The 131419-nt window shown below is 36.6% G+C and overlaps 8 protein-coding genes, 1 long non-coding RNA gene and 6 pseudogenes across 15 annotated transcripts; 5 read left to right on the plus strand and 10 right to left on the minus strand.

Annotated features, from left to right (window-relative positions):
• The first annotated feature begins 5392 nt into the window (after window positions 1-5392).
• LOC142639300 (uncharacterized) lies at window positions 5393-11036 on the plus strand. 3 transcript variants are annotated; one of them, XM_075813504.1, is made up of 3 exons: window positions 5393-5520; window positions 5646-8139; window positions 10619-11036. In XM_075813504.1, the coding sequence occupies exon 2, from the start codon at window positions 5686-5688 to the stop codon at window positions 7957-7959; it is 2274 nt and encodes a 757-aa protein (XP_075669619.1). In that variant the 5' UTR covers window positions 5393-5520; window positions 5646-5685; the 3' UTR covers window positions 7960-8139; window positions 10619-11036. The 3 variants fall into 3 exon arrangements, with proteins under 3 accessions (XP_075669619.1, XP_075669618.1, XP_075669620.1); XM_075813505.1 differs by having other exon boundaries at window positions 5396-5520; window positions 5649-8139; XM_075813503.1 differs by having other exon boundaries at window positions 5393-8139.
• A 2931-nt stretch (window positions 11037-13967) lies between these two features.
• LOC142641030 (nuclear transcription factor Y subunit B-3-like) lies at window positions 13968-15234 on the minus strand. Its single transcript, XM_075815383.1, has 2 exons — window positions 15131-15234; window positions 13968-15055 (listed from the first exon to the last, which is right to left on the minus strand). The coding sequence occupies exon 2, from the start codon at window positions 15010-15012 to the stop codon at window positions 14395-14397; it is 618 nt and encodes a 205-aa protein (XP_075671498.1). The 5' UTR covers window positions 15013-15055; window positions 15131-15234; the 3' UTR covers window positions 13968-14394.
• A 6218-nt stretch (window positions 15235-21452) lies between these two features.
• LOC142640829 (DEK domain-containing chromatin-associated protein 4) lies at window positions 21453-28124 on the minus strand. Of its 2 annotated transcripts, none has more exons than XM_075815114.1 (12): window positions 27971-28124; window positions 26202-26853; window positions 26080-26113; window positions 25571-25650; window positions 25294-25353; window positions 25049-25159; window positions 24611-24691; window positions 24419-24505; window positions 23361-23835; window positions 22994-23106; window positions 22384-22414; window positions 21453-21891 (listed from the first exon to the last, which is right to left on the minus strand). In XM_075815114.1, the coding sequence occupies exons 2-12, from the start codon at window positions 26766-26768 to the stop codon at window positions 21728-21730; spliced, it is 1803 nt and encodes a 600-aa protein (XP_075671229.1). In that variant the 5' UTR covers window positions 26769-26853; window positions 27971-28124; the 3' UTR covers window positions 21453-21727. The 2 variants fall into 2 exon arrangements, with proteins under 2 accessions (XP_075671229.1, XP_075671230.1); XM_075815115.1 differs by having other exon boundaries at window positions 26202-26828; window positions 27971-28105.
• A 4623-nt stretch (window positions 28125-32747) lies between these two features.
• On the plus strand, window positions 32748-36025 carry LOC142640830 (cysteine synthase 2-like). 2 transcript variants are annotated; one of them, XM_075815116.1, is made up of 6 exons: window positions 32748-33049; window positions 33262-33336; window positions 33819-33962; window positions 34419-34808; window positions 34886-35121; window positions 35388-36025. In XM_075815116.1, exons 1-6 carry the CDS (start codon window positions 32846-32848, stop codon window positions 35608-35610), a joined length of 1272 nt encoding a protein of 423 aa, XP_075671231.1. In that variant the 5' UTR covers window positions 32748-32845; the 3' UTR covers window positions 35611-36025. The 2 variants fall into 2 exon arrangements, with proteins under 2 accessions (XP_075671231.1, XP_075671232.1); XM_075815117.1 differs by having other exon boundaries at window positions 32759-33049; window positions 34949-35121.
• A 498-nt stretch (window positions 36026-36523) lies between these two features.
• LOC142638836 (uncharacterized) lies at window positions 36524-37386 on the minus strand (annotated as a pseudogene).
• On the minus strand, window positions 37189-41412 carry LOC142637917 (serine/threonine-protein kinase ZRK1-like). 3 transcript variants are annotated; one of them, XR_012844934.1, is made up of 3 exons: window positions 40214-41412; window positions 39670-39910; window positions 37189-37327 (listed from the first exon to the last, which is right to left on the minus strand). XR_012844934.1 is itself a non-coding variant. In XM_075811883.1 (2 exons), the coding sequence occupies exons 1-2, from the start codon at window positions 41242-41244 to the stop codon at window positions 39754-39756; spliced, it is 1188 nt and encodes a 395-aa protein (XP_075667998.1). In that variant the 5' UTR covers window positions 41245-41411; the 3' UTR covers window positions 39403-39753. The 3 variants fall into 3 exon arrangements, 1 of the variants encoding a protein (XP_075667998.1); XR_012844935.1 differs by lacking the exon at window positions 37189-37327 and adding an exon at window positions 37362-37495; XM_075811883.1 differs by lacking the exon at window positions 37189-37327 and having other exon boundaries at window positions 39403-39910; window positions 40214-41411.
• A 1569-nt stretch (window positions 41413-42981) lies between these two features.
• LOC142638841 (cysteine synthase 2-like) lies at window positions 42982-86997 on the plus strand (annotated as a pseudogene).
• On the minus strand, window positions 60688-61583 carry LOC142637918 (serine/threonine-protein kinase ZRK1-like). Its single transcript, XM_075811884.1, has one exon. The coding sequence runs from the start codon at window positions 61517-61519 to the stop codon at window positions 60719-60721; it is 801 nt and encodes a 266-aa protein (XP_075667999.1). The 5' UTR covers window positions 61520-61583; the 3' UTR covers window positions 60688-60718.
• Window positions 72344-84323, minus strand: LOC142637916 (isoflavone 3'-hydroxylase-like; annotated as a pseudogene).
• A 1138-nt stretch (window positions 86998-88135) lies between the features above and the next one.
• On the minus strand, window positions 88136-90566 carry LOC142638952 (serine/threonine-protein kinase ZRK1-like; annotated as a pseudogene).
• Window positions 90567-96477: 5911 nt separating this feature from the next.
• On the plus strand, window positions 96478-114263 carry LOC142638485 (uncharacterized). The gene is made up of 4 exons (XR_012845021.1): window positions 96478-96689; window positions 96913-96996; window positions 97287-97359; window positions 114023-114263. It is a non-coding gene; the product is annotated as an uncharacterized LOC142638485 (long non-coding RNA).
• On the minus strand, window positions 97348-100128 carry LOC142638482 (serine/threonine-protein kinase ZRK1-like). The gene has a single exon (XM_075812509.1). The coding sequence runs from the start codon at window positions 100090-100092 to the stop codon at window positions 99022-99024; it is 1071 nt and encodes a 356-aa protein (XP_075668624.1). The 5' UTR covers window positions 100093-100128; the 3' UTR covers window positions 97348-99021.
• On the minus strand, window positions 102094-106955 carry LOC142638255 (serine/threonine-protein kinase ZRK1-like; annotated as a pseudogene).
• Window positions 110246-111684, plus strand: LOC142638484 (serine/threonine-protein kinase ZRK1-like). Its single transcript, XM_075812512.1, has one exon. The coding sequence runs from the start codon at window positions 110524-110526 to the stop codon at window positions 111577-111579; it is 1056 nt and encodes a 351-aa protein (XP_075668627.1). The 5' UTR covers window positions 110246-110523; the 3' UTR covers window positions 111580-111684.
• LOC142638257 (uncharacterized) lies at window positions 112336-113668 on the minus strand (annotated as a pseudogene).
• Window positions 114264-131419: the final 17156 nt, after the last annotated feature.

Here is a 131419-nt window from a genome sequence, read left to right on the forward strand (position 1 = left end):
TCTCACAATATTACCCATTATATTCCACATATTATCCAACTTGGGTTTTCACAAAATTACCCATCACATTGCTACCAACATTGGGCCATAAAAATATACTTCCTCCATTACAAAAAGCCCAAAATCATTTAACTTGTGGGCAAGACCCAAAAAGCCCAAAAAAACCCTTTACTAAGCCCATTGCTACAAGGCACGTCTAAGCCCGTTGCTACACGGCACTTTAAAGCCCATTGCTACACAGCACCTTTCTAAGCCCGTTGCTACACGACACCTTTCTAATCCTGTTGCTACACAGCACCTCTAAGTCCATTGCTACACGACAACATTTTTACAAAATCTCAAATTATTTTACAAAGCCCAAATACTAATTTGGCAAACTATTTTGCAAAGCCCAAATACTAATTTGGCACTATTTTAGTAAAGCCCAAATATTATTTGGCAACTATTTCATGAAGCCCAAATATTATTTGGCAACAATTTCATAAAGCCCAATATTATTTTGACAACTATTTCAACTATTCCATAAAGCCCAATATTATTTTGACAACTATTTCCACTATTTCATAAAAGCCCAATGTCATATTTGGCAACTATTCCATAAAGTCCAATATTATTTTGGAAACTATTTCCACTATTTCATAAAAGTCCAATGTCATATTTGGCAACTATTCCATAAAGCCCAATGTCATATTTGTCAACTATTTCATAAAAGCCCAATGTCATATTTGGCAACTATTCCATAAAGCCCAATATTATTTTGGCAACTATTCCAACTATTTCATAAAAGCCCAATGTCATATTTGGCAACGATTCCATAGAGCCCAATGTCATCTTGACACCATGTCTAAAAGCCCAAATGCTATTTTTTTGCACATATTTACAAAACTGAAATATTATCTTAACAATTATTTCACTTATTCTAAACCCCTTACTCATTGGAAAAATAAATACTCATTCTTAAAAAAATACTCCTTTTACAAAACTTATAAAAGCCCATGTATATCATCCATGGCAAAACTCTTTATTTTGTAGGGATGATCAAGCCCAAACAAGCCCAAATATAAAGCTCAGCTGGGGCAAGCCCAGGCCAAACTCAAGTCCCAGCAACTGGAGCTCACGTGAGCCAACTAGCCAAAACTCATCACAAATTCAGTAGCTGGAGCCCACTCTCATCAGGTTCCAACTTGTCCAATCAAGTCAGCACAGTACACATGTCCATCAGAGGTTGAATCCTTCCTCTACAAGCTGAAATATCATCATTTATTGTGTGACATAAAGCTGAAGTAGACTTGACATAAGACTGAAAAGACTTGACCAGAAGCTGAAAAGACTTGACCAGAAGCTGAAAGCACTCCAGCCAGCCATCTCCTCTTTCTCCTCCAACCTATTCAGTCAAGCATCAAAGGTAGCCATGACTAGGCCATTAAAGCTCCTGAAGCAAGCTGAAATCAACTCATTTTCACGCTAAAAAATATGTATTTTTTGGTTCATGGACCAAGCACATGAACCCTTCATGGGAAAATTTAGGGAAATGTGTTTTGGAGAGCACCGAGGAGTTCCCAACAAAGGCTCCAAGGTTAACACTTGGCTTGGGGTGATGCAACCTGCCTTTGGGAGCTTTGAATCTAGTAAGCAGCACAGCCAAAGTCATTAGCTTAATGTATGCTCTAACCCTATCAGTCAAGACCAATCAGCATTAATGCTAAGTCAGAATTCCAGCTGATATTACCCAAAAATAGTAAGAGTCTTCCAAAAGGTCATGCTTACCATTCTTAGCTAACACTCTAAGAACGAATCCCTAAGGATTTTCTGAAGATTGGGAAAGATTTAGCAAAAGTTATTTGCCAATTGCCCCTTAAATCTCTACTATAAATAGAACCCTCCATTAATGCCTCAGGGGGAACAAGAACATACCAAGAAACTCACTCACAGAGAAAAACTCTCACAAAAACCCTTCTGTTTCAGCTCCTCAAAATCCCAGCAAAGTTCTAAGTCACAAAACTTTCATTCTCAAGCATGAAAACTAAGTTCTCTCATTCCTAGCTCAAAAACACCTCCCATACTTCTACTTAAAAACATACAGCTCCTCCCCAGCAGAAAGTCCAGCAGCCCTACTATACACTCTCACTCATTACTCATACCTCTCACAAATGGCTCTCTCTACCCATTACATATACTACATCCAAGAGCATGTTTTGGCACCATAATGATCTTGCTGCACTAGTTGGGATCTTTCTCTCTCCCTTCATCTCACACTAAGCTTTCCTCATTATTTACTATCATGGAACCCATAATGTTTATCTATTCATTTACTATTCATGGTTATTATGTAACTGTTAGAGCTAATGGATGGTGATTCTGATGTTTTCTCTTAACCTATGAAATACTCAAAGTTTATTTTACTGTACTGCTGAGTTATTTTTGTTGTAGAAATATTTTTACGGCTGGGTCACTCTTTTCAGCAGAAGTACTTTATAGCTGGGTTATTTTCTACAGAAGCACTCTACCGCTGGATTATTTTTCTGCAGAAATATTTTTACGGCTGGGTTACTCTTTTCTGCAGAAGTGCTTTACCGCTAGGCTATTTTCTGCAGAAACACTTCATTGCTAGGCAATTCCATACATTATTCTTTTCAACCGCACTAACGCGTCTGCTATAGGGATTGTTTATGAGCCATTCTTATAAGTCCGAATCTAAGCCCGAGGCATAAAAATACGGTGAATTATTTGGATCTTCGCCGATAGCCTTTGGGCCATATATCGGGCCCATCGTCGAGTTTCGGTTTATGCCCCCGACCCAACACAAATCTCATTTGTCGGAAAGGGAACTTTTTTCGCCCCCGACAGCAATTTACCCTAAAAATTAATATATGGTAACTTAAAAAAAATCAATATGTGATAAGAGATTAGATTTTGAATATGATATAATTGGCTATAGATGTGTTGAAAAAATAACAAAATTTATTAAGTACTACAAAATAATGTCGATGGAGCAATGGAGTCATCATATATGATTGAAATCTTTTACCCTTTGTTGTAACAGTCAGGTTATTAAAAAAGAAAAGAAAAGGAAAACAATAAATAATACACGATATATCAACTATTTGGGACCATTCCCTTTCTCAAAATAATAAATAAATTGGGACCATTCCTTTGTCCATACGAAAGTAAGCAAATCAAGTTTATTGGTTCAGGCTTGGATAAATATATCCAACAACTTATCTTGTCTACTTTTCTATATATATATATATATATATATATATATATATATATATATTATTGCATAAAATACCTTTTAAATACTATGTATGAGGCTATGAGCTGTTTCAAATTAAATTTTATACTAATGGGTTCCAGCTAGCTCAACCGGTAAAGTCTCTGATGGTTGAATAAGAGATCTGGGGATCTCCGCTTACACCAAAAATTGATGGGTGTTTTGGTCTGATGATAAAGAGTTATCATCAAGAATGGACGTTATAAATTGAAACTCTCTCTAAAAAAATTATACTTTTAAAAAATTTATATTCCAATCAATAATGAAATTTGCTTAAATAAAACAGTATTGTGTAATTCGATACATGTGCCTGAAATATTAAAAAAAAAAATCACTCAAAACCATGTAATTGTTTGTTTAAGCCTTTTCCAATTATGGCTTTACCTTGTGGCTAGAATTTAAAAAAAAAATTATAAAAAATGTGGGGCTTAATTATAAACTTCTGAAATTGTAGAATTCGATTGGAAACCAACAATGAATTTTTTTTCATAAAAAAACAATGAAATTTAAAATGTAATTTACCTTTAATTTCCATAAATAATAAAAATTATAATGCATCACACAGTTGTTAACACTAGTTATCATTGTTTAGAAAGCTTATATTAATTAAGATCAAGTTTTAATTAAAGAAGAAGAACTGAAGAAGCTTTAACATTTAAGGTCATTATTTGAAAATATAAGATTTTCTAAAAAAATCAAATTTTGGTGTGTAGTGTGGCTTCAAATTTTAGTCAATGAAAAAAAAATGTTTTTTTGTTTTTGTTTGTAATTACATAAAAAATGTAAGCTACTTTTCAAAAAAGAAAGAAAAAAAAAAACCTTCATCATCACCACCACAATTGTTCACTTTCACTCCTAGAAGGTTGAATATTGATCCAAGCAATGTCGACTAAGTCATTGAGAATATTGATCCAATCCAATCACATAAGGTTGAATATTAATCCTGTGAACCAACCTAATCACATAAGGTTGAATATTGATCTAATTAATGTTAACGAAGACACTAAGAATTATCAATTGATTTTTGGTGAGGTCATGTTGGTTGAAACTTTGGTGCCTCCAGTAGAAGGTTTAAAGTTGATGCTTTAAGTGTTGTTAAAGATGGTGAGCTTATGGATATCTTAACATCTTTGTCTAATGTGGTGGAGATCTTTGAGATATTTATCAAATCATACCGTACTAGGAAGGGTGAAGGTGACGAATAATCATGATTGGCAAGGCAAATCATTGTGCAAACTTATGGGTTAGGTGCATTTGGTTTATAGAATTAGGGATTGACATTTGACTTAAAATGATCAAGTTTAACATGTACACTTTAATTAAATTAGAGTAGAATTCCTATTTTACATATATTTAAAAAAAAAATTGAATTCCCTCTATATGTAAGTATACTTGCAAACCAATCATTCAAATCGATCAATTCGAACACATGGGTTAGTTTACTTGACCACTCCCATATTACATTCAAATGTTCATAAAAAAATATTACATTCAAACCATTAGAGTATTCTAATATTTTTTTAAGTCCAATAAGAATAAGTTGGGTAGATATTGGTTAAATTATAAAATTAATTATTATTAAATAAGAGATCTACATTTGAAGAGATCTAAATTTGAAGTGAAGTGAAATGATTTTTCTTTTTAATATATAAACAATAGCAAGGGTGTAGACAATTTAACAGTTATAATGAAGAAGATAATTTGAAATACGAATGTTATACATATATATATATATATATATATATATATATATATGTGTGTGTGTGTGTGTGTGTTAGGGAGATTTGGTTTCTGTCCAATGCTTCAAGTGTATTGAATCCACTACAATCATGGCACATATTCAAAAATAAACATGTGTCATAATCACAGTAAGTCATGATGGGAATTGATATGATGGTAAGTAATCATTGCCATTTCAAGTCCACAATAACACAATTACAAAGACAAAATGTATGAAAATTTTTGGTAAAATTTGACTGTGGCTACGCTAAAAAAGAATTTATAGGCTAGTGTTAAGTGTAAACGTGTAATACGCGGATGAGGAAAGAGCAAAAACGCACCGCAGCCTTTTGTTTTAGCCCAAACGAGAACTATACGCCATTATTTTAACAGATTACTCATTACACATCATCACACACAAAAAAAAAAAAAAAAAAACCCAGAGAATTCACACCCCTTCACAACTTTCCAGATTAGGGTTTCTCTCTCTAGAAACCACAAACTCAGAATCTCTCTCTCTCTCTCTGGTAAGATCTTTCACTCTCTGAATCTTTTTGTTTTTTTATGTTTCTGATTTCTTTGTTTCCATAAACAAAAAAACATGCTTTAATTTCATTCTCTCACACTCACCACAAAAATTGATTAAAAAAAGAAGAAGAGAGAAACGTTTCGTTTTGAAACCCTAGAAGAAGATGGACGAAGGGGAGGGAACGACGGCGGATCAGATGGACCAGTTCCATCGGAACGAGGCGATATCCGCCGTTGCCGACGTGGCCTTTCTCGGCGAAGAGGAGGAGGACGAAGAGGATTACGAGGATTTGTACAACGACGTCAATGTCGGCGAGGGGTTTTTACAGTCTTTGAAGAAGGGCGAGGAGTTAGGGTTTAAGGAAGAGGAGGTTGAGGAGGAGGAGGAGAGGAAGCTAGAGTCGCCACCGAAGGTAGCGCAGGAACAACCGCGTGGTGCTGTTTCGATTCCTGGTGTGGGTGAAGGTAGTGGGAATGTTAGGGTTTCGGGTTCTGGTGGTGTTGGTGTTGGTGTTGGTGTTGGTCAGAGTAATCAAGGGTTTAGAGGGAATGAGTTGAAAGGGAGTGGTGGGATTAGGGTTGAGTTAGTTCAACACAGTAAGATCAATGAGGTTGTAGAGGAGCAAAGTGGGTTTAGCAATAGCAACAACAACAACAACAACAACAACAGTAATGTGAATATTAATGGTAATAATAGTAATAGTGGTGTTGGGCATGCTGTGCCTGTTGGGGTTCCAGGGAATATTGTTGGTGGGCAACAGCAATTACATGGTAGTGTTGGTGTTGTTGTTGGTGGTGGTGGTGGTGGTGGTGGAGTTAATGAGGGTGTGGTGAGGCCTAGTGGGAATGTGAATGGGTTTGGGAATAGTGGGGGTGGAGGAGGAGGTGGAGGTGGAGGTGGAGGTGGGGGGACGATATTGTTTGTTGGGGATTTGCATTGGTGGACGACGGATGCGGAGTTGGAGGCGGAGTTGTGTAAGTATGGGGCAGTGAAGGAGGTGAGGTTTTTCGATGAGAAAGCTAGTGGGAAGTCGAAAGGGTACTGTCAGGTGGAGTTTTATGACCCTGCTTCGGCGACTGCCTGTAAGGAAGGGATGAATGGGCATTTGTTTAATGGTAGGCCGTGTGTGGTGGCGTTTGCGTCTCCTTTTAGTGTTAAGAGGATGGGTGAGGCTCAGGTGAATAGGAATCAACAGATGGCCCAATCTGGGGTTACACAGGGGAGGAGAGGTGGGCCTAATGATGGTGGGGGTAAGAATGGTGGGGGTGGGGGGGGTGGTGGTGGTGGTGTTGGGAGTAATATTGCGACTGGTGGGAATTATCAAGGTGGGGATAGTAATAATAATAATAACAACAATAATAATAATTATAATAACAACAATAATTATAATAATAATAATAGAGGTTATGGGAGAGGGAATTGGGGCAGAGGGAATGGGCAAGGAGGAATGGGGAATAGAGGGCCAGCTGGGCCAATGAGGAATAGGGGTGGTGGTGGGATGGGAGGGAGAGGTATAATGGGGAATGGTGGTAATGGGTTTGGTCAGGGTATTGGTGCAACCCCACCTTTGTTGCACCCTCAGCCAATGATGGGTCAGGGTTTTGATCCGGCATTTGGCGGGCCTATGGGGAGAATGGGAGGCTATGGAGGCTTTCCTGGTGCTCCAACACCTCCATTCTCAGGGATTTTGTCTTCATTCCCTCCTGTAGGAGGTGTTGGTTTGCCTGGAGTAGCACCACACGTGAATCCAGCATTCTTTGGAAGAGGGATGCCAATGAATGGAATGAGTGGAATGGGCATGATGCCCACATCTGGTGTTGATGGACCTAACATGGGAATGTGGTCAGATCCTAGTATGGGTGGATGGGGTGGTGAGGAACATGGTGGTGGGAGAGCTGGGGAGTCAAGTTATGGGGAGGAAGCTGCGTCTGACCATCAATATGGTGAGGTGAGTCATGATAGAGCAGGTTGGTCGAATGCCATGAAGGAAAAAGATAGAGGTTCAGAAAGGGACTGGTCTGGTTCTTCTGAGAGAAGGTATAGGGATGATAGAGATCCAGGTTATGATAGGGAAATGCCTAGAGAAAAAGATATGGCTCATGATTCTGACTGGTCAGAAAGAAGGCACCGCGATGATAGAGATATTGGTCGAGAACGGGATAGGGAGCGTGATCGGGACCGAGAGCGATCCCGGGATCGTGACCGTGAGAGGTCTCGTGATAGAGACCGTGACCGTGAGAGGTACAGAGACGACAGAGATAGGTATGCTGATCATCATAGGTACAGGGATCAGGAAGTGGAGCATGAGGATGAATGGGAAAGGGGCCGGTCATCAAGGACTCACAGCAAGTCACGGATATCACAAGAGGAGGAGCATCACCGATCAAGGTCAAGGGATGCTGATTATGGGAAGAGACGGAGGCTTACCTCTGAATAACTGAATCAAATGCTTCTTATTTGTTGAACAGCTCTGGATTCATCATGATACTTGGACTCTCCTTCAAGTGCTGTTTGTGGGGTCCTTGATTTGTTGAACAGCTGTTCTCAGTTCATTGCCTGAAATTTCTCAACTGCTTCTTCAACACAGGAGCATGGCTCCATTCCTGCGTGAAGAAATGTAAGTTCCCGAAATTTTTTCCCTTTCATATGTTAATTGTTGGATAATGATCATGAGTCTTCTCTAACTGTTGCATGCTTCTGTTGTTGTGCATTTGACACACTGTTACTCATACTTTTACATTATAAAAATGCTCATACTGTTGCTTGTACTTGCTTGTTGGAATTGTTTCCTGCTAACTTTGCTGTACTGTTGTGTTGCTTTTCAGTCATTAACTGTACAGAAAGTTGTCTGTGGCTTATGAACCTTACAATAGTTCAAAATATAAATGTGCTGATAGTGATGCTTGTCTTTTATATTGAGAAGTTTTTACACCATTTTTGTTCTTCCTGGTATTGTTTTATGCCACTGCAATATAGAGGCTCTTTTTGTTGGATACACTGCTAGCTTGTTGCTTTTACTAAACTCTAGTTTCTCTTATCTAGAGTCTCAGCTATAACTTGGAAACATTTCTCTTTTTGCTAACTTTTGACTTCATCAAGTTGCTATGCTCTAGTTCCTATCTAGTTACCACATCTTTTATGTTTATCTAGTCTTTGGTTGACAATGAAAAGCAAATTCTTTAGTTTTGGGTTTTCTTTGGAAAAGAATTCTCCTCGTATAAGTGGTTTTTTATACAATTTTAAAGATCTTGAGATGTTGCACAAGGTTTCATCAGCACTTATGACCTTTTTCTCCCTGTTTTCGTTTTCCGTTTCTTTCTCAATTTTGACGTGCCTAGTATCTCTCATTATATTTATTATTTTGTGCATCTTGCACTTAGCTTGTGCCTTTTCCTAGGTTTCTTGTTTTTAGCCACTTTGTTTTCTCTTGAGAGTTCCCTTTTTTTATTAAATGATTTTATTTATAAAAAAAGAAAAGAAAGAGTACAGTCTACAAGAATGGAGGCAGAATGTGGTTATGACATCACCATTACTTCACTGATTTATGCACCTTAGTTCCCTTGAAAGAAATATGTCAAGCAGAAGTTCAAAACTCCTACCACATTGATGCGGTTTCCTGAATTTTTAATAAATGAGTATTTTTTTATAGATGATTTGTGAAAATATCTGTAGCTTTTAGAAACCTTAATATCAACAGCATCTAAACTACTGTATTAAACTTGATAGATCACTCTGAAGGACAATAAGTTTCTAATTAATAATATAAAAGGAGGAGATGCTTCGTCCCTCAAAGAAGTAAAGGGAGGGTGGAGGGGAGATTTTGCTTCATCTTTCGTTTGCCTTCTTTCACATAGTTATTCGGACAGTATTATAACTGTTTATGTGGATTTACTCAAGATAACCTGTCACATGAGCTTCAGCGTGTATAACCCCACCACTATTCTTTTGACGTTTTGGAGGGAGATGTAAAAGGTGAAGATGCTGAGCTAGATGGAAACTCATTCAAAACCATTTTCCTAGTCCTTTGTATGATTGGCTGTGTGCATTGGGCAATATTGCATGGGTTCTTTCTTGGATTTTATTGCATTTTCAGTTGTAATATGTTTAGAGGATCTAGTTTATACATCAAATGTATATTTTCTCTTCTTCTCTCATAAATTTCTTACCCTCAAAGAGGGGGAAAAAATTCTTAACAGTCCCATTGTTTGCCCAATCAGGGAGACATGGAAATATGTTTCATTTATCCTGCCATGCTGAAATTATTCATTTTAAGTGAAATTGCAAGTTTGGAATTTTCTCTTGCCCTGTTAAGCATACGAAAGTATATTCCATTGGGCCATACTGCAGTAGACAGTAACCCAGGGTGAACAATTAAGTAAAAGCTATGCTAAATAGAGTTAGTGGGCCACTATGTATGTACCATGCCAGAACTGAGATTTAGCTTATTTTTCAGTAGGCATATTTTGACATAGGCAGATAGGCTGCCAGTGGATGCAGTACTTTTTTATATGCTCCTAGGTCCTACTTGCTTTGGAGTGCTTGCTAATGTTTATGGTGACCATGGAATTAAGATATAGGGTTTATTTGGGATCTACTTATTTTGTTGAAAGTATTGTAAATAAAGGTAAAGATAAATGTTAGCTGAAATAGTATAGTGGGACTCATATATAGTACCAAAAAGTATAATGAGGCCTATGAATAGTAGCAAAAATAAGCTAAATATTAAAATAAGCTGGTTTTTTAAGTTGGACCCAAACACACACCTAGTTTACATTTTATCAATTATTGTGGATCTAGTTGTTCACATTGACCTGATTTGTAGCAGAGGAGATCATATACTTATTTATTTAAAAGAAACTTCCATTGGTCTTCTTATGTTCATTATGCATTAAAAAATTTAGACAGACTAGTTTATTGATGGTGTATATGAACAAGATTTTCTATTTTTGGACATACTTTCTGGTTCTGTTCAGGAGGACTTCCTCGTGCTGTCCTTTATCAATTTTGTGCTGTTGTTGCTTCCTGTTTATTATTTGCTATTATAAGAATTGCGATACTAATAGGAAATATTTTTCATCTAATTCTTTGTTTCATAGCTTGAAGGATATTTGATCACTGGGGAATTAAAGCTGTTCAGCAGAACTCTGGGTTGCCTTGGAGACAAGAGGACTTCAAACTTCTACTTGGGAGAGAGACAATGCATGGTGTTTACTGGTTGGCCTACATTGATGTGGAAGTGGAACTCTTTCTTTAAGTTTTTAGCTTTCTTTTCATTTATGTTTTAGTTAATTAGAACTTGATCAACCAATGTTGTGGATGATAATGTAATGGCTTGAAATTGCTGAAGTCTGAAATGTGGTAGATTGTTGTACAACTTAAATGTATGAATGGTGATGTAATAGGATTTAGTTGTCTAGTTGGTAATGTTCCTTTTTTGATTGTCTAGTTGTATCCTTTGACCCCTCTGTTTTTTGTTTCTAGAATACCATGTTAGCCATGCAAATCTTTTGTGAAGATGTAGAAGTAGAATACTAACCATTTCATTTATGCGATTCTTTCAACCCTGGAATTGTATATACTACATTGTATATATCGATATATTGAAGTTGATCAAATTTTCATAATGTGCATACCTGCTCCCTTATTTTAAGCTGTTCAGATATTTCATTCCCCTTCTTATTTAGACACTTGGGGTGTGTTTGAATGGTGGGAGATATCAGTTTGGATATATGTATCATTCCTCTACAGGTTTCATATGGCTGTGGTTCACATGATGTGAGATGGAATATGTATGTATCTTATGCATAAGATATTTATTGGGAAATGAGGGAGAGTAGATGAGAAAGCGGTTGAAATATATTAAAAATTAGTAAATTTTGGTCATTTTTTTTTAACTCTGCTCTCCCCTCATTTTCCTCCATCCAAATATAGGGATAAATTAAAAAGGTCAATTGCACCATGGGTGGAATAGCTAAAATTTGTTTTTTTGGAACAATAGTAACAACCCCCCATGAATGTGATGGTGTGCAAATTAAAGAGAACACCTGTTGCATCTACTTTATTCTCGCAATCACTATCTCAATTGGGAGATCTGAAAGGTTGCATTTGGAGTGCAGAAATGGAATCAATATAGAGATTGTGTTCTCTGAGTATTTTGCATATGCAACCATCAGAGATAACATGCATCCATGTTGCTTACAATTGCCTTTTGAGACACTACAAAAATACATGACCTATTCTGTGGGTGAAATTGTAGTGGATGTGTCTTGTCACCATGTATAAGGCGCAAATTACAAAACGCTATTCCCTGTAATATTCTAGCTATGGATTCTCCAAACAATAGGTGAATAATTCAAAGCAAGAGTCTTGTGGTCTTCAAGAGCCTAAACTAAGCCTAAAGGTTGAGACTGCAAAAGGCAAAATAATTACTCAAGAGAAAGCATCAAACAAGGAAAAAGGATATTGGTACTGTCGAATTTTGGTTACCTACTCCAAGCTGTTTTGCTGTCATCCACATCTCCTTCAAAAATGCACCAACGGAGAAGACATTAGATGCTAGTACCAAGCAATAAAATTAATGCAGCTTACTGTTGGGGTTGACTGAGTTACAGGGTTGATATGAACCATAGTGAAGGCATCATAAAAGTCCGAGGTTACATGAAATTCAGAGTTGGGCCCAATTTGTGTTATCAGTCTCTTTCATACTAGAATCCAACCATCCTAAAATTTTAGTTCAATCCAGATTGAGCTCTCCAACGACTCTGTAATTTACTGCTCTTTATTAATACGTTCTTTTTTTCTTGGGTGTAGTTGGTAGCTTCTTGAAAGTTTTGATGGTGGTTAAGTGAAGTTTGATCATGACCCAATCCTGACCTGGTCACAGACCTAAAGGAGTTGAATTATCCAACTCTAACAACCATATATTTTACCACTTCCAACGAGTGATTACAAAATAATCGTGAGATATAAATGTATAAGTCCAATTAAGAGGTGCTCTTAAAGCATTTGTTAATGGATCATTTTACGAAAGTTTTAATACTACTTTCATGAAAATTTTAAAAAGCTATAAATAAAAAACAATTACTTTTTTATTTTTCCATAAAAGTTTTTAAAAATATTTTTTAAACCAATATCCTTAATGCATCCGTAAACTTTTCTTTATATATATATATATATATATATATATATTTATATATATATATATACATATATATATATATATATATATATGTATATATATTACTTCTTTTATTTCTTAATCCTACACACCATGCTTGCCCTTTGGGTAATCCAATGCATTAATACAACACATTTACGTTGTACTTGAAAAATTAATTGTCCTTTGTTGTAAAATTTAGCCCACAATTTTTATTTTTTATTTTTTTTAAAAAGAGAGAGAGAGAGATGAGAGGGAACTGCATCTCTAGGTTTTTGGCATAACTTATTTTGTTTGAAATAAGGTTTAAAAATGTCCCAAGGCTTCTTGAAATATTATTCACTAACATTTCAAGACTTTTGTTAATGGATGCCTTAAGCACACGTTAAGAAGACTTCTAAGAGATCTCACTTTCATTGGGAAATAACAAAATTTATTTAAAAAAAAGGCTTTTGCCAATGAATGCACAGAGAAGAATGGTTAAAGTGCATTTGATGTTTTATTAAAAAACATTTTAATACACCTCCCCATGTACAAAGTACTTAGGGGTTTAAGAGGGAAAGGGTTCGAGCTGCAGGGTTAACAGCATGTTGTAATTATTTCTTTAAAAAAAAAAAAAGTCAACATGTACAGGAAAAAAAAAATGCATAACATAACTACAATCAATTTATGCGTGTAAGCCAATAAATTATTAATAAATGTTTTTTTTTCCTTAAAAAAATGTGTATTACAACTCATAATTAAATATTTATTAATTTTTAACTAATACCCTTAAAACATTTTTTAACATTACCCATTAAAAAAATAGACGTTAGATTGAAAGTGACTCAACATCCTATATAATGTTACTTGACAGCATTATAAAATTCTACCTTAACGGATGTACTTAGACAGTCATTAACTGGAACCAAACTTCAATCCATTACAAAATGGAACAAACAAAAATTATATAGTTCATGATTACAAATCTATGGCACTAATTTTACCTTCCCATTCCATTATATCCTTCCCTTCAAAAAAAAAAAAAAAAAAATTATATCCTCATCTTTCACCCAAGTTTCAAAGTAAAATTCCTACCAACCTACTCAAGCATAAATTTACCCACTCACCCACCCACCATAGGAAGAACCAATCTCATTCTATTCAAACAAAAAATAAAACTATCAAACCTCGTTCATTCTCTAACCCCAAATTACAAAACAAAACATCAAAGTAGAAAAGATTAGAAATAACACAACAAATTTAATAAAAACACTATTGACTTTAATTGACACTAAATTTCTACACATGTTTTCCTTATTTTCTCCCTCTTTCTCCCTCACCTACATATAAGATTTTTGGAATTAAATCTTATACATACATGAGAAAAGCATTACATGTACCAATTACATAAAATAACTAACAAAACAAGTGACAATTATCTGAATCAACTTCTATTGTATCCAAGTTCAACAAACCTAGACTCATTCTGTAAAAATTACACACACATACATATGAAATGAACGTTAAATACGAGTAATGGTAGGGATACATAATTTGCCATAATTTTGTGCTCAAGTGAGGAGTTATGATTGGTAAAAGTGTGATAATGGGCCATGTAAGAATATACTTTTACCAATCATAACTCGCTACGTGATAAGTTATGACATATAATTGTAGTAAATTATGTGTTCCTAATATTACTTCGTTAAATATATATGTTACATGTAATCGTAATTATCTTGATCGACCGGTATTGGACCCGAGTCCTGCATAGCTGGGTCCACTTAAACCACCACTGTTACTGCCGCCACCGCCACCGGACATATGATGAAACCCACCAGAGCCATAGACGTGTCCTTGATGAATCATCATCCCCATCCCACTACTAGTACTACTACTACTCACTCCATAAACATCACTTCCATTTCCCAAACCCACACTCACACTCACCGACGACGCGCCGCCGGGGCCGTCCTTCTCACGCGCCGCCACAGTCTTCTCCCCCTCCATCTCTCTAAACCTCTGCAAGTAAACCTTCAATGGCTCCACGTAGTCCTCGAACCCGAGCGTCGTCATCGCCCAGAGCAAGTCGTCGCCGTTGATCGTCTTCCGCTTCTCTCTCTGGCACTTGTCGGAGGCCTCGCCGGTGATGAAGCTGATGAACTCCGACACGCATTCCTGCACCGTCTCCTTCGCGTCCTTGGAGATCTTCGCGTTCGCCGGAAGCGCCTTCTTCATGATCCGGCTCACGTTCGCGATCGGCAAAAACCTGTCCTGCTCACGTGGCGACTGCTCATTGGCCGAGCCGCTCCCTCCTCCTCTTCCTCCAGAATCGTTGTCGGAGTCCGCCATTGATGGACCTTGGAGGTAATTTTCTTCAATTCAAACTTTTTTTCTTTTTTTGAAAAAAAAAAATTTAGAGTCGTGAATTTAGATAGCGAGTTTAGAATTCAGAAACAAAAGCAATAACCGTGAAAAGAGTTTTCGGTTTTGAACGTAACGGAAATTTCGGGTTTCGGAGGTGATCGGAAAATTAAAATGACGAATCGGAGTTTAGAGAGAGAGAGAGAGAGAAATTTTTGGGAGCGAAAAAGAATTGAGTTTGAGTCCGTTGGATCAGAGAGTTAATAATGCGAATCCAGGGTGACACGTGGAGTTTTGTGGACCGTTGTTAGTCGATAAGTGTGTGTTTGCACCGACGGGTTTGGAGCCGTCCGATTTTGTGAGTGGAGGGTGATGTGGACCGTTGATTTCGCATCTTGGCACGTGGGCGGTCTGTCCTGGATTATGTTTTTATTTTATTTTAATGATTTAGTCAATTGTCTTTGATTTATTTATTTATAAATTTCAATAACTATGCAAAGGGTTAAGATGCATATTAATCATCGAATTCGTTTACAATGTTGAGTGATTTTATATGAATATTCATTTTAAAAACAAATTAGTGATTTTATATTTTTAAAACTATGAATATTCTTTTTTTAAACAAATTAGTGATTTTATGTTCAAAGATTCAAACTTAAGTAGTGTCATTTCTTGAAAAAAAAAAAAAAATTAGTGTCTTTAAAATTGTGTCTTTCATGATATTTGTTATTTGAGGTAAAACTTAAATACAATATCTTGAGTGTAGTATAATAAATTTAAATATATGGTTGTATTAACTAATAAAACACAAATACAATTTATTTTTATTCAAGGCAATAAAAAAAAAAAAAAAAGGTCTTCGGTTTGGACTCATCGGCCTCAAACCATGTGATGACAATGGATAATACCTTATATATCACTGGGGCCTTGATAGGGTTATCATCGTGGGTACAACATATTTGTTAAAGCGTCACTGTTTGAACTGCTTAATTCTTATCATATATCATGTAAAATGTTACACGGTATACGTTTGAATTTAATTCGAAAACCTAACATATTAAACTTAAAGAATTTTATTTTAAGTGGTACTCAATAATATGATACTAATTATATTTATTGTCACTTGAATTTATAGTAATAAAATTGGTAATAGCTAGAGTGCACAAACCTTCCACTTAATATATTATAAGAATCCTTTACCAAAAACTATTTTATAAGAATCTTGCACAATCTTAACGCCATTAAATTTGACTGAAGTGTTATTGGTTGTCACGGCCTGCAAGAAATGCTGTGCATTTTGTGCCTAAAACGAATATGCTTCCTTTTCTTTTTGTTGGTTCTGCCCACTCTATTACTATGTACTGTATAAATGAGACTTGCTTATTTTCTTCTTTAGTTTCTTGATTTCTGTAAGTTATTTGATGTAAGAAATAAAGAATATAAGGGTTTATTTATTTATTTATGAATATGTAAGAATATAAGGTTCACACTTCTACTTCTTTATTCTCTCTTTTCAAAAGGAGGTCAACCATATTTATGTGATCCAATAATAATTATGATGAACAACTAAGTTCTCAAGACTTCAAGAAGATTGTAATCACTCAAAAAAATTTAATTTTTAATTTTTTTCCTTAAGGTGCTCAGGCTTGTTCCTCAAGCAAGAACCTTTATTTTCTAGGCCGCTGATCAGTTGCATTTTTTTGAGCCATTCGAAAGTGATTGTAATAGATATTAACACTTCTTTGGGCTATATAAAAGAAGTCATGTAAAAGCTTCTCTTAAGATAAATACGACCAATTTAATGGTCCTGAATTTGATTGGTTTATCACTTTGTGCTTTTGGTTTCCTTAGATGGGTCAACAATAGAATGTTATACCTAAATAAACCTATATAGTTTTCATGGAGAGTTTAGATTTCTTTAAATTATGAACAGTATAAGAATTCATTAGATATTAATATTTCCATTCTCCAAAAAAGAAGAAGAAGGAAAATAACACAGATAAAACTTACATTTATTTATTTTTTAAATATCACACATTTCACAAGACCAATGAGTCCTATTTCTGAATTTTTTAAAAGTTCAACCTCTCTCTCTCTCTCTCTCTCTCTCTCTCAATTTTTTTGATAAAGAAATGATGTTCTAGCCTTTGGTCAAAGATCAAACTAATCACCTCCTATTCATGAGGCACCCTAGAAACCCTTAGACTGGTAGTGTGGTGAATTGAATATGTGATTTGCGAATTTACTTCATATTTTAACCACCGAGTGCTAGTGGAGGGTCACCTACTCTTTTTCTTAGTTGCCTATAATTATATTAATGCACTACATGAACCACATATATTACAAAATCAATTACGAGGAGAATATAAATTAAAAATTAAATTAATGACCAGAACCAAAATTGTCAAAAATTATAATCATAATAAACGAGTTAAAGGTATATATAGAATAATAGTTATAAATATACCGGTAGAATACTGAAAATATAATAATCTATCCCAAGGAAATATAAATTAATGCAATAATGTCTTAAACAATTTTGGCCAATGACTCAAAAATTTTTAAAGAACTTCTCCTAGAATAGTTTCCAAATGCAAAATGAAATTCATAAGATATATATATATATATATATATATATATATCATAATAATTTTTTTTGGGGAAAAAAATGATACAATCACTGTGAGATGAATGGAGAAAAGTAGGTTTTAACTTATTTTTTTAACCTTATTTCTACCATCTTTCAGAGGATTGGCTTCTTCAATGATATTCTTTTAATAACAATTTGTCTGAATAGTAAATCAGGTTGCATAAAAGACTTCTGATGATAATTTTTTTACAATTTCGAAACCATTAAAATGATAACTTAAACAATTAAAGGAATTTTATCAAACACAAAACAGTGATTGAATGCATGAGTTTGAATTATTCTCGTACCATGGGCATAAAAAAATATGTATTAAACTTAAACCTACCTCGTACCACGAATTGAAGAGGCAATTGGTCTTAGTTTTCACGAGTTTGAAAGGTATTTTGGTCCCCCCAAAGTGTTTAAGAGGGGTTAGATATATATTTTTACTTATAAAATAAGAAAAGTTGATGTCTCATCTTAATTTAATAATCTATCTTCGTTGTCTAACTTATTAGTTTAATAGCATTATCAACCAGGAGGTTTGTGTCTGGTGCCATTGCTCATTTGCTTAGTGGCCACACCCACAATAACTAGCACGTATGCTACAAGGATAATGCCAAATCTTCCATTTTTAAAATATGCAGGTATGAATGCATATATCTCACCAAACTCTTCACTTTTTGCATCATTTTTTTTTTTTGTTGAAATAATATAGACAGAAGACACAAGGGATGGGAAAAAAGAGAGTAGGAAGACAAGACTTAAAATACTAGCACCTACAAAATGACTTAACCTTTATAAGTACTAGCGAGACTTATAAACCAAAGACTCACTCACTCACTCACTAACCTTTGCATCATTTGTTTAAGGTTGTCTATTCCCCTATAAATATTTTGGAAAAATAATATAGTAGAGACTTCAAATTAAATTCTATAATTGTATAAGTTACAAATTAAATCCTATATTTTAATAGAGGTTTCAAATTGTATCCCTTTCAATTCAAATTTTGAACCCTACTGTTAGAGAAGGAGGGTTTGAATTGATACATATGTTAAAAATACAGATTTAACTTGTAATGATACTATAGGATTTAATTTTAAATCCCTCTGCTAAGAGGTTTTATTTTGGAACCCTCATTATATTATAAGATAAAAAATGTAATTTTTATATTATTTTTTTAAAGTGAAAATATATAGCATTATTTACATGAATGAAGGTCTCTTATATGAACTTATAATGATTTGATTTTTCAAATAATTCCAATAGAGATGTCTATGGTTCAAATCACCCCTCCCCAACTATCAAATTATATATATACACTATTTTTTACTATTTTTTAAACCCGTAGTTGAACTTCAAGAACTACTCAAGAATTTTGATTGTATGACCTCATTCAATCATTCTATAAAATTTTAAAAAAAAAAAAATAGTAAGAAAGCACTCACCAAGTCTATCATAGGATGATATGGTGTCAGACTTTAGCCTTAAATCATAATCTCGAGTGACTAATTTGTTGATAAGAAACAGAGCCTCTCCATGTTGCAATTAAAGTAGACCCATTGAAAACAGATAATTACCATGAAGTATCAAATTATCCCAAACAATAATTTCAATTAGTACAATGATAACAAAAAACTACACTAACAAAAATACTAATTTGTCATTAAACGCGTGTAAATGATCTGCCATCCACCACTTATGCCTGTAATTAGTCTCCTAGGGGTCTTGATTACTAGAGTTTAGATTAGTGCTCCACTACTTTTAAGTGGAGGATTTTGACAAATTATCATTGTTTTTTAAGATAATAAGTTTAAAGTGCAATTATTAAAAAAGTGATAGAAGGATATTTTATGTTGTCTTGCATATAAAATGTCAGACAGTCTAGTCTCTTATAGTTAAACCCACTAAAATGAGAGTAATTTTTAAATACTCTAGGAACATGGTAAATAATACTCCCTTCTCTCACGTTTATGGTTGTGTCTATTTTCTAAATTTATGATAGAATTCATCATAAATATAAGAGGAGAGATCTTCATTTCACTACACTCAGAGAGTAACTAAGAGCATTCCACAAAATGATTCTACATTCTTCTTTGTAATAGGTAAGGCATTGATCCTCTGTACAAACATGAAAAGGACTTTGCAACTTTTGACAATTAAAATTGGATTTCTTAACCCCATAAATTGGTGTGATTAGTCAACCATATAACAGAACTTTCCCTAACGTATAGGTCCTAGGATGGTCCATGATATAGTGGCTATTGCACTCAAAACAATTTATTTGAAAGCAGGCTGAAAAAAGGTGTCAAAGAAAGTTAATGCTCTATAAAGGTCACATACAATTCTCCTCCCCTTTTTTAAAATTTTTAAATTATCTTTGCTCAAGCCTAGGTTTTTTATTATTATTATTATTATTTTTTTAATTATTAGCTTGTGATATATTTTTTGTCTCCTAACTAACACCTTAAGGCCACTCCAATAGAATTATCAGGTAGACTACACGCAACCAGAATTAGTCAAATACTTTAAGAGTCTTTTTTTGATGGGTTATATTAAGAATCTTGGAAACCCATGTTAGCAAAAGAAAACGAAAAGGGAGAGGGGGGGGGGGGGGGGGGGTGCGTGTGTTGAACATCCTTAGTGCAAATATAATTCTTGTCATGTTTATTTTGCTTAGAAGAGCACATTTGGATCTTCCTACTCAACCGATGCCCAAATTAAGTAGAAGCCTAGTATAAATTGAGAACCAGCCCTAACCCAAAAAAAGTAGTGCAACAATGTCAAGCTAACTTAGAATCCCAAACAATTCTCTCTCTCTCTCTCTCTCTCTCTCTCTCTCTCTCTCTCATGTCAGTCATCCATCTGTCTCGTGTTAAAAATTAATCTTATAACCATGCTATATGAACCATAAATTGTTTCAATTTTAACTAAAAATAACGTGTCCATTTATCTTGTATCTAACATTTTATATAGTGTAATATTATTTAAAATTTAAAATAATATTATAATAGATATATCTTTAATTGTATATAATATTTAATTTGAACCATAATATAGATCAATTTGTTTGAGAGGATGTATAAATTAGTCTTACATGAAGAGGATTTGAATTTTTGGTCAATTATATGATTCTAAATTCGTAAGTATCATAATATACTTCCTTCTTTTTTTGGCTAGTGGTAAAAATTTACCTAGCACACCCCTACCACGACAACTTTATAGCCAATTTGGATGGAGGAGATTTTACTATACTCCCTCTTTAGGACCCTTCATCCAAATTGGCCATCAATCTATTTATGCCTAGTAAACATTGAGCCACCCGATATTATGATCAATTTGGACCATGAAATATCACCAAACTTTTCAAGTAGAGAACATGAATTCTAGAAACCATTGTTCAATGAGTAATATATTAAACCTCAAGGAGTTGATCACATTGGTAACACTCCTCACAGTAGAGATATTTGTCTCTTGGTGCTTAGCCGACTCTTCAAGTCGAGACAGTTCAGTATCCTAATGTGTCAGTGATTTTTGGATTTGAAACTTTACATGCAAAGCATCTTGCTCCCAGTGAGATGGGTCACAACACGCACAACAGATCAAATAAACGCTTAGAATTCCACAAATAGGCTCCCATTGAATCAGCTCATAAGAGAACATCGTTAATGAAAGATTGACACAAGTCTTTACCAAAAAAGAAAAAAAAAAATATTAACATAACTTGACAATAATACCAGGCTTTGCAAAGCATATGAAGAAACTCCCAAACAGCAGAAAAATAATTATGAAACACGAATGAGTATGAACCTCAGTCTCCTGAAAGTCAGTTATATTAGAACAGGAAAGTCCCTAAAATTTGTTAATGTATACAAGCCGGAATCCTACAGCGCAGCTCCAGTACTCTGCTAATCTCTAATAATTACTAGTTTGTTTCGGGCAAATAGAACTAAGAACAATAGATTACAACCAGCTTTATGCAGTGACAAACTAAATAGTACAGGTTGGCAGGAATTAAGGAAAACATTAGCAGCTATGCTAATTTCCATTTGCAGTCATGTTCAATCTTATTGTTCAGGTTTCCACCTCTTGGCCAGCAGACTGGTTTTCATCTTTCTCGGCATCAGCATCTCCATCATCTTCGTCATCTGCCTCATCAGCCAGTTTAGTAAGCTCTTCCTGGATCATGAGCTTTATGGACGACTTTCTTGGGGCGAGATCCATACTAAACTGCCGAGCTGAAAATTTGTCAAAACTCTGTTAGCCACCAATGCATAAAATTCTAGGAAGTAGCAATCTCAGTTTATAACAGCAAGGTTTTAGTTTGAAAAAGTTTCTAATACTTAAAATGATAGAGGATACTCGATCTTGTGATTAAAAAAAAAAAAAAAAACTAATAAAAAAGAATCTTGGAGCGTTTGGAAGGAGGAATATTTCCCAGATCTTATACTGTTGATGATTATTTTTATCGCTCAACTGATGAAAAATTAATGGTTTTTCTGCAACTTACTTCATAATGCAGCAAATGAAAGTTTTTAAGCTTTTGTTTTGTTTTGTTTTTATTTTTATTTTTTCAGAACACCCATATTTGTTAAGTTTCAACACATGAATAATGCATTGCATGGAGGGCTACAATTTAAAAGCCAAGGCCACAGATTAATATGATTTAATACTTGAAGATTCAAAAATCATAAAATAATATAGTAAAAATAAAGATGAAAATAACATACCAAGTTGCTTCAGAATATCAGTGAAAGTGGCCTGCAAAATAAAGCAATATAATTTCAGATCCTTCAGTTCGATAGGCAAGATTTAGGAGATCAAGAAAGCTGGCATTATGGAACAGGAACTCATTACAACCTCTTAAATATTTCAAACTTTGCATTTTCTCCATTATCTCAGCAATCAAAATGCCAGGTTCCTTCTCTTTTCATTCTTACTTTTGCCTCTACTGTATACAACTATAAATGCACACATGTAATGAAGAGAAACAACATCGAGACAAGAACATACGATCCTGGATAGAAGGGAAAATACATATATGCACATGCAGACATTAATGCATCTATGTGTACTTGTACATGTATGCATTCACATTAAATTAATCTTAACCTACAAAACTCATGGGTAGTTCAGGAAGAACGTATGACCCATACAAGCAACCACAATCAGCTTTGAGGCAGGTACTAGAGCAAAGCACCACAACGAAGCACCATTACGATATGGACAGAAATGCTCCATTTTTGCAGGGTCAATTGAATAGGTCAGCATGATCAATTACTCAAGATCTCTCAAAATTTCCCTTACAACCATTATACAGTACTGGTATCAGCAGCTTACCGTATTAAAGTCAACTTCTTTAAGAATTTCGCATATTGCATCTCTCAACTCATCATCACTTGGCCTGAGTTTCTCCTCTCTGGCCCTGTCCTTTCCTTTAGAAACCTTTTTCCCTAAAAAAAACACCAAAGAGATTCTTAGTGTTGCCGATTGGCAAAGAGAATAATATACAAGCTTCTATTCTTGTTCTGTTTAAATTTCACAATTAGAATTTATCTCCTAGCAAAAATTTAAGCATGTTGAATGACAACAATTTCAAATCCTCGAAAAATTATAGGAAAACCACCATTTTCTCTAAACATAAAAACCAGAAAAATATAAACTATAAGAATACAGGGAAGGGGAGGCCAGAGGCCATGATTTATACCAGCTTTCTCCCTGGATGCAGGTTTCGATGGAGTTGATGCCTTTGCTTTTACAATTTTTTCGTTCTTCTTTTTCCTTGAAAACACCTTTGGACTTGTATCACTGTCATCATCAATCTTGGAGCGTTTGGAAGATGCTCTCTTAGGTGTTCTTTTGGGTGGTGTAATGGATTTCTTTGAAACTGTAATTTTCTTGGGTTTAGCTTTTCCAGCAGATTCCTTCTTTCTAGAAGACGATTTAGAACTTCGTTTGGGTTTCTCCACATCTTCTTCAGAATCATCTTCAGAATCATTTTTCTCCTCACTTTCGGAAGGCTCAAGCATCTCATCCTCAGATTTTTCTGGAACACCATTTTCATTTTCCTCCTCTTCATTTTCTTCAGCCTCTTCTTTTTCCTCTTCTTCAGACTCATCTTCCTCCTCAGCTGCACTCTTTTTATCCTCCATTTTCAGTGTATCCTCGGTATTTTTTCGGTTCTGGAGAATATGTCAAACCATTTAAAATGGAATAGGAAAAGTAGAAGAAGAGAGAAACAGCATAAATAGTATAAAAGTGATCTAAATGGAGGAAGAGAGAGATTGTTCTATAGGCTTTCCTGATTCTGCTTCTTTCTGATGCATTGGCTTATCTGCTAGTTTAAGTTTAGGTCTTCCATAAGAGGAATTATACCCCTTTTTAAAAAAAAAAATTTTAAAGGAATTAAACTCCATTTAATCCACTTTCAATCATTGGTTCATTCATTTGTTAAGATTAGATAGACATATCTCTATCTTATAGTACGCCCAGAAATTGGAGTTAGGTTCCACAAATGATTAAGAACATATGCAGTACGTCTAGGCTTCACCTACTCCAGTAATAAGAGTTGCAGTAATTGTATGTATGCAAGATATGCAGACGAAAGGTTAAGGTCCAGCAACAATAATAAAAGTAATACAAATTGCAAGATCAGATCAGAAGCCACAGCATTAGAAACTCTATAAATCTTTTAGGTACCTATTGATCCAAGAAAAATACAAACTTCTTTAACTCAAATCAAATTCCAATGTATGAGAATAGTACCTTTACTGAACGTTTTGAAGCAGAACCTCCAGATCTTGAAGAACTTCCTTTGACCACCCTCTTGCGTTTTTTGCTGCCCTTACTTGACTGATAATCATAGACAATATTTAAAAATAAAAAAAGAATGAAGATCTCATAGCAAGAAAGCTAAAATGGAAAATGAATAAAAAATGAACAGTCTGGCAAACAAACCTTCTCTTTCTCTGCAAGTAGCACAGTAGTCGTAGGGTGAGGGGCCACCAAAAAGTCTATCAGTTTTGCAACAATATCTTCCTGCATGTGCACCTTAAGCTCATTAAAAACAATATCACTTGACATGAGAACCTTCAATAGCACCAAAGCTAGCATCCAAATGCAGGCTGCCAGGTGACACTGACGCATAACAGACTAATGCATAACAGACTATCTGATTAATCTAGTTGCACATTCTTTGCAGGCATACAGAGAATGCCAGTTAATGATCTAGAACTTAACCATATATTAATAAACCATAAAAGAATATCCACCAGCAGATGACGTCCTCAGTTAGTGACAGAATCAACACATGAACTAGGTGTCAAAAAATAATACAAAGTTATTTAGCCACAAGTTCATTCCCGGCTAGCATGCATCAGTAGTAAATCAACAAACCTTCCTTGTAGAAGCCTTGGAAACTGGTATGTCAAGCACATCGCAGATTTCCACTAGTTTCTCCTTATGACACTTGTCAAATTTCTCTTTTATTTTGATCTTTTGCTTTTCCTGTAAGATGAAAAACATTGCAATGATGGAATATTAGTGAGATCAAGTCTGCCATGCTACCACATATCAAACATGATAAACGAAAAATTCAATGCCAAGTCTAGAAAATGGTTACTTGTACACACAAATATTACCTCATTGTCATGCCATACAAAACCAGAAAACCGGGATATATTGTTCTTGACCTGAAATGCCTGTAAAAAGAAAAAGTGGATTTTACATAGAATACAGATTTGCGTACTGAGTCACTGACTAGTAACATCTGGGATGAATCACAACGCCAGAGTCCAATTTATTGGCCTTAAAGTGCAAATTCATTACCTACTATAAAGGACCTACTATAAAGGAGGAAAGAAAAGCAAAATGTATAAACAGAAACATACACACAGAAGTCTTTAGAATATGTATTACCTTTCCTCTCCTTCCAAAGAGAATCGTATGAAGCAGTTTGAAAGTGTCATCAGTCCTTTTTCTTGATAGCTTGAATGCCACTGGAGCAGAAAAAATATTAAGGTTTCATCTATTGCTCCATAGATACCACCACATGTATGTTTGGTCCTTAAATATCTCAAATGCTTACCCAGCAAAGGCAAGATTTTTATCACTATATAAACCAGTATTATACAATTATATGTCCTTCCATAAAACTGCTAATTATAGAATTACCACCCCAAAGGTTCTCAGCAAAATTTATAGAATCTAATAAAATATTATCGTCAAGTTATGTTCTCAAGACCATGACTGCAGGTTCAAATGTGACCTGAAAAAAAACACTTCTTCTTCCTGTTAAACATGTATCGTCATGTTCTCAAGCCCATAACTGGCTTAAAACATGTATTCAGCTTAAAACTGGGAGGAAAAAAAAAAACCTTCATACATAATACAATAGAAGCATAATCATCTCAGGTTAAGAACCATACCATTAGGTATATCTTTCAGTGCAGTACCAGGGCCCTGCAATTTTGAAATTAAGTGTAAAAAAAATTCAGATGAAAGCCAGAATTAAAACTTCATAGAATCAAAAGCAAATTATAATGAAAACCTTTTCAATATGGAATTCCTTGACAACTTCTTTTTCAATTGATGCCACCAGCCTTTCAACTGATTTCCTCTCACGCACAGGGCGGTCAATAGCAGGAGTCCTTGGCTCTAGCTCCTTCTCCTTCTTCTTTTTAACTTCCCTTGTCTTCTCTTTTACTTTTTCTGCATTCTTCCCTCTCACACGCTTCTTTGACCCCTTACCTGCCTTACCGGCTGCCTTCTCTTCATCCTGGCCTTCTTCCTTCTCAGTCACATCCCCCTTTTTCTCCACTTCATCTTTGGTTTCACCCTTTTCTCCAATCACCTCTTTTTCATTTGGACTGGTATCTTCTTCCATTGCTTCTGTTTTTGGTTCCTCTGCCTTCCCATTTCCATTTTCCTCTTTGCTTTCCTTCTCTTCATCCATTTTTCCAGCCTCATCTTTCTCATCATCTTTATCTTCTGCCATGTCTTTTACTCCGTTTTGCAACTCTTTCTTCTCAGTCACAGCTTCACCATTTTTCTCTGGCAAGCTAGTACCATTTTCCGTGGCCTCTGCAGCTTCACTCACTGTATTCTCCTCACCCATAATCAACTTAAGTCAAAGCAAATGCTAAAGCAGCAACTGCCTTTTCCCCCCCTGACAGAACTAGTAAAGCGAAGACAACAAAATACTGCAGTTATAAAAAGGTTCCCAATCAGATAAACTTCACTTCCAGAGAGCATAGGTGTTAATTGAACACTATCATTTAGTAGCACTGCCCTAAATTTGGGTTTTTCAGGAAAACAGTTTTTCAGATTATATTGATACAACACTTTCCATGACTGACTCCCTCAAGTTGTGGCACAATCTTGGAAGAAAGATACTGTCATGTTAGTCACATATCAAACAGTGCACAACATGTATAATTGATAATCACTTAAATAGCTAAGGTCGCAGGAAATTGACTTGCAAGTTTCCAATTTTCCATACATTATAAAGTTTTGCAAGCTTCTCAAATAAAATAAATAAATAAATAAAATTAATGCAAAAAAAGAAAAAGAAATCTTTATTAAGAAAAAAAAAAAAAAAAAAACTCCACAATTAAAGAGATTAAAAAGTTAACCTAAATTGGAGTTTGGAAAAACCATAAAAATTGAAAAGCAATAAATGGAGATGAACTACACTGGAGCAAACATCTGAACTACATCAACAACATTCCAAAGAAAAAAAGAGTATAATTTAAGTGTAATTATAGATAGCTTACCACACTGAAAACCCTAACAAGATCTAAAAAAGCCAGAAACTTGAAAAGACCCATCAAAAAGATTGTAAAAAATACCATAGTATTGACAAGTAACACTGTCAAAATTGACAATTCAAAAGCCAAAACACACTTACACTAACAAAAAAATTTCGAATCTTTGACTTGTATGCAGCGTTAAGAAATGCAAAAACCGAGCAAAACAAGGCCCCCACAAAACCACAATTTAGCTAAGCTCTCATTCCCACTCAGTCCCTAACTACCCCAGAATAATAAAACACCCAAAATTCAAACAACAGAATCTCTCAGCGTTTCCCACATTTTCTCGGGAAACAAACAGAGACCCAATATCGAATTCACAACTAAAACAGTAAAAAAACAGCACAACAAGTCGAAAAGTTCAAAGCTTTGTAACTTACCCAATTTCAAAACCCTAAGATTTGCACCACAAAATCCACACCAGATCAAAACAAAAATTAAAAAATTAAAAAAAAAAAAAACAATTGTACAAATTGATTGCAAAATTAGGGAATTGAAAGAAACTTACAGAGACTTTTGGGGTTTTTTTTTTTTGCTTCAAAAAACAGAGAGTCTCGTCTCTCTCTTTCTCTCTCTGTGTGACTTTGGACTCTCTGTGTGTGCAGAGTCAGTGTGTGTATTTTTTGAGTTTTTGGGAACAACTATTTTGGCTTTGGGGTCTCTCTCTAAAAGTTGGGGGGTATTTTGGGGATTTCACAGAAGTTCGGATTTGAAGCCCGGATTTTAAAGTGCTGTTAAAATGGTGCCACGTTGGACGTGGGTGTCAGGAGTGGGGTGAAAGTTTTGAAATATTGGAATTTTTCGGACGGCTGAGATTTTGATTTTGGTATCCAACGGCTGGTATTGCAAGAAATTCGCAGCAACTTGTGCTGGTGGGATCCACCTGTGTGGGGTCATGGTGGGACCCAGTGAGAGTCTGGTTACTTTTTTATTACTTTTTAAAATGGGTGTTACGTGTTAGGATCATCTGTGGGTGAGAGCACGCAGGAAAAAAAAAATTATGAACAAATGGTATTGATTTTTGCTATAGCTCATTTGGACTTTCATATATATATATATATATATAGATATATCATATATGTATATATTGGGTTGAATTAGCTCATTACTAGACTCGATAGGATGTCGGCCCACAAAAATTTCTAGATATATAGCAGAATCTAATCGAGTTTTGTAAAATTGAACTCAATCAAAACTCTTCCAACAAAACCCTTTAAAGGCTTTTGATATAGGGTATTCTTTTCACATTCTTAGAAATATTGAAATTTTTTTTAATATTTTAATTTTTTTATGCTCTAATATTTTAATGTTTTGTTACAAATCACACAACAAAATCTAGCTCTGACTCCACTTTTGTAGCAATGTAAATTTCCTTCCTCGATTATTGGAGAGTATTCATATTATTATGCCATTAAAAAAATTACATTTTTTTTAATTATATTTGGACGATTTTAGCCTATTCCTCCTTAATCCTAATCATTTTTTAACAAATAGGGATAAATCTTTAAAAACATTGGGGCCGTTTGGTATGGTTATTTAAGCAACACATTTCAGTTTTTAAACAATATTACACGTATTTTTACACACTTTTTTATCCACATGTATTTCTAAAAAATACAAACAACGTTAGTAGAATAACGTTATCAAATGGCCCATTGTCTTTATCTCTTTACCCCACTGCTATGTAGGTACTAGGTAGGGAGGACAGTTTTCTAGATATCTTCATCTAGGGGTGTGCATGGGTCGGGTTAAGGGGATTTTTTGACCCAACCCACCATAGTTGGTTAAAAAAAATTCAACTCAACCCAACCTATCACATAAGTCCAACCCAACCCACATGGGTCGAGTTAAGTCAAGTTGAACCCATGGGTTGAACAATTTTTTTATTACTATTATTATTAAATTGAGCAAAAAAAATATAAATATAAATATATAAAAAAAAACCCAAAAATCATTATCAATGTAAGTCTTTAAAGGCAAACAACACTAATGACTAAACAACAATAGTAATTTACTGGGGTTTGTGTGAACTAATTGACTTTTTATATAGGATAGGAAAAGTGATTATTTTAAAAAAATTATTAATTATATAATATATTTTAAATATATATTAAATATATGGGTGTGTTTGGTCGGGTTTGGCAAGTTTAAAATTTTATGACCCAAACTAAATCCAACCCACCAAGTCTTAAAAACTGACCCAACCCGATAGGCTGGATTGAATTGGATCAATTTTAACGGGTTGGTGTGTTTGCTACGCACTCCTGTTATCAACAACATTACTATTCGGACTGTCAAAAATTCAGATCTTCACATTAGAATTTGGTCGTGGAAAAGGAGTTCACAAGGAACATGGATTTCATCAAATTTGTCTTCATGTACTACGTGGCTCTTTTAACTTTTAAGTACAAATGTTTAATACGAAATTTACATAAGTATATACAAAACAAAATTTTGATACTAGTAACCTCAATAGTTTTTTAAAAGGTAATTCTACATTTTAGTTATCTTTTGTGCCAAAAAAAAATATCTATAGTCTACTTTCTAAAAATTTATTTAATCTATTTTAAAATGAGTTGTTGGATTTTATCACATCATCATTTTTTTTTTAATGCAAAGTTCAGGAATATATATTACTAAGTTAGAAACTATTACTTGAAACTCTCTTTAAAAAAAAAAAAAAAGTTAGAAACTATTACCTACATAAATTTTACCAGATAAATACTCCAGCCAAACACTATTATCTACAATGCTCTCAACATAAGTGGCAACTAAAAAAGAGGAACTTGGTGTAGTTGATTGCCATAAATTCCAAGCCATGATCACAAATGATTGCATTTCATTTTCATCCATATCCATCCTTCTCAGCATGACTTAAACAAGCTGGCTAAAATATTCATCTGTTTATCTCATGGGGTCCAATGTGGAGGTTGAGCATTAGACTCTCAATATGTAAACATTTAACCCCAGTTGTAAAATTGAAAAGAGAGTCTTCCTTAGAATTAATGGCCTGCGTTTCTATATCAAATTTTTTTTGAAATGATACCACATTAATGTTTCCAAACTTTCGGAGGTCCGCCAAAGGTAGATTGAACAGATGGAAATATGGTCTATGGAGGGGAAATCTTATGAATGGGATAAACACCGAGGGGAGAAAGTAAAGACGTACAATATATCAGAATATTGGAAAAGATTTTGATAAAATTGATGTAAAAGTTTGCATGAACAAAAAAGAGACGTAAAGAGAAAAAAAAAAAAAAAAAAAAGGTCAATAAAGGTAACCAATTCAGGAAAATTAATAGTAAATAGCAAAATAGTCAGTATTGGAATGGGATAAGATAATAGTATTTTATGGAAACCTATAAAAAATAGATAGTAAAAATAATAGTTGTGTGATCATAGAGAACATAATTTGAAGATCCTGTTCATAAAAAAATAATAATTTGAAGATCCTAAGAGAGTACGATACTGACAGGGAAGAAATTATGAATATAGTAAACATGAGGAAATTGAGAAAGTCTTCACCATTTAGAAGTTAGAACACATAATTAAGAAAGAAGATTTGATAGAAAAGACGTTAAGAAAAGATTTAAAAAAAAAAAAAAAAAAAACCTCATCAAACACTTGGTTCAAATTTAACTCCCCTAAACTGAAAAAATCAACCAATGTACCATATAAACTATTAGGAATAAGCAAATAGTTTCCTATCGTCCAATTTTCTGTTAATTAATAACCATCAAAAGAGAAAAAAAAAAAATCTTTTATATAAATCCTAAAATTTCAATTACGTTGTTTATGTCTTTATAGTTTCAAAATCATTTTCATTTGTCTTAATATCTTTCAAGGCCAAAGCATAAAAAAATAAATAAATAAAATAAATTAACCTTTGCAGAAGCACTTAAGTACATGCTTAAAGGCTTTTATTATTATTATTATTATTATTTTTTATTATAAAAGTTAATAATTTGTATTGATTATAATTTAATATTATTACATTTTCTAATCACAAAAGTACTTAAGAATGTGATGAGTATTATGCATTTGTGGGTGAAATAATTTACTCATCACTCTCTTAGGTATTTTTGTGATTGAGAAGGGTAGTAATCCTAAATTATAACTGATGCAAATTATTAACCTTTACCATAAAAGAAAAGAAAAAGAGTCATTGAGCATGCGCATATGCAGAGGCTAGTATTAACTAAAATACATTCCATCTCTCTCTCTCTCTCTCTCTCTCTCTCTCTTTCTCTCTCTCTCTCTCTCTCTCTCTCTCTCTCTCTCATGCAGACCTTGGTCAATTTAAGCTTGAACTAGTCATCATTTTTACTTCACACACTATTGATTGTCCTCGCTAGTGATTCATCTCTTGAGCCAGCCTTGCCTCTATCTCTCTCTTGATTTGAAATTTCACACATCAGGTATTGTCAATGTGCTTGTTTTGTAATTGGCACCACTCATAGAGCAGTCACCACCGCTAAGGATGGAGGTGATTCTCAATCTCCCTATGTCTCCAAGGATGAGCCCCTTTGTGTACGCATCGCTATGGACATCGTGATTATGCTCTGCTGACAACCACATTAGTCTTCCTTTATCTTTGAACACCACTTCTCATGGTTGTAGTCTAGTGTCCACAATGGGGATTGTATTGGTCTGATTTTTTGGGTTTTAAAATGTATATGATGGGTTTGCTAGGGAATTTTTTTGTGTTTGTGAGTAGTAGATTTATAAACCATATATTTAGTTCTTGTGTTTGTATAAATGTGTAGATTTGTAAATAATACTAATTGTTGAGAGAGAGAGAGAGAGAGATGCGATGTGATTATTATTATTTTTTAAATGATTAGTTTATTTATAAGAGTAGAGAGGCTATTTACTTATTTTTAATAGTTCAAGAGTGACATTGGTCGAATTTATAGCTTAGAAGGATACTTTATAATTTTTCAAGAAAAATGCCATTAAACTCCTTTTACTTTTATAATTTGGGGTAATAACATTTTCATTTCTTGAGGTTTGGGGAATAACACCTAATTTGTACGACGACTATAGCAAAGAGGTCTATAGATTCGTTCCACCTAGCTTTCGACACCCATTTATTTGTCTAGTAATCTTAAAATGAAAATGTTAACTGATGGCGCATATTAGTTTAGGAACTACTTTTAGAAATATTTTATAAAAATATAATAATGTAGTTATCTCTTTTAAACAAATTTTTTTTTAAAATATTTTTGATAGAGCAGTGTCAAAACTTTTTAATAAGATGATTGACCTAAGCGCATTTTTAACGTGACCTTTCTTAATAAATTTCCAGGCCTTTTAGGACACTTCAATCGGTGCAGTAATCTTAAAGGGTTTTGGTCCGAGGCCGTGGGTTCGAACCGCCGCAATGGCGCCTGTGAGAACCACAGGCGCTATTGTCGCTGCTGCCGCTATATCAATGGCGGTGCTTTCCTACTTGTTCAGCTCCAAAAAACCCAACTTGGCCCTCTTAAAGAAGAAAAAGAAGAAGCCCAGAAATGGGCTTATTGATGCCATTGGAAACACTCCCTTGATTCGCATCAACAGCCTCTCTGATGCCACTGGTTGCGAGGTTAACACAAAGCAATTCACTTTTTCAATTTTCCTTTCATTTTATCATCTGGGTTTTCTTTAGTTTTCGTTTTTAATAAGTATTTTTCTTTTTGGTGTTCAGTTTATTTAATTTTCATTTTGAGAGAAGTTTCGACTTTCATGCCAAAGATTAGTTTCTTCTTTTTTCCTTGGATGATGTTTCTGTTTTGTTCTGTTTGCGGGGTTGTTCAGATTCTTGGGAAGTGTGAGTTTTTGAATCCTGGAGGGAGTGTGAAAGATAGAGTTGCGGTCAAAATCATTGAAGAGGTAAATATCTGTTATCTAAACTTCTTTGTTTGGTGTTGTTGGAATGATTTAGGGGGAAATAGAAAGAAGTTTTAATGTTGGTGTTTTATTTATCTTTGTTTGGGTATTCAAGAAGTTGTAGTAAACTGAGATTAATACATGTATCTGGCTTAGTTGAGAATTTTCTGGAAACTGAATTTTACCAAACCATGAAGCACAACTTATGAAACTCTAAGCAGCTATTTTGAAGAATTGGTAATAGTAAGAATTAGCAATCATAGGAATCTTATATTGTTATTTGTATGCTTGTTTTTTTTAATTTTATATTATGCTACCTTAATTGGTTCAAGTGGTACATTGCTTTGTCAAGGATGGATTAATGCTAAATATGAATAAAACCTCTCTAAAATAAAAAAAAGGCTAGTGATATGAATGCCTTGGTGTATAGTAAAGAAAGTAATGGCAGTTATTTTGTATGCATTCCAATTTGTGACTTTATGCAGGCTTTGGAATCTGGGAAGCTAGCTCAAGGTGGAGTTGTTACTGAGGGGAGTGCAGGAAGCACTGCTATCAGCCTTGCTACAGTAGCTCCTGCCTATGGATGCAAATGCCATGTGGTTATCCCCGACGATGCTGCTATTGAGAAGGTGAAAATGGAATGTATTCTTAATGAGCAGTGTTCTGTGTTTCTGCTACAACCTTCAAGGGTTACATTATTGACTTGTTAAGGAACTTATGCATCATGGACCTCACTATATGCAATTTAGTGGTTAGATAAGGCTTGAAGCAAGATAAAGAAAGATTTGTCTTCTTATTTCTAGGCAGATTATTGTGGCCATTTTTTTCATTTAATTTTTTCATAAGTAGCAATCCAGTGGTTGTAGGTCAGTAGGTGTCTGAATTGTGAATAATTTTTAGATTTCATAAAAAATGTTAGCATGGTGAGGGAAGCTGTAAGATATGAAAGGATGCGTGGCTAACTACTCTAATATGATATAGCTTCTCCCCCCCCAATCCCTCTCCTGCTCTCTTATCTTTCTTTTGCCCCTCTTTTATGTACTACAACATACTTAACTTGTCTACTCTTTGCAAATTTGTCTCAGTCTCAAATAATTGAATCCCTTGGAGCTACTGTTGAAAGGGTAAGACCCGTCTCAATTACACACAGGGACCACTTTGTCAATATTGCACGCAGAAGGGCACTAGAAGCAAATGAGGCAGCATCAAAGCATAGAAAAGCTAACCAAATGAATGGCGAATCCCTGGAGCAAACCATTGATTACACAACCGGTGGAGAGAAACAAAGTTTGGCTCTACCACATAATTGCAAAGGTGGCTTCTTTGCTGATCAGTTTGAAAATCTAGCAAACTTCCGAGCACACTATGAGGGTACTGGGCCTGAGATTTGGGATCAGACTGGAGGTAGTTTAGATGCATTTGTAGCGGCTGCAGGCACAGGAGGTACAGTGGCTGGTGTTTCCAGGTTTCTCCAGGTTAATTTCTTTTTCCTCCATTTGTTTAAACATTCATAATAAACTAGTCAATGAGTCCCTTAGCATGTGTTCAACAGGAAAAAAATCCAAACATTAAGTGCTTCCTGATAGATCCTCCCGGTTCTGGTTTATTCAATAAGGTTACAAGGGGGGTGATGTACACTAGAGAGGAGGCTGAAGGACAAAGACTTAAGAATCCGTTTGACACAATAACAGAAGGAATTGGAATCAACAGGTTAACACAGAATTTCATGATGGCAAAACTTGATGGGGCTTTCAGAGGCACAGATTTGGAAGCTGTTGAAATGTCTAGGTAAGTGCATGCTTTTGTTTTTTTGAAGTAAAATATTTTGCTGAGAGGTTGAGAAATGGAACTAATGGGAAAAAGTTGTGCCAATTCGATGAGTTTGTTGTGTTGCTGATTATACAGTACTGTGGATGCATTTCCCTTTTATGATTTACCATTAATATTTGTCAGATTATGAAACATAAAAAAATATCCATCCTTTCACCCATTTTCCTTGATTATAACACAATTAATTTATGTGTTTTCATGCTATGCTGCTTGAACTTTATCAGGTTTCTTTTGAAGAATGATGGGCTCTTTCTTGGAAGTTCATCGGCCATGAATTGTGTTGGAGCAGTTAGAGTGGCACAATCCATTGGCCCTGGTCACACTATTGTGACTATTCTTTGTGACAGTGGGATGAGGCATTTGAGTAAGTTTTGCAATGCTGAATACCTGTCTCAGCATGGATTGACACCCAAGGCTATTGGATTAGAGTTTCTGGGGATCAGATGAGATTGTGTGACCTAGACTTTTGGCTTTGATGTTTCTTGTCCACTTCCATCCAAAGTTTGAGCAGGCCTATGCAGCTACATTTTTTCAGCAAAGTTTTGTATTAAATTATAGCAATTATATCAGTGTTTATCTCCCTTAGAATGTGCCATCTTAGTTTTTTGTAGATAACATATTGAAGCAGGATTAGGCAGTAGGCACATATCTGTTAGGATAGTGTCACTTTTTTGTTTTATTCTCTTACAGCAACACTAAACCGAGAGGCACATCTCTGTTTGTTCTACAGACAATTTTTGGTTCATTCTTTTTGGGACATCAATATGTATTTTCTTTCAGAGCTGTATACAGGGATGATTGATATCATTTTTTCAAGAGAAATGGGATGAGTTAATGCAGATATACCAGTTATTATGATCAATTGTGGGGCAATAGTGTATATGTTTTTCCTACCCAATTCACATTAACGATTAAAACTACAGTGTCAGGTGGAAATAAATCTGCCAGACTAGGTTCTAGCTTACCAGAAGGATATTTACATTGTATAATGTATGCTACTTATCTTGCTTGGCTTTGCCTTTTAATGTCTAATTTTTGAGCTATTGTAGCCTTTTGAAATCAACTAAGTTCTTGAGTCATAACCTTTGAGCCGTTGTAAATCAGGAAATCAACCAAGTAGTTATAACTGTTGACATGCCTAAAACATTTAGACATGCAGTAATGTGAATCTTCTGCATGATTAACCGGTTCCACTCTCCTCTTATCCATAAATTGTTTATTGTTGTATTGAAAGGACAAAATACTTTGCTTGTCTAAATGAACATACCAGTCCAGATTTCCATTGTTACCAATCAATTAGCGAAAGCTAGTTGCAGTCTTCAACATTGAGAACATTGAGAATATTAATGTTACCACACGTTTTAATTCATTAATAAAATTCCATTTTACTTGCATCGAGATTGAAATTTACAAACCAACTAAAGAGTATAGAAGCTCTGTAATCACTCAATAAGCTAGTTGGAAGTCTTCAACATTGAGAATATTAATGTTACCACACATTATAATTCATTAATAAAATTCCATTTTACTTGCATCGAAATTGAAATTTACAAGCCAACTAAACAGTATTGAAGCACTTTAATCACTCAATTGTATTGCAATTAAGCTTCAGGAGGCCTTCCAGAGGCCACTTTTACTACACAACTTGCCTTTCATCAATGATCAATAGAAGCCTTCCCTTTCAATGATGCAGAATCATGCACCTCAAATTTCTGCGAAATTTTGAAAGGAATTGCTTGGAAATTTATTTATTTTATTCTTGAACATCACTTGATTTCTCAATCTCCAAATGTGATCCATAATTTTTGCTGCCATAAGAACAAACTGCTCCTTGGTGACCTGCTCATGTAACACATGAGCTGGAGGACTGACTATACTCTTAATGAGATCAAAGCTGTTATTAGCATTCAAAGATTCAATAAAGAACCCCCAGCTTGAGCTAAACCAAACTGCTTTTGCTACAGAACAGTTTTTGAACAAGGGCAGGCATGTTTCTTCTTTAGTTTCACACAAAGGACAGCAAGTAGCCATCTTACATGTTAGCTTCATTCGAGCTTCTGTTGGTAAGATATCATTTGCAATCTTCCATAATAACATTTCAAAACGCTCATGAAGCTTTAAATTCTGCAAACTTCCTAAAAGCGCTTCACGATCCTGTGTGAGTCTGTGTGATTGAGAAAAACCATTAGCTGATCTGATAGAAAATTCTCCTTTACCATTCATACTGGTTTATTAGGCACGCTTCTGAGTAGCAATGGCAATTTGATAATAGCATTAAATGGTTCTTCATCAAGTAAGCTTTTTAACATGTCTAAATTCCATCCATGGCCATCTGTTTTAAAATCAAGTAAATTCTGCTTGTTGTCATGGCTAAAAGATTTTAATATGCAATAATGCGAATCTATTTAGCTATATATTAAAGCTATTGGCAAAATTGGGTTGAACTCATTAAGAATAATATATGATTCTTTGTATGAGCAAATTACCATAACATTTGAAATTCATTTTATATCATAATTAAATTGAGTTCAATCTATCATTCTAGCATTTGACATTAGTTAATTTAAGCTAATAACTACGTAGCTAATAGATGTTTGGATGAATGCATGTAATTAGTGATGGAATGAACCTCTCGATCTGCCTGAGTTGTTATGAATAATACTGTGTTTTTTAATGCTATGGTTCTTGAAATTTTATCAGGTTTCTTTTGAAGAATGGCAGGGTCTTTCTTGGAAGTTCATTTGCCATGACTTGTGTAGGAGCCGTCAGACGGTCAGTGACATAATCCATTGGCCCTGGTCACACTATTGTGACTATTATTTGTGATGGTGGGATGAGTCAACTGAGTAAGTTTTACAATGCTAAATATCTGTCTCAGCATGGATTAACACCCAAGGCTACTGGATTAGAGTTTCTGGGACATCAGATGAGTTAGTGTAATCCAGAGCTTTGACTTATATGTTTGTTACTTCCATCCAAAGTTTGAGCTGACCTATGCAACTATATTTCTCCAAGAAAGTTCTGTATCTAATTCTAATTTACTGGTGTTTATCCATCTGAATTCTTGTAGATAAAAATACATTGGAGCAGCAACACTAGAGCAGGATTAAACACAGGATATTGTCAATTTTCTGTTTCATTCTATTTGGGACATCAATATGTATTTTCGTTAAGGGGTTTACAATATATATTACATTCAGAGCTGTGTACAAGGATGATTGAAATCATTTTTCAAGAGAAGTTGAATAAATTAATGCCAATACACCAGTTATTATGGTCTATGGCAATGTCATGAGGAAATAAGTTTGCCAGACAAGTTTGAGTAGTTAGTTCATTTTACTGTGAATAAGACTCTTAGAGCATCATTGTAGAAGGATATTAACAATGAATACTACTTATTTTCCTTAGCTTTGCCTTCTAATCTCTAACCTTTGAGCCATTATAGACAAGAAAAAATATTGAAAATCAACTAAGTCTTCCTTTTAATCTCTTAACTTTTGAGGACTGTGATCTAGGAAGACTTGAAATCAACCTGTTGGTGTGCCTATAACATTTGGATACGCAATAATGTGAGGTTGTTTATTATTAACTGGTCCCACTCTCCTATTATTCATCAAATGCAAATCATCTTTAAAGGACAAGACAAAGGACACAATGCTTTGCATGGCTAAATGAACATACCAACCAAAATTTCCGTTGTTATTAAGCAACTGGTGAAAGCAAATTGAATTCTTTAACATTGAGAATATTGTTATAACCACACACATGTCAAAAATAAAACTCCTTACTGTCCATCCTTGATACTCCATCATCCAGTGGCTTAGTGTCCACAACAACAAAACTCCTTTTGTCTGCATGTGTGTTTATGCTATTGTTTGTGACTATCCATTGTGATAGTGGGATGAGAAATCTGTGTATGTATTACAATGCCAAATATCTGTCTCAGCTTAGATTGATACCCAAGGTAATTGGATTAGAGTTTTTGGGCATCAAATGAGTTAGTGTGACCTAGAGTCTTGACTTTGCTGTTTCTCTCCACTTTGAACCGGAGTAGTAACACTAGAGAAGGACTAAGTACATCTCTGTTTGTAAGGATAATGACATTTTTGTTTCATACTTTTCAGGACAACAATATTTATCTCATTCAAAGGGAAGGAGTTAATTGCAATTATACCAATTAGAAGATCAATTGTGGAGCAATAAGTTATTTAATGAATTTTCGACCCAAATTCACATGAATGATTAAAATTTAAGACTATTTTGCAAAAAGAAAAAGGTTTGCCAAACTAAATTGAAAAATCATACATATTCTGGAAAAAGAAAATTTACAAACCAATTAAACAGTACAGAAGTCTATTTTTTCCCTCAACAAACCACTATACATATCCAGTTACTAAGACTATGAACTACTTAGTTTGCATTCCTTTTATTCAAACAAAAGAACAATTATCAAACTCCTTTGCCAATAACAACCTATCCTCCAGTTCTTATAGCATCAATACATACCTTAAGGGTCTGCCATAACGATAACTTCCCAATCACAGGTTGAAACTGCCATACAAGCTCTGTCATCATTCAGTTGCATCACAATTAAACTTCAAGAGGCCTTTCAGAGGCTTCGTTCACTGCTTGGATTTCATCACTAGAAGCATTCCTTTTCAATGATGCAGAAGCATGCTCTTCAACACTCTCAAGAAGCTTTAAATTCTGCAAATTTCCCCCAAGCTCTTCACCCGTTGGTGTGAACCTGTGTGATTGCGAAATACCATTAGCTGATCTCATAGAGAATTCTCCTTTATTACTTAATATGCATACCAGTTTATTAGGCCTGCTTCTTAGTAGCAATGGGGATTTCATAAAGTCATTAAATGGCTCTCCATCAAATAAGCTTTTTTTAAACTTTTTCTAAATTCCATCCATGGCCATTTGTTTGAAAATCAAGTTTGTTGTCATGCCTAAAACATTTGGATATGCAATAATGTGAATCTGTTTATCAATAACATATGATTGGATGAAATCAAGTGAGTAAATAATTAGTGATGGAACGAACCTCTCAATCCGTCTGAGTTGTTTGGTGACATCCACCATAGTTGGCCTTGTTTGTGGATCTTCCTCTGTACATGTCAAGGCAAGGTCCAGCACAGCTTGTAACTGCCGTAGTAAACTAACACCTGCTTCCCCATCTTCAGCCAAGATTGCAGGATCCACAATCTCGTTTATGCAACTACCTTGAGCACGGTTATGTATGTATGCTACTAAACTAGAATCTTTATCAATTGTAAATCGGGTTATATTAAGAGAATCCTCTCCAGTTAAAAGTTCTAAAAGAAACCCACCAAAATCATATACATCAGCTTTCTCAGTTACTTTGCCTGTTGCTTTAGACTCTGGAGTGTCGAGAAAAAACGCTTCCACGTCAGCTTCACCTTCGGGAATTGATACAGAAAGATAAAAGTCGGACAATTTGGGAACATCATGTTCATCTAATAAGATACTGGACATATCTATATGCATGTGGATGACAGGTCTTGGGAAGGCAGTATGGAGATAAGAAAGAGCATGAGCAATCTGCCTTGCTATCTTTAACCTTCTCTCCCACACCATCGGCTGATGTTTTAGTTCAGTAACACGGGAGACATAAATTCGATCTGCAAGGACACCATTGGCGGCAAATTCAAACACAGAAATGGGACATGGAGTCTCGAGACAACAGCCTATGGGCTTTAATACATTGCTGTGACCACTCATTTGTGCAGAAATCACTAAATCATTGATAATAAAATCGCGCAACATAAATTTAAAACGCTTAATGAGAACAATTCGTCCTTCAAGAGAACCCTTGTACCAATGGGCCACATATACTCCCAGAAGTTCAGAAGAAGAAAAGTAGTTGGTTGCTAGGAGGAGGTGTTGAGGGGAGAAGGTAGGGATGGGAATAGGCTTGGCATTGCAACACACAATCAGCTTCTCAAGTAACAGGCTTCCATTCTCATAAAACGCTCTCTCTCTTTCCTTTCTTTCCTCTCTTTCCTGTATTCTTTTAATAAAGAAATGATATGGCATGAACCAACTCCAGCGCATGATAGCTTGAATGTGGAACGTCCTTACTTGCTCTCTTTTGTTTGTGCTCTGCTAGCGAGGGATGGAGGCTCAGCTGAATGAGAATGACAATGAGGGCAATTTTATTGTAAATTCATTTCATTTCAGGAGGGAGGTTTCATCGAAATTAAAGTGGAGCTTTCCTCCTCATTAGCTTTTTTCCGAATTTCAAAAAGGAAAGTAGAGGTTTTGCTTTTCACATTGGCCGATCAAGGCCCGTACCGTGTGTTGACTTGGGTGGGCCCCACCGCTTTCACATTAGTCGTTGATTTTGTCATCCACATTCCACGCATCTCTCTCCTTTTTTTTTTTTTTTTTTTTTATAAATTTTATGGGACTCTTTTGTCATTTGCTTTATAATAATTCCATTCAATTCCAATAATAATACTAAAAGTTTCCATTCAATTACTCTTAAAAAAAAAAAAAAAAAGAGTTTCCATTCAACAAAAATGAAGATGGGTAATTAAGATTGATCCTGGAGTTCGCCTAATTATTATTATTATTTTTATTTCTAATGAAAATACCTTTTTGGTCCATCTATTTTGGTCATGTTTTTAATTTTATCTTCAAGTTTTTATAATTTTATTTTAGTTCTTATATTTTTAAACTTGCCTATATTTTAATCCCGATGTCATCTCAGTTACAGAAAAGCATAATTTAAAAAAAAAAAAAAATAGTAGAGACTAAAATGACAACAAACTTAAAAATATAGGGACCAAAATGAAATTATAAAAATTTGATGACTAAATTATAAATATGACCAAAATATAGAAACCAAAATCAAGGAAATTGTCTTTGTCGTTGTGTCTAAAATATTGGAATATACAATAGTGTGAATCTATTTTTCTATATATTAAAATTATTGTCCAAAGTAGGTTGAACATGTTAAGAATATTATATGACCATAACATTAAAATGAAATTGAGTTAATTAACTTAATTCTATCATCCTAACATTTGACATTAGTTAATTTAAGCTAATAACTGGCTAACAGATGATTGGATGAACCCAAGTACCATAGTTGGCCTTCTATTATTTTCATATCTCAATATTTATTCATGACTTTATCTCTATAAGTTTTTCCATTTATCATGGTTTTTACTTACTTTCTTTTTTTTAAAGAGGATTTGTTTTTTTTCATTAAACCTTGGGAAAGTAAAATAATCCACCTCAAAGGGGCGGGGGTACCAAGTTCATCCCCTTCTTGCATGGCAGCTGCTACCTACTAGTCTTTGCCTTTCCCCCCCCCCCCCCCCCCCTCTCTCTCTCTCTCTCTTATTGGTAGGCATGCATACTTGGCTTTTGTGTTCTTTAGTATTTTTCTCATTCGTAATCATTTTAATAAAAGGTGTCAGATGGTGGGGTGATAGAATTTATTTTAAACTCTTGTTTACAACTTGGGAAAACTTTGGTCTCAATTTGGATCAGTGTGAAAATTCAAATCTGTTGCTAACAGCGTGTGGTAGTTAGTGGCTGCGCTGTTCGGGTATTCCTACTTGCACCGCAAATTTATTTATTTACTTATTTTTTTGTGAAAGTGTTGTACCACACTCCTTAAAAAATAAAGTAGTTTTGATTGCCTAATTCTAGCTCGTTTTAGTTTTCCTTTAGCAAGTTGTGAAGATTTTTGTTCAGTTATACTTATTCTGCCACAACAATTTCTTTTCACTCCATTAGTTTAAACATTCTTATTAAAGTGATCAATGAATCCCTTGGCACATGTGCTCAACAGGGGAAAAAAAAATTCCAACATTAAGGTGCTTCTTGATAGATCTTCCAGGTTCTGGGTTATTGAATAAGGTTACAAATTAAACGAGGGGGGGGGGGGGGGGGGCGTGATGGACACTAGGAAGGAGGCTGAAAACAAAGATTGAAGAATCCATTTGACTTATCACAATGACAGAAGGAATTGGAATCAATAAGTTAACACAAAAATTCAAAATGGCAGAACTTGGATGGGGTTTTGAGTGACAGATTTTGGAAGCTATAGAATATTATAGGTAAGTGCATGCACTTGCTTTTCTAAAGTGATATATTTTGCTGAGAGTGAGAGGTTGAGAAATGAATCCACTTGGAAAAAAAATTGTGCCAATTCTAAGATTTGTTGTTTTGCTTTGATTCTACTGTACTGTGGATTTTCTCCCTTTTCGTCTACCCTTAATATTTGTCAGATTACGAAACATAAAAAATTCCATTGTTTCACCCATTGTCTTAGCTAGAAAACAATTTATTTTTGTCTGTTTTCATGCTATGCTGCTTGAATTTTTGTCTTAGCTAGAAACATAAAAAAAATAAAAAATAAAAATGAAATTTTTAATAGGAAAACTTCTCAAGGTGAGATTAATTTTTCACCCTAAAAAAAAAAAAGGTAAGATTAAGTTTTTTTAAAACCATGAAACAAAAAATAAATGCAAAAGACTAACAGGACTGTGAAAATCAAATAATTTGTGTTGTGTTCACATATTTAATACTATGAAATAAAAGTATGTCTAACTCTCTCATTGTCTTCCACTCATTGATAGTGAAACATTAAAACATGGTGTGGGTAAGTGTGTATGCACATGTCTTATAGATGATTTTAAACCATGGTAGAATATGGCTTTACATTGTGTACTAAATATTCTCTCTACTTATATACCCAAAACAAAAATTATCCAACCAATATGACGGAGGCGATGTCTCCTCAGATTTGTCTTTCTCTTTCTTTCAAATGTTTTGTCAGTCTTAGGTCTTTTATAGTGAAACAATGCGTTTTATTTAACAATCTACAACATTTTTATGTTTCTCTATCTCTCTCCAAGGCCTTATCTGGTTAGTTATTACTATTAGTCCTTAATTATTATTATTTTTACTTTTTTTAAAATATTAAAATGGTGGGGGTGCTAAAAGACATGAGAAAGAGAGAAATGTGTGATGTAATCTTAGGCAATTAATGAGAGACTAATGAGATAACAGTAAAATAAGTTAATGTAAACTTTTGGGTAATAGTAAAAAAAAATACTTAAGGAAAGAAGTAAAAAAAATGCTAAATGCAAAATTAGAGCGTTACTTGGTAAGACCTCACGCACTCCCACATGAGATCTCTACTTTTTTATATATATATATATATATATATATATATATTTATGATTATTCCTTTATAATTTCTAATTACTAATCAACATGAGTCTCAAAAAACTTTATGATAGGACTTTATCATACATACAAAATAAGTATAGATTTTTTTTTTATCTTTATTTTTTTTAAAAAGGATATTGCTATTGTGTTCATCCTTATAAGAATTTAAGCATAGATTAAATTTTCATTATTTTTGACAATTTTTCTTTGATTCCTTTATAATTTATATATTGTGTTAGTTTAAATGAATTTTTTCTCAAGTTTTCAGAGGGTGGACTTTAGATAAGACGTTCAACTTTTATACGCCAAGCATTGACTATAAGTCTTGTACATGGAACACATAGAGATAAGAAATTAAGAATATGGTTCATTTTGGTCGGCCTTAACTTGATTTGTCTAGACATCAATTTTCTCTCTTGCCAAAAGTCCGACTTATTTTTTGTGGAAGTTTCCTTGATTATTACTTGTATACAAAATTCTAGAAACATTAAATTGGAATAGGTCCCTTACTAACCTAACCAATTGGAATTGGATGAAATTTCTTTTCATTCACACTAAACATTGTGTACACTCCAAATTTTTTCTGCATCTCATAATGATACGCTGTTGATAGGTATTATCCAAGTCCAACATGATTGAGAGTTGTAATTGAGACTAAGGCTCAGAAGCTTTACTATTCAATACTTTGCGAGAAAAATTAAACACTCATTTGATGTAACAGGAGACTATGAAATTTGACATTGTATACACTGTGATTTGTTCTTGATGTTGTGAAATTGCTGTAGGTACTAAAAACTCTAGTTTGATTAGTTGGCAATTCATGTTCTTTAATCGTGAAAAGTCTACAATGGAAAACTTTTGTGTTTCTACAACAAATGTTTTGGAGAGAAAATTGTTAGCCCCCTCATCCCATTGGAACCCTTCTATTTATACAAAGGAAAAATGGTCCAATATTCCTAAGTGTGACTTAGTTACATGGTATTTTTGTGCAAATGTGCCTAAATTTCTTTTAAAAATTTAGTTATAATTTTAAACTCTAATTTGGTGATTTTTATATGATTTCATGTGTTTTTAAATAATCTAAATGCTATTTCAGTTTGTGCAAATTATAGAATATTGAATCAATAATTTAGCAACATAGGCATATGAGAAGGCATGTAGTGATTTAGGAAGAGTAGGCATTTAGTTATAAGGGAAGAGGAGTAGGCATAAACATAAGAAAACCTTAGGATGAAGGAATAAGGAAAACAAAGAGTTTTTGATGATTAACACCCCTCTATCTTATCCATTAGTTTTATTTACTACTAATTAAAATCTGTTGAGTTATTAAATAACTAATGTGACATCTAATAAGTGTAATAAATTAAAAATGATGTATTTTATTTCCAAAAAAAAAACAATTATCTTTTCAAAGAGAGTGCCACTTGGCAAAACTTCGTGCTCTCCCACGTGAGTTCTCTGCTTTTATATATATATTGATTACATAAAGCTTGTTTTATTCTAAACATTCCACACTATCTAAGTATGGCCACATTACTTTTGGTAATAATTCACCTTGTGTTATTTCTGCCTACCACATCCATTCTTAGTGCAATTTTAATAACTGCGGCAGTTACAGTTGTAGAGGTTTTGGTAACTTTCTAAGATCTCAACTTCGACAAGATTTATCATCTCTCATTCCACTCCTTAAAATTGTAAAAATAGTCCTTGTGTGGTACATATACATATACGGATATACCATTGTATTCTGTATACAACAAGTTTTCTCTAATTGTTAATTGATCACTGAATACCTATCCTGGGGGGAGCTACATGTATGAGTTGGGGGGGGGGGGGGGGCTATGAAATTTTAAAAATATTTTAATACTATATATAAATATTTAACATTTTCATTATTACCCTACAAAAATGGGACTTGGCCCCCTCCAAATATTAGAGCTAGTCCAATGATGTTCTTGAAAAAATATTTGAATTAGTCCAATGATGCATGTTTATGAAAGTTTGTACAAACTAATAAATTAGTATTATAAATTAGTCTCCCTAAACAAAAATTTTTGGCTGCTCCCAGGACCAGTTGAAATAAAGTTTTTGTTTTCTATATAGAGTACAATAGGTCTGGATTTTTACTTATTTATTATTTTTTGGCACCTGGATCCTTACTTTCCAGAGGATGTCCAGACTATTCCGAACTCTAAGCATAAAGTAATTAATAAGTGATAGCTTTTGGGGTTTTGGTAATCAAAGTGTTTGAGTTTAATTCTAATGGTTTCTCCAAAACATAATTTGATAAATTTGGTGGTCAGTAATGTGTATTTGGTGATAGATTTAAATGCTTTGTGTAGTCTCAGCTTTTTGGTCCTTTATAATAATGCTCTCGTAATTTGACAATGTCAAATTTAGTTACCATTTTGCAACGAATACTTCCAAAACATTACTGTTTAATGTCAAAAATTTGGTTCACATTCATGGAACTTTAATAAAAAGGCATTCTTAATAATCACAATTTTGGTTAGTAATCGCTTCAACTCTCCACACATAAAAACATGACCTTCTAATAAGAGCATTCATATTGATAATTGTAAAATCATTCAAGAGTTATTTTACCACCTCTCAAGTCATTGAAATTATGCAACATTTTTAAAAGTTACCATGATTTTTCATAGGAGTTGTGGTGTGCTTTTGTGTTAGAATCCATTTCTTCTCCTTTATTTGTGTATGTTTCTAAAAAAAAAAAAAAAAAAAATCATGCAACATTGAAACAGCTAAAGCAATTTCACAATATCAAAAAACAAACCCATTTTAATCAAATGAACGTAGAATCATACAAATCTTGATACAGTAAAGAAAAGATCCAGGCACAGTTCCTTTATTCGTTTTGACTTGACGTGGATGGCACCTTCCACAATACATATATTATATTATGGAGAACATAAAAGATATCTCGTAAGAGTAAAGAAACGTTTTTTTCGAAGAAAGTTGTGCCCAGCACAATAAAGGAAACACTGAATATAAAAGCTATTGAATGATTTAATGTTAGTGTGCACTGTGCAGATTGCAGAAGGTAGGAAATTTCGTTAGAGTAGAGAAACATTTTTTCGAAGAAAGTTGTGCCCAGCACAATAAAGCAAACACCGAGAAGAAAATCAATATTTCTTTATTTTTTTAAAAAGATTTTGTTACTCACACATTCATAAAGTTTTGATATACTCAGATGATAAAATTCATATTATTCTGCTTTGCATTTCGGCATTCCAAAGCTCAGTTCATTGCGCTTCACCCATGCACGATAAAATAGTACACCTGACTATTTGATTGTTCAGCTTTAGCATACAGTGAAATCTATGCACTAAAACTTAGGCAAAAAATAAATGGATGACATTGATAATTCACTTTTGGAGCTACAGAATCAGTTCAAACCAACCAAAATTTTGTAATTCCAATGCGTAGTATTTGCATACAATATCATTAAAACTTTTATCCCATTTTTTCTTTATAACATTTAATAGTAAAACTAACTAAACTCCATTTCCATTTTTTCTTTTTTTGGATGTGATCTTTTTCTTTTTTTATTGGCCGCAATTTTTTTCGTTATCTATTTCATTTTTTTTAAAGCCATGTCTAACTTCCCCTAAGTTGGTTATTTTCTTTTCTTTCTTTCTTTTTTTTTTTAAACTTTTTTTTCGATACTAACCTCTTTGTTTTTTATTTTATTTATTCCTTTTGATATTAGGTTCTCTCTTCTTCTTTTTTTGAATTCACGTTTCCCTCGCTCCTACTCCCTAATAAGAGATCTCACGGTTTTTTTTTCAAATAAATTCTTCTTTATTTATTTATTTTTATAAAAATTCTTCTTTATTTTTTTATAACAATTATTCTATATTTTGAAATTGAAGAGAGGAAAAAAAAAATGCTCATAGTATAAAACTATCACTATAACTTTTCATTAATATCCCTTAAATTTAGACTATACTACTCTCTAGTTGGTTTTCAAATTGCAAATCGTATCACCACATTTGGTTGGATCATTTTTCTAAATGAAAACTCCCATATAAAACACTATCTACAAAATAGGACTACACTTCCAGTACACCCACGTTGATTTTCAAACTCAAATTGCTTATTCTTTAGTTCTCCAATTCTCTCAATTCTATGTTAATCTTCTTTTCACAATTATCATTATTTTTTCTATTTGCTTTACTCAAATTTGCTCCTGCTCAACGGTACGTGTATGTCAATATACTTTGGTCTTTTCTATATATTTTGTTTTTCTAATTCATGAACATCTTCTTATTTTCTAGAAACAAATCAAATATTTGTATAAAATAGCCCTTATATTTTAACCTCACCTTTAATTTCTTTCATAGATTTCTTCAAGGAACGTGCACTGGAGTTCCTATCTTCATGATTTTGGTATCTAAACTTCAAGGAACTTGCATTGGGGTGTTGATCTTCAGGATTTTCGTGTCCTCTGTCCTCCAACTCCAACGAACTGTTTGGACTTTGGACTTGAAATGTAGTCAACGACAAAAATGTAAGTATCTTTCATGACCTCTATTTAGAACACCTCATGCATATTGGGTTTTCTGTATTACGTTTGCTTTTATGAGTTGCCATTTAGTATTTGCTTTCATATTTGGTTTTCTTACTTTGTTATCAATATCCTTTCTATATCATTATCTTATCTTAAAAAAAAAAAAAAAAAAAGCACACTCACGTTTCCTTATATTCCTGTTACACTCTCACGTTTTCTCATATTCTTATTGTTTTGTTGAAATATTACTTCTTAAACTCACGTTTTGAACTTATATTAGAACTCATATTTGAAAACGTGAATATAAAATATGAGTTCTATTTGAACCAAAATTTTCAAATATGAGTTCATATTTCTAAACGTGAATTTTCTATTTGAACTCATATTTTTGAATGTAAATATTTCAATATATATATATATATATATATATATATATATATATATATATATATGAGTTCAATTTGAACTCAAATTTTCTTATATTCACGTTTTTAGATATGAGTTCAAATTTGAAAAAAAAAAAATTTCATCTACAAACATATAACACTCATTACACTCCTAGGGATTTTTTTCATCACACCTTAGGTATTTTACGATTGAAAAATGTAGTAATCCCAAATTATAATTGATTTAAATTATTAACTTTTACCAAAAAAATAGAAGAGCCACTGAGTACGTGCATGAGTGCATGCTCAGAGGCTAGTAACAAGTAAAAAGTTTCCAATCAATTACTCTAAAAAAAAAAAATGTTTCCACTCAACAAAAATGAAGATGAGTAATTAAGAGTGATCCTGGGATTCGCCTAATTATTATTATTATTATTATTATTTTTTTTGATGAAAATACCTTTTTCGTCCATCTATTTTGGCCATGTTTTTAATTTTATCTTCAAGATTTTAAAATTTTAAAATTTTATTTTAGTTCTTATATTTTTAAACTTGCTTATATTTTAATCCCCAATGTCATATCAGTTACAAAAACTAAAATGACAACAAATCTAGGAATATATGGACCAAAATGAAGTTATAAAAACACGATGACCAAATTATAAATATGACCAAGATATAGAAACCAAAATCAAGGAAATTGTCTTTGTTGTCATGTCTAAAACATTTGGATATACAATAGTGTGAATCTATTTATCTATATATTAAAACTATTGTCCAAAGCAGGTTGAACATATTAAGTATATTATATGACCATAACATTAAAAAGAAATTGACTTAATTCTATCATCCTAACATTTGACATTAGTTAATTTAAGCTAATAACTGGCTAACAGGTGATTGGATGAACCCAGTAAGTAAATAATTAGTCTTGGAACCAATCTCTCGATCCGCTTGAGTTCTTTGGTGACATGTACCATAGTTGGCCTTCTATAATTTTCATATCTTATATTTATTCATTTATTTATCTTTATAAGTATATCTATTTATCATGGTTTTTACTTACTAACTTTCTATTTTTTTTTATGAGGATTTTGTTTTCATTAAACCTTGGAAAAGTAAAATAATCCACCTTAAAATTACTCAAACTTACTGATATGTGCTTGGCACAACAAGAGTTTAGGGCATACCATGTTACTTGAAAGCGCTTCCTTAAAAAATTCCAAACTGTCTTTCTGCCGAAGGATAAGACTCAAGGAACTAGGATAAGATGAGAGTTACCATCACTGACTTGCTTCTCTCTCCAGATCTCTAGAACAAGAATGTATTGCCAAAAATTCAAACAACCCATCAATTCACATAGTGATGGGCATTCTGACGGGACTGACGAAGTTAAGCACGGACGAAACTGCCTTCATGGACGAACACGACCAGTATCCGCGTCATCAGAAAGAGTTAATGCCATTCAATGCTGCCAATAAAGCCCCCACCGTTACGAGACCAGCTGGACGAATCGGTAGAAACGCATTAAAGTCCATAACTCCACTAGAGACGTTATCAGGGGAGTCATTAACACCCCAACGGCTATAATCCCCAAGGGTATATAAAACCCTCGCAACACCAATACAAGGTACAGAGACAGCATCACAACCTGAATTAATTTATTCTTGATATTTCGGTTATTGCCTTCTTTCATACTGACTTTGCCATCAGAGGCGTTGTGGCAGGCACCACACCGGTGATCACTTGAATAAGTTCTTATTCCCGCAGGGTCGTCAGAGTACTGCCAGGGACCATCTGGACGAATCCCGGAGAAACCGACGAGATACTGCTTCATCAGTTTGACGCCGTCTGTGGGGATCGACTTTCTCATACAACAAGCACGTGGTTCCTACCAGCTCCAGATGGAATCCAGCCATGACTCAGCGGCCTTGGCACAGCAAGTCCGGAATCTCGCGGCCACCGTCGAAGAACTTACCAGACAGAATCAAGAGATGAGACAGAGGTTACAACAAGAAGAGAACCGGTCAAGAGCTGTCCAAGAGGACGAAGGGGTTAGCCATGGAAGAAGTGACCGACGGAGAACGGTAACCCTAGAGCAACAGCATTCTGACATCCTCCAAGAGATGAGAAAGGAGATGGATGAATTAAGAAATGCCATCAAAGAAAAGACCGATCGAAGCCTGGATAAAATGGTCAGAGCAATGGACTCTCCTTTTACCATGGCAGTCTTAGAACGACCGGTACCAGCGAAATTTTGGTTGCCTCAGCTCGAGCCTTTTGACGGGCTCAAGGATCTCCAAGATCACCTTAACACCTTCAAGACGACCTTAGGCCTTCAACAGCCCCCTGATGAGATCATGTGTCGTTCTTTCCCTACTACGCTGAAGGGAGATGGACGAGAGTGGTTCACGAGATTGCCCACTTTGTCCATTGACAACTTCGAGCAGTTAAGTAACGCTTTCCTGCGCCATTTTGTCGGGGGGCAACACCCCAAGAGACCAGCGGATCACCTACTCACTATTAAGCAAGGAGAGAGGGAGACCTTGCGGTCGTACGTAAAACGCTTCACTCGAGAGACCCAGAGGTGGACGACGCGGACGATAAGGTCCAGTTGACGACATTCAAAGCAGGGCTTAAGTCTAGAGAATTCGTCGTCTCGTTAGCAAAGAATCTGCCCCGGACAATGGCGGAGATGCTGTTGAAAGCTCAAAAGTACATGAATGCTAAGGATGCACTGGCGGCCATCGTAGACGAGGAAAAGCCAAAGAAGGAAGGAACGAAGGAAGACGAATGCAGGGGACAAAAGAGGGAGCGCCCAAGCCGCCGAGGAGGTGACATTGACAGACGAAATCACGAGAAAGCTCAACGACCGGTAAAATTCACACCTCTAATTATGTCTGTTGACAAGATTTTGACGCAGATCCAGGATCAACACCACCTAAAATGGCCGAGACCCTTGCACTCGTCACCAAGCGTGCGTGACAAAAGCAAATACTGCCGATTTCATAAAGATCACAGCCATTACACGGAGGATTGCCGAGACCTGAAAGGACAGATAGAAGAATTGATACGAAAAGGAAAGCTTCAGAAGTACGTAAAAAATGGGGACTCCAGCAGGTTCAGGGAGGGCGACACGAGCCAACGCGAGTCCTCGTCCAAGAATGAGAATCGCCCATCTCAACCACAAGATGTGATCGGGGAGATAAGCACAATAGCAGGAGGACCTTTCATGGGGGGATCATACAAGTCCCTCAAGAAAGCATGCTAGAGGCAAGTAAACAGTGTCCATATGGAACCCTTATTGAAGTAAAGACGGACAAACCAAGATTTATTCTTCAGCGAAGAAGACTCAAGGGGAGTAAGGCAGCCCCATAACGACCCTCTGGTGATAGCACTCACAATTGAAGGGTTCAACACTAAGAGGATCCTCGTCGACAACGGTAGCTCCGCAGACATCATGTACCTATTGGCCTTCCAACAGTTGAAGCTAGGTCCTGGTAGATTGCGCTTGTTCGAGTCCCCCCTCGTCAGCTTTAGCGGTGACAGAGTATATCCCAAGGGCATTGTGACGCTAAAAGTTACAATAGGCGCCTACCCGAAGCAGCAGACCCGTCATCTGGACTTCTTAGTGGTAGATTGCCCCTCTTCGTACAATGTGATCATTGGGAGACCCACGCTCAACCGGTGGAAAGCAGCAACGTCCACCTACTGCCTAAAGATAAAATTCCTAACCGAAGACGGAGTCAGCGAGGTAAAAGGAGACCAAGTTTTGGCCAGAGAATGCTACCAAACCGTGTTGGCTGTAGGAGAAAACCACACATGGACGATCGAGGGAGAAAAAGAAGACAACATGGAAGCCCTGGAAACGGTGGAACTCGTCGAGGGGGAAAACTCAAAGGTGACAAGGATAGGTACGAAAATGAGCCCCGAGATGAGGAATGAACTCGTCCGTTTCCTTAAAGGAAATTTGGACGTATTCGCATGGAGTCACGAAGATATGCCGGGTATACCACGCTAGGTAATCCAGCACGAGTTGAAGACAGACCCCGAGAAAAAACCCGTCCAACAGAAACGACGGGTCTTTGCCCCCGAACGAAACCAAGCAATCACGGAAGAAGTTAACAGGTTATTGCAGGCAGACTTCATCCGAGAAGTTTACTATCCCGAATGGTTGGCCAACGTCGTGCTGGTGAAGAAAGCAAATGGAAAATGGAGAATGTGCGTGGACTTGACGGACCTGAACAAGGCTTGCCCGAAGGATAGTTTTCTCCTGCCGAGGATAGATCAGTTGGTAGACTCTACGGCTGGACATAAGTTACTAACATTCATGGATGCATTTTCAGGTTACAACCAGATAAAGATGGCTAAGGAAGATCATGAAAAAACTGCTTTCATCACAAGCCAATGACTCTACTGCTATAAGGTAATGCCCTTCGGACTGAAAAGCGCAGGAGCAACATACCAAAGACTGGTAAACAAGATGTTCAGCAAGCAAATTGGGAGAAATATGGAGGTATATGTGGACGATATGCTTGTCAAGAGTAAAGAAGAGTCGACTCACCTGGACGACCTGGGAGAGACATTTAATACCCTCCGAAAATACCAGATGAAGCTCAATCCTAGTAAGTGTGTGTTCGGGGTAGCTTCAGGAAAATTCTTAGGATTCATGGTCTCCCAAAGGGGAATAGAAGCAAATCCGGAGAAGGTGCAAGCAATACTCAGCATGGCATCACCTAAGACCGTCAAAGAAGTCCAAAAGCTCACGGGGAGGATAGCTGCACTAAATAGATTCGTCTCTAAAGCAACAGACAAATGTCTTCCATTTTTCAAAATGTTGAAGCAGGCTTTCTCCTGGATTGACGAATGTGAAGCAGCCTTTCAAGAGCTCAAGCGTTACCTTGGTAGCCCGCCCATCTTGAGTCATTCAAAAGCAGGGGGAAACCTTTATTTATACCTGGCAGCATCAGCCACGGCCGTCAGTGCAGCCTTAATTAGAGTGGAAGATAAGAAGCAGCTTCCAGTTTACTATGTCTGTCAAGCCTTCCAGGGAGCAGAGGCCAGGTATCCCAGGATTGAGAAGATCGTTTTTGCCCTAATAGTGGCCTCACGAAAGCTACGACCATACTTCGAAGCACACCCTATCCTTGTAATGACGGACCAACCTATCCGAAAATCCATGAACAAGCTTGAAGCAGCTGGGAGAATGGTCCAATGGGCAATTGAACTCAGCCAGTTCGACATCGAATACCATCCTAGAACGGCCATCAAGGCGCAAGCTCTGGCAGACTTCATAGCTGAGTTCACCCTTCCAGAAGATGACGACGACAAAAATGAGGTGGAACAGTGGACGATTCAGACTGACGGATCGTCAGCCTAAAAGAGGGGAGGAGTAGGGGTCATTATAAACACCCCCAATGGAGAAAAACTCCAATATGGAGTCCAATTAAAATTCCCGGCAACCAACAATGAGGCTGAGTACGAAGGCATACTGACGGGACTGAGACTTGGCAAAGTCCTTGGGATTAAGAATCTGCTTATTCAGAGTGACTCGAAGTTGGCAATAGGGCAGATCCGGGAAGAGTATGAGGCGAAAGAAGAGAGGATGCAGAAGTACCTCAAGTTGATTAAACATATAGCCTGTGGGTTCGATAAGTTGGATTTCGTTCGGATCCCGAGAAACCAGAATGTGGCGGCAGACGAGGTCGCCAAAATGGCCTCGTCCGAAGAAGAACCAACGAACAGTGAAATTCTTATGGAGATTCAGAAACACCCCAGCATTGAAGAAGTCCCAGTATTCTCCATCCAGAACATAGGTGGGTGGATGGAACCGATCGTCTCATATCTTCAAGACGGGCATCTCCCTTGTGACTCAGTGGAAGCCAGGAAGATTAAAGCAAGAGCGGCTAGGTTTACAATTTTGAATGATACCTTATACAAAAGAGGGTTTTCCCTGCCTTATCTGAAGTGTCTCGACGAGGAAGAAGCCAAGTACGTCCTTCACGAAATCCACGAAGGGATTTGTGGAGACCACGTCGGGCCTAGATCCCTGGTAAGCAAAGTTGTTAGAACAGGATATTTCTGGCCAACCATGCAGGCAGACGCCACGGAGCTCGACAAGAGGTGCGATAAGTGCCAGAGGTTCGGGAATGTCCAGAAGCTGCCAGCAGAAAAGATGACGACGATTACCTCCCCGTGGCCATTCGCACAATGGGGGATTGATATCGTCGGCCCATTACCCCAAGGAAGAGGACAGGTAAGGTTCCTGCTCGTCGCTATCGACTACTTCACTAAATGGGTCGAAGCAGAAGCAATGGCAACAATCACAGAATCAAGAATCCGTAGCTTCGTGTGGAGAAATATAATTTGCAAGTTCGGGATTTCGCGAGCAATTATTTCAGATAATGGCCGACAGTTCGACAGCTAGGGATTCAGGGACTTCTGCTCAAGGCTAGGCATCAAGAATAAATTCTCGTTACCTGGACACCCGCAGTCAAACGGACAAACGGAAGTAACTAATCGAACACTGCTCAGAATCATCAAAGCCCGGCTAGACGAAGCTAAGGGCGCGTGGCCAAAGTAATAAGATTCCGCATGGACGGATTCTTGATTCTGCTTCGGCAAAAACAAATAATTTGCCTAAGTAATAAGGTTCCGCATGGACGGATGTACATTACTGACGAAGGCAAAAACAAAGAAATTTGCCTAAGTAATAAGATTTCGCATAGACGGATGTACATTACTGACGAAGGCAAAAACAAATAATTTGCCTAAGTAATAAGATTCTGCATAGACGGATGTACATTACTGACGAAGGCAAAAACAAATAATTTGCCTAAGTAATAAGATTCTGCATGGACGGATGTACATTACTGACGAAGGCAAAAACAAATAATTTGCCTAAGTAATAAGATTCCGCATGGACAGATGTATATTACTAACGAAGGCAAAAACAAAGAAATTTGCTTAAGTAATAAGATTCCGCATAGACGGATGTACATTACTGACGAAGGCAAAAACAATAATTTGCCTAAGTAATAAGATTCCGCATCGATGGATGTACATTACTGAAGAAGACAAAAACAAAGAATTTTGCCTAAGTAATAAGATTCCGCACGGGCGGATTACTGACGAAGGCAAAAACTGAAAAACGCCTAAGTAAAGGAAAGTGCCTAAGTAATCACGTTCCAACCAGATGAACATACATTACTGACGAAGACAGAGGAATTAACATACAGGAGAACATGTGTAAGTAGATACGATAAATGCCTAAAAACCAAAGGCCATTGTTTATACAAAAAAAAAAAAACCTATAAACACTGGGCCAAAAATACACATGAAAATTTTAGATGTCTTGGAAATTGAGCCTTAAAAACATATCAGGCACCTAAAAAAAAGAAAAGAAAAAAAGAGAGAAACTTCTTGATAACAGGTTCAAACATCCGGAGCGGCATCGTCTTCAGCTGGGGCATCGAGATCAAGGGCATCGACGACGTGAGCATCAGGAATGTCTCCAGGAGCTTCAGCTGCGGCGGCTTGGGCAGCCTCGTCAGCAGAGATCTCCCTGTCGACCTCCTCCGTATCCAGCGCCTCCAAATCTACCCCGGAAGGATGCTTAAGGCAATACCTCCTCAAGAGCTCGAACCCTTTAAAATACCAGCTGAAGAGCACGGAGTTGTACTCCTCGGTCTGCTGGAAGCCCTCGATGGCCCTGGAGGCGACGACCTTAATCTTTTCCTTCGCGGCTGCGAGCTGCTTGTCCTTTTCCAGAACTAGCTGCTGCTCAACCTTAAGGTCGTCACCCAGCTTCTTACCTATTCCTTGGATTGCTGAACATCCTCCATCGCGGCTATCAGATCTCTCTTCAGCTTCGAGTTCTCCATCTCCAGGACTTTGATCCGAGAAAGCGAGGACTCGACCTTGGCTTCCTGAGCTAGATACTCCACTGAAAGATGAACAGTTTCCCCCAACACCTAAAAAAAAAAAAACACGCGAAGAATAAATAAGAAGGGGGGCATATATGTAGATGCGTCATGTAAAACAAACAGGTTACCTGGACGAGCTTATGGATGTGACGACCCATCAACTCATTTGGGGTCAAACTTGAGAACACCTTTAGGTCCTCAGCAGTCACGACCCCATGAGCCCGAGCCGTCGCCAACTTCTCGTCGTCCCAAATAGTGGACGAGCAAGCGGCTTCCTTTCCTCTGTCCGATGTACGAGGCCTTTTGGAAGCAGGTGTCGGGATCTCTTCAACTGAGGTGGCCGGAGAAGCCGTCCTCGTCGTCTCGGCACTCGAAACCACAGGTGTGGTCGAAGCCGTCGGAGTAACGAAAAAGACTTTCTCCTTTACACGAACCACCTTCTTCCCGAGGTCGGATAAAGGTTCGTCTTTCTTCGACCTCATTTTCTCGTACATACCCTTGTTGAATTTTGTCGTCATCTCTGCGAAAGGGAAAAATTTTATAAGAGAAAGAGCAAGTCAAACAAGTACAGCCACAGGGTCGAGTCTGGCGAACTCAGAAGCTTACTCTTCTTTCCCTCGATATCAAGGCTCCGCAAGATGTAGGGAGACGGATCGGGGCCGAGGCTGTAAAAAGCAAGCGTCCTCGGGTCTACTAAGTCGTCCCAGTTTTCGATGGTCTGGGAATACGTGATGGCCGCCTCAACGCGCTCCTTGTACCTACTTTTCAGCTTTGGCCTTCGTTTAACTGCACAGGAACGAAGAAAGTTAGTAACAATAACTTCCAAAAAAAAAAAAAAACGAGAAAGGAGACTGACGCACCTAAGGTCGGGGTTCCCCACCGACGAAGCAACCTGGGGATCTCAACCCAGTCCTGGCTAGAGGGAATCTCAAAATCGTCCCCAGACACAAACACAAATCTGGACTTCCAGTACCTGAAGGACGAAGGTAAGCCCTTGACGATCCTGGTTCTTCTCTCCCAAGGTACTAGCTCGTAATACCTGTACTCTTTGGACTCTTTTAGACGGTATAAATAGACGAGCTCGTTTACCTTAATCATATCCCCGTTAGCAGCCAACCATATTTCCATACAGTTGACCACTATTCTCCACGAATTGGGCATAAGCTGCCCAGGGGCAATCCCCAGATATGCCAGGAGCTCCATCACAAACGGGTGGACAGGAAGCCTAAGTCCACAAGTAAAAGCGGCCTCATAGAAGCACACTTCACCTGGAAAAAACTGGCAAGCCCTATCATCGTCAGTAGGGTGACGAACACGAACCCGCTCTGGAAACTGAAACCTATCCCTAAACCGATTGATGGCGTCAGAATCTAACCCGCATAGCTCCACGAGGGCATGAAAAGCCCTAACCTCTCTAAAGGTCGAAATGGCTGTATCTCCCTCCATAGGGTCGTCGCTAGACGACAACCCAGTGTCGAGGTCGCTAGACCTAACTTCAGACATCGACTGCGGCTCCCTCACCAAGCCTTCGAACCAATCGATCGACTCTCGGAGCAATGGAAACAAGTCACCTAAAACAACGCCTAAGCTGCTACCCTCAAAAACAAAACCCCTCAAATTGGGAAAAGCGCCTAAAGACCCTCCTAAGCGAGCAAAGAGAAAAGAAATTGAAGGACAAGCTTCCCTAACCTCTAAATTACTAACCATGAACTCCCAAGCTAATAGGAAAATACTAAAATTCTCACAAAAAAGGGGGAGAAACAAACAGGAACACAGAAAGAACCAAGAAACAAAAAACCAAAAAGAAATCAGATACTTGCGAAAAAAAAAAAAGAAGAAGGAAGAAGAAGAAAAAGCTTACCTCAAAGGAGAGGAGCGAGAAGCCCAACAGCCAAGCAAACACCAAACTCGGAAAAAAGCGAAGAAATATACGAAGAGGGTGCTCAGAGGAGATGAACTGAAGTTTGAAAGAAAATGAAAGGTAAAGTACAAAGAAAGGAGTTTAAAAACCAAATGGAGGTGAAAACCGAAAATCGGCGGGAAACCCAAAGGTCAACCCCTCTCCAACCACATCACGCCACGTGGCCACGACCCACGTAACGCCGCCACCACGCATTCAATGCGGCACGAAATCCCAAAGGACAAAAAAAAAAAAAACTGTTCGGCTTCCACGATCGTCACCGACGACCATGAAGCCCGGGGGGCATCTGACGAGACTGACAAAGTTAAGCACGGACGAAACTGCCTTCATGGACGAACATGACTAGTATCCGCGTCATCAGAAAGAGTTAATGCCATTCAATGTTGCCAATAAAGCCCCCACCGTTACGAGACCAGCTGGACGAATCGGTAGAAACGCATTAAAGTCCATAACTCCACCAGAGACGTTATCAGGGGAGTCATTAACACCCCAACGGCTATAATCCCCAAGGGTATATAAAACCCTTGCAACACCAATACAAGGTATAGAGACAGCATCACAACCTGAATTAGTTTATTCTTGATATTTCGGTTATTGCCTTCTTTCATACTGACTTTGCCGTCGGAGGCGTTGTGGCAGGCACCACACCGGTGACCACTTGAATAAGTTCTTGCTCCCGCAGGGTCGTCAGAGTACTGCCAGGGACCATCTGGACGAATCCCGAAGAAACCGACGAGATACTGCTTCATCACACTCAATCAGCAGCTGGTGCATGTTCCGTTTTAATATTAAAAAAATTATGTTCCCACCCTTCAACAAATGACATTCCATTTTTGATCGAGGAGTTTAATAAGATAATTGTCAAACTTGCCACAAATGGGCAAAATGCAAACCTTAAATTGATGGAATCTGCCCAAATAGGTAACTATTCATACCCTTCTTGCTTGTCAGCTGCTGCTACTTACTATTGTTTGCTTCTTCTTTTTTTTCCTTTCTCTCTTTTATTGGCAGGCACGAATACTTGGCGTTTGTGCCCTTTTGGTATTTCTCACTCAAAACCATTATAATTAAATGTGTTAAATGTGTCCTTTCTTTGCTTTCTTGTATTATTAAAGAAGTGATCTGACGTGAACCAACTCAGCCGCATAGCTTGAATGTGGAAAGTCCTTGCTCTCTACCGAGGAGGATCATGAGGGCATTTTTATGGTAAATTCCGGAGAGGTTTCATCGAAAGCGCAGATTTTGCTTTTCACCTACCGTGTGTTGACGAATTTGGGTCTATTGCACCGTGCAATACACTCTAAATCTCTCCTAAATTTTTTTAACTTTTTCATATTTTATTTTTTCTAATTTCTAATTTTATTTTTTATTTTTAAACCTCTTTAATTCGATGGTTGATATTAAAAATAAACTTTATAACTTTTGATCACAACCGTTAAAAAAGAATTACATGATACAACAACAGTAACTATTGCACCTGATCTTAATCCTAACTTGAGAGTTGGAAGATCTGGTTTCATATTAGTTGTTGATTTTGTCATTCATTATCTCTCTCATTTTTTATTTTATTTATTTTTTAGAGAAATGTTATATCTACAATATTTTTATAACAAATCCTAAGATGTACAAGAAGCTGACCGAAGCAATATACATCAAATTTCTCTGTTACTTTTCTTGATGCTGTAAACTCTGGAGCGTTGAAATAAAAGCCCCTATGCGCTTCCACGTCAGCTTCACCTTCGGGAATTGATACAGAAAAATAAAAGTCGGACAATTTGGGAACATCACGTTCATCTAATAAGATACTGCGCATATGTATAGACATGTGGAGGACAGGTCTTGGGAAGGCAGTATGGAGATAAGAAAGAGCATGAGCAATCTGCCTCGCAATCTTTAACCTTCTCTCCCACACCATCGGCTGATGTTGTCGTTCAGTAACTCGGGAGACATAAATTCGATCTGCAAGGAAACCATTGGCGGCATATTCAAACACTGAAATGGGAAATGGAGTGTGGAGACAACAGCCTATGGGCTTTAATACATTGCTGTGACCACTCATTTGTGCAGAAATCACTAAATCATTGATGGCTAAATCGGCCCAACCATATAAATGCTTAATGAGAACAATTCGTCCTTCAAGAGAACCCTTGTACCAAATGCCCCAATAATACCCCAGAAGTCCAGAAGAAAAGTTGTTGGTTGCTAGGAGGAGCTGTTGAGGGGAGAAGGTACGGATGGGAATAGGCTTGGCATTGCAACACACAATCAGCTTCTCAAGTAACAGGCTTCCATTCTCATAAAACGCTCTCTCTCTTTCCTTTCTTTCCTCTATTCTTTTAATAAAGATATGATATGGCATGAACCAACTCCAGCGCATGATAGCTTGAATGTGGAACGTCCTTCCTTGAACTCTTTTGTTTGTGCTCTTCTACTCTGCTAGGGAGCGAGGCTCAGCTGAATGATAATGAGGGCATTTTTATTGTAAATTCATTTCATTTAGGAGGTTTCATCGAAAGTAAAGTAAAAGTAAAGTGGAGCTTTCCTCCTCATTAGCTTTTTTTCGGAGTTTAAATATTCTATCCTACTTTTTCTGCTCTACTAATAAAAACTTGTCACGTGTTCACCTAATTAAGAGAAGTACAGGTTTTAGACTCTTCTTCTGAATTTCAAAAGAGAAGTACAAGTTTTGCTTTTCACATTAGCGGATCAAGGCCCATACCGTGTCGTTGATTTTTGTCATCCACATTCCACGCATCTCTCTCCTTTTTTATTTTTTATTTTATTTTATTTATTTTTTATGGGACTCTTTCCGTCTTTTGCTTTACAATAAGTTTCCATTCAATTCCAATAATTAGGGCGTAGCCAGGAAATTTTACATGGGGCCGATGTAAAGCACAAGCTTGGAATGCTAGTCATCGAGCACACTCTATTGAGGTTTTGAGTCGCAACCGATTATTTTCTAATTCTTTTAACGTTTGTTTCTCAATTAGCTTGTCAATATGTCGTGAATAATTCTTCAAATCCTCACAACATTTCATAGCAATTTTATGTGAGGAGTATCTTTCCCTACATAACGAAGTAAAGGACAATTCATTCCATCATTCACATTTTTCCAATTATTAAAACTTGTTAAAATGAATGCATCTGATCCGGGACAACCTATTGGTTTCTTACTAAAAAGGTAGCAAGGTAGACAATATATCGCATCCATTGAAGGTGAGTATTCCAACCAATCCCTATGTGAATGTGATTCAAACCATGAAGGTTGAAATCAACGGTGATGAGTATCATCGTTGTATGGATAGTCTATATTTTTAGGTTGATATGGACATTCTTTGAGATAAGCTCATTAGATTTCATCTTGTTTGTTGATAGGGAATTCACATATTTGTTTACGTGATCCTGGATCACGATCTATCTCTTCAGATTGAATTCTTGAACATTTAGAGGGGTGTTCATCAGGCATTAAAGTATTAACATTTGTTTCTACAGCCATAGGTGTCCTAATTTCTGAATTGCTAATACTTTTTTCTTAAAGAATGCATCAATTGTTTTTCGTTTGCTCATAATTCTTTTAACTTTAAGAAGATGACTCAAAAATTAACCTGAAAAGAACTTTAAAAAATAAAATTTTAATTATAAATTTTTATATTTATACTCAAGAAAAACAAAATTTCCACTATAATTTAAACAGTCAACCCATTTTTAATACGACTTTAATTAATAATAACCCCTCAAACAAAAACAAAAATTAAACACACAAGTATTGTTACACAACATAAATCAAACAATTTAACAACACCCACAGCCACATCACATGGTATCTAACTAATAAAAAATAGGTAATGAATCAAAACAATTTTACCTTAGAAATTTTGTCTTCACAAAGTGCAAAGATGGGTGTGGGCTATTTGGCAATGCGTACTACCTCTGCCTACAACTATAAATCTTCCCTTCAAGACTCATCACAAACAATCTCCCCATGCCTTCAATCATGTATTTCTCTAAAAATCTATGAAAATATAAAGAACATGTGAATATTTAGGTGTAGATAGTTGAGAAAATTAAAAAATGACGCTAAAAAGAGATGAATGTCTAATGCTTAAGAAAGAGAAGAAAACTCACCAAACAGTCACCAAGTTCCAAATCCTGAAATTTGACAATGAAATATGTTGGGTGATTTGTTTTAGAAAGTAAGAAGAAAGAAAAAATTGGTTAGGAATTTTTTTTTTCCAGACTGTGAGGATGAGGACTAATGCTGAGTTTTGGAAGCTGGAACTCTGGTAGGTAGCGGAGTGGGAAGTGTATCAAAGAAGACAAAAAAGAAAAAAGAAAAAAAAAAGAATAAGAAGTCAAGGGAATGGGCTTCGGTGGGGTGGGTTTTTTTTTTGTTTTTGTTTTTGTTTTTGACCGAAATGATAGAAGTGGGGTGCTGGGGTGGGTTTTTTGAGATTGAAAGAAAGTGTAGTTTTGTTGTTTGTGTTTGGACTTGAGTATTTAAATGTAAGTGGGCTGTGGGTCAATTTTTTGTTTTATTTGGAGTACATAAGGCTAAAACTAAAGCTGGGCCTTTGAATAGAAGAGATAATATGGGTATGGTGGGGGGGGGGGGGGGGGGGCGAATGACAAATATTAGGGGGCTCAATTGTTTTTTATAGCTACTCTAATGGATATATATATATATATATATTTATTTATTTTTATATATATATTTTTTGTAGGGGCCATGACCCCCCCCAAGCCACTACGTGGCTCCGCCCCTGCCAATAATAATAATGAAAATGTTTCCATTTAGTTACTCTAACAAAAAATGTTTCCATAAACAAAAATGAAGATGTGTAATTAAGAATGATCTTGGAATTTGCCTAATTATTTTTTATTTTTGATGAAAATATCTTTTTCGTCCATTTATTTTGGCCATGTTTTTAATATTATCTTCAAATTTTTATAATTTTATTTTAGTTCTTATATTTTTAAACTTGCTTATATTTTAATCCTCGATGTCTTCTCAGTTACAAAAAAGCATAATTTTAAACAAAAATAATAGTAAGGACTAAATGACAACAAATCTAAAAATATAGGGACCAAAATGAAGTTATAAAAACTTGATGACCAAATTATAAATATGACCAAAATATAGAGACCAAAATATAGAAACCAAAATCAAGGAAATTGTCTTTGTTTTCGTGTCTAAAACATTTGGATATACAATAGTGTGAATCTATTTATCTATATATTAAAACTATTGTCCAAAGCAGGTTTAACATATGAAGAATATTATATGACCATAACATTAAAATGAAATTGAGTTAATTGACTTAACTCTATCATCCTAACATTTGACATTAGTTAATTTAAGCTAATAACTGGCTAACAGATGATTGGATGAACCCAGATAAGTAAATAATTAGTCATGGAACCAATCTCTTAATCCACTTGAGTTCTTTGGTGACATGTACCATAGTTGGCCTTTTATTATTTTCATATCTTATATTTATTCATTTATTTATCTTTATAAGTATATCTATTTATCATGGTTTTTACTTACTTTCTATTTTTTTAGGAGGATTTTTTTTTTCTTCATTAAACCTTGGGAAAGTAAAATAATCCACCTAAAAGATATCCAAACTTACTGATATGTACTTGGCACAACGAGAGTTCAGTTCATACCATGTTACTTGAAAGAGCTTCCTTAAAAATTTTAAACTTTCTTTCTGCCGAAAGATAAGACTCAAGGAACTAGGATAAGATGAGAGTTACCGTCACTGACTTGCTTCTCTCTCCAGATCTCTAGAACAATAATGTATTGCCAAAAATTCAAACAACCCATCAATTCACATAGTGATGGGTACTCAATCAGTAGCTGGTGCATGTTCCATTTTGATATAAAAAAAATTATGTTCCCACCCTTCAACAAATGACACTCCATTTTTGATCGAGGAGTTTAACAACAGAATTGTCAAGCTTGCCACAAATGAGCAAAATGCCAACCTTAATTTGATGGAATCTGCCCAAATAGGTATAGGGTCAGTAACTAAGTTCATCCCCTTCTTGCTTGGCTGCTGCTGCTACTTACTATTGTTTGCTTTTCTTTTTTCTCCTTTCTCTCTTTTATTGGTAGGCACGAATACTTGGCTCTTGTGTCCTTTTGGTATTTCTCATTCATAACCATTATAATCAAAGGTGTCAGATGGTGGGGTGATAGAATTTTTTTTTAAGCTCTTGTTTACAACTGGTGAAAACTTTTGTATCTCTCTCTTTCCTTTCTTGTATTATTAAAGAAATGATCTGACGTCAACCAACTCAGCCGCATAGCTTGAATGGGGAAAGTCCTTGCTCTCTACCGGAGAGGCTCATGAGGCCATTTTTATGGTAAATTCCGGGAGGTTTCATCGAAAGTGCAGAATTTGCTTTTCACCTTAGCCGTTCAATGCCCATACCGTGTGTTGACGGGTTTGGGTCAATTGAACAGTGCAATACCCTCTAAATCTCTCATAATCAAGGAAGTCAATACCGTACCGAAGGCTTTACCGGTTTGGTCACGGGTATGATATATTTCGTATATCGGTCAATACCGGTGTACCGTTTCGGGTTTACCGCTATTTTATATATATACAAACACACACACACACCAAAATATCTAGAATCATGTTTATAAACATATAATATTTCACTTATATTATAGTAAATATAAAAGTTTATTATAAAACATTACCTCAATTCAGAACAAATTATTCATAATTTTAGACTTTAGTATCAAATAAAAGAAAAAAAAACACAATATAAAAAATAGAAAGCTTAGTTGTTCATTGCATACTAAGAAAACAAATAATACTGAGAAGTTAATGTAAATAAGTTACCATTATACCTTTACAAAAATTCAAAAATTACAAAACTAAAAAAAAAAAAAGCTTTTTTCTGTACCGGCTGGTACGCCCGGTACCGGCCGGTATTGCCCGAAATTGGCCGGTATGGCCGGTACGCGGCCGGTATTTTTTCCGGTACAATATAAAAGTGTACTGGTACCGGTGCACTGGTCGGTACGGTATGTACCGGCCGGTACGGCCGGTACCGGTACGGTATCGGCCACACTGCTCATAATATATATATATATATATATATATTTTTTTTTTAACTTTTTCGTATTTTATTTTTTCTAATCTATAATTTTATTTTTTATTTTTAAACCTCTTTGATCCAATAGCTGATATTAAAGATAAACTTTATAACTTTTGATGACAACCATTAAAAAAGAATTACATGATGCAGCATCAGTAACTATTGCACCCGATCCCAATCCTGACTTAGGAGTTGGAAGGTCTGGTTTCACATTAGTTGTTGATTTTGTCATCCATCCATGTAGCTCTCTCATTTTTTATTATATATATATTTTTTAGAGAAATGCTATTTCACAACAAATCTTATGTGCCAAGTTGTTACGGGTTGTTATTGATGAGGTAGAAAAACAATCTTAGTGGTAAGTTCAAATTAGAACCAATAATAATTAATCACCTATGATTTGTTATGAAAATGTTGTGAAAATATTATGGACATAGTACTCCTTTATTTTTTATGGGACTCTTTTGTCATTTGCTTTACAAAATTACAATAAGTTTCCATTCAACCAAAATGAAGACGTGTAATTAAGAGTGGTTATGGGATTCACCTAATTTTTTGGGGATAAAAATATCTTTTTGGCCATGTTTTTAATTTTGTCTTCAAGTTTTATTAGCTTTATTTTAATTCTTATATTTTAAAACTTGCTGACATTTTGATCCTCAATGTCATCTCAAACTCAGTTACAAAAAAAATATAATTTTAAACTAGTAGTGCAATCCATTAATCACTTATGCATTCTTTGTAAGTGAGATGGCATTAGGGACTAAAATGACAATAAATTTAAAAATATAGGAACCAAAATAAAGCTATAAAAACTTGATGATCAAATTGTCATAAAAAAAAATTGTTTTTTTTTGTCTCAACTTTTTTTTGGTGGCAAATAATCCAAATTTTAGTTTTTTTTTTAACCAACTAGCTTTTAGCTTTTTTGTAACAAATTTATCATAAAAATTACCAAAATACCATATCTTTTGATAAATACTATGCAAATAAACTATAGAAAATAGGCAGAAGCCAAACACACTCTAAGCATAATGGGTTTATTCAAAATTTAAAAAAAAAAAAAAAACAAATACATTTGGACAAGGAAGGACCCAGGTGGGGGCCCAGGCTCCCCAGGGTCCATTTTTTTTTTAGTTATAATATTTTTCATTTTTATAATTAGACTCCCTCTCAAAACCTTAGGGCCCCATTTTTTCACAATAAGCTTAACTAGCTCACCCAAATAGCAACTATCCAACCAAAAAACTTAACAAAAACAGTAAAAATATTCACCACATTGATTGCATTTTAGCAAAAAAAAAAAAAAAAAGAACTATTTTACCACCAAAGAACAAGAAAATCATATGTTATTGGAGAAGTTAAAGCTAAATTTTTTTGCAACTATAGTAAACTGGCATAAATACCAGTTGACTGTAACAAGTTGTTGAAAATAAAATAAAATATTTTATTAAGATTATATCTCTTCGTTCAATTAAAAAACTCAAATTCTCTCGCTTCCTTTATTATTTTAATGAATTGTTTATATTATTTTAAATGAAGTTATAAAAAAATAGAATCTTTGATATTGGGGGTATTGTAAAATAGATAATGTAACTTTTTGAAATGCTAAAAACTAAAATTTTTAGCACCACCAATGTGAATGCTCTAAATTCAAAAAAAAAAAAAAATCCTAGCCAGTCTAGTATTAAAAAAATACATTATTTTGTTTTTGATTGTCTTTGTTGGTAAAATGATTGCATTTTAATGTATTTAGAAGCAACAATTTTGAGTATTTATAATTTTTTAATACTATATGGATGTCTATTTGGAATTTTTTTTTTATACTCCGCCCTCACTAGCTTAAAATCTTGAGTCCGTCCTTGCATGTGGAGTATAAAAAATACATGGATTGACCTTAAATTTACGTCAACGAGTGGTGTCAAGGAAAAACTTTAACTAAAAAGATTAAGGAAATTACAATGACAATGATGACCCTCATGACACCTAGAAAAATCAAATCCCAAATGAACTCAAAGAGCTCTCTCTCTCACAAAAGCACAAGGTAAAATATTTGATGTTTTCTCTAAACAAATTTTTGGACGTAAACTCTATTAGAAAAATAAACATACGGTGGAATATTCATTTTACCCATATATATATACATACATACATACATATATATATATATATATATATATATATATATAACTTTTGTGAATATTACATCATTTAATAATTTTTTTTATTTGATTAATATGTTGAAAATACACGTTCTCTTTGTTCTTAATATGAAGGCCAAACTTTGAGTTAATTCTCTCAACAACAACCCAAAAAAAAAAAAAACCCTTGAGTTAATTGGCTATATTTTATTATAAGCTCATAAATCATAATTCATAACCCCTATCTTGTTTAAAAGTACAAAAAAAATCTCAATATATAAGCATTTTATAGATTAAATAATTATCCCTCTTATTAACTTTATATTTTTCAAACATGAAAGAAGAATATAGCGATGGATTAGTTAAAAAAAGAGACACATTTAATAAAAAATTATTTCATGATACTAATTAACTTCAACCTAACTTGCTCTATATATCTGCACGTGTAATACTAGAAGGTCGGCATGAGCTTTTGGTAAATTTTTTTTTTTTGGCTGATAATTCGATAGTCAAAGGTGAAAGGATTTAAACTCTAGAAGTTTTCAATTAAAAATACAAAAAAGTGCCAATTTTTTTTTTTTTTTTGCTGGGTAAATGCGGGGCTTGAACCCTTGAGCTATAGTTAAGCTTGCCTGGAAGTGGCGGTGGTACAAAAAACGTGCCAATTAGTTAAGCTTTTAGTAAAAGATTTAATTCATAGCATAATCAATCACATATATATGGGCTGCCTAATGTTGTGCATCTTATTTAAGGTTTTCAAGCCATAATGGTTTTTAAGAACAAGCAAAATTCCGCTTGAGAAGTGGCAAATTAACACCAACTGCAGCAAATGCAACCCAAACATCTAAGTGCTACTGAAAGAAACATTCGCAACAGAAGCAAAGCTCAAAGATCACAAACAGTCCACCTAATTACATGTCAATTCATCAGGTATGGCCTGTGAGAAGGCTGCATATTACTCCCATCTCAATGAACAACACTTGCGCCAAAGAAGTAAACTTAATATTTACTATACTTTATTTTTGGATAAATAAAACTTAATATTTACTATACTTCAATTGGTAAACAGGATAAATGTGATTTTAACTTTAACAATTAAGAAATATCAACCCACCTTCAAATTAGAGCAATTCAAAGAATACAGAGACTCCAAATTTATCAAGTGCCACATGAAAGATTCATTAGGCATTATATAATATAATGCCTAATATAATTTATATTCATTAGGCATAGAATATAATTTATATTCTATGCTCGCTGAATTCTCTACTCATTGTATTCTCTACTGAATAATTACTCTTACTATATCTTCTAAAAGATGGAAAGACAGAGACTTCGTAGCCATATCAACATAAAAAAAAGGGCAACAGCATATACATGTATAGTAAATTATGTATAGTTCATTTAATTGCTTAGGAAAAAGTGCAAGCTAAAAAGCACAGCAATGGATGAAACAAATGGTCCTTGTCTAAGCTAGCCCCTCCTTCCCCATTTTCTGCCAAGATTGCAGGATCAACAATCTCGTTTATACAACTACCTTGAGCACAGTTATGTATGTATGCTTCTAAAGTAGTATCTTTGTCAATTTTCAATCGGGATATTTTATGAGAATCTTCTCCAGTTAAAAGTTCCAGAAGAAACTGACCAAAGTTATATACATCAGTTTTGTCAATTACCTTGCTTGTTGCTTTAAGCCACGGGGCCGCTGAAGCTTAAAATCCGAATGACATAATGAGCTTCCACGTCAGTTTCACCTTCGGGAATTGATACAGAAAAATAAAAGTTGGACAATTTGGGAACATCATGTTCATCTAATAAGATACTGCGCATAGCTATGCTATTTATAGATTGACATTTGGTCCTTTTCGGCATATTCAGTCTATTTCGGTCCACTTTGTCTATTTGGTTTGGTTTAGTCTATTTCAATCTACTTCGGTCCAATTTAGTCTACTTTAGTCCAATTCAGTCTACTATTGTTCACTTTAGTTTATTCTGTTCACTTCAGTCCAATTAGATTCATTCGGTCTATATCGGTCCATTCGGTCAAATCAGTCCAATTTAGTCCATTGAGTTCACTTCGGTCTATTTCAGTCGATTTGGTCTATTTCAGTCAATTCGATCTAATACAGTTCAGTACAATTTGGTCCACTTCAATGTAATTTGGTCTAGTACGGTCCATTCCATCCATTTATGTCCATTTCGGTCTACTATGGTCCACTGGGTCAACTTCTGTTTAATTTGTCCCATTTGGTCTATTCGGTTCATTTCATCCATGTCAGTCCAATTTAGTCTAGTATGGTCCATTCCATCCATTTCGGTCTATTCGGTGTACTACGGTCCATTGGGTCCAATTTCGTCCATTCTGTCCATTTGGTCTATTTTAGTCCACTATGGTGTACCTACTTAAACACGGAAAAGACAAGTTTGGATTGAAAGAACTATCAATTATTTGAGTAATATCAATTGTAATTATATGATAAATTTTGGTTATCATAATAATCTTTTTAAGAGAATAAGAATTTGAATAATAATTTTGAAACTTAAAAATTTAAATTGTACCAAAAGAAATAAGGAAATATAATGCATAGTAACAGTAGTTAGAAGAATATGGACCATTTCAAAAAAGAATAATATCAATCAAAAACATAAAAATGATAAAATTATATACTTGTAAAAATAAAGTGATGGAAATTACTTTTTGAAATTGATTTTTAGGGAGAACAAATTATCTACAATAAAATTTAGAGAGTAAATTATACATTTTAGTATAAGTTTATTATGAGTTTTGATTATCATGATAATTTCTTTAAAAGGGGGTGATGTACACTATAAAGAAGGCTGAAGAAAACTGAAGAATCCATTTAAAAGAAGGAATTGGAATCAATAAGTGAACACAAAATTTCATGATGGCAGAACTTGGATGGGGCCTTCTGCCTTCAGAGACAATTTGTGGAAGTTGTTGAATATTCTAGGTAAGTGCATGCTCTTGTTTTTTTTAGAGTGATATATTTTGCTGAGAGGTTGAGAAATGAAACTAATTGGAAAAAACTGTGCCAATTCTAAGAGTTTGTTGTTTTGCTTTGATTCTACTGTAGTGTGGATTTCCCCCTTTTGATCTACCATTAATATTTGTCGGCTTACAAAACGTAAAAAAATTCCGTTGTTTCACCCATTTTCCTAGCTAGAACACAATTAATTTTTGTATGTTTTCATGCTATGCTGCTTGAATTTTTGTCAGGTTTCTTTTGAAGAATGATGGGCTCTTTCCTGGAAGTTCATCGGCCATGAATTGTGTTGGTGCCGTCAGAATGGCACAATCCATTGGCCCTGGTCACACAAATGTGACTATTCTTTGTGACAATGGGATGAGGCATCTAAGTATGTTTTACAATGCTGAATATATGTCTCAGCATGGATTGACACCCAGGGCTGATAGTATTAGAGTTTCTGGGCATCAGATGAGTTTGTGTGACGCATAGCTTTGACTTAGATATTTCTTATTACTTCCATCCAAAGTTTGAGCAGGCCTCTGCGACTATATTTCTCGAGCAAAGTTTAGTATTTGATTCTAGTAATTTATATCGGTGTTTATCTCTGTTAGAAGTTACCATCTGAATTTTTGTAGATAAAAACATATTGAAGCAGCAACACTAGAGCAGAATTAGGCACATCTCTGTTTGTTAGGATAATGTCAATTTTTGGTTTCATTCTCTTACAATAACACCATAGCAAAATTAGTTAACGCTGCTATTTATTTTTTTAACTTGATCAGCTACCAAGGTCATTCTAAATAAGACTTATATGATGCTTGGCATGGATAGAAACCTTAGTTACAACTATTAAAAGTTTTTGGATGTCTCATATTGCATCATACGGTAGTCAAAAGTTAGATGAAAAAGAAGAGAACATCTATTTGGGTTTCAGCAATGAACAAAATGCTATCACTTTGTCATAACCTTATGCATGATAGGGCGTGCTTTACACATGGCCTCCAATGGTTTGACTTTTGGCATGGTGACTCCATTACCTACAGCCATGTCAACTTCTTCCATAGTAACTCTTTTCCACTCAAAGCACTGAATCATCGACCCTAAAGTCAAGCCCAATGTACGTCGTGCAAGGCCTGTCCCAGGACAGGCCCTCCTCCCTAATCCAAAAGGCATTAATTTATATAGGTCACTCTCATTCATTCCAAACCTTTCAGGTTTAAAACTAGTAGCATCATCCCATAGCTTAGGATCTCTATAAATGGCCCATGCATTGACCAAGAACATCGTGTCACATGGTGTATCATATCCTCCGATGGTGCAATCATTAGATGACAAGTGAGGTACTAAGAGGGGGGCAACATGGTACAATCAAAGGGTCTCTGAGATGATATTTTGAAGGTAGTGTAATATATAGACATCTAGTTCATCTATCAATTTTTCTTGTCCAATTTGATTGTCCAACTCCACTCTAGCCTTCTTCAACACATCAGGACGATTTATCATGTTGGACATTGCCCATTCTAATGTCATTGCCGATGTGTCAGTTCCCGCAACTATCAAGACCTGCTCAATATGCGTTAAAAATCAGGAGAAGAATAATAACAAAAAATATGGATTGATTTGATACCCTATGAAAAATAAATCCTAGTCAATTTTTTTAATTATTAAAAGAATATAGAATCTATTCTATCAAAAAAAGGAGAAAAGAGGAGCGAAGGGGGTCCTAACAAATAGCTATAATTAAATCAATTATGCGTAATCTGTAATGGAAGGATATGATTTTGGGCTCATTAATATGATTCCCCTCCATTAATCAAACTATAAATCATAAAGCCACGCTATAAAGTTACAACTCTTCACTTACGAAAATTAATTCTAAAAATTTTTATGACCCCAAAAAAGTTTAAGCTATATATATATACAAAGTCAATTGTCAAATTAGTGCTGATAACCAAATAAATTAAGCTCTTGCGGTTGCAATGAAACAGATTATGCATAATAATTCAGATTTTGTTTTATCTTTCTCCACAAGAACACTATGTTTTTTCCCCTCTAAACTCCTCTCTCTCTCTCTCTTTGACATTGGTAATGATGAAGCAGTATCTCGTTGATTTGCTTGGATTCGTCCAGACGGCTCCTGAAAGTACTCTGACGAATCTATGGGAGCAGGAATTTACTCAAGTGGTCACCGGTGTGGTGCCTGCCACAACGCCTCCGATGATAAAGTCAGTATCGAAGAAGATAATGATTGAAATACCAGAAAAAATGATTCAGGTGGTGATGTCGTTTTTCTTTATGTACCTTGTATTGGTGTTGTGAAGGTTTTATATACCCTTGCGGATTGTAGCCGTTGGAGTGTTAATGACTTCCTGATAACGTCTCTGGTGGAGTTATGGACTTTAATGCGTTCCCGTCGGTTCGTCCAGCTGGTCTTGTAACGGTTGGAGCTTTATTGGCAGCATTGAATGGCTTTAATTCTTTTTGATGACGCGGATACTGGTCATGTTCGTCCATGAAGGCAACTTCGTCTATAATTATCCTCGTCAGTTACATATTCGTCAGTACCATCAGATGCCCCCGGGCTTTATGGTCGTCAGTGACGATCGTGGAAGCCGAACAGTTTTTTTTTTTTTTTTTTTTTAGGATTTCGTGCCGCATTGAATGCGTTATGGCGGCGTTACGTGGGTCGTGGCCACGTGGCGTGATGGGGTTGGAAAGGGACTGACCCTTGGGTTTCCCGCAGATTTTCGGTTTTTACTTCTATCTTGGCTTTTAAACTCATTTCTCTGCACTTTACTTTTTCATTTCCTTCCAAACTCCAGTTTTTCTCCTCTAAGCATCCTCTTCGTACGTTTCTTTGCTCCTTTTTGGCGTTGGGCTCCTTGCTTTCTTCGAGGTAAGCTTCTTCATTCTCTCTCTTTTTTCTCTTTTTTCTTTGCAAGTATCTGATTTTTGTTTGCTTTTTTTTTTTTTTGGTTCTCCCTGTTTGTTTCTCCCTTCTTTCTGTGGGAATCTTAGTATTCTTCTTTGTAGACTGGAAGTTCATGGTCAGTAATTTAGAGGTTAGGGAAACCTGTCCTTCAATTTCTTTTCTCTTTGCTCGCTTAGGGGGGTCGTTAGGTGCTTTCCCCAATTTGAGGGGCTTTGTTTCTGAGGGTAGCAGTTTAGGTGTTGTTTTGGGTGATTTATTCCCATTGCTCCGAGAGTCCGTCGATTGGTTTGAAGATTTGGTGAAGAAGCTTAAGTTGATGTCAGAGGTTAGGTCTAGTGACCTCGATACTGGGTTGTCGTCTAGCGACGATCCTATGGAGGGAGATACAGCCGTCTCGGTATTTAGAGAGGTTAGGGCTTTCCACGCCCTCGTGGAGCCGTGCGGATTAGATTCCGACGCCGTCAATCGGTTTAGGGATAGATTTCAATTCCCAGAGCGGGTCCGTGTTCGTCGTCCCACTGACGATGACAGGGCTTGCTCGTTTTTCCCCGGTGAAGTGTGCTTCTATGAGGCCGCTTTCACTTGTGGGCTTAGGCTTCCCGTCCACCCGTTGGTGATGGAGCTCCTGGCATATCTGGGGATTGCCCCCGGGCAGCTTATGCCCAATTCGTGGAGGATAGTGGTCAACTGTATGGAAATATGGTTGGCCGCTAACGGGGACATGATTAAGGTGAACGAGCTCGTATATTTATACCGTCTAAAAGAGTCCAAAGAGTACGGGTATTACGAGCTAGTACCTTGGGAGAGAAGAACCAGGATCGTCAAGGGCTTACCTTCGTCCTTCAGGTACTGGAAGTCCAGATTTGTGTTTGTGTCTGGGGACAATTTTGAGACTCCCTCCAGCCAGGACTGGGGTGAGATCCCCAGGTTGCTTCGTCGGTGGGGAACCCCGACCTTAGGTGCGTCAGTCTTCTTTCTCGCCCTTTTTTTTTTTTTTTTTTTTACATACGTGTATATATATATTTTGGGTGATTTTTGTTAATTTCCTTCGTCCTCGTGCAGCTAAACGAAGACCGAAGTTGAAAAGCAGGTACAAGGAGCGCGTTGAGGCGGCCATCACTTATTCCCAATCTATTGAAAATTGGGACGACTTGGTAGACCCGAGGACACTCGCTTTCTACAACCTCGGCCCCGATCCGTCTCCCTACGTCTTACGAAGCCTTGATATCGAGGGAAAAAAGAGTGAGCTTCTAAGTTCGTCGGTCTTGACCCTGAGGCTGTACTTGTTCAATTTGCTCTTTCTCTTACAAATTTTTCCCTTTTGCAGAGATGACGACGAAATTCAACAAGGGCATGTATGAAAAAATGAGGTCCAAGAAAGACGAACCCTTGTCGAGCCTTGGGAAGAAGGTGGTTCGAGTGAAGGGCAAGGTTGCTTCCGTTACTCCGACGGTCTCGATCACACCCGTGGCTTCGGGTGCCGAGACGACGAGGACGGCTTCTCCGGCCACTTCGGTAGAAGAAATTCCGACACCTGCTTCCAAGAGGCCTCGCACATCGGATAAAGAAAAAGATGCCGTCGGATCGTCCACTATTTGGGGTGACGAGAGGTTGGCGACGGATCGGGCTCGTGGGGTAGTGAATGCCGAGGACCTGAAGGTGCTTTCAGGTTCGACTCCAGCTGAGTTGATGGGTCGTCATATCCATAAACTCGTCCAGGTAAATCGTTTGTTTCTCATGATGCCTTTACACATATGCCTCTCTCTTTCTTATTTATTCTTTTGCATGCCCCATTTTTTTCTCTTTTTTTTTTTTTAGGTGTTGGGGGAAGCCGTCCATTTTTCAGCGGAGTACCAGGCTCAGGAGGCCAAGGTCGAGTCTTCGCTTTCTCGGATCAAAGTCCTGGAGATGGAGAACTCGAGGCTGAAGAGGGAGCTGACATCCGCGATGGAAGATGTTCACCAATACAAGGACGAGGTCAAAAAGCTGGGCGACGATCTTAGGGTTGAACAGCAGCTAGTTCTGGAAAAGGACGAGTAGCTCGCAGCCGCGAAGGAAAAAATCAAGGTCGTCGCCTCTAGGGCCATCGAGGGCTTCCAGCAGACTGAAGAGTACAACTCTGTGCTCTTCAGCTGGTACTTTAAGGGGTTTGAGCTCTTGAGGAGGTATTGCATCAAGCATCCTTCCGGGGTGGATTTGGAGGCGCTGGATATGGAGGAGGTCGATAAGGAGATCTCTGCTGACGAGGCTGCCCTAGCCGCCGCCGCCGAAGCTCCTGAGGACATTCCTGATGCTCCCGTTGTCGATGCCCCTGCCCTCGATGCCCCAGCTGGAGACGATGCCGACCCGGATGTCTGAACCTGTCATTAAAAAGTTTTTATTACATGTATTTTTTTTGAAGTGCCTGACATGTTTTTCAGGCTCAATTTCCTGGACAATTTAGAAATTTTCATGGGTATTTTTAGCCCAGTGTTTATGGTTTTTTTTTTTGAACAATGGCCTCAGGTTTTAGGCTTTTATAATATTACATCTACTTGGATATATTCTGCTATAAAGTTCTTTGCTTTTGTCTTCGTCAGTAATGTTCGCCCACTGGATGGGAACGTTATCCCTTAAGCCTTCTCCTGTACTTGGGCGTTTCTTTTTTTTTTTTTTTGCTTTAGTCTTCGTCAATGATGTGTCTCCGTCCATGCGGAACCTCATTACTTAGACAAAAGTCCTTGGCTTTTATATTCGTCAGTAATGTACATCCGTCTATGCGGAATCTTATTACTTAGATAAAAGTTCTTTGCTTTTGTCTTCGTCAGTAATGTACATCCGTCTACGCGGAATCTTATTACTTAGACAAAAGTTCTTTGCTTTTGTCTTCGTCAGTAATGTACATCCGTCTATGCGGAATCTTATTACTTAGACAAAAGTTCTCTGCTTTTGTCTTCGTCAGTAATGTACATTCGTCTATGCGGAATCTTATTACTTAGACAAAAGTTCTCTGCTTTTGTCTTCGTCAGTAATGTACATCCGTCTATGCGGAATCTTATTACTTAGACAAAAGTTCTTTGCTTTTGTCTTCGTCAGTAATGTACATCCGTCAATGCGGAATCTTATTACTTAGACATTTTTTTTTTATTTCTAACTCTCCGATACTTGGTACCTGTATGAGCACATCATTTGAATCATCATTTCATTAATTTTCAGTAATTAGTACATTCTTGATTTATGTCTGTTGGTAGTACTTCTTCAAGTTTTCTATGTTCCAAGGTCGTGGGAGTTTTTGTCCGTCTAGGGTCTCCAAGTGATAGCTGCCTTGTCGGGAGTAGTGCACGACCTTGTAAGGTCCTTCCCATGTGGGGCCAAGTTTCCCGTGGGCGGGGTCTTTAGTTGCAGTCGTCACCTTACGTAAGACGAGATCGCCAATTTCTAGTCTTCTGAGCCTGACCCTTTTGTTGTAGTATTCAGTCATCTTACGCTGGTACTTCATCGTCATGTTCGAGGCTTTGTCCCTTACCTCGTCCAAGCAATCCAGATTGATTCGAAGCTGGTCGTCGTTGTTCTCCTCGCGGAAGACTTCTCGCCGGGTGCTGGTCATACCCACCTCGACTGGGATTACTGCTTCAGTGCCATAAGTGAGCCTGAAAGGCGTCTCTCCCGTGGGGGTTCTTGCTGTCGTCCTGTAAGCCCACAAGACATTGGGCAATTCTTCCGGCCACGTGCCCTTAGCTTCGTCTAGTCGTGCTTTTATGATCTTGAGCAGTGTTCGATTAGTTACCTCCGTCTGTCCGTTAGACTGTGGGTGCCCAGGCGACGAGAACTTATTCTTGATACCCAGTCCCGAGCAAAAGTCTCTAAATCCCTGGCTGTCGAACTGTCGGCCATTGTCAGAAATGATCGTCTGCGGGATCCCGAACCTGCAAATTATGTTTCTCCACACGAAGCTACAGATTCTTGCCTCTGTGATCGTTGCCATTGCTTCTGCTTCAACCCATTTAGTGAAGTAGTCGATAGCGACGAGCAAGAATCGTACTTGTCCTTTTCCCAGAGGTAACGGACCGACGATATCGATTCCCCATTGTGCGAATGGCCAGAGGGAGGTAATCGTTGTCATCTTCTCTGCTGGCAGCCTCTGGACGTTCCCGAACCTCTGGCACTTATCGCACCTCTTGACGAGCTTCATAGCGTCTTCCTGCATAGTTGGCCAGAAATATCCTGCTCTAATAACCTTACTTACCAAGGATCTGGGCCCGGCGTGGTCCCCGCAAATCCCTTCGTGGATTTCGTGGAGGACGTACTTAGCTTCTTCCTCGTCGAGACACTTCAAATAAGGCAAGGAGAATCCTCTTTTGTATAAGGTATCATTCAAAATTGTGAATCTGGCCGCCCTTGCTTTAATCTTCCTGGCCTCCATTGAGTCATGAGGGAGGTGTTCGTCTTGAAGATATGAGACGATCAGTTCCATCCAACCACCCATGTTCTGGATGGGGAATACCGGGACTTCCTCGATGCTAGGGTATTTCTGAATCTCCATGAGAATTTCCTTGTTCGTTGGTTCTTCTATAGACGAGGCCATCTTGGCGACCTCGTCTGCCTCTGCATTTTGGCTTCTCGGGATCCTGACGAAATTCAACTTGTCGAACCCGCGAGCTAGATGCCTGACCAACTTGAGGTACTTCTGCATCCTTTCTTCCTTCGCCTCATACTCTTCCCTGATCTGCCCTATCGCTAGTTTCGAGTCACTCTGAATGAGCAAGTTCTTAATCCCGAGAGCATTGCCAAGTCTTAGTCCCGTCAGTATGCCTTCGTATTCAGCCTCGTTGTTGGTTGCCGGGAATTTTAATTGGACTCCATATTGGAGTTTTTCTCCATTGGGGGTGTTTATAATGATCCCTACTCCTCCCCTCTTTCGGGCTGACGACCCGTCAGTCTGAATCGTCCACTGTTCCGCCTCGTCCATGACGTCACCATCGTCTGGGAGGGTGAATTCTGCTATGAAGTCTGCTAGAGCTTGCGCCTTGATGGCCGTTCTGGGATGGTATTCGATGTCGAACTGGCTGAGTTCGATTGCCCACTGGACCATTCTCCCAGCTGCTTCAGGCTTGCTCATGGATTTCCTGATGGGTTGATTCGTCATTACAAGGATAGGGTGTGCTTCGAAGTACGGTCGTAGCTTTCGCGAAGCCACTATTAGGGTGAAGACAATCTTCTCAATCCTGGGGTATTTGGCCTCTGCTCCTTGGAAGGCTTGGCTGACATAATAAACTGGGAGCTGTTTCTTGTCTTCTTCTCGGATTAAGGCAGCACTGACGGCAGTGGATGAGGCTGCCAGGTATAAATAAAGGATCTCTCCTGCTTTTGAGGGGCTCAAGACGGGCGGGCTGCTTAAGTAACGCTTGAGTTCTTGAAAAGCTGCCTCACATTCGTCAGTCCAGGCGAACGCTTGCTTCAATGTTTTGAAAAATGGGAGGCACTTGTCCGTCGCTTTTGAGACGAACCTATTCAGTGCAGCTATTCTTCCCGTGAGCTTTTGGACATCTTTGATGGTTTTGGGGGATGCCATGTCGAGTATCGCTTGCACCTTCTCCGGATTTGCTTCTATTCCCCTTTGGGATACCATGAACCCTAAGAACTTTCCCGAAGCTACCCCGAAAACACACTTACTAGGGTTGAGCTTCATCTGGTATCTTCGGAGGGTATTAAATGTCTCTCCCAGGTCGTCCAGGTGAGTTAACTCTTCTTTGCTCTTGACGAGCATATCGTCCACATATACCTCCATATTTCTTCCAATTTGCTTGCTGAACATCTTGTTCACCAATCTTTGGTACGTTGCCCCTGCGTTCTTCAGTCCGAAGGGCATCACCTTATAGCAGTAGAGTCCTTGGCTTGTGATGAAGGTGGTTTTTTCCTGATCTTCCTCAGCCATCCTTATCTGGTTGTAATCTGAAAATGCGTCCATGAATGTTAGTAATTTATGTCCAGCCGTAGAGTCTACCAACTGATCTATCCTCGGCAGGGGAAAACTATCTTTCGGGCAGGCTTTGTTTAGGTCCGTGAAGTCTACACACATTCTCCATTTTCCATTTGCTTTCTTCACTAACACGACGTTGGCCAGCCATTCGGGATAATAAACTTCTCGGATGAAGTCTGCCTGCAACAACCTGTTAACTTCCTCCATGATTGCTTGGTTTCGTTCGGGAGCAAAGACCCGTCGTTTCTGCTGGACGGGTTTCTTCTCAGGATCTGTCTTCAACTCGTGTTGGATTACCTGGCAGGGTATGCCCGGCATATCTTCGTGACTCCATGCAAATACGTCCAAATTTCCTTTGAGGAAACGGACGAGTTCATTCCTCATCTCGGGGCTTATAGTTGTACCTATTCTCGTCACCTTCGAACTTTCCCCCTCAACGAGTTCTACCGTTTCTAGGGCTTCCATGTTGTCTTCTTTTTCTCTTTCAATCGTCCATGTGTGGTTTTCTCCTGCAGCCAACACGGCTTGATAGCACTCTCTGGCTAAGACTTGATCTCCTTTTAACTCACCGACCCCTTCTTCAGTCGGGAACTTTATCTTTAGGCAGTAGGTGGACGTTGCTGCCCTCCATTGATTGAGCGTGGGCCTTCCAATGATCACATTGTACGAAGAGGGGCAGTCTACAACCAGGAAGTCAAGATGACGGGTCTGCTGCTTCGGGTAGGCGCCTATCGTGACTTTTAGTGTCACAATGCCCTTGGGGTATACCCGATCACCGCTAAAGCTGACGAGGGGAGACTCAAACGGACGCAATTTACCAGGACCTAGTTTCAATTGTTGGAAGGCCGATAAATACATAATGTCTGCAGAGCTGCCGTTGTCGATGAGAATCCTTTTAGTATTGAACCCTTCAATTGTGAGTGCTATCACCAGAGGGTCGTTATGAGGCTGCCGGACTCCCCTCGCGTCCTCTTCGCTGAAGAATATATCTTGGTTCGTCCGTCTGTGTTTCAACGGGGGCTTCATGTGGACACTGTTTACTTGTCTCTGTTATGTTTTCTTGAGGGACCTGTACGATCCCCCCATGAAAGGTCCTCCTGCTATAGTGCTTATCTCCCCGATTACTTCTTGTGGTTGAGCTCGGCGACTCTCGTTTTTGGACGAGGTCTCTCGTTGGCTCGTGTCGCCCTCTCTGAACCTGCTGGAGTCCCCCTTCTTGACAAACTTCTGAAGTTTTCCTTTCTGTATCAGTTCTTCTATCTGTCCCCTCAGATCTCGGCAATCTTCTGTGTAATGGCCGTGGTCCTTGTGGAATCGGCAGTATTTGCTCTTGTCCCGAACACTTGGTGACGAGTGCAAGGGCTTTGGCCACTTTAGGTGGTGTTGATCCTGGATCTGTGTCAAAATTTTGTCAACAGGCATAATTAGGGGTGTGAATTTTACCGGTCGTGGAGCTTTCTCTTCTTTCCGTCTGTCGGTGTCACCTCTCCGACGGCTCGGACGCTCCCTCTTTTGTCCCCTGCGTTCGTCTTCCTTCCTTCCTTCCGTCTTTAGCTTCCCCTCGTCTACGATGGCTGCCAGTGCGTCCTCAGCGTTCATGTACTTTTGAGCTTTCAATAACATCTCTGCCATCGTCCGGGGCGGATTCTTTGCTAACGAGACGACGAATTCTCTGGACTTAAGCCCCGCCTTAAATGTCGTCAGCTGGACCTTATCGTCTGCATCGTCCACCTCTAGGGTCTCCCGAGTGAAGCGTTTTACATACGATCGCAAGGTCTCCCTCTCTCCTTGCTTAATAGTGAGTAGGTGATCCGCTGGTCTTTTGGGTCGTTGCCCCCCGACGAAATGGCGCAGGAAAGCACTACTTAACTGTTCAAAGTTGTCGATGGACGAAGTGGGCAATCTCGTGAACCACTCTCGTCCAGCTCCCTTCAGCGTAGTTGGGAATGAACGACACATGATCTCGTCAGGGGGCTGTTGAAGGCCTAAGGTCGTCTTAAAGGTGTTAAGGTGATCTTGGGGGTCCTTGAGCCCGTCAAAAGGCTCAAGCTGAGGTAGCCGAAATTTCGCTGGTACCGGTCTTTCTAGGACTGCCATGGTAAAAGGAGAGTCCGTCGCTCTGACCATTTTATCCAGGCTTCGATCAGTCTTCTCTTTGATGGCGTTTCTTAATTCATCCATCTCCTTCCTCATCTCTTGGAGGATGTTAGAATGCTGCTCTTCTGGGGTTACCGTTCTCCGTCGGTCACTCCTCCCATGGCTATCCCCTTCGTCTTCTTGAACAGCTCTTGACCGGTTCTCTTCTTGCTGTAACCTCTGTCTCATCTCCTGATTCTGTCTTGTAAGTTCTTCGACGGTGGCTGCGAGATTCCGGACTTGCTGTGCCAAGGCCACTGAGTCCTGGTTGGATTCCATCTGGAGCTGGTAGGAACTACGTTCTCGTTGTATGACAAAGTCGTTCCCACAGACGGCGCCAAACTGATGAAGCAGTATCTCGTTGATTTGCTTGGATTCGTCCAGACGGCTCCTGAAAGTACTCTGACGAACCTGTGGGAGCAGGAATTTACTCAAGTGGTCACCGGTGTGGTGCCTGCCACAACGCCTCCGATGATAAAGTCAGTATCGAAGAAGATAATGATTGAAATACCAGAAAAAATGATTCAGGTGGTGATGTCGTTTTTCTTTATGTACCTTGTATTGGTGTTGTGAAGGTTTTATATACCCTTGCGGATTGTAGCCGTTGGAGTGTTAATGACTTCCTGATAACATCTCTGATGGAGTTATGGACTTTAATGCGTTCCCGTCGGTTCGTCCAGCTGGTCTTGTAACGGTTGGAGCTTTATTGGCAGCATTGAATGGCTTTAATTCTTTTTGATGACGCGGATACTGGTCATGTTCGTCCATGAAGGCAACTTCGTCTATAATTATCCTCGTCAGTTACATATTCGTCAGTACCATCAGGTAATGTTGCCAATTACTGGTGAATTTTAAGCAAACAACAGGAATTGAAACAAAGAATATATGACGAGTGACACGGCTTAGAGTTGACACTATGTGAACACTGGTCTGAATTTTGTTGGCTCTGTGCACTGGAACACGAGCCAAGCCATACTCGAGAGGGAGAGATGCATTGCACTTACTTGAGTAAGCCCTTTGATAATTTGGTCAGTGTAATATTCTGGTTCTGATCTTTGCAAAGAAAGCAGATGATTGATCATGGTGTTTCCCTCTTTATCCTTACTTCTCACCTCATCAATTAGACCATGTAATAAGAACACATCAGTCCTGGCTGCCAGTCTCATCATTCTCTTCTCCAAACCCCCATAGTCAATACATCGTAATATGGGTGCAAATTCTCGTGGATTCGATGCCCCTCCAGATCCTAGTATCTCTTTAATTATCTCCCTAAACTGCTTAGCTTCTTTCTCATCCTTCTCATCCTCTCCATACCCGTAGTACCTCTTCCCTGCCACCATTCTTGTTATGATGTTAAATGTCAGCTCCAAGAGCATGGATTTCAACTCTACCTTGGCAAACCCACCTGAGTTGTTGTTTGACTTAGACAGTTTGCTCAGCAAGTGTTTCACCTTGTCCTTCCGGATGCCTGAGAACATGTTAAGCCGGTTGGTAGAGAAGATTTCAAGGGTGCAAATGCGGCGGAGGTTGCACCAATGGTCTCGGTATGAAGATGATGACATAGTTGTGTAGTTTTAGCCTATGTACTTGCCTAGTAAGAAGCGAGGACGGTTGGCTAAAACCATGTCGTTCTTGGTGAAGCATTCTTCTACTGCGGATGGGGATGACACAATAACCACAAGGCGAGAGCCGAATCGGAGAGAGTAAACCTGACCGTATGTCTGCAAAAGGCGGTGAAATGTACGATGAAGGGGTTTTAAGGAGATGGAGATGCCCTAGAAGAGGCAGAGATGGTGGGCTGGGCGGAGGTGTTTGTGTCGTGGTGTTGCATGTAGGAAAAGCTTGAAATAAGCTACAAGGAGGAGGAGAAAAGAAACGGATAGAGAAAGCAACTTGTCTTCCATAATGTTTTGGTATATGACACGTTATATTGGCTCTTCTATATATAGGCCACTTAGGTAAACAACTAAAACTGATCCAATATTCAACCAATAATTGAGATTGAAAATTAAAACCTCATGTTTAATCTCAGCTCATAGATCAAAAAAAAAATTTAAAACTTTTTTTATTGCCTATACAGAGAAATGTTATATCTACAATATTTTTACAATACTTTCATAACAAAAACTAAAAAATAAATTGTTATTGATTGTTATTGATTGTTATTAATGGGTAAAATAGTAATTTTAGTAGTGAGTTCAAATTAGAACTAGTAACAACTTACTATTTAAGATTTGTTGTAAAAGTATTGTAGATATAGTATTTTTCTTATATTTAGAGAAAATTAAAATAAAATATATTTTATTGACTTTATTTTCTTGGAAAGTGGTTAATATTTTACTAAAAAAATTGGAAGAAAGTCAGAAACCCCTATTTTCTTAGTTTGCATTTCTTTTAAATGCCTATAAAATATATCCATTTTGATATGAAAAAAACTTTTAAAAAAGGGTGATGATTTTAAAATATATTTTTAAGAATCATATATGCTCCATTTTTTATTTTTTATTTTTAAGAATTATATATGTTCAAATATTTATTTATTTTTTAGGAACCATATATGCTCCACTTTTTATTTATTTATTTATTAAGAATCATATAAAAGCCACCCTTCTAGATTCATAATCATATCAATTTTTCTCTATAAACTAAACCATCTGTCATCTTTTCAAATAACCTCTTCTAACCTAAAAACTTTTGTGTCAGAATTTTGTTGTGGTTGACTGTAAATAAAAAATAATTACTTATATATGAAATTACCTTTTATTTTTATCCACTCACGACCGATAATATAAATATAGCAAAACTTGTATCCATAAGTCAAGCATACAGAATTGAATTTGTTCAACTTCCACAATAGACGACACGAAATGTAATGTGGCTTGCTCAATTATCCATTAAAAGACAATTTTGGATTCATATTTTCCTTTCCTCACTTGAATTCATGTTATTTTTATATTTAATTATCATTTTTAAATAGAAAGAGCCTCTTCAAGTATTTATTTTTTTAATTAAAAAAAATGGTTATATAGAATATATCAACTCACAAGATAATTGAAATCATATAATTTGATTGTAGCTTCTAAAGAGGAGAAATAGTTGGAGCAGAAGCAGGAAAAGACTTGAAGCTTCAAATGTAATATCATACAAGTCATCAACATCCGAAAGATGGATGCATTAGAAATTATGAATCAAAGCTTCACATTCAGTTATCAATTTTAGACCTGTGATGACCTAGTAATTTTTTTTTATTAACTTTAATTTTGCTTTACTTATTTCTTTTGTTAGTCCAGAATTTAGTAGGTCCCCACTTGAAGACAAGAAAAGAATAAAAGTTCCCGAATATATCCCACTGTCATATACTTATATTCATATCTCAATAATTATTCATTTATTTGTCTTTATATATGTATATCAATTTATCTTGGTTTTTACTTATAATTATTAACTTTCTATTTTTTTAGGAGGTTATTTTTTTTCTTTAAACCCTGGGAAAGTAAAATAATCCACCTTTAAGTTACCCCCGAACTTACTGATATGTTACTTGGTACAACAAGAGTTCATGTTCCATGTTACTGATCAGGTCTCACCATGTTACTTGAAAAAGCTTCCTTGAAAATTTATAAACTTTCTAATGAAGGAATAAGGATATATAAGACTCTAGGATAAGATGAGAGTTCCCATCACTGTCTTGCTTCTCTCTCCAGACCTCTAATACCAGAATGTATTGCAGAAAATTCAAACAACCCATCAATTCATATATATAGTGATGGGCACTAAAATCAGCAGCTGGTGCATGTACCATATTTATATATAAAAAGATTCTGTTCCCACCCTTCAACAAATGACATTCCATTTTTGATCGAGGAGGTTAATAAGATAATTATCACACCTGCCACGATTGAGCAAAATGTTAGCCTTTGACATAGCAATCTTCTCTCTATCATACACCAAACTGGCAAACTGCATTAAAAGACCCTTGCATGCGTTGCATTCGGACTTTGTCCAGAAGATGATATAAAACAAAACTGAAACTTATACGTTTGCAAAAGTTATATGCTTGAGTTACGAACTGGATTGATAAATCTGATTTAGAAAAGTTAAGATGCTTCATTTCATCTCTTTGGACTTACCTGTCAGTCTATTAATTACCCATAACATCTCTCAGATTACCCTAAGATAAGATGGGGAAAAAAAAAAAAAATTTACTAATTTCAGAACCTCATATCCATTAAAAAATAAATAAGTAAAATAATAAACAGGGAAAGGGACTAGTCCTAAATGTAAAAACAATTCCATCCTTTCATCCATTTCCCTGGCTAGAATACAATTAAGTTTTGTATGTTTTCATGCCATGTGCTTGAACTTTTATCGGGTTTCTTTTGAAGAATGATGGGCTCTTTCTTGGAAGTTCATCAACCATGAATTGTGTTTGAGTGGCACAATCAATGGGTCCTGGTCACACTATTGTACTATTCTTTGTGACAGTGGGATGAGGCATCTAAGTAAGTTTTACAATGTCTGTCTCAGCATGGATTGACACCCAAGGCTACTGGGTTAGAGTTTCTGGGCATCAGATGAATTAGTGTGACCTAGAGCTTTGACTTAGATGTTTCTTGTCACTTCCATCCATAGTTTGAGCAGGTCTATGCGACTATATATTTTTCCTGCAAAGTTTAGTACTTAGTTTTGGTAATTTATATTGGCGTTTATCTCCGGTAGAAGGTGTCATCCGAATTTTTGTAGATGACAACATATTGGAGAAGCAACACTAGAGCAGGATTAGGCATATCTCTGTCTGTTAGGATAATGTCAATTTTTGTTTTACTCTCTTACAATAACCCTAGAGCAGGAGACAAATATCTGTTTATTAGCCAAATTCACTTCCAATTCATTTTTTGTTTCATTCTTTTCGGCACAACAATATGTATTTTTGTTCAGAGGTGTATACAAGGACAATTGGAATTATTTTGTCGAGAAATGAAATGTGTTAATCTGTTAAGGCAATATACCAGTTATTATGATCGATTGTGGGGCTATAAGACAGTTAATGAATTTTCTACCCAAATTCACATTAATGGTTAATTCTGTAATGTCAGGGGAAAAGAAGTTTGTGAGACTAATTCGAGCAAGTAGTTCATTTTATTGTAAATACGACTCTTAGAGCATCTTTCTAAAAATATTAACAATGAATACTACTTATCTTGCTTGGCTTGGAACCTTTTAATCTCTAACCTTTAAGCCATTGTAAACTAGGAAGCCTTTTGAAATTCAACTAAGTTCTGCCTTTTAATCTAATAAGCCTTTTGCGAATATTGTTATAACCACACGCATCTTATAATTCATAAATAAAAATTGTAATTGTGGCTCTTAGTGTCCACCCTCGATCATCCAGTGTCTTCATAAAAAAAACTCGTGTGTTCATACTGTTGTTTGTGACTATCCTTTGTGATAGCGGAATGAGGCATCCATGCATGTATTACAATGCTAAATATCTGTCTCAGCATAGATTGATGCCCAAGGCAATTATATTAGAGTTTTTGGGCATCAAATGAGTTAGTGTGAACAGTAACACTAGAGCAGGATTAAGCACATCTCTGTTTGTTAGAATAATGACCTTTTGTTTTGTTCTTTTCAGGACAACAATCTTTATCTCATTCAAAGGGAAGGAGTTAACTGTAATTTTACCAGTTAGAAGATCAATTGTGGGGCAATAAGTTATTCAAAAAAGAAGAAGACCTTTTGTTTTTGTGTGCTAGAAAAGAAAACTTTAAACACAAACCAACTAAACAGTACAAAAGTCTTCCCCCCCTACAAACCACTATACACACAGCCCAGTTACTAAAATTATGAGCTACCTGGCTTGCATTCCTTTTAGTCCCAACAAAAGAACAACAAACTCCTTTGCCAATACCAATCTATTTAACTGTTCTTACAGCATCAATACGTACCTTAAGGGTTGGCCACAATGATAACTTTGTGCAATTTCATCTCTTTAGAAATCTAAATGCTCCAAAAAATTAAAAAACCTGAGCTACTACTGATATTGGTGAAACCCACAGATATTTCTTGCCTTCCCAATCACAGAACTGCTATACAAGCTCTTTCATCATTCGGTTGCATCACAATTAAGCTTTTGGAGGCCTTTCAGAGGCTTCTTTCACAGCATGGCTTTCATCATTAGAAACATTTCTCTTCAATGATGTAGAAGCATGCTTGTATAGGCAGATCGCTTGTGTGAACTTCCCAGAAGCTCTTCATTCGCTTGTGTGAACCTGTGTGATTGAGAAATTTATAGGCAGATCTCATAGAAAAATCTCCTTAAGATGCATATCGGTTTCAGTCTTATTTCTGATCAGTGGCAATGGGATATTTTTAATTACATTAAATGGTTCTTCATCAAATAAGCCTAGTAACTTGTCTGAATTCCATTAATGGCCATTTGTTTGAAAATTGAGTAAACTCTGCTTATTCTCATTCCTAACACATTTGAATGTGCAATAATGTGAATCTATTTGCAAGGGTAAATTACATAGCAGTCCAAATTTGAAATTTCCATGGCTATTCAAGCTATTTCCAAAAGTTGGTTGAACTCATTATGAATATTACATAACCATATGATTCTTTGCACGGGAAAATTTGAAAATTGTTTTTATATCATAATTAAAACTAATTCATTATATCACTCTTCACCCCCAGCCTTTGACATTAATTAGTTTAAGCTAATAACTACATTATACATAGCAAAACAGATAATTGGATCAACCCAGGTAAGTAAATAATTAGTTATGTAACGAACCTCTCAATCTACCTGAGCTGAGCTCTTTGCTGAAATCTCTATATTAAAGTCATTGGCGAAAGCCAGTTGAACTCATGAAGAATATTACATAACCACATGATTCTTTGCATGGCAAAATTACCTAAAATTCATTTTACATATCATAATTAAATTGAGTTCATTCTATCATCCAGGCATAGTATATGGCTAAGAGATGATTGGATGAACCCAAGTAAATAATGAGTCATGGAACAAACCTCTCAATCCGCCTGAGTTCTTTGGTGACATCTACCATAGTTGGCCTTCTCTGTGGATCATTCTCTGTACATGTCATGGCAAGGTCCAGCACAGCTTGTAACTGCGGTGGTAAACTAGCACCTCTTTCCCCAATTGCCATGATTGCAGGATCCACAATCTCGTTTAAGCAACTACCTTGAGCACGGTCGTGCATGTGTGCTATTAAGTTAGATGTTCTATCTATTGTCAATCGGGTTATATTATAAGAATCCTCTCCGGTCAAAAGTTCTAGAAGAAGCCTACCAAAGTTATATACATCAGTTTTCTCCGTTACCTTACCTGATGCTTTAGACTCGGGGGGACAGAACCTTACATTCTGAATGCCCCAAAAACCTTTCACGTCAGTTTCACCCTCAGGGATTGATATGGAATAAATAAAGTTGGACAATTTGGGAACATCATGTTCATCTAATAAGATATCACGCATATGCATAAACATGTGGATGACAGGTCTTGGGAAGGCAGTATGGAGATAGGAAATTACATGAGAAATCTGCCTTGCAATCTTTAACCTTCTCTCCCACACCATTGGCTGATATTGTAGTTCGGTAACACGTTTGACATATATTTGATCTGCAAGAAAACCATTGGCAGCAAATTCATACACTAAAATAAGAGGTGTAGTCTCGAGACAACACCCAATGGGCTTTAATACATTACTGTGAGCACTCATTTGTGCAGAAATCACTAGATCATTGATGGTAAGATGGGCTCCCGAACCAGAAAATCGGTTAACGAGAACAATTTTCCCTTCAAGAGAGCCCTTGTACCAATACTTTCCCAGATGTTCACAATAGTTGTTGGTTGCTTGGCAGAGCTGTTGAGCGGAGAAGGTACGGATGGGAATAGGCTTGCCATTGCAAGAGGCAATCAGCTTCTCCAGTAACTTACTTCCATTTTCAAGAAACGCTTTCTCTCTTTGCTTTCTTGTTTTGTTAAAGAAATGATCTGTCAACCAACTCCTCCGCATAGCTTGAATGTGGAACCTTGCTTGATCTCTCCCTACCCTACCCTTTTGTGCCTACTCTACTCACTGGGAATTGTAAGAATAGTGGTGTAGAGGGAGGGAGGTTCACTGGGCTTATAATTGATGAAGAAAGTTCAGGGAGGTTTCGTGGAAAGTAAGTGGGGCTTTCCTCAATAGCCGATAAACACAACTTGGTCAAACTTAGCTCACAATTTGGATCCGTGTGGAAACTTCAATTTATTACACACCGCGTGTTCCCGTAGCAGCGCTGTTACATGTTTGACTCGCTTATTCATGCAATGTACCAGTCTATGACACATTCGGAGGGTTCACATAAAAGGAAGTTAAAGTTTGTATCTTTTAGTCAGAGAAGAAAACATACCTTAGATTTCAACCTCTAAAAGCTTCTGTCTCATACTATTATCCAGCAAAGATTTTGTGATATATCAGCGGGGCTGAGCACAGCCACTGCCATTGGATTATTTGTCACCTGTATAGAATTTTCCAACTAATGCATGACCAGCAATCAGTACCCTCTTCCTCTGACAATGTGAGATGTTGCCATTGATTTTCCAACTCCTCCATTGTCACAGCCAGGACGATGAAAGAAACAGCCCAATCTGCACGTGGTTAAAGCAAGAAGGGAGTGAGGTGGATTGTTACTTGGAGTGTGCATTGGGTGCATTACCAGAATATTAACATTTTCTAAAAGAAAATGAAATAGAAAAAGGTAAAAAAAGAAGAAGAAAAAAACTAATGAAAGAGAAGTTAGAGATTGTTTAGATTTATTGTACAGTGTCATTGAATCTGGAGAACCATGTTAAATCTTTCGTACACTAGGACCAAATTTTATTTCTCAAACAAGAAGAGATAACAAAGAATTTGAAGCATAGTTAGTAGTTTTTTTCTTTGAAACTGAAAGTTAAATAGTAGCATAACCAAAGACCAAAAGAAGCAGAGCATGACAACTGACAAGTCATAAACAAAAGAGAAGCAGGCGTGTTGGGTTTTGTGGAGCTTAGTTTATGTTTGATCTGGTTGACGACCTGATCCGATGCAAATAATATTGCGTAGGTTTTAATGGGAGATTTTCTGAGGCTTAGTCCATGGAGCGGAGGCTTGAGCCGATAGGCCCAAGAAATTTTTTTGGCTCGTTTTGTAGCCCATTGTGAATCCTGTGCGCAGGATGTATAAAACGCAGTTTTTTTGTGATTAGGGTTTGGTGTAGTTGGTTTTGAGAGAGAAAAAGAACTGTAGCCGCACTTTGTATTTTTTCTCTGATAATAGTGAAATCCCTACAACTCCGTGGACGTAGGCAAATTACCGAACCACGTAAATACTATCTTGTGCGAGTGATTATTTTTTTTTGGCGTGTGTTTTCTCTATTTTTGTCTCTAATAGGTTTAGGAATTCGTGGAAATTCCCTACATAGAAAACTCCAATCACGAGAGTTAATTACAAAAGTTTGGATGGACCTTAAAATGGTGCATAGGCTATTTCCCCCTGCACCCGTTTATATCTGTACACTTAAAAAACAAATTTTAAGTTTTTTTTTAATAAGGCATAGCCTTTAGGATTTAAATTTTTGATAACTTTCAATTTAATATTTATATTTTAAGAGATTTAAATTGTTTATATTTTTTAATTGTTGTATTGTTATGTTTGAATTTTTATTTTATTTTATTTTATTTTATTTTGTGTTTCTCAATACTTGAATTATTTTGTTTTATTTATTTATTTTTTATATAGGGAATTATTGTATTGTTATGAATTAAGAATGTTTTGCAATGTTAAAACTTTTTTTTTAATATCTTATGAGTTTTAATTAAATGTATGATGTATTTTAAATAAAATTAAAAGTGGTGGGGTGGATACTCGCTAGGACTAGGGCGGGGGGGGGGGGGGGGGAGAAAGATTCACCTTGAAGCGTGACCGTGGGTAGGGTATGGAATAGAAAACTCACCCATTGCCATTCCTATTTATAAACCATCTCTTTAATATTTAGGGTAAATTCTATTAAATACCCCTAAAGTTTGAGTTAATACCAACCAAGTTCAAGATAATTCTTTCTAAAAAAAAAAAAATCTAAATAATTCAAAATTGACCTAAACTCAACTAAGTCCCTACACACCGTTAACTCCGTTAGTCAATTTTTCTCCTTCTCTCAAACTTGTCTCTTCACAAGCTCATCTCTGTGACTCCTTCTCTCTCTCTCTCTCTCTCTCTCTCTCTCTCTCTCTCTCTCTCTCTCTCTCTCTCTCTCTCTCAAATCCACCACAACCACCACCACAACCAACTAAAAACCCAAAAGAAACTCATACCAAAACTCAACCAAACTCATAGCAATAAAACCAAAATACTCCAACAAAACCCAAAAAAAAAAAACCACACGAAACCCACGACCATCCTGCAGAAAATCCACCACCACCTAAAACCCATAACAAAACTTAGTCAAACCCATAGCAAGAAAACCAAAATCTTGCAACAAAACCCAAAGAACTCTCTCAATAAACAAAAAAGAAAAAAAAGAGTGAATGGAATCAACAAGCAAAACTCAATGAAGAGGAAAACACAACAAATCAAAGTTCATTTGAAAATTTAAACCCAAATCACATAGAGAAAAGTAAGGTTGAAAACTGAACATTCTCTTTTATTAAAGAAAAATGAAGTAGTTACAAAATAATTATCTCCTGTGCTTTATATACACGGAAACAGGGGCTAATAGAAGCTAACAAATTTCTACCAAAAAAAATAACTAACTAACTAATTATTAATACATCCAATTACAATATGACATCTGTCACTTCTATTTGCTTCTTCTTGTTTCTCTGGCATGTGGAGACATCTGTCATTTCTTCTATTTTCTTCTTCTTGCTCTTTGACACTTGGACTCCCCTTTAGTCTTTCCTTCTTTCTTCTTTACTCTGCTTGTTCCATCGTGTTGACCCTCTTCTATTTTAATAACATGCAATCAATAACTATGACAAAAAAATCAGCCTTTCAACTCAAAATTCTAATCCAAAACCAAACCCAATTAATCAAAACATCCACTTAACCAGCAACCCCAATCAATCAAAACATCCAAATTCACAGACTTGAAAAAAAAAGTGTTTCGATCTATGTGGCTTTATGACCATCCACCACCAACCACTCCCACAGCAAACCCATCATCGCCGATCGAAACCTAACCACTCCTAACCCACACCATGGCACCGCCACAAGTACCACGATAGAGAAAACCAAACCCTCCGACGTCGATCCACACCACGAACCACCACTAGCCCACACTATGGTGCCGCCACAAGACCACGAGAGAGAGAAAATAAGGACTCCAACGCCGATCCACACCAAAACCCACGAACTAACACTTACCCGGACCGCGGTGCCAACACAAAGATCATGTGAGAGAGAAGAGAGGGACGAGTGAGTAAGACGAGAGAGGGACAAGAGAGTAAAGGCCTGTTTGGAAGTTAAAAAAAGGAGATGGAGTAGCGTAAAGGGAGGGAGAGTAATTCAAATACCTTGTTTGGAGGTTTTTTAAGAAAAGAGGGGGAGGAGTTTGGAGGGGTTTCAACTACCTCTAACCCCTCATTTTTAATTCTCCCAAATTGGAGAGATTTGGAGGGAGAGTAGAGTAGATAAATTATTGACCAAATGAATTCTCTAATTTATCCTTTCTAAATTAACAAAATTACAAACCGATTAAATAGATAATCTTTGTTTGTTTCCTGAGAAAATTTAAGGTGAATGAAAAAAAAAAAAAAAATCTCATTGTTTCACTTACACGGAAGCTAAACAACCCCCTTTTCTTACACACTTTACCAAAAAGAGATAAGGTTTAATTATGGTAAAGAATGAGAAAGTACCTTGAAGATGAATCTATCTAGGAAAAATCGAACAAAGGGAAACAACAAAGCAATGAAGGGAAGGATTAAGAAATCCTCATATGTTTGGTATGATTCATATTGCCAATAGGGATGACAATTTAGATCCGCCCCGCGGATACTCGGCCCGGCCCAACCCTAATGGGTCGGATTTTACCCGGCCCGATAAAGAATAGGGTTGGGTATGGGTTTTTAAAAAAAACCCGAAGCGGGTTCGGGTTTTATAAAAAAATCTGGAACTCGACCTGAAATCTGCCCCAGATAAAAACCCGGTTATGTTAAATTACTAAACTCCCCCCCCCCTTATATATATATATATATATATATATATATATATATATATATATATATATATCATTGAGCATTTGAGATTTGTAACCCTAACTCCCTAAATGGCTTAAATGAGCTTGAATCTAGGAAAAAAATTTAATGGACTTCAAAATTTTTTTTTTGTTGGGCTAGATTTGGGCCCAAGAAGATAAACGGGACCCGCGGGGCCCGTGAGGCCCGGCGGGGTGGGTATGGGCCCCGGGAAAAAAACCCGATTAATAATCAGGCCGGGTTCGGGTTCCGGGTCTTGGCCTGCGGGTCGGGCCCGGGTATGCAAAAACCCGGCCCGAACTCGACCCATTGCCATTCCTAATTGCCAATTGATGGAGCTTAAGACTGCTATCAAACTCATCTTGGACTTTCCTTTTCAATGATCCGAAATAGAGAAAATGTAAATTTTCCTGGGAAACAAACAGTAACTATGTGGATCACGTATGGAAGAAGCAGAGACATATGTCTTTGTTGGTTTTTAAAGCCCACAATCACAGTTTTTCGTACTTTCCTATGGTTTGGTTTTGTTGAAGCATCAAAGGTTGTATGAAATAACATGGGTGAGTCGTCGATGGAGAGCGAATTGTTGAGTTTAAACATCGCCAAGTTTGAAAGATTTGAGAGTTCTGAGACAAATTGAGAGAGATATATAATTTTTTAATAAAACTAATATATATATATATATATATATATATATATATATATATATATATATATATAGAAAATAGTAGTTTTGTATGAAAATTATTTTATAATAGTTAATAGTAGTTTTATACTTTTATTAGTGGTAGTTGATAGAATGAGAATGTTAATTAAATAATTATTTAATCTAACAAATTAATCATAGACCAATGTTACAAGTCCATTTTCAAATAGAGGAAAATTTGTCTATTTAAATTATTTCTTCTCATTGCCATCCTAATTTTTAAAACATCCAAACAAGAGGAATGACTAATTACTCCCTTCTCCCTTACTAATTTTAAAAACATCAAAACAAGGTGGAGGATAACTATTCCCCTCTATTCTCCTTCATCTCGAAACTTCCAAATAGACCATAAGAGAGAAGAAGAGATAGGTATGAGAGTGAGAGGGATTAGAGGATCAGAGAGAGACGAGAGAGAAGTTGGACTAAGAGAGAGATTAAAAATAATCTACCTTCATCAGACGTGCAAAATGCATACAATGAGGTTTTTTTTTCAGTCGTCTTATTTTTGTGTTTTATTTATTTATTTTATATATAATTTTTATTTTGAAAATTTAATTTATAAGTAAATAAAGTAATTTGAAAATTAACAGGAAAGTGATCTTATTTTTTAAGTAATGTTGTAGTGGGAATTAAAGTTGCATTTTTATTAGATTGTCCTTTAGTTTTATCTCTACTTAAACCTATGGGTATATGTGCATTTTTGAACTAAAAAAATGAGAAATCTAAATATAATAAGCCCTTAAATAATAGTATAGATAATGACGTTATAAGCTGTTTAAGTTTAAAGACTAAAATGGTCAATTTTATAATGTTTAGAATCTAATTGGTATTCTTTCTCAAAAAAAAGAAAAAAAAAAAGGATCCAATTGGTATTAGCCCAAACTTCAAAGACTGTTGGTGGAAATTATCCTATCATTTAATACTCATGTTTGTAATTTTGTATAAATGTTTAGACTGTGAATAATAATTAGAGAGAGGGGGGGTTGAAAAAGAAACTCTATGGAAGAGAGACACAATGTGATTAATTTTTTTTAAAGCTTGATTAGTTTATTTAACTAAGGATATCCTTGGTATTTTACATACTGTATTATTGAAAGGACAAAATTAAATTCCGTTAAAATTTGTAAATTTAACGAAAATTGATAAGAGTACTAGAGTAGGAAGGTTATTTACTTGGTGTTTTCCTACTTGTTCAGAGCCAAAAAAACCAACTTGGCCCTCTGAAAGAAGAAGAAGAAGCTCAGAAATGGGCTTATTGATGCAATTGGAAATACTCCCTTGATTCCTATCAACAGCCTCTCCGAAGCCACTGGTTGCGAGGTAAACAAAAAGCATTCGACTTTTGCAATTTTCCTTTGATTTTATCATCTGGGTTTTCTTTTGTTTTCGTTTTTACCAATTATTTTTATTTGGTTCAGTTCATTATCTGGGTGTCATCTAAATTTTCATTTTGAGAGAAGTTTCAACTTTCATGCCAAAGATTTTATTTTTACTTTTTACTTGGATGATGTTTCTGTTTTGGTCTGTTTGTGGGGTTGTTCAGATTCTTGAGAAGTGTGAGTTTTTGAATCCTGGAGGGAGGGTCAAAGATGGAGTTGCGGTAAAAATCATTGAAAAGGACCAAGAGGTAAATATCTGTTACCTATAATGATTTAAGGGTAAAAGAAAGAAATTTTAATGTTGGGGTTTTATTTATCTTTGTTTGGATATTCAACAAACTAAAAGTTTTAGTAAACTGAGATTAATTTAAGTATCTGGCTTAGTTGAGAATTTTCTGGAAACTGAATTTTATCAATCCATCAAGCGCAAATCATAATACTCAACAGCTATTTTGAAGAATTGGTAATGGTAAGAATTGGAAATCATAGGAATCTTATATTGTTATTTGTATTTTTTTTTTTTTTTTTTGGTATCAAGCCATGCTACAGTTGCTCCTGCCTATGGATGCAAATGCCATGTGGTTATCCCTGATGATGCTGTTATTAAGAAGGTATGTATGAACATATTCTCAATGAGCAAAGTTTCTCTTTTCTGCTATGATCTCCAAGGATTAAATTATTAACTTGTGAAGTAATGTATACATCATGAACCATTTGATTGCAGCAGGACATATTTGGGTATACTTAATTCTTGAAAAAAATAAAGTTCCTTAAACAATGATGATAATATCTTGCTTCTACTTCAACATGCTTAAACCATTTCTTTCCCTTAGTCTCATGCACAAGAATATCCACACTGACCTCACTATATGCAATTTAGTGGTTAGATAAGACTTGAAGCAACATGAAGAAAGAATTATCTTCTTATCTCTAGGCAGATTATTGTAGCCATTTTTTCACATACTTTTTTCAGAGGTAGCAATCCAGTGGTTGTAGGGGTCTGAACTGTAAATAATATTTGGATTTCATGAAAAAATGTTAGCATGGTGAGAAAAGTTGTAGGATATTAATGACTTCCTGGCTAACAACTCTAGTATGATGCAGTGCTTTACTAGGCTATATGAACATACCTGGCTAACAACTGTAGTATGATACAGTGCTTTACTAGGCTATATGAACATACCGGTCCAGATTTCTGTTGTTATTAATCACTTAGTGAAAGCTAGTTGAATTCTTCAACATTGAGAGAATATTATTATAACTTTTAACCACACACATTATATTTCATTAATAAATATAAGTTTTAAACTGCTATACAAGTTCTGTTATCAATCAACTGCACCACAATTAACCATTAGGAGGCCTTCTGGAGGCTTTGTTCACTGCTTGACTTTCAGCGTTAGAAACATTCCTCTTAAATGATGCAGAAGCATGCTCTTCAAGCTGCTGCGAAATTTCAAAAGGAATTGCTTGGAAATTTATTTTTTTATGCTCCAACATTACTTGATTTCACGGCCTCCAAATGTAATCCATAATTATTGCTGCCATAAGAATAAACTGCTCCTTGGTGATCTGCTCATTTAAAACATGAACTGGAGGAATGACTATACTCTTCCACAATGATATTTGAAAACGCTCATGAAGCTTTATATCCTCAAACTTCCCAAAAGCTCTTCACCCGCCTGTGCGAACCTGTGTGATTGAGAAATACCATAAGCTGATATGATAGAAAGTTCTCCTTTATTATTTAAGATGCATACTGGTTTATCAGGCCTGTTTCTAAATAGCAATAGGGATATGATAATGGAATTAATTGGCTCTTCATCAAATAAGCCTTTTAAGTTAACTAGTCTAAATTCCATCCATGGCCATTTGTTTAAAAATCAAGTAAATTCTTCTAATTTTCGTGACTAAAACATTTGTATATGCAATAATGTGAATATATTTGCATGGGTAAGTCCAAACTTGAAATTTCCATGGTTATTCAAGCTATTTGCGAAAGCGGGTTGAACTCATTTAAGAATATTATATAACCACATGATTCTTTGCAAGGGCAAACCTGAAACTTTGTTGTATATCATAATTAAAAGGAATTCATTGTATCATTCTGTCATCTGCATTTCGCCAAGAGCCTAGTAGCTCTTATTGGCTTCTCTTAATGTGTGCAATGTGTGCAAGACACTTGAATTTCAAATCCCCCTCCTTCATTGTAACTACTGAATTATAAATTTTTTTTTTAAAAAATCATAGCATTTGGCATTACTTAATTTAAGCTAATAATGACATAATAATACATAAATGAATCCAAGTAAGTAAATAATTATTAGTCTAGGAACAAACCTCTCAATCTGCCTGAGTTCTTTGGTGACATCTACCATACTCGGCCTTCTCTGTGGATCTTCCTTTGTACATATCAAAATAAGGTCCAACACAGCTTGTAATTGCCGCTGTAAACTAGCACTCTCTTTCCCATCTGCCATGATTGCAGGATCCACAATCTCGTTTATGCAACTACCTTGAGCAGGGTATGCTACCAATCTTTTATAAATTGGCAATTGGGTTATTACATCAGAGTCCTTTCCAGTGAAAAGTTCTAGAAGTAGCCCACCGAATTTATATACATCAGTTTTCTCTGTTACTTTGCCTGATGCTCTAAACTCAGGGGTGCAGTACCTTGTATTTCGAATGCCCTCATAAGCTTCCACGTCAGTTTCGCCCTTAGGTATTGCTACCGAAATTAAAAAGTTGGACAATTTGGGAACATCGTGTTCATCTAATAAGATACTGTACATATCTATAGTCATATGGATGACAGGTCTATAAAATGCAGTATGGAGATAGGAAATAACATGAGCAATCTGCCTTGCAATCTTTAACCTTTTCTCCCACGGCATGGGCTGATATTGTAGCATAGTAACACGTGAGACGTAAATTCGATCAGAAAGGATACCATTTGCAGCAAATTCATACACTAAAATGGGATGTTGAGTCTCCAGACAACACCCAATAGGCCTTAGTACATTACTGTGGCCACACATCTGTGCTGAAATCACTATATCATTGATAAAAAAGTCAGCCCATTCTATAGAGTCAAGAGATCTCTTAACGAGAACAATTCGTTCTTCAAGAGAACCCTTGTACCAATTCCATACCAGATTTTCACAGTAATTGTTGGTTGCTTGACAGAGCTCTTGAGCAGAGAAGTTACGAAGGGGAACAGGCTTACCATTGCAAGAGGCAACCAGCTTCTCTAGGACCTTGCTTCCATTCTCAAGAAAAAGTCTCTCTCTTTCCTTTCTTTCCTTAATCCCTTTAAAAAAATGATCTCTCAACCAACTCTGCATGGCTTAAATGTGGAGCCCTGCTTTGCTCTGTTCACTTGGGAACTTTTAGAATACTGCTGTAGAGTTGAGGGAGGATTAATGGTCTTTTAGGCATAGAGGTTGAAACTGGAATGACACATTCCCAGTCTACGCGATTGAAGTAAGAAAGTCATGCTTTTGTCAAAGGATGATACTCTTTCAAGTCTCCGTAGCATTCCCTTCGTCAAAGTCTAGTATGCTAGAGACGCTCTTCAAGTGGAGTAAACAAAATGGGAGGCACAATCAGTTGAGTCTAGCATTCATTGTAACAGCGGTCATAAAAAGTTTAAGTGGACTTGTACCTAGGCATTTATTGGAGCCATGTAAAATTTGTTGCTCACAGCATCTGTTAGCCAGCGGTCGTTCAGGTATTCATTTTTGTTCATTTCTGTTAATAGTGTAAATCTGTAGTAGTCCTACTTTATTGGCTTCTTTATTATTTAATGTGTTGTAGTATGATAATTTAAAAATAAGAAAATTTATTATAAAAAAAAAAAACAGTTCTTTTTTTTTTTTTTTTGAGAAAGAAAAGCAGTTCTTTCTTTGTCTGAGACTTTCACCCTATTAAAAGACTACTCTATTATTGTGAAATATTAAATTTCAATTATTATGGTTAGTTTAATTTAGGCATATGTCATTTTTTTTTTAATTTACATATTAATGTTATGATTTCTCAAACTTATTTTTATATATATATATATATATATATATATAAATTTTTTTTATTTGACTGTACAATTCGACCAGTGACCTATTGGTTAAATTGTTTACCAGTAACTCGGCTCATAGACGAGGTCAATGTTCGGAATGGGTTTAATAACTATGATTAAAAGCATGGTTTTAAAAACCGAACCGAGAATAAAACCGTTTTTTTCAAAATTTCCGGTTTTTGACCGGTTTTGATACATATAACCGGACCGGACTGCACCGGTTTTTCCGGTTGAACCGGTCGGACCGGCCGGTCCGGTCCGGTTTTTAAAACATAGATTAAAAGCATAGCTGGCTTTGGCTTGGTGCTAAGTGCTAACTGATTAAATTGGGATATATAATCCCACATGGACTAGTACCACCCAATTTTTTTTTTTTTTTTGAATGAACCACATAATGTGGTGCAACTTATTCAAGCCATAGCACTGAGATTTTAATGTACAAGCGAAATTCCACTATATTATTAGAATAAAAATTTCAATCTAAATGCTACAATTTAGAAGTAATCCAAATTAAACTTTATAGTCTCAAAAGTAACAAATTAAACTTTGAATTTTTGAAAGCTAACAAATTAATCCTTGACATCAAAATTGGTCTAACACTGTTAACTTTCAAAAGAACTACCTTTAAACTCAACCAGAAAAAAAGAAAAAAAAAAGGAAAAAGAAAAGAAAAAGAAGGATGACAAAATTTAGTTACAAAATTTGATGTAGCTTTAAGCTACAACTTTACTCAATATTTTTTCATTGGAGGTAAATTTTGACAAATCCTCCATGGGATTATATTTTATTTTTATATCCTTCATACTTAAAAAATTTGTAGAAATTTAAAAGCCAATAGCTATGTCATTAATAAATTGTTTAAATTGCAAGTTTTTTAAGTTTAAAACTATGTGTGAAATATGAGCTTATACATCATATGGTAAATAATATCTGATTAACACTAAATTTGACGAATGTATTAAGAGCGTAAAGAATATGCAATTTAGTGGTTATATTTTCAAAATATATAGTAATGTTTATTTTATTAAGTAAGGTTGTAGTATTAAGTTATATCCAAATTTGTAACTAAACTTTGTTCAAAAAAGAAAGCGCAGGAAATTTGGAGAGAGAGAGAGAGGGAGAGAGGAGTAATGCTTTGAACACAACAATGTTCCCAAATTAGCTTGAGCTGCTGCTGCTATTGTTGAAACCCACAGTATTTTCATGACCTAACCAGCTTCTATATTGCCTAATCAATCACAGATTGAAATTGATATACAAGCTCTATCATCACTTAGTTGCATGAAGCGAACCCCTCAATCCGCCTGAGTTGTTTGGTAACATGTACCATGGTTGGCCTTCTTTGTGGATTGACCTCTGTACATTTCAAGGCAAATTCCTGCTCAGCATGTCATTGGTGCTCTAAACTTGCACCTCCTTTCCCATCTCCTGCCAAGATTGCAGGATCCACAATCTCGCTTATGCAACTACCTTGAGCACGGTTATGTATGTATGCTACCAAGGTAAAATCTTTATCAATTTTACACGGTAAATATATTATTACTAAAATTTTACACAATTTTAGTAATATCAAGTTCCTTGTAAAACAATTTTAGTTTCGCCTGCTATTTTTTATTAGAAAACGTCACATCAACCACTGTAATCTCACCCGGATTTAATTAGAACTCAATTTTAGTATTTTTCTAAAATGCCCTAAATATTTCAAAAATGGTGGTACTTGGCTAAAAATTCACTAAAAAGGTCTAATCAGCCCAAAATTGCCCAAGGTTAAATTGGTTCTGTTTTACACAAGGTGGGGTTCTTTTCTCTTATTAATTTTTTTTCTTTATTTCTCAAAAAAAAAATCTTTTAGAAAAATATAATTATTAACTATTGTGTATTTTTTTTCCTCTTAGAAAACTCTTAGAAAAACCAGGATTAAAAATAAATAAATAAAACTATTATAAAAACTAAGGTTTTTAATCCCTTTAAGGAAATGATCTCTCAACCAACTCTGCATGGCTTGAATGTGGAACCCTGCTCTGCTCTGCTCACTTGGAAATTTTTAGAATACTGCTGTAGAGTTGAGGGAGGCTTAATGGTCTTTTAGGCGTAGGATAGAAGTTAAAATTGGAATGACACATTCCCAGTCTAGCACGATTGAAGTAAGAAAGTCATGCTTTTGTCAAAGGATGAGAGTCTTTCAAGTCTCGGTAGCATTCCCTTTAACAGAGTGTAGTATGCTAGAGACTCTCCTCAAGTGGAGTAATCAAAATAAGAAGCACAATCAGTTGAGTCTAGCATTCACTGTAACAGCGGTCATGGAAAGTTAAGTGGACTTGTACCTAGGCATTTATTGGAGCCATGTAAAATTTGTTGCTCACAACACCTGTTAATAGCCAGCGGTCGTTCAGGTATTCATTTTGGTTCATTTGGGGGGATTTCTTTGGAGCTAGTAGATTTTTGTTGACATTTGATAGAATTAGTGGACCCCAAGATATGTTTGGAAAAGAACAGTTTTTCATGACTGCTTTTGTGGACTGAAAAGTAAAGGTATCATTGAAATGATAAAAGTAATGCTATTAGTAAGAGCTGGTTTTTTTTAATATTTGACCTTGTGTAATTGAGTTCATGACTGTCGTGTATATGAATGATTTATTATCAGGTCGTTGTCAAGATAATCTTTTTACATAAAAGGATGCAAAACTAAAATAGTGAAATTGAAGTTGGGTGTATTACACTATTACCAGAGTAGTAGTCATGCTAGGAACAGAGAATTTCCTATAAGAAAATAGAAAAAGAAAAAGAAAAACGCAAAAAAAGAGAAGTTAGAGATTGTTTAGATACAGAGGACATGATTAATGTACAGTGTCAACGAATCTGGAGAACCATGTTGAATCTTTCATGCGCTAGGAACAAATTTTATTTTTCTCATAGAACAAGATAACAAAGAAGAAATTACAATGTTGTAGCTAGACTCTCAATAAAACTCAATCCCCTAATACATTGAAAGAGTGGAATAAAAATGTCTATAATCTAAAAATCGGATTTTTTAAATATTAATCCTATAAAAATTGGTTACACCATTTAATAAATTTTTTTATAAGATTAATATTTTGAAAATCTCTTTATTTGACTTACACATTCCCTTTGTTCTTTTTTATTTTTATGGAAAGGCAATGAACTTTAGTTGCATGGAACGAACCTCTCAATCCGCCTGAGTTGTTTGGTGACATGACCATAGTTGGCCTTTTTTTTTTGTGTGTGTGTGTGGATCTTCCTCTGTACAAGACAAGGCAAGGTACTGCACAGCTTGTAATTGGTGCTAAACTAGCACCTCGATTTCCAACCAAGACTGCTGGATTCACAATCTCATTTATATAAAGTCCTTGAGTATGACTATGCATGTATGCTATTAAGCTAGAATCTTTATCAATTGTCAAACGAGTTATATTACCAGAATCCTCTCCTGTTAAAAGTTCTAGAAGAAGCTGAACAAATTTATATACATCACTTTTATATGTTACCTCTTGCCTGATGCTTTATACTTGGCATGCTGTAGAACCTTGAATTCCGAAAGCCCTCATGAACTTCCACATCAGTTTCACCCTCATGGATTGATACAGAAAGAAAAAAGTCGGACAATTTGGGAAAATCATCATCATCTAATAAGATCTTTTCCATATAATGTATAATTTGTACTCTAAAATTTTTTGAAGATAATTTTGTTCTCCCTAAAAATTAAACAATTTCTAAAATTATTTTTCACCTTTCTATCTCTACCAATATATCATTCTATTATTTTAGATGTGTTTGGTTGGTATTATTCCGGTATAAGGTGGTCCATATTCTTCCAAATTATGTCATAATATGCTATATTTTTCTACATTTTTCTTTGTACAACTAAACTTTTTAAGTTTCAAATAACTTATTCAAAGTTTTTATTTTCTTAAAGGAGATTATCATGATAATCAAAACTCCCAGCAAACTTATACTAAATATGTATAATTTATTCTCTAAATTTTATTGTAGATAGTTTGTTTTTCCTAAAATTTAAACAATTTCAAAAAGTAATTTCCATAACTCTATTTTTACAAATATATAATTTTATAATTTTTTATTGATATAATTTTCCATTTTTGAAATGGTTTATATTCTTTTAACTATTGTTATTATGTATTATATTTACCTAATTTCTTTTAGTAAAACTAAAATTCTTAAGTTTTAAAGTTATTATTCAAATTCTCATTCTCTTAAGGAGATTATTATGATAACCAAAATTTATTTAATAACTACAATTAATATTACTCAAATAATTGATAGTACTTTCAACAAGAACTTGTATTTTTCCATTCTTAAGTACACTGAATGGCCAAAGGCCTTATAGTTGAATTGACATCTCCCAATGCACAAAGTTCTTGGGGTCTAGGGGGGAGAGGGTTCGAGTTGCGGGGATAGCAGCATATTGTAATTATCTTTTAACAAAAAAAAAAGTACACTGAATGGATCGAAGTGAACTGAAATGGACCGAATTAGACCAAATGAGCCACAGTGGGCAAAATTGGCCAAATTAAATCGAATAGACCGAATTGGATAGATGTACACCAAATAAACCGAATTGGGCTGGAATGGATAGGTACATTCAAATATATAGCCAAGACTGTGTTTTGATTATTATTCAAATTCTCACTTCCAAAAGGACTAAGTATTAACTCAAATATGTCAAAGGTCTTGTAGTTGAATTGACACCTCCCTATGTACAAAGTGCTTGGGGGTCTAGGGGGGAAAGGATTCGAGCTGCGGGATTAGCAGTATGTTATAATTATTTCTCAAAAAAAAAAAGTATTAACTCAAACAAAAATTAAACCAAAGCTATACAAGGGAGAAAGATCAGAGAGGAGTTGTGATAGGGAACTCAAAAAACACAACTCCAATAAGTATTAACCCAAAATAGAATTATAAGAAACATAATGGTTCGTCAATCTAAAGTAGGGTTGCAAGAAAGAATGAAAAACAAAGCAATATTATTCAAGAACTTAAAAGGTGGGTCTAGGGGGGAAAAAGTTCGAGCTGCGGAATTAGCGGCATGTTATAATTATTTCTCAAAAAAAAAAAAACGTATTAACTCAAACAAAAATTAAACCAACGCTATACAAGGGAGAAAGAGTAGAGAGGAGTTGTGATAGGGAACTCAAAATACACAACTCCAATAAGTATTAACCCAAGATAGAATTATACGAAACATAATGGTTTGTCAACCTAAAGTAGGGTTGCAAGAAAGAATGAAAAACAAAACATTATTAATCAAGAACTTAAAAGGTGAAGCATAAAAATATCATTTCTCATATAATATTTATTGACAAAATTTTGTACATAAGCTATGTTATAAATTTGACATATTTTTTCAATATCCAAACTTTCTCCCCCTAATATCAAAAGCATAGAAAACAAATAAAAAAAAAAGTGTAAAAGCCAAGGAAAAAAAGAAACAACTACTTTCAGGACCTAAAATACAATAAAGCCATGTTTTTGGAGAAAAAAAGGTTACCTTTATTCCTATAAAAAAAAAGGTTACCTTTATTACGATAAACATTTTCTAAAACTATTTCATATTTCTATCTCTCCTATATATATTATTATATAGATATAGATAGGGATGGCGGGTCTTTGGAAGGCAATATGAAGATAGGAAATTGCATGAGCAATCTGCGATGCAATTTTTAACCTGCTCCCCACACCATGCGTTGATGTTGTAGTTCAGTAAGACGTGAGACATAAATTTGATCCATAAGAAAACCATTGGTAGCAAATTCATACTCTAAAATGGGACATGGAGTCTGTAGACAACACCCTACAAACTTTAATATATTACTCTGAGCAGTCATCTGTGCATAATCGAACCAGAATTTTGATTCAGGTAATTTCCTAATGAGAACAATTTCCCTCAAGAGAACCGTTATTCCAAAAAAAGCAATAATGATTATTATAGTTGTTGGTTGCTAGGCAGAGCTCTTGAGCAGAGAAGGTGCGGATGGGAATAGGCTTGCCATTGCAAGAGACAACCAGCTTCTCTAGTAGCTTTCTTCCATTCTCAAGAAACGGTTTCTCTCTTCCCTTTCTTCTTTTAGAGAAATGATCTCTCAACCAATTCTGCATAGCTTGGATGTGGAACCTTGCTCTCTTGCTAACCTTTTTGCCTGCAGTGATCACTAGGATTTTTTAGAAAACAACCGCACTGGGAGTGAGGCTCAATGAAAATTTATTGGGGTAGTAGGGTAACATGATTCCAATTAGTTAAGTAAGTTCACTGAACAAAAGTAAGTGCAGCTTTCCTTTTTAGTTTTTTGGCGCTTCCTTAGCTTACCAGTTTCAATGTTTCACATGAGAAGATTTTCTGTTTCTCACGACTTGGCTTTGTCACCTTGCATTTCCTTCTTTTGGACATTTCCCCTGTTTTATACATTTTTTTTCCTTTCCCTTTTGTCTTTTCCTAACTATATTTTGTTAATTATACCCTGTTGTCAAATGGTACTAGCATGGCATAGACAAAAATTTGTTGTGATTGTAATTGAGTATGACTAGCCGATGTCCTGCATTTTGAAATATTTTGTAAGCAATTATCTTATGGTCCTATATCTTGGAAATCCACTTAGGTATTGGTTCACACTTCACTGATTTATTGGCTCAACTGGCCGGGGCCAGGTCAAATTTAATAACTATGTTGACATAAGCTTTTAGTAATAGATTTAATTCAAAGCATAGTTGGTGTTGGCTCTAACTTTGTGCTAACTGATTAAATTGGGACCTGTCCCATTAGTCCTCTCATCTGCTTCTGTTAATTTTTGCTTGAACAGTTGCTTACAACCAGCAGAATTTGGCTCTTTCTGCTTCGATCGTGAAGTGTGAAGGAGGCGCCTTTTGTGGTCCTAGCCTCCTAGGTAGAAATTTCTCTTCTTTTTTGGCCTGCAAAAGTGCAAAAAATTACAGATTTTAAAATATTAGATTAAATGCAGAACAATTCCCATTATCTTCTACCTTAATATCACTATTCATCTTTCCATTCATCTTTCTTTATTTTGTCTCTTCTTATTTACAACCTCTTACTATAAATTTGACATCTTCTCTTCTATTTTTTGTATAGTTTTCCCTCACAAAAAGGCTCTCTCTCTCTCTCTCTCTCTCTCTCTCTCTCTCTCTCTCAATTTTTAATTTGGTGGATTTTTTATTTTTATTTTTATTTTTCTTGCATCTCTACTTTAAGTTGATAAATTTTTGTATTTTTTAGAACTCTAATTTGGGTTGATAAGATTTATTTTTGTGTTTTAAGTTTTTTTTTTATTGTTAAATGTTATCCCATTATTGCATTATAAAGAATTAAAGATAATATATAAAAAATAATATTATTCTATTACATAGCACGATTTGGATAATTTAGTGTTTATTGTTATCTCTTTTCTTTTTACTTTTTTTATCCTTCTCATCTTATTTTACTCAAATTGAAATAAGATGAGATCCTCCATATCATTAAATTATTTATATTTTCTCATCTTTTTATTTTAAAAAATCAAAAATATAATATATTACTCTTTCTCCAACCTTTCTCATTCTCTTTACTTTCTCATATCCCAAAACCCTTTACCTTAATATCACTCTTCTTCTTTCCTTTTATCTTATTTTATTTTGTTTTTTTCTTATTATCATCCTCTTACCATAAATTTATTATTCATTCTTCCATTCTATGCACAATTTTCCCTCACAAAAAAGGTTATTTCTCTCTCAATTTTTTGGTGGATTTTTCAATATTTCCTGCATATCTGTTTTAGGTTAATAAATTTTTGTGTTCTTTAGAACTTTATTTTAGGCTGGTGCAATTTAATTTTGTGTTTTATGTTGTTTTTTTTTTGTTCACTTTGATTGTTGAATGTTATCATATTGCATTATAAAGAATTAAAGATGGTATATAAAAAATATTATTATTATATTACATAGTATGCTTTTGATAATTTGGTGTTTATTGTTATATATTTTATTTTTACTTTTTTTTCTTCTCATATTATTTTATTCAACATTTAAATTTAGCTACATCCTTCATATCATTAAATTATTTATATTTCCTCTCCTTTTTTATCATCCTCCATATAATTATAATCAGTCAGTTTACTGAAAAAATAGATATTAAATTCACGAGTGTAGAAAGAATCAAAAGAATAGGGATAGAGGAATAAAAAAAGGGAAAGGAATAGTAGCAATGCAAGTGTGACAAATGCTATTGATGACTTAAGCCATGTTAAATTTTGCGTGTATGATCATTATAATATATATAGGTGTTTGATATGCAATTTAATTCTAGTGCAACATTGCATGTGTGCAATGATAAAATATAATTCTAAGCAAAGTTGGTTTCTTGTATTTGTATTATGATAGTGCAAGTAGTTAAGTTTGATTCATAAGCACTAGGAAGTGTTCATTAGTGAACTTTAATCATTCAATTATACCTAACTGAGTAATGCTACAGTTACAAATTATTTTACAATATTTTTACAAAATGTTGATGTGGCCAATCTCTTATTGGTTTTCATTTAAACCCAATATTAATATCACTTTTTCATTTACCAATAATCACTCACAACATTAGTAGTTTGTAAAAATTTTTGTGAAATAGTTTGTATCTCCGAAATTATTTTAACTTTATAAGGTGGCAAGCATCAAAACTGGAGTTAATCTCTTGCAGGGGCAGAGGCATGTATAAGGGTGGGGGGTGGGGGGAAAAATTTTAAAATATATATACAATTATTTTTACGTTTTCAAAATTTAGTCTACAAATATAAGAGTTGGCCCCCCCAAATATTTGAATTAGTCCAATAATACTCTTAGAAAAAATAATTAGTCTAATAGTTATAGAGATATAACTTTATTTTTTTTTGTAAAATGTGATTTATATCTATTAAATATTTGATAAAATTTGGTATCAAGCATGTTTGAATTTATCTTTTTTAACCCGCTATGTGACGATTAACAAGTCATTAACTCATTAAAAAAATTGTCACTAAAACTACACATGAAATGTGTCTTTAGTTGCCATATAATGGGTTAAAGCAAGGTAGCTTTAAATATGTTTGAAACCTAACTTATTCCTTCAAGTTTTGGATCATTCATGTTTTTGAAAATTTCATTAGTTCAATTGAAAGATTTTTTACTTACTTTAGCATAAAATTTGATAATTTGTATTTAAAATGAAACTTTTTAAGAATTTGACTATGAAAATGGAAAAAATGAATTTTATTTTATGAAAGATCGCCGTCAAAAATAATTTTGATTGGTAATACCAAGCTTTTTTTTTTTGGGTGTGTATATATATATAACTTATTAAATAAAAAAAGTGTGTGTATATATATATAATAAAAAAGCGCACGTGTGTGTATATATATGTGTGTGTGGAAGTTCTTTTGATAAATATATTAGCATCGCAACTTGGCCCCCCAAACAACAATTCTTGGCTCCGCCCCTGATCTCATGCTGAAGTGTTGAATGCGTAGGCCATTGACCCCTGTAGCACTCTTCTAAAAAGTCCAATTGTCGCAAAGTAGATAATAAGAAAAAGCTCCACTTATGGACGAAATCTTCAAGGCAGTTTGATGGGGACGTGGTAGGAGAAATTATAAGGATAAAATGTTACGCCAGCTTCAAGCTATGCAAAACTGGTGAAAGAAATTGTTTCTTTAGAATGAATATGGATAGAAAGGAAAAAGAGAGAGCATTTTTTGAGAATGGAAGCATGGTACTGGAAAAGCTGATTGCCTTCTGTAATGGCAAGTCCATTCCCATTCGTGGCTTCTCTTATGAAGAGCTCAAGCAGGCAACCAACAACTATGATGCTCGTCTTGTTATAGTCCAAGATGAGCTGTACTGGAAATGGTACAAGGGTTCTCTTGACGGCCGACTTGTTTCCATTAGGAAATTTGAAGGCGGTGTACACATTACAGAAGGCCGGGACTTGTCCAACTACGTCATCAATGATCTAGTGATTTCTGCAAAGATGAGCGCTCACAAAAATGTACTAAAACTTATAGGATGCTGCCTCGAGACTCGACCTCCCATTTTAGTACATGAATTTGCTGCAAATGGTAGCCTTGCCAATCGAATTCAGGGCACTCATGGCAGTCAACAACATCAGCCGTTAACATGGGCAAGCACGTTAAAGATTGCGAGGGAGATTGCTCATGCAATTTCATATCTCCATACTGCATTCTCTAGACCCATCATCCACAGGGATATAAATATGCGAAATATCTTCTTAGACCAACATGATGTTGCCAAATTATCCAACTTCGAGTTTTCTATATTAGTCCCCGAAGGTGAGACTCACGTTCAAGTTGATTTCTTGTCTTGGAGTGTAAGATACATGTCTCCTGAGTATTTTGCTACGGGTAAGGTAACGGAGAAAGCTGATGTTTATAGTTTTGGGGTACTTCTTTTAGAACTTGTAAAAGGTAAGAATTCAAATGATTTTACCCAATTGAATAATGGTGAAGGTGTGGACTTCTCCAAACCAAAAAAAGAGTGTGTTGGATTAGTTGTAGGTATGCAAAATGGTGCTCAAGGTCGTTGCATTGTGGATCCTACAATCTTGGCAGAGGAAGGGAGAGCTAGTACTACAGAGCAACAATTGCAAGCAGTGGTAGACCTTGCCTTAACATGTAGAAAAAGAGACTCAGAGATAAGACCAACTATGGTAGATGTTACCAAAGAACTCATGCGGATTGAGAAGCTTGTCCTATAATAATTTTTTTTAATCGTCATTTTTCAATTAGTCGCATGCCGTACTTGGCTCTGTATAGCTTTATCTATATAACTTTATCTTATTACTTTTGATGTTATTTTTGTAGAAGCAATAAGGAAAACATCTTGTCTATGCCATTTGTCATGTATCAACTACTTAAGAATGCTTCACCAAAGATAGTTTTCACTGGATGCCTAACTTTAGCATGTCTAAAATGTTTAAGGAATTAATTTTTGGACAAAGTTTTGCTACAAAATTGATTATAACTTAAGGCTACAAGCTTACTTAATATCTTTTTATTGGATATGAATTTTGACAAAAACACCATTGGATTACTTCTTCTTCTTATATCCCCATGTTTGCAAAATTTTTAGAAAATTAAAGATCAATATCTATGTCATCAATAAATTGTTTAAATTGCAAATTTTTGTAATTTAAGATTATGCATAAAATATAATATTATATATTATATAGTAAATAACATCCGATTGACACAAAAGTTTACATGTGTATTAAGAATGTAAAGAACATGCAACTCAACAGTTAGATTTTCAAATATGCAATAATGTTTATTTTATTGAGTAAAGTTGTAACCTTATGCTTCAACCAATTTGTAGTTAAACTTTGTCCTTAATTTTTTTTTCCTTTCTTATGAAAGTATTTACCAAATCACATGAAGTTCAAAGTCACAGGAAGCATTACCTCTTTGGCCAAATGGAGGGAAGGATGAGACCCACAAATGCTAGTCACAAACAATCATCCATCCTTATTCCTTAACACTGTTTCCTCTTTTTGCCTGCTCTCCTTCAACTTAATGTTCATGTCATATACCAATATTTTCTCCTTGTTCTGGCACCATGCCCTTTTATGTCATCGCATTGAAAAAGCACAAAGCACCTTGTATTCTTCCCTTGCCATAAAGCCTACGAGAGGGTTTGGATTCAGATTATTTTTTCTGCGTTTAGCTTTTTGCGTTTTACTTCTTTTTTTTTTTTCTTCGTTTGCTGCTGCGGGGGGGACAAATGTGCAGTGCGCGCACTGTTCACGTACTTTTTTATCAATTTTTTTATTAAAAATGGGTCCCGCAGTACTATTCACACATTTAAAAATTATTTTACTACAGTGTTTTCAATTTTCAGCAATAAGTCCTATCCAAACGGACCCTATGTATCATAATGCTATAAGATCGTCGGTCTTGTCCCAACCCATTTCTCTCCATCACCTCCTATGTATACCTTACACTTTCCTAATTATCCCAATCCATATACAACTTCAAGATCAAGTTGTAAGGGTCAGCACTCAGCAGTCATCCTACTCCCATTTCTCTATATCCTCTCCAAGAGCTCGGATACTTCCTCTGGATTCTTCAAGGACTTAGGCAGGTAGTAGTGAGTCATAGCATTTGGTAAAATACCATATGAGCAGCCGCAAATCTATTAACCAAAATACCATACGTCTTATCATTGACAAGTCCCTTTCTCTTTGATATTTCATCAAGCACTTGGATCACCTCCTCGAAACGTTATTATTTCACAAGGATATGAAGAATCTCATTGTAAACACCCACTTCCTTTTCTCCCCTTTCTACAAACCCAGTTGAAAAATACACAAGCACATTCAGCACCAAGTCCTCGTTCAATTTAAGCCCGCATAGACCAAACTAGGTGGGATTGTCAGAAATTGCAATTGAACGCACAAACCAAGTTGTTTGGTCATGCCCAGGAAATTGCATTTGAATACTTTGGACAAAGTTTCAGCATTTGGGTTCTTTGCACCATGAGACTCAAGAACGTTGGGAAATGAAGGGGCTTGTGTGAAATGAGAAGGTGAGAAGGATGGTTTCTGGGTTGGGTTTGGAAATTGAATTTGAATTTCCGTTGGATATTTTCTTGGTAAGTTAAAGTATATTCTCGAAATTTGGGAAAATGTTCTTTTTCAGTTGGATAGTCGACTCCATGCTATGCCTGTTGGCATCATATCTTCCAATACCATGAAGCTTTGTATGGCACCGGCCGCCTCCCCTGGCAAGAGCCCTAAAATGGCCCAAAGACAGTTCATATAGAAATGCAAGATAAGTTAGATTAGGCATTATAAAACCTGAATTTATGATTCAATTCGTCTTTTATTTTTTATTTTTTTTATACAAGATAGATTTTCCACTCTAGCTTAATTTAAGTGTATATGTGTGTGAAACTCTCTCCTAGAGACTTGAACCCCGACCCTTACTTTCCACATTTTATAAGCATTTATATCTGTGGAGTAACTATCGCACCAAAAATGTGCGGTGGTATGATTCAATTTATCTAAAAGAATAAAAGTAGGAGTCATAAGACGGGAAGTGATGTCCATGAAATATAAACAATTAAGTACTCTCATATCTACATATTTAACTTTACTTTTATGCTATTTTTGTGACTGATTATATTATATCTTTGTGTTGTAGGTAATAATGGCTTTACACTATGTCAATTGCTAAGCCAACATGAAGAAACCTGCTGGAAGGCATGAGGTAAAAGGAAAAAGAAAAGAATAAAGAATAAGAGAAGAGTGATGTACAGGTGGCTTGTCCGCTTGTGGTCTTAAACTCTTATTAGAACATTTGTTGTGAGCCTTGCAATTACTTCATCAAGATACAAACAAGAAGCTTGTATTTGGGCCCAACCTTGGGACTGAGGGGGGCCATGGCCCCCCAACCTTTGAAAAAAAAAACCCTTTAGCATACAAAAAGTCATTAGACTGCCCCTTACCGAGCTGCTTTCTTCAAAATTTTCTCTCTTCTGCTTTGTCTTCTTCTTTCTTCTTCTCTGTCCTTTTCTTTGTTTGTTCAACAAATCTGGTTTGGTCCACTTAATTTTCATTTCTTGGCTTAGCTCACACGAGAGTAATAAATGATGAAAGTAATTTCTATAACCCTTCCCACATTGTCTTTTACAGTTTTGATTCCACCGCCTTTAGGACATGTGTTAAGCTTTTAACCTCTACCTTTTTGCATCTAATTTTTTCAATATATCTAGACATACACGATTAAAAAGGAACATATTATTATAATATAATAATTGGTTTTAAAAAAATATAATAATTGTTATTGTAAGGACACAATTCAAATTCCCAAACCACGACTGGGAGGAAAATGGGCTTGAAAGGCCTTTCTTCACAATGAATTTGTAGAGGATGGGTTTGTAATTTAGATTTCAAGGATGGCTTAGACAATCACAAAAAGAACGGGCTTTGGGCCCAATGGAACAAAACAAAGAATTGCTTGCAAAAAGTAAGATTGAGAATTCCTCCTCGGACTGTTTCCGAGGATAGTTTCTAATAGTATTTCTCAAGTTTGGATACAAATATTGATTATCATATACTTTTTCTTTCTCAAAAAGCCTCCCTTTCTTCGTATGCCTTCCCTCCTATTTATACTCCTCCTCTTCTCTTCATCATCTTCCACTTTATGGCTGCGACCCTCATTTTTGGATACTTGTCCCATCCATTCTTCCCTAAAGCCCGCTGGGATTTGGGACCAAGTTCCAAGCTCTATGCTCAGGTCCCATCCTTCCATCTATACTGTCAGCGTATCAATTTACAGGGTCTTTAATATATGGGCGGTGGTAGCAGCTTTACTTTAGACATTCCACCGCTCTTTCTACTGTCCTCCACGTATACTGTGTATCCTCGGCTTAACATTCCGAGGACAAATCTACTCCTCGGACGGTATGGGACACTTAAATACTCCACGATCATTTTGATGTTTTCGGATTTGGGTTTCTAGCCCAAAAGACCTTGTTGGGCCGTCCATTATAAATTACTGGGCCCAATACCCCTACAATAGCCCCTCGAGATTCTTTATTTTTCTTTCACCTCGGGAGGAAAATAGGATCTCGATTTAAAAGACCTTTTCACCCTGCAGAATCCTGGAATATTACTAATGGAAATAACTTCTGAATTACCCATCGCGTGTTCCCGATGCTTCGGTATGCGAAACGCCCCCGAATTTATTATTGGCGCTTCTATGTCCCCCACGTTTCATCAATATGACACATATCCAACGGTCGAGAGCGATTCCTGTGTTGAGGCGGGAATTCGCCCGCTTCAAAACACCTTTTGACATATAAATACTAATTTTCTTCAAACTTCTTCACACTACAGAAACCTGATAACGTACCTGCCACACTTTCCATCTCCCCGTACTCTCTCTTTCTATCAAGTACTCTGTCCGAGGTGACGTGCTTTCTTCTTTTTTAAAAGTAAGTTCTTCAATACTCTTTCCCCTCCTTATCAGCTTTTTGTTTCTTTTGTTTCTTTTCCTTCCCGTCTTCTCTTTTTCACTGTGTCTTTCATCCTCGGCGTAGTTAGTTTTCTTCCCACCCCCCCCCCTTTTTTCAAAAAAGAATGGGTAGGTTTGCGTTCCTGGTAGATTCAAACGAAAAAATAGAGCAGTTTAAGGTTAAGTACAAAATTCCCTCGGATATATCCATTAGGTACTGTAACGAGGAAGAGTATTATACAAAAAGAAAAACGGGGGAAGTCGTAATCCCGATGATTGCGTTCATCGAAGGGGGAATGAAAATCCCCATGGGAACCGTGACTAGGGATTATCTTAGGGCTTTTAGATTAGCTCCCACCCAGTGCGCCCCAAATGTCTTTAGGATCCTAGGTTCCATAGATGCCTTAAATGAGAAGATGAACTTAGGGCTCACTCACCACGACGTGAACTGGGTTTACAACCTCCATTACCTAAGCAAAAAAGATGAGTATTACCTAAAATCTAGATACCCAGCGGTTAGGCTAATTCAATGTCTGCCTGAATCAAATAAGGGCCTAAAAAACGACTTCCTGATCATATCAGGAAATTGGCACGACGGCCTCCCCTGTCCGACAAGGGAAGGGACTCCAGGTGAAATTTCTTTTACATACTATTATCCTCTGTCTTTTTACTTATTCTTACCCTCTTTTACTTGGACAACTCTACAGATCCACACGCCGCGGATCGTCATCCCAATCTCGTTGACTTCGGACGGTTGGATAGGATCCTACAAGCTGAGGTTTTTGTGCATACTGACGGTCAACTCCGAGCAGCTCATCTGATCCTCGGCTACACTCCAATATCCAAAGCTTTTCAGGCGCCGAAGTGCGTGATTAAAGCCCACGATCCTCGTCTTCCTCGGATCAGTGTTGCTGTTGAGGGTTTTTTGCTACCGGAGGGGACTGCTATTCCTCAAGGCACCTTGGTCACCCAACCAATCCAACCATCACAATTCGTTCCGGTTGGGATTCCCACAGTTCCTTTCTCCACAAAATTAACATTTGGTGAAGCCGCGCCTTCTCACTCCACTGTAAAGGAAGAAGAAGAAGAAATAGTTGAGGTATCAGATTCCGAGGACGAGTTTGAGGTTTTTAATCAACCCTACTCTCCTGAAGATTCAACTTCCATCCTCGGCACCTCTACCCATATCTTAAAGGCTACTACTGAAGAACTTGACACTATGGGCATTCAACGAAAGACTAAGCCCGCCTAAAGGATGTCCTTGAGGGCACCGATAAGGCCCCCCGAGTCCAAGAACCACCAAAAGAGGTGCGCCCTGGACTCAAGAAAAGGGTGCCGACAAAGGCCCCGAAGCTAGGCTTCCTCCTCCTCCCCCATCCTCCCAAACCCAACGCACCAACATAGCTGATCTCAAAAGAAAGCGGGATCAGCCGAAAGGAAAGGAAGTGGTGGAGGCGGGAAGGGCTCGTTTCCAAGGAGCCCGAGGTGGAAAAGGGTGCAAAGCAGCCCGCACTATACGTACTAGGCCTGAGAGAAGAACCGACCAACAGGTGGCCGTGCTCGCCCCTTTCTGGCTCCCGGATATGTCTCTGGATGACGAGGCCATTACTGTGGATGCGTCCATTAGGAATTCCGATGAAGGGACAGCTGCATGCGTCACGGATGCTTTGGAGCAGGCGCTGTTACTCCCCGAGGATATGGTTGAGCTGAGAAAGAAAAGGGACCATACCGTCTTCATGACTTTGAAGAAGGAGCTTGCAATGGTAAGTTTTCTTTCTCTAAAATCTTAGCCTTTGTTTTTATTTCCTATATATATATGTCTGATTTTTATATGTTTTGTTCGAAGGCCGTTCAATCTGCCCATAGGGCAGAGGAGATTGCCATCAACTCCTATAAATCTTTGAGGGCCGAGGAATCCAGGCGCGAAACCGCCCAAAAGATCTCGGACCTTCATAAGAAGAAACTGCAGGAGGTCACAGCAAAGTTGGCCAAGGCAGAGAGCGATAAGGCAGGCTTGGAGGCTGATCTGAAGACTACGACTAATCAAGCCGAGGATCAGCGCCTGAAGCTCCGTGAAGCCGACAACAACCTCTTAACAGCACGAAGGCTCGTAGAGGATCTCAAGAGAGATCTGAACGAGTGTGAGAAGGCCAAAGAGGAAGCCATCAAGGGCAAAGAGGAAGCCATTGAGGAGAAGAAAAAGGCCGAGAAAGCAAAAGAAGAGGCCGAGATCTCAAGGGACCAAGCCGAACAAGACGGTTATGATATAGGCGTGAAGGAGGTCACCGAAACCTTCAAGGCTCAGGTTCCCGAGGTATGTAGGCATTACTGCCTCCAAGTGTGGAATGAGGCACTTTCCCAAGCTGGGGTTGATGCCTCTTCCACTCTTTGGAAAGCAGAGAGTGTCTACTATCCTCCCGCAATTCGCGCTTCTTCCATTCCTGAAGTTGCCCAAGAAGTTGCCCAGGGATCATCTGAGGATAAGGGGGCTGATTTGGTTGAGGATTCAACTCTTCCTGAAGATGCTTCTAAGCAAGCTGATCCAGTACAAGAAAAGGCGCTTGAAGACGTACAGCCCTCAAGTGACCTTCAGGTATCTTCGAAGGATGAGTTGGGTGATCAAGCTAATCCAATACCCTTGACAGATGATCCCAAAGGCAAAGGAATTGCCGTTGAGTCCTCGGTCCAACTTCCATCTCCTAAAGACCCCAAAGGCCCTCTGAAGATCAAGCTGAAACAATGAATGCCTGCTGTTTTCCTTCCCTTTTTTTTTATTTTGTTTTATCTCTAAGTGTAATTTCTAAATGTGATTGAAAAAGTACTTACTTTGAATTTAATATAAGCACGAATGTTTGTTTTACTTGTTTGGATGATTCTTACTTTTTGCTCTGTTCTGATCATATCATTCCATGAATATCATCTCTTTGTCTTTTACCAAAGTTATTAACAACAGCTTGAATTGAAATTGATACTCCAGGAAGGCTTAATTATGCCGAGAACTGCATTAAGTGATGCATTTTGAGTATTTGTTTCTTCGTTTTGGATCTCTAGTTTGAACTATGTAAAGATAAGGCATATGGTCTATGCAAATATCTGATGTATTAATTTTTCCCAAGTAAATGATCCGAGGATCCAGGCATACCAAGCTTCAGCTTGGTATTTAGATAAATAAATTCGAAATGTTAATTTTCCCAAAGTAGATGATCCGAGGACCAGACGTAACTTGGGTTCTGTCTAACACTTAGTAAAAAGTATCAATTTAGACGAGTAAATTTAAAAAATGTTAATTTTCCCAAAGTAGATGATCCGAGGACCAGACGTAACTTAGGTTCTGTTTAACACTTAGTAAAGAGCATCAATTTAGACGAGTAAATTTAAAATGTTAATTTTCACAAAGTAGATGATCCGAGGACCAGACGTAACTTAGGTTCTGTTTAACACTTAGTAAAGAGTATCAATTTAGACGAGTATCAATTTAGACGAGTAAATTTAAAATGTTGATTTTCACAAAGTAGATGATCCGAGGACCAGACGTAACTTAGGTTCTGTTTAACACTTAGTAAAGAGTATCAATTTAGACGAGTAAATTTAAAATGTTAATTTTCACAAAGTAGATGATCCGAGGACCAGACGTAACTTAGGTTCTGTTTAACACTTAGTAAAGAGTATCAATTTAGACGAGGTATGTGGTCCGAGGATCCAGGCATACCAAGTTTCAGCTTGATACTTAGACGAATAAATTTAAAATGTTAATTTTCCCAAAGTAGATGATCCGAGGACCAGACGTAACTTAGGTTCTGTTTAACACTTAGTAAAGAGTATCAATTTAGACGAGGTATGTGGTCCGAGGATCCAGGCATACCAAGTTTCAGCTTGATACTTAGACGAATAAATTTAAAATGTTAATTTTCCCAAAGTAGATGATCCGAGGACCAGACGTAACTTAGGTTCTGTTTAACACTTAGTAAAGAGTATCAATTTAGACGAGGTATGTGGTCCGAGGATCCAGGCATGCCAAGTTTCAGCTTGATACTTAGACGAATAAATTTAAAATGTTAATTTTCCCAAAGTAGATGATCCGAGGACCAGACGTAACTTAGGTTCTGTTTAACACTTAGTAAAGAGTATCAATTTAGACGAGGTATGTGGTCCGAGGATCCAGGCATACCAAGTTTCAGCTTGATACTTAGACGAATAAATTTAAAATGTTAATTTTCCCAAAGTAGATGATCCGAGGACCAGACGTAACTTAGGTTCTGTTTAACACTTAGTAAAGAATATCAATTTAGACGAGGTATGTGGTCTGAGGATCCGTGCATACCAAGTTTCTGCTTGATACTTAGACGAATAAATTTAAAATGTTAATTTTCCCAAAGTAGATGATCCGAGGACTAGACGTAACTTAGGTTCGTTTAACACTTAGTAAAGAATATCAATTTAGACGAGGTATGTGGTCCGAGGATCCAGGCATACCAAGTTTCAGCTTGATACTTAGACGAATGAAGATAACGAATATAATGTAGTTTACAACAAAGAACGGCCGAAGTGCCTTTTATTTAGTAATAGTACCTTCGTAGATTATTTACATTCCAGGGACATTGTACAACATTTTCGTCCAAATCCTCCGCATTGTAGGCCCCTATTCCTGCTACCGAAGTAATACGATAAGGTCCTTCCCAGTTGGGCCCCAATTTTCCCCACGCAGGATTCTTCATCGTGCCCAAAACTTTCCTTAATACTAAGTCACCTGGTCCAAGAGGTCGAAGTTTCACATGAGAATCATACCCCTGCTTGAGCTTATGTTGATAATAAGCTAGTTGAACCATGGCGCTTTCTCGCCGTTCCTCAACTAAGTCTAAGTTTCTCATTAATAGATCATCATTGCTATCTGGAATAAAGGAGCTTTTCTTCAGGGTTGGGAACCCAGTTTCTAAGGGGATTACTGCCTCGGCTCCATAAGTCATGGCGAAGGGTGTTTCACCTGTGGATCTTCGTGGTGTAGTTCTATACGTCCACAAGACATGTGGCAGTTCTTCCACCCACCTCCCCTTGGCGTCACCCAACCTCTTTTTGAGTCCGCTCACTATTACTTTGTTGACAGCCTCGGCTTGCCCATTTCCTTGGGGATAAGCCGGAGTGGAATATCTATTCGTAATGCCAAGATCACAGCAGTATTTCCGAAAGGCTTTGCTATCAAATTGTAAACCGTTATCTGAAATGAGAGTATGAGGAATGCCGAACCTGGTAACGATATTCTTCCATACAAACTTTTTTGCTTCCGTGTCTCTGATGTTTGATAATGGCTCAGCTTCAACCCATTTGGTGAAGTAATCTGTTCCCACGAGAAGCCACCGTCTGTTTCCCGTTGCTTTGGGGAAGGGTCCAACAATGTCCAAGCCCCATTGGGCAAAAGGCCATGGGCTAGATAGAGGATTCAGGACTCCACCTGGTTGATGTATATTTGGAGCGAACCTTTGACATTGGTCACATTTCTTTGCATAATCCTGCGCTTCTCTCTGCATATTTGGCCACCAATAGCCCTGAGTAAGGGCCCTGTGAGCTAAAGACCTTCCTCCTGTGTGACTTCCGCAAATCCCTTCGTGTAACTCTTCCAAAAGTAGCTCCGTTGCCTCGGGATGTATGCATAGCAAATATGGTCCCGAAAAGGAACGTTTGTACAATTTTTGGTCCCTGATAACCGAAACGAGTGGCTTTCCCCGCGAACTTTATCTCGCTTCAGCCTTTTTCTCCAGTGTGATGTCATTTCGAGAAATGTTACTATTTGATCCATCCAACTAGGCCCTGTCCTAATTTGAAGAATTTGACTGGAGTTACCATCCGTCCCAGTGGGTTTCAACAGATCTTCAACGAGGATAACTCGTGGTAGACTTTGTGCCGAGGACGTCGCGAGCGTGGCTAATGAGTCGGCATGGGTATTGTCACATCTGGATACATGCAATAGTAGAAAAGACTCAAATTTAGATTGCATATACCTGACCTGGGTTAGGTATTCTCGCATTCTGGAATCCCTTGCTTCTAGCTTGCCTTCTACTTGGCCTACCACCAATAGTGAATTCGAGAACATCTGCACCGTCTTTCCTCCCATTTTATGAACCATGTTCATCCCTGCGAGGACGGCTTCATACTCTGCTTCGTTGTTGGTGGCCGAGAATCCCAATCTCAAAGATTTCTCAAAAGTAATTCCCTTTGGGGATATCAAAACTAGTCCGATACCCGATCCCCTCTGATTTGCTGCTCCATCAACATGGACTTTCCATAATGGAGGCCATTCACACGAAATCATGCCTACTGATTTTTTACCCATGCCTTCTTGATAGTCTTCCAACGAAGGCTCAGCAAATTCCGCCACAAGGTCCGCGATGACCTGTCCCTTTATAGAGATGCGGGGCATATACTTGATATCGAAAGCTCCTAGGACAGTTCCCCATTTGGCAATTCTTCCCATATAATCTGCACTTCGCAGAATTGATTTAAGAGGGAGTTGTGTAAGAACAACAACCGTATGAGACTGGAAGTAATGGGGAAGTCTTCGTGTAGCATGTACCACCGCCAAGATAGCTTTCTCCAGTGGCAAATAACTCAGCTCGGCCTCATGCAGAGATTTGCTTACATAATGAACCGGTCTTTGGATGTTATTGTCATCTCGGATAAGAACCAAACTAACAGCATGGTTAGCCACCGCAATATATGCAAACAGAATCTCATCAACCTCTGGTCGAGACATAACTGGTGGTCGCGAGAGATATTCTTTTAGCTGTTGGAAAGCTACTGCGCACTCCTCGGTCCATTCAAAACCCTTCCATTTATTTAATAATTGAAAGAAAGGCCTGCATCTGTCCGCGGACCGAGATATAAATCGGTTGAGAGCAGCAGTCATACCTGTTAGCCTTTGCACTTCTTTAGGATTCCGAGGTGGGTGTAAGCTGTTTATTGCCTTAACTCCGAGCAGGATTCACTTCAATTCCCGGTGAGTCACCATAGATCCTTGAAACTTTCCCGAACACAAAGCGAAAGACCATTTAGATTCATTGAGCCGCAATTTATACTCTCTTAGCTTCGAAAAGTGTTGCTCGGATCTTCCGTATGTGCAGAAACTTCTTTACTCTTTACCACCATATCGTCCACGTATACCTCAATAGTTTTTCCTAGCTGTGCCTCAAACATCCTCGTCATCATCCTTTGGTAGGTAGCCCCTGCGTTTTTCAAACCAAAAGGCATTACCTTATAATGATAATTTCCCGTAGGAGTGACGAATGCAGTCTTCTCCTAGTCCTCAACGGCTAAAGGTATCTGGTGATAACCTTGGAAAGCATCAAGAAAACTCATCCGAGGATGTCCAACAGTAGCGTCAACCAATTGATCAATCCGAGGCATCGGGAATGAGTCCTTTGGGCAAGCTTTGTTTAAATCTGTGAAGTCTACACAAACTCTCCACTTCCCATTCTTCTTTTTCACCACCACCGTATGGGCTAACCATTCAGGATAAAACACTTCTTTGATAGCCCCTGCCGCTTTGAGTTTGAGCACTTCCTCTTTTACGGCTTCGGAATGTTCTTTTGAGGACCTCCGAGGTGGTTGCCTCCTCGGCACTACAGTTGGATTGACCCTTAAATGATGACATATGAAGTTTGGATCAACCCCAGGGGCCTCATACGCGTTCCAAGCGAACACATCCATATTTTTCTTTAAAAATAAAATCAGCTCTGTCTTCTCTTCCTGTGGCAATTGAACTCCAACCTGGAAGAACTTTTCAGGATCATTGTCTATGATAATTTTCTCCAATTCTTCACATACTGCTTCATCCACCTCGGCTATGGGAAGAGACTTTGATTGCTATGCTTCACCGTTAGCCGAGGACGGGGAGTCTGGTTCTGGTCGACGCAGAATTGCAGCCGTGACACACTGTCGAGCCACGTACCGACTCCCAAGTAACTCCACCACCTGGTCTCCAGAATGAAATTTGATTTTGACATGCAAGGTTGAGGAAACAGCCCCTAACGCATGCAGCCAAGGTCTCGCCACAATAGCCGTATAGGGAGAATAAGCATCGACCACGATGAAATCTACGTCTACCACCTCCGGACCTGACTGCACAGGGCCTAATCCGTCCCTTTGGAACGACGGCTCTCCCTTCGAAGCTTATCAAGGGTGAGTCATATGGCATAAGATCTTCAACTCTTAACTTCAAGCCTCTAAATAGGTCGTGGTACATGATATCTACACCACTACCTTGATCAACCATTACCCTCTTTACATCATAGTTCCCTATTCCGAGGGTTACCACTAAGGCATCATCATGAGGCTGGATGGTCCCCATCTTGTCCTCTTCAGAGAAACTTAGGACCGGCAGGATACTTGCCTTAATCCTCTTCGCCGATCCCGTGACTCCTCGGCCAATGTTCGAGCAACCGACATTACCCCGAAAGGAGCCGAGCGGGCCCTACTGTGTGCTGTAAAAATGACATTGATAGTACCTAGAGGAGGTCTGGATGAAGGACCGTCGTGGTTTGCCACTCCTGATTGGTTTCCTCGCCCGTTGGGTTGGTACAGAAACTGCTTCAGCTTTCCCTCTTTAACCAATTGTTCCAGATGATTCCACAAAGTGCGACAGTCCTCGGTGGTATGACCTCTCTCCTGGTGATAATGGCAGTGGAGATTTTGGTTGCGTCTCAAAGGGTCCCTTGCCATTTTATTCGGCCACTTGAAAAAAGGCTCATGCCTTATTTTCTCCAACAGCTGCTGCACCGGCTCCCTGAAGACGGTGTTGACCACTTGTGGGGGTATGTGACCAGCCTGCCTGGAAAAATCCCGCGTAGGCCTATTGTTGTTGTATCGGTCCGACTCCGAAATCCCTCCTTTCTTGTGGGATAACCTTCGCCTTGCCTTTTCCCCGCTCGCCGATCTTCCTCAACCCTTTGGTACACGTCGATGCGATCCATCACCGACGTACGCTTCGACAGGTTTCTTCGTTAAGGATTTCCTCAAGTCATGCTCCGTTGGTAGGCCGACCTTGAAGGTCCTTATTGCTACATCGTCAAAGTCTCCGTCAATTTCGTTGAACATTTCCCAATACCGGTCCGAATATGTTTTCAAGGTTTCCCCTTCCCTCATGGCCATGGATAGTAAAGAATCCAACGGACGAGGAACTCTACTGCACGTGATAAAGCGAGAACCAAATGCCCTAGTAAGCTCTTTGAAAGAATCAATGGAGCCTGCCCTTAAGCTGTCAAACCATCTCATGGCTACGGGCCCTAGGCTAGAAGGAAAAATCTTGCATAACAAAGTTTCATTCCTGAAATGCACTGCCATTCTCTGACTGAAATGGCTTACGTGCTCCACAGGATCCGTCCGACCATTGTAAATAGTGAAGGCCGGTTGTGTGAAGCGCCGAGGTAACCTCCCTTCTTCCAATCTGCGCGCGAAGGGTGACCTGGAGATTTGGTGTAACGCTCTTCCCATTGCGTCATTTCCTAAGCCCCTAGGGGGGTAGTCTCTGCCACGCCTCCCATGCAGATTGTCTTCCTCGGAAGAGACATATTCACCTGGGGGAGTTCTGGATCTCCGCCCGTAATTGTCATCCTCGGATCCTTCCGAAGAGGGGTCAGAGACCGGAGGAGTTCTCCTTCGCCTTTCGTGGCGCAATCTCCTCTTTAGGCCGTCAATCTCCTTCTGCATGGCCCTGGCATTTCTTTCATAAGGAGCTCTGCTTCCTCCTTGCGAATGACTTGCACTTCTGATGGTATGTGTAGTATGTACACTTCCCTCTCGGTTCTCTCCATGATCAGGATGCAAGGAGTGATCCTCACGCTGAGAGCCCACGGACTCCGCACTGCGTTGTGGTCCTGATCCTACCATGATGTCCTAAACTTCCTTAAAGACTAAATTCCCACAGACGGCGCCAATTGTAAGGACACAATTCAAATTCCCAAACCACGACTGGGAGGAAAATGGGCTTGAAAGGCCTTTCTTCACAATGAATTTGTAGAGGATGGGTTTGTAATTTAGATTTCAAGGATGGCTTAGACAATCACAAAAAGAACGGGCTTTGGGCCCAATGGAACAAAACAAAGAATTGCTTGCAAAAAGTAAGATTGAGAATTCCTCCTCGGACTGTTTCCGAGGATAGTTTCTAATAGTATTTCTCAAGTTTGGATACAAATATTGATTATCATATACTTTTTCTTTCTCAAAAAGCCTCCCTTTCTTCGTATGCCTTCCCTCCTATTTATACTCCTCCTCTTCTCTTCATCATCTTCCACTTTATGGCTGCGACCCTCATTTTTGGATACTTGTCCCATCCATTCTTCCCTAAAGCCCGCTGGGATTTGGGACCAAGTTCTAAGCTCTATGCTCAGGTCCCATCCTTCCATCTATACTGTCAGCGTATCAATTTACAGGGTCTTTAATATATGGGCGGTGGTAGCAGCTTTACTTTAGACATTCCACCGCTCTTTCTACTGTCCTCCACGTATACTGTGTATCCTCGGCTTAACATTCCGAGGACAAATCTACTCCTCGGACGGTATGGGACACTTAAATACTCCACGATCATTTTGATGTTTTCGGATTTGGGTTTCTAGCCCAAAAGACCTTGTTGGGCCGTCCATTATAAATTACTGGGCCCAATACCCCTACAGTTATTATTGGTTATATCATTTTTTTTTATAACAAAGATATATCATTTTTAAAGACTTTTAAAAGCCTTACAAATTATATAATATCTCAAAAAAAAAAAAAAACTTTATACCAAACTATTGTTATAAATAAACCTGAAATGGTATTTGATTGATACCTAAACACATTATTCCCTTAACCAAACCAAAACAATCACCGTACGAAATTGACTCATTTTTTGTTTTTAATCTCAGTCGAGGGCTCTCTACCCTCTCTCAACTCTTATTCATTCTCCTAATTGAATGAGTGATATTAGGTATAATATAGATTTTACTAAATAAGTCTTATAAATTGATGTGTCATCAATTACAAAAATTAATATAAATAGTAATTTATTATTTGTTGAAATGACACTAATTACATTAATTACCACATCAATTTGTAAATTTTTGTTAAACATTTTCTAATAGTTTTAGCATTTTTCTAATTGCATATTAGCATGTTGATAGTTTGTTAGTGCCAAATGGATAGTAATTTGCATTTTCACTAAAAAAAATAATATATATTCATATTCTGGCCCCCCCCAAATAAAAATCCTGATTCCATCCCAGTTTGGGCCATTTCGGTTTGGGTTGGACACATACTTAAAGTTTTAGTGCGTGGATCCTTGTTCTACTTGTATTAGGACTATGTTAGTGTCAAGCAGCTGTTTTCATATTTAAATATCTAAGTCAGTTTGTGTAATGAAGATATAGGGAAAATAGACTGCTAGGGCTGGATTGCAAAACAGAAAATTGGAGCAAGAGGCAGTGCCACATGTGGCCTCCTCTATGGCTTTTCTCTAGCATTGTGAATGTAAGGACTAGTGTTTGAACCTCAACCCACTAAGATTAGTAGATGATAGCCCAACAAGCCCAAAATAATATATTTGTTAGAGAATGAGTTTTACAAGAAAATGTCTCAGCAAATTAAGTATGGGCCATAGCTAATAGGATTCATGCCAATAAGATTGAAAACACAAATTGAGAGAAATAACGCTCCTCGGTCAATTCCGGGGATGAGATGTTCTTATATTAGCTCAAGTTTATCTGAATATAGTGTGTTCTTCTTCTTTTTTCTTCCTTCTCTGATTCCATGCCCTATTTTTTATAGTGGTCATTTCCTTATATAGTCCTTCAATCCTCCATCCCAGCCTTCCACTTATTGATCTTGTAGGTAATCTTTCAGATGCTTATCCCATCAAAACCTCTTGGAAGCTTTGTGAATAACTGTAAACTGAGATAACACTATTTAGGTGTCATTTCCCCATAAATGCGGCCAGTTGGTTTGGTGTAGAGCATTTAATGTGGTGGTGGCAGCCTTCTCTCCAGATATTTCTTCATTTGTTGTAGGCTTAGCTTTGTTACCTTCCTTGATGCTTATCCTCAGAAGAATGATTACCTTTCGTAAAGCATTCCCGAGATGGCTGGGTTCCACCCTTCCACAATGTTTTCCCGAGGAAGCTCGGCTCCTCGGGAACTATCGCCAATCCATTATTATCTTCATTTGTCCCCGGCCCATTGAATCCAAAGCTTAACTAACCTTTTGACCATCTTCGGGCGTCTATATATCCTTGGGCACAGACCAATACACTTACTCGGCCTATTTATCCTCACAGTAACTATTTCTTTCTCTTATTTTTTGTCTAATTTAATATTTAGTATTTTATTTTTTGTGTCTTATTTCAATTACCATGAGTAGCTAATTTATAGTTAGGATTGAGGATGAAACCTTGTTAAAGATTATCAATAGTATTTATGTGATTTAATTTTTCTCACAATAGTTGTTCTTTAATGATTTAAATTGTTCTTGCTTCATATTAATTGACTAAGATAGAATTCTAGATATGAGTTCAATCATGTTTTTCTCATGACTTAGGATTTGTCTTAATTAATTGAATGCTTGGTTTATTATTGCTTGATTATAAAATTGGATATTTCTTGTGATTTGTTTGTCAACGGATACAATTGATGATTTGATTTTATACTTAAGGAGCAAAGAAGAGCATGGTTTAGATTTTTAAACATAATTTTTAATGAAATATTTTCCATGATAGCAAGATTGATTTCTAGATTATCATGTAATGGTTGGGAAAAATTAATGATCATAAATATATGTTGATATGAATTAACAAGGTAGATTCCAAAACCTTAATTCCTTCCTCTTGATTGCTTAATCTCTTTACTGCTTTTATATTATATCTTTTACTTAGTTTAATTATTTGCTTAGTTTATTTTAATTTCAAAACAATCTATCTTTATTAAACTAGATTAGGAGTAATTTGCTTAAGGTTTGATTAATTTTCCTGCATTCATACAAGTCCCTTCGGTACGGTTTGTGCACTTGTGAGTACTTTAAAATTAACAAGCACATATGCAGGAAGGTATTTCTTGCACCCGTCTCATCGTCTCACATAGGTGCATGAAACAAGCACATATGCAGGGCCAGCCCAAGGCCTAGGCCTAAGGACCCACCAAAAAAAAAAAAAAAAACCCTTAGGGAAAAAGGCCCCACTTCTAATGATTAAATACCCAAATTTTTATAAAATTATATATATATATATATATATATATATATATATATTTTAAAGGTTGTGCTTTTTTATTTATTTATTTATTTTATATTAGTGATGTTAAGGATGCTACAAATTTTGCTATTGACTTATAAATTGCCATGTTACTAACCACAAAAAAGTAATTTAAACATTCATTAGTTAGATGAATGAATTTCATCAATGAGAGTCGATGCCACATCATATTGTGAACATTTTATAGTGCTTTAAGCACATTTTCCTTTTCATTTCTATTAATACTCTCAATGTAGGAGACTAATAGAACCTTAACCCAATTGAAACTCTAAAATATTTCAAAAAATGTTACAAATGTGTTAAATCATCAATTATAGATTGATCTTCCCTAATATTTTGAGGCTTTGATTTTTGTAAATTGATATCCTACAAAGTCACACACACCAAATAATGTCTATCTCTTTCTCTTAAAAACAAGATATAAAATTAAAAATTAGATTTTAACTTTACTTAACTATGTATCGTTGTATATCCAAAATAAAGTATTTTTTTTAATCGTAATATATTTTTATTTCTTTTTATTAATATTTATGGTTCAACTCACTATTTTAAAAATTAGACCGGACTGACCAGTTCGATCGGTTCAACTAAGAACTGGATGCTAGTCTGGTCCAATAAACGTAAATAACTGGGAAAGACTGGTAAAAACTGAGAATTGAAGGCAAATCCGGTTTCACCCCCAGTCCGGTTTTTAAAACCATGATTCAACTATGATATTCAATTCTCTATATGAAACTAACATTACTTTAGTTAGTATTTTTCATCAAATTATGTATTTAATGTATCAAATTAACCTAGATTTGATTAGTATTAAATAATTTTGTTTAACTATTATTTACATATTAAAAGCCCCATATAAATTTTTCGTCTTAGCGCCCGAATAATGTAGGGCTGTCCCTGCACGTATGAAACTTTTGCCACCCAGCATATCTATAAGTTTCAAAAAGTGAATACATAAATAATTTTATTTGAAAATAATCAATTAAACCCCCCAAAAGAAAAGGTCTTGATTTTTTTTTTTTTTCCGGCTACACTTAAATCAGCGACTAAAATTGGGTCAACAAAGTGGAGTGAAAGAGTAGGAAACAACTAGTAGCAAGGAAAAGAATCAGTCAAATTCAAATTGTATAACAACACGGAGAAATATCGGTTAAAATCAAGCACTAGGAAAAAGATAGAATTTGTTAATAGGCTAATTGTTAGTATGGTCATTTTTTGGAAGGCATGACTTACAAGCAATTTTCAACTTGGAAACAACAATGCTCAATTTTTTTTTTTTTTTTGGTGGGGGGGGGGGGGGGGGGGGGGAAGAAACATAGCAATTGATGGGATATAATTATAATCGGTCAGGTCCCAAATTGTCATTAAATTAAACATATAATATTTTACTTAAATTCAATAAATAAAATTGTCCTCATAAAGTGGACTAATGCTAGTATGGTCATTTTTTGTTAATAGGCTAATTGTTAGTATGGTCATTTTTTGGAAGGCATGACTTACAGGCAATTTTCAACTTGGAAACAACAATGTTCAAATTTTTTTTTGGGGTGGGGGGGCGAATCATAGCAATTGATGGGGATATAATTATAATTGGTCAGGTCTGTAAGGTTGAAATTTATCAACCATTGTGTTGGCTTTATTCCGTGTCAATTTGCTTGTAATTCAGCACTTAGAAACCCTATATTTAGGTGGGATTCATCGATTAGGTCTGTAAGGTTGAAATTTATCAACCATTGTGTTGGCTTTATTCCGTGTCAATTTGCTTGTAATTCAGCACTTAGAAACCCTGTATTTAGGTGGGATTCATGTAAGGGTAGTGTGTGAGAGAGTGTGAAAAAATGCTCAAGAATGTGCAGTAAAGCAAGGACTCGTGGCTAGATCTCACGGGTGGCTCGCGGCTTGCAAGCCGCCAGATGATGCACACGAGTGAAGCGTGTTGAGAAGTTGAACAGTCATGCCAGCTGTAGCACTACAGGACAAAATATTTAGTCTGGCCATTCTATTTGCTTGCGGCTTGAACTCGCGACTCAGTCAAGTCGCGAGACCAAGCCGCCAGCTAGCCCTGTTTGGGAAAATCTGTCTCTTCATATTCCTTTCTCACCCCAGTATAAATACCCCTTATACCCATGAAATGTAGAGAGCTTCTAGAGAGAATTTTGAGAGAGAAACCCTAGAGAAAAATAAGATTGACTCATCCACAATCTTCATATAGAGACTCTTCAAATTCCTCTACTCTCTTCCTCTCCATTGTTATATCCTTGAGAGGTACATTACCAAAACCATTTCTCACCATACCCATATCTGTGAGAAGGCTGTTTGGT

Source organism: Castanea sativa, chromosome 6, assembly GCF_040712315.1.
Source record: "Castanea sativa cultivar Marrone di Chiusa Pesio chromosome 6, ASM4071231v1".
NCBI lineage: Eukaryota > Viridiplantae > Streptophyta > Magnoliopsida > Fagales > Fagaceae > Castanea > Castanea sativa.

What these genes read in the sequence shown, in the direction of transcription:
- LOC142639300 (XM_075813503.1), top strand. Translation starts at nt 5,686, where the DNA reads ATGGACGAAGGGGAGGGAACGACGGCGGATCAGATGGACCAGTTCCAT.
- LOC142641030 (XM_075815383.1), bottom strand. Translation starts at nt 15,012, where the DNA reads ATGGCGGACTCCGACAACGATTCTGGAGGAAGAGGAGGAGGGAGCGGC.
- LOC142640829 (XM_075815114.1), bottom strand. Translation starts at nt 26,768, where the DNA reads ATGGGTGAGGAGAATACAGTGAGTGAAGCTGCAGAGGCCACGGAAAAT. An exon ending in TCTTTGGAAGGAGAGGAAAG is followed by an intron (nt 25,354 to 25,570) that starts GTAATACATATT and finishes TTCTTTTTACAG; the next exon opens with GCATTTCAGGTCAAGAACAA. An exon ending in TGATATTCTGAAGCAACTTG is followed by an intron (nt 21,892 to 22,383) that starts GTATGTTATTTT and finishes ACAAATTTTCAG; the next exon opens with CTCGGCAGTTTAGTATGGAT.
- LOC142640830 (XM_075815116.1), top strand. Translation starts at nt 32,846, where the DNA reads ATGGCGCCTGTGAGAACCACAGGCGCTATTGTCGCTGCTGCCGCTATA. An exon ending in CTGATGCCACTGGTTGCGAG is followed by an intron (nt 33,050 to 33,261) that starts GTTAACACAAAG and finishes GGGGTTGTTCAG; the next exon opens with ATTCTTGGGAAGTGTGAGTT. An exon ending in GAAGCTGTTGAAATGTCTAG is followed by an intron (nt 35,122 to 35,387) that starts GTAAGTGCATGC and finishes GAACTTTATCAG; the next exon opens with GTTTCTTTTGAAGAATGATG.
- LOC142637917 (XM_075811883.1), bottom strand. Translation starts at nt 41,244, where the DNA reads ATGCGCTGGAGTTGGTTCATGCCATATCATTTCTTTATTAAAAGAATA. An exon ending in CAACTCAGACGGATTGAGAG is followed by an intron (nt 39,911 to 40,213) that starts GTTCGTTCCATC and finishes GCAATCACACAG; the next exon opens with GTTCACACCAACGGGTGAAG.
- LOC142637918 (XM_075811884.1), bottom strand. Translation starts at nt 61,519, where the DNA reads ATGCGCTGGAGTTGGTTCATGCCATATCATATCTTTATTAAAAGAATA.
- LOC142638482 (XM_075812509.1), bottom strand. Translation starts at nt 100,092, where the DNA reads ATGCAGAGTTGGTTGAGAGATCATTTTTTTAAAGGGATTAAGGAAAGA.
- LOC142638484 (XM_075812512.1), top strand. Translation starts at nt 110,524, where the DNA reads ATGAATATGGATAGAAAGGAAAAAGAGAGAGCATTTTTTGAGAATGGA.